Source organism: Siphateles boraxobius, unplaced genomic scaffold (genome assembly GCF_051911475.1).
Source record: "Siphateles boraxobius isolate OS27281-9 unplaced genomic scaffold, OSU_SipBor_1 54, whole genome shotgun sequence".
In the NCBI taxonomy this organism is placed as follows: domain Eukaryota; kingdom Metazoa; phylum Chordata; class Actinopteri; order Cypriniformes; family Leuciscidae; genus Siphateles; species Siphateles boraxobius.
The window spans coordinates 710,923-827,500 of record NW_027509180.1 but is presented as its reverse complement, the minus strand read 5'-3'; the positions used below and the strand labels follow the sequence as shown (position 1 = coordinate 827,500).

The 116,578-nt window shown below is 43.8% G+C and overlaps 2 protein-coding genes across 7 annotated transcripts; both read left to right on the top strand.

Moving 5' to 3' along the window:
* Positions 1 to 13,044: 13,044 nt before the first annotated feature.
* Positions 13,045 to 28,613, top strand: LOC143714430 (uncharacterized). 3 transcript variants are annotated; one of them, XM_077205615.1, is made up of 5 exons: positions 13,048 to 13,210; positions 15,372 to 15,590; positions 16,347 to 16,905; positions 17,072 to 17,124; positions 28,478 to 28,557. In XM_077205615.1, exons 1-4 carry the CDS (start codon positions 13,177 to 13,179, stop codon positions 17,079 to 17,081), a joined length of 822 nt encoding a protein of 273 aa, XP_077061730.1. In that variant the 5' UTR covers positions 13,048 to 13,176; the 3' UTR covers positions 17,082 to 17,124; positions 28,478 to 28,557. The 3 variants fall into 3 exon arrangements, with proteins under 3 accessions (XP_077061727.1, XP_077061729.1, XP_077061730.1); XM_077205612.1 differs by having other exon boundaries at positions 13,045 to 13,210; positions 15,372 to 16,905; XM_077205614.1 differs by lacking the exon at positions 17,072 to 17,124 and having other exon boundaries at positions 13,047 to 13,210; positions 15,372 to 16,905; positions 28,478 to 28,613.
* LOC143714409 (uncharacterized) lies at positions 16,877 to 90,182 on the top strand. 4 transcript variants are annotated; one of them, XM_077205543.1, is made up of 4 exons: positions 16,877 to 16,905; positions 17,072 to 17,124; positions 80,157 to 82,281; positions 88,948 to 90,182. In XM_077205543.1, the coding sequence occupies exons 3-4, from the start codon at positions 80,162 to 80,164 to the stop codon at positions 88,952 to 88,954; spliced, it is 2,127 nt and encodes a 708-aa protein (XP_077061658.1). In that variant the 5' UTR covers positions 16,877 to 16,905; positions 17,072 to 17,124; positions 80,157 to 80,161; the 3' UTR covers positions 88,955 to 90,182. The 4 variants fall into 4 exon arrangements, with proteins under 4 accessions (XP_077061658.1, XP_077061657.1, XP_077061661.1 ...); XM_077205542.1 differs by lacking the exons at positions 16,877 to 16,905; positions 17,072 to 17,124 and adding an exon at positions 68,571 to 69,474; XM_077205546.1 differs by lacking the exons at positions 16,877 to 16,905; positions 17,072 to 17,124 and adding an exon at positions 68,994 to 69,474 and having other exon boundaries at positions 80,544 to 82,281.
* The last annotated feature ends 26,396 nt before the right edge of the window (positions 90,183 to 116,578 follow it).

The window sequence follows — 116,578 nt, the reverse complement described above, 5'->3', positions numbered from 1 at the left end:
AGAACACGCTGCGTTCACGCGTTTCACCTGTATCCGTGATGATCCCAGAAGAACACGCTGCGTACACGCGTTTCACCTGTATCCGTGATGATCCTAGAAGAACACTCTGCGTACACGTGTTTCACCTGTATCCGTGATGATCCCAGAAGAACACGCTGCGTACACGTGTTTCACCTGTATCCGTGATGATCCCAGAAGAACACGCTGCGTACACGTGTTTCACCTGTATCCGTGATGATCCCAGAAGAACACGCTGCGTTCACGCGTTTCACCTGTATCCGTGATGATCCCAGAAGAACACGCTGCGTACACGTGTTTCACCTGTATCCGTGATGATCCCAGAAGAACACGCTGCGTACACGCGTTTCACCTGTATCCGTGATGATCCCAGAAGAACACGCTGCGTACACGCGTTTCACCTGTATCCGTGATGATCCCAGAAGAACACGCTGCGTACACGCGTTTCACCTGTATCCGTGATGATCCCAGAAGAACACGCTGCGTACACGTGTTTCACCTGTATCCGTGATGATCCCAGAAGAACACGCTGCGTTCACACGTTTCACCTGTATCCGTGATGATCCCAGAAGAACACGCTGCGTACACGTGTTTCACCTGTATCCGTGATGATCCCAGAAGAACACGCTGCGTACACGCGTTTCACCTGTATCCGTGATGATCCCAGAAGAACACGCTGCGTACACGCGTTTCACCTGTATCCGTGATGATCCCAGAAGAACACGCTGCGTACACGCGTTTCACCTGTATCCGTGATGATCCCAGAAGAACACGCTGCGTACACGCGTTTCACCTGTATCCGTGATGATCCCAGAAGAACACGCTGCGTACACACGTTTCACCTGTATCCGTGATGATCCCAGAAGAACACGCTGCGTCAGGGGCGTCGGACTGGGGGGGTAAAGGGTACCGAGTACCCAGGGCCCGAGGCGGGGGGGGGGGGCCCTTAGAAGTCAGTTTTCTATACATGCATATAAATGCACTAACATTTGTATAGCATTAATTTACAAATAAAAAAGTTCCTGTGGAAAACTAAACTTGAAGTCAGGCACTGGTCTGGTACAAAAAAAAGTCTTTTTCATGCTGTGCAGGGCCCCACCACCCCTCTCGAATCAATGTAAATGGTACGACCCGCAGGTCAGGTGCTTCTGCTGCGGACCCGCGGTGAATCAGTTGATGAGACAGGAGCTGGAGTGAGCCGTGTTAGGAACTACAGGGGATGTCTTTCCTTAAGAAAGGAAAATCAGGGGCTCAAAAACGAAAAGAAAATAAGATTAAAGAGAGAAAGGCAAATGAGGGCAAGCAGTTGCTCTCTCAGTTTTTTGAAAAGAAAGGTGAGCTGCAAATGCATCATCGAGCATTGACATTGTTGTTTTAACATAAATATCTACTCCAGGTAGAATAGCATACATTTATGTTCGTACTCTATTTGAATAATATACCAATACTTTATAGTATCACACCCCTACATAGCGAGCAAACAATGTTTCTGGGTAAATAACAGGGAGTGAGAAGCAGACGGAGGCGGAGCTTGGAGCTCAACACACTGCCACTCCAGGCAGCGGCGCAGCTTGTCTCCTCTTCTGCTGCAGTTGTCCCAGTTGCATATTTCCCTCCGTTGTCAAAATCTAACACCCGCGAAAACACAGATCGTTAGCGCCTATTTTACCGCATTGTTATGCAAATTAGCTCGCCCACGCTCTTACATTAAAGTACAGGATTGTTCTCAGTTTAATGCACATCTTAATGATTGAAAATGACTTATTTTAAAACGTAACTGACTGAATGTCTAGTTTGGCGGTTAGTGTACCCTGTGATTCTATAGTCTGCATTTATTTTAAACAGACAAATAATCATCAATTAACTTGTACTTAGCCTACACTTTAAAAAAAGGTATTGTTTGAATACCTTGTTGAAGCCATATATTTCAGTTTCAGACCCTGCTGCAGCAGCAGGCCCCTCATCATGGCCAGGTGAAAGCAGTGACAGTGAGGTGAATGTGACAGTGAGACAAGGTGAGCTTTTAGCGGAATTGCCTGTTTTAACACTTAGTAATTATTAATTAAGTGTTATAAGAGGAAATAAGCAAAATGGGTACATTGTTATTGTACACATTGAAACTTTAAACTGTAATTATTTCCTCTTGTAGCAGAGGCAGAAATAGAAGATGAGGTTGATATTCATATAAGTGATGAGAGGGAAAGTGAAGAATGTGATGAAGGTAGTCAGGAGCAGGAGGACAGAGCTGAAGAGGAAAGAGAAGAGAATGAGAGACTTAGGGATACTGGTGAGGGATTGTCAGAGGACCCAGGATTATGGCCAACAACTCTTACTGATAAGCACAGGAAAACTATTGTTCAAATGCTAGCCAGTGAAGGTGGAGCAAAACCTGGTAATGGAAATATCACACCTAAAGATATGGAGGGCAAACCATTCTCAACTTACCTTCAGTATGCAAAGTCCGCTAATGGCCGTGAGAAAATCAGAAGAGATTGGCTTATATATAGTGAAAGTGCAAAAGCTCTATACTGCATCCCATGGCTGCTCTTCTCTCATGAGCAGAAAGCACCATCAAAAAGTGCACCAAATAGCAAAGATGGGCTTAAAACAGCAAACAACAGATGGAAAAAAAATGTATGAAAAGTTTCCAAAACATGAGACACATGCCCCCCATAATAGCATAATAGCAGTGCTATTTGAAATGGAAAAGTTTTTCTCATTTGGTATGGTAATTGTTCAGAACTGCTTTACAGTATATTTGATTTAGTCCAGGTTTGGACCTGCTAGACCTTTTGTCATCTCAGTAAGTAGTACTTTTGACAATAAAACAAAAAAATATTAATCAGAGTGTGGCTTATTTTGTTTACATTTTAAGTGTTTTTATGATAAAAATGCAATACCCCAACCCACTGGTATCACTATGATATTTGGTATGGGGGCCCAGCAAGATGGTTTGTACCCAGGGCCCAAAATTTGGTGCTACGGCCCTGCGCTGCGTACACGCGTTTCAACTGTATCCGTGATGATCCCAGAAGAACACGCTGCGTACACGCGTTTCACCTGTATCCGTGATGATCCTAGAAGAACACTCTGCGTACACGTGTTTCACCTGTATCCGTGATGATCCCAGAAGAACACGCTGCGTACACGCGTTTCACCTGTATCCGTGATGATCCCAGAAGAACACGCTGCGTTCACGCGTTTCACCTGTATCCGTGATGATCCCAGAAGAACACGCTGCGTACACGTGTTTCACCTGTATCCGTGATGATCCCAGAAGAACACGCTGCGTACACGCGTTTCACCTGTATCCGTGATGATCCCAGAAGAACACACTGCGTACACGTGTTTCACCTGTATCCGTGATGATCCCAGAAGAACACGCTGCGTTCACGCGTTACACCTGTATCCGTGATGATCCCAGAAGAACACGCTGCGTACACGTGTTTCACCTGTATCCGTGATGATCCCAGAAGAACACGCTGCGTACACGTGTAATTAATCTGCTATCAATGGCACAAGTCTCTATTTCAAGCTCTAAAATGACGTTTTGGAGGAGTGGAATGAGATGGTTGCGTACACTGATTTCACCTGTATCTGTGAGCACACCGGTCTCGCATCTCTCACGTAGGAGCGGAAGCATAAAGGGGGAGCAACGACGTTGATGATCGAGAGAGGAACAGGCCTGTGTTTTAGTTGTGTTTGTATTTGTGTTTTATTTTAGCCAGCAGTCGTCTGCGAGGGGCTGCTGGCGGTATTTTGGTTTGTTTGTTTTATTTTAAATAAAGTCTTTAAATGTTCGCCGGTTCCCGCCTCCTTCTTCCCTGAAAATTGCTACACTGGTGCCGAAACCCGGGAAGAGGGAGGAACGCGCTGTCAGAGTGTCCTCACCGCTGTGGGGAATTCGTGGTGCCATCGAACATGGTGCGCGAGTCGCCGCCGCTCGCCGTGGGCCGGAGCCTGCTACCGCCCGCCGGGTAGAGGAGGAGCAGGGAGCGGGGGACTCGAGGCCATGGACGCTCGAGGCGGTGCGCTGGAGTGAGTTGCCGGGGGGGCGGTCAAGCTCACTGCCGGCCGCCTGGGAGTTTGAAGGGCGACTGCCATCCGGGAGGGAGAGGGGGAGTAGTCGCCTACACACATATAATCCTGAAAATAATAAATGTTTTAAAAAAATACATAACTTTAGAAAATATAAAGTCAAAAATATCTTACTAAATACTCTAAAAATATTTTAGATGCAAATGTAATGTTGGTCAACACGGACATGTGAAATTGGCTATGTACTAATGAAAAATTATTTTAAAAAGTATGTTATTGTTGCGTTGCAGCAAGGGTGAAGCGGAGAGTGATCCAATCGCAAGCACTTTAATAATCCAACAAACAGAATATCCAGGGTAAACTCAGAATAAGGCACACGGGACACGGAACAAGGAAACTGGGAACAACACACAGCAAACAACAACCGACAGCCAACAACTGAAACACAGGGGTTTAAATACACAGACAAACAAGCTAAACAAGATAACAAGGGGGCGTGGCTAATGAGAAACACCTGGGGAGACTAATAAACATGGACGAGGAACACCTGTGGACACTGAGCAACAACAAACAATGACAAGACACATGGCAGGATCACATGACAAACAAGGGATCACATAATAACATAGCCCCCCCCCCCCCCCCCCCCCTATGGGCGGCTCCCGACGCCCCTTGAAACAAAAACACTAAAGTTTAGGAGGGTGGTGAAGTGGAGGCGGTCTTGGGGGAGGGACGGAGGGCCAGGTTTGTGCAGGGGACCAGGGCAGAGACGACCCCTCGGGCGGCCACGGCGGAGAAGACAGTCCGTCGGGCGGCCAGGGCGGAGACGACCCTCCGGGCGGCCAGGGCGGCGAAGACCCCTCGGGCGGCGAAGACCCCTCGGGCGGCCAGGGCGGCGAAGAGCCCTCGGGCGGCCAGGGCGGCGAAGACCCCTCGGGCGGCCAGGGCGGCGAAGACACCGGCTCAGGAACAGCAGAGACCGTCTAAGGAACAGCAGAGAGCGGCTCAGGAACAGCAGACACCGGCTCGGGAACAGCAGACACCGGCTCGGGAACGGATGACACACACACTGGTTGTGGAGCAGACAACACACACACTGGCTCGGGAACAGACAACACACACACTGGCTCGGGAACAGACAACACAGACTCTGGCTCGGGAACAGACAACACAGACTCTGGCTCGGGAACAGACAACACAGACTCTGGCTGGGGAACAGACAACACAGACTCTGGCTGGGGAACAGACAACACAGACTCTGGCTCGGGAACAGACAACACAGACTCTGGCTCGGGAACAGACAACACAGACTCTGGCTGGGGAACAGACAACACACACCCTTGCTCGGGAACAGACAACACACACCCTGGCTCGGGAACAGACAACACAGACTCTGGCTCGGGGACAGACAACACAGACTCTGGCTCGGGAACAGACAACACAGACTCTGGCTCGGGAACAGACAACTCAGACTCTGGCTCGGGGACAGACAACACTGGCTCCTGCTCGGGAACAGACACTGGCTCCGGCTCGGGAACAGACACTGGCTCCGGCTCGGGAACAGACACTGGCTCCGGCTCGGGGAACAGACACTGGCTCCGGCTCGGGAACAGACACTGGCTCCGGCTCGGGAACAGACACTGGCTCCGGCTCGGGAACAGACACTGGCTCCGGCTCGGGAACAGACACTGGCTCCGGCTCGGGAACAGACACTGGCTCCGGCTCGGGAACAGACACTTGCTCCGGCTCGGGAACAGACACCAGCACAGAAACAGCCACAAGGACAAACGTAAACACAGAAACAAACATAGAGCGATCAGGTTCAGGCGTGACTTGAACAGTCTCTGGATCGGCAGACGTGACTTGAACAGTCTGGATCGGCAGACGTGACTTGAACAGTCTCTGGATCGGCAGACGTGACTTGAACAGTCTCTGGATCGGCAGACGTGACTTGAACAGTCTCTGGATCGGCAGACGTGACTTGAACAGTATCTGGATCGGCAGACGTGACTTGAACAGTCTCTGGATCGGCAGACGTGACTTGAACAGTCTCTGGATCGGCAGACGTGACTTGAACAGTCTCTGGATCGGCAGACGTGACTTGAACAGTCTCTGGATCGGCAGACGTGACTTGAACCGTCTCTGGATCGGCAGACGTGACTTGAACCGTCTCTGGATCGGCAGACGTGACTTGAACCGTCTCTGGATCGGCAGACGTGACTTGAACAGTCTCTGGATCGGACGGGACCAGCGGCGAGGACTCTGGGCTGACAGGAAGTACAGGAAGGACTTCCAGGCATTGCGGGACGCGGGAAGTCCTCTTCCTCCTCCGTCTCCGAGAGCGAGAGGGCGCTGGACTGGACGGAACCAGCGATGAGGACGCTGGGCTGGACGGAACGGATGACACACACACTGGTTGTGGAGCAGACAACACACACACTGGCTCGGGAACAGACAACACACACACTGGCTCGGGAACAGACAACACAGACTCTGGCTCGGGAACAGACAACACAGACTCTGGCTCGGGAACAGACAACACAGACTCTGGCTGGGGAACAGACAACACAGACTCTGGCTCGGGAACAGACAACACAGACTCTGGCTGGGGAACAGACAACACACACCCTTGCTCGGGAACAGACAACACACACCCTGGCTCGGGAACAGACAACACAGACTCTGGCTCGGGGACAGACAACACAGACTCTGGCTCGGGAACAGACAACACAGACTCTGGCTCGGGAACAGACAACACAGACTCTGGCTCGGGGACAGACAACACTGGCTCCTGCTCGGGAACAGACACTGGCTCCGGCTCGGGAACAGACACTGGCTCTGGCTCGGGAACAGACACTGGCTCCGGCTCGGGAACAGACACTGGCTCCGGCTCGGGAAACAGACACTGGCTCCGGCTCGGGAAACAGACACTGGCTCCGGCTCGGGAAACAGACACTGGCTCCGGCTCGGGAACAGACACTGGCTCCGGCTCGGGAACAGACACTGGCTCCGGCTCGGGAACAGACACTGGCTCCGGCTCGGGAACAGACACTGGCTCCGGCTCGGGAACAGACACTGGCTCCGGCTCGGGAACAGACACTGGCTCCGGCTCGGGAACAGACACCAGCACAGAAACAGCCACAAGGACAAACGTAAACACAGAAACAAACATAGAGCGATCAGGTTCAGGCGTGACTTGAACAGTCTCTGGATCGGCAGACGTGACTTGAACAGTCTGGATCGGCAGACGTGACTTGAACAGTCTCTGGATCGGCAGACGTGACTTGAACAGTCTCTGGATCGGCAGACGTGACTTGAACAGTATCTGGATCGGCAGACGTGACTTGAACAGTATCTGGATCGGCAGACGTGACTTGAACAGTCTCTGGATCGGCAGACGTGACTTGAACAGTCTCTGGATCGGTAGACGTGACTTGAACAGTCTCTGGATCGGCAGACGTGACTTGAACAGTCTCTGGATCGGCAGACGTGACTTGAACCGTCTCTGGATCGGCAGACGTGACTTGAACCGTCTCTGGATCGGCAGACGTGACTTGAACCGTCTCTGGATCGGCAGACGTGACTTGAACAGTCTCTGGATCGGACGGGACCAGCGGCGAGGACTCTGGGCTGACAGGAAGTACAGGAAGGACTTCCAGGCATTGCGGGACGCGGGAAGTCCTCTTCCTCCTCCGTCTCCGAGAGCGAGAGGGCGCTGGACTAAACGGAACCAGCGATGAGGACGCTGGGCTGGACGGAACCAGCGGGGAGGGCGCTGTGCTGGACGGGACCAGCGGTGAGGATGCTGCGCTGGACAGGACCAGCGGTGAGGGCGCTGCGGTGGACGGGACCAGCGGTGAGGGCGCTGCGGTGGACGGGACTAGCGGTGAAGGCTCTGTGCTGGACGGGACCAGCGGTGAAGGCTCTGTGCTGGACGGGACCAGCGGTGAAGGCTCTGTGCTGGACGGGACCAGCGGTGAAGGCTCTGTGCTGGACGGGACCAGCGGTGAAGGCCCTGTGCTGGACGGGACCAGCGGTGAAGGCCCTGTGCTGGACGGGACCAGCGGTGAAGGCACTGTGCTGGATGGGACCAGCGGTGAAGCCCCTGTGCTGGACGGGACCAGCGGTGAAGGCTCTGGCTGGACGTGGCTGACGTGAAGCTCTGGCTGGACTCGGCTGACGTGAAGCTCTGGCTGGACGTGGCTGACGTGAAGCTCTGGCTGGACGTGGCTGACGTGAAGCTCTGGCTGGACGTGGCTGACGTAAAGCTCTGGCTGGACGTGGCTGACGTGAAGCTCTAGCTGGACGTGGCTGACGTGAAGCTCTGACTGGACGTGAAAATCCAGCTGGGCGTGGAGGTCAGATGATGACCTGGCGTACCATGGGAGGATGCTCTCCAGACATCGGGAGAGTGCCTCTCTCCAGTCCAGACCAGAGATATTGGGAAGCTCCCTCAGGTTGACCTCCTTAGGCCCCAGCCGGTAACACAATTTAATTGCCTCGTCTCCGAGGGAGCAGGAAGTAGCAAGAGGAATAAATCCCCACGTGAACTGAAATAAATCAGGGCTATCCAGAGCCAAGGATGCGATCTGACCCGCGAATTCCCGGCTCATGCAGGGGAGATCAGACGAGGTCCATGCTGCTGGATTCATTTTTGGTCGGTTGTTCTGTTGCGTAGCAGCAAGGATGAAGCGGAGAGTGAATCCAATCGCAAGCACTTTAATAATCCAACAAACAGAATATCATGGGTAAACTCAGAATAAGGCACACGGGACACGGAACAAGGAAACTGGGAACAACACACAGCAAACAACAACCAACAGCCAACAACTGAAACACAGGGGTTTAAATACACAGACAAACAAGCTAAACAAGATAACAAGGGGGCGTGGCTAATGAGAAACACCTGGGGAGACTAATAAACATGGACGAGGAACACCTGTGGACACTGAGCAACAACAAACAATGACAAGACACATGGCAGGATCACATGACAAACAAGGGATCACGTGATATACAAGACACAACAAAACCCACACGTAACAGTTATTCTTTAAAAATAGTATTTTTTTTATCATATATCATGTTAACAAGAACACTTGAATGAATAACTTTAAGCTTTGTAAACACATTTTGGGACATTTTTGGGCCTTATGCATCTCATCAAACCCAAATGGCACCTGTTTATTCCTAAAAGTTTTATGATAATTTTCAGTTTCTGCGCATATCAAATCATCTTATTTTAATGTCAAGTCAAGTCAAGTCATCCTCATTTATATAGCGCTTTTAACAATGAAGATTGTTTCAAAGCCGCTTTACAGAGAGAAACATATAATTTAAGGTAACAGAGATTGGTTTGGTTTTATAGTGGTTCTAGAAAAATGTTTTTTCCAGCTAAAGTTAGTTTTGATTGATTCACTTCCGTCTAAATGATCATTTGTTATTAAATTAGGGGCCGCTAAGACGACACCGTTCTCTCTAAACAGACTTTAAACGTGAACCTGTGATAGACGCTGATGGCGTTCACATGCGCATTAAGAATTGATTCTATAGTTATGTGCGTTTGAATATATGTGCGCAGGTTTGTAATTCCTTACAAACCATGCCTAAACAAACTACTTGTCTATAAATTTTGATGCAGAATTTTATTTTATCTTATCACTTTGAGTAGGATCGCGAACCGAAAAATTCCACAACGCTTTATCTGTAGAGTGGTATAGGGATCCTCCATAGGGAGAGGCTAGTTGGCACTTCAGCACTGCATTGTCATCGGGTCCAGGCGAAAGTCCTTCGTCAGATCTGGAAACGGCCTGGATCCGGCAGGCTGCGGGAAAACCTTGGGATAAACAAAGACACTAAAATTAGCCTAGATGACATTCTTCTAATGATGTAACGAGTACATCAGGATTTGAGGGAAGTGTTCCCAGTTCTTGCTGACCTAATCTAAGCAGCCTAATATTGAATTATAGAAGGCTATAGAGTGTTATGTGAATGCTAGGTCAAAGAGATGTGTTTTTAGTCTAGCTTTGAACTGACAGACTGTGTCTGCTTCCCGGACAATATTAGGAAGATTGTTCTCAAAGTTTTGGTGCTAAATAGGAAAAGGATCTACCGCCAGCAGTCGATTTAGATATTCTAGGTATTATCAACTAGCCAGAACTTTGAGATCGCAATAGACGTGAAGGACTATAATGCGTTAAGAGCTCGCTCAAGTACTGGGGAGCTAAACCATTTAGTGCTTTGTAAGTAATCAGCAATATTTTAAAATTTATACGATGTTTAATAGGGAGCCAATGCAGTGTTGACAGAACCGGGCTAATATGGTCGTACTTCCTTGTTCTGGTAAGAACTCTAGCGGCTGCGTTTTGAACTAGCTGTAGTTTGTTTATTAAGCGTGCAGGGCAACCACCCAGTAGAGCATTACAATAATCTAGCCTTGATGTCATGAAAGCATGAACTGGTTGTTCCGCATTTGTCAATGAGAGCATATGATGTAATTTAGATATATTTTTAAGATGGAAAAATGGAAAAGTTTTACAGACACTAGACATGTGACTTCCAAATGAAAGATTGGTATCAAAGAATACACCCAGGTTCCTAACTGACGGCGAAGACTTAACAGAGCAGCCATCAAGTGTTAGACGGTATTCTAAGTTATTACGTGTGGAAGTTTTTTGTCCAATAAATAGAATCTCTGTTTTTTCAGAATTTAGTAGTAGGAAATTACTAGTCATCCAATTTTTTATATCAACTATGCATTCCGATAATTTTGTGAATTGGTGAGTTTCGTTAGGTTTGGAAGAAATATAGAGCTGAGTATCATCAGCATAACAGTGGAAGCTAATTCCATGTTTCCTAATGATATCTCCTAAAGGTAGCATGTACAGAGTGAACAGCAGCGGTCCTAGTACTGAGCCTTGTGGTACGCCATACTGAACTTGTGATCGATAAGACATCTCTTCATTTACTGCTACAAACTGATAACGGTCAGATAAATATGATTTAAACCATGCTAGTGCAATTCCACTAATGCCAACATAGTTTTCTAGTCTATTTAAGAGAATGTTGTGGTCAATGGTGTCAAATGCAGCACTAAGATCGAGTAACACTAATAGAGAGATACAACCACGATCGGATGATAAGAGCAAATCATTTGTGACTTTAATGAGAGCTGTCTCAGTGCTATGGTGCGGTCTAAATCCTGACTGGAAATCCTCGCAGATACCATTTCTTTCAAGAAAGGAACACAGTTGTGAGGATACTGCCTTTTCTAATATCTTTGACAGAAAAGGTAGATTCGAGATCGGCCTGTAATTGACTAATTCTGTAGGATCAAGTTGCGTTTTTTTAACAAGTGGTTTAATCATTGCCAGCTTAAAGGTTTTTGGTACGTATCTTAGAGACAAAGACGAATTAATGATGTTAAGAAGAGGATCTATGACTTCTGGAAGCATCTCTTTCAGTAGTTTAGTCGGTATAGGGTCTAACATACATGTTGTCGATTTAGATGAATTAACAGGTTTGCAAAATTCTTCCTCCTATGGCAACAAATGAATCAAATTTTACCTCGGGGAGACTATAATGCACTCCCTGATGTGATGCTGTAGTAGACGGTTGCATAGTTATAATTTTGTCCCTAATATTATCAATCTTATAAGTGAAGAAGTTCATAAAGTCATTACTGCTGTGTTTCTTGGAAACTTCTGGGCTTGAAGCTTTCTTTTTCGTTAGTGTAGCCACTTTTTCAAATAAATACCTTGGATTATGTTTATTTTCTTTTAATAGGGTTGAAAAATAAGCAGATCTAGCAGCTTTTAAAGCCTCTCTGTAAGCAATCGGGCTCTCCTTCCATGAAATCCGAAATACCTCTAGTTTTGTTTTTTTCCAGTTGCGCTCCAGTTAATGATCTAACTACTTTATGGGGATTACTATAGTTATCAAACTTATATATAATATTTAGATTAATTTGGACATTATGCTGCTGTAATTATTTATCTGTAGTGGTTGATGAGTGTCATTAGTGATTGTTTTTGTGTTATTGATGTTTTATCCATGTCATATTGTGAGAAATAACAGTATTGACTGTCAGTAGAGTAGTTTTATAGGCTTTTATCATCTATCCGACTCAAATAATGTGTTTCTATCAGCAAACACTCAGAATAAAGTGAGATGTTCTGCTGATGATCCTGAATGTCTTGTTGAATGAGTGTTGATAGTCTGAGGATCATCAATATTAACAGATCTGCTGAAAACACTCTTTATTTCATGACAATAGTTCCTGTTTTCTCCTCATTTATTATGCTGATGTTTTCAGATCTCCTGTAAATTGACACTTAAAGCTCATTTCGTTGGTGTCAGCAGACTGGGGGGATTTGTTGGCTAGTAAGTACGTTTATTTCTGTTTATGAATTGAACTGTTTTTCTTACCATTATTTATACTTGGAAGAATTTAAATAATTTATATTATTTTCTATATTTCTTGATACCGGTGTTTTAATGAAGAAACAGAATGATGTTAGGATTAGCAATAAAAATAATAAAAAATAATTAATGAATTGGCATCACTTACTGTATGATGAATAGATAGACAGACATAAATGCTTAGAAGTTTCAATTATTATAAAAACAAACTCGCTCAGTAATTTATATATTTTTGATTTTGGTAGATCAGCTCCTCCCACACTGGAATACATCATCAGTGAAGCTCCTCCCACACTGGAATACATCATCAGTGAAGCTCCTCCCTCTGTAATCACATCATCAGTGAAGCTCCTCCCTCTGTAAGCACATCATCAGTGAAGCTCCTCCCACTGTAATCACATCATCAGTGAACCTCCTCCCACTGAAATCACATCATCAGTGAAGCTCCTCCCACTGTAATCACATAATCAGTGAAGCTCCTCCCATACTGGAATACATCATCAGTGAAGCTCCTCCCACACTGGAATACATCATCAGTGAAGCTCCTCCCACAGCAATTCTCAGATAAATGCATTTTTAAATGATTCCCATCAGCTGCAAGTGAAGACGAGCATCAGAGCATCAGGAAGAGCTGAAATCTGCAAAGACTGAGTTTATTAAAGAGGACAGTGAGAACACGAGTGATCCAGAACCTGCAGAATGAAACACACTGAAGATCCTGAAGAACAAAGAGGTTGGTGTTTATTCTTCATTCATTCATGATGCTGGAGAACATTCATGTTAGAAACATTCAAGCACTTCTTCACATTTAGATAAACAGTTAATCTATGAAATGGTACAGAATGTTCTGGGTTTTTCTTCAACAAATGGTCAGTAAAGGGAAGTTTGAGAGACTTTTATATTGATTGTCAAGATCGGATCAAGCTTATTACTATTTTAACTGTTTTATTTTACATTTATTTTATATCTGGTCCCAATTTGCAACTACGTTACCAGAATTTTTGTCCTTTTCAACATAGTTCACAAAATTATTATTTTTTTAGGAATAATCAGTAAACGCCAAGTTACTGATAAAGTTGTATTTGTCAAATATCATACAAGTTATTCATAGTTATAGAGATTCTTCTTACAGTAACTTTGGTAACAGGGTTGATGAATACAGTCAATGCTACAGTTTGTGTAAAAACTGAGACAATGGATTGAGAATAGGCTTGTTTGATATGCGGCTTGCCTCGTCTGAAGTGTAGTCGAGAGTAGGGTTAGGGTTAGGGTTCTCATTGGCCGACAGCTGATGATGTCATTGAGCCGTCTAATAGGCTTGTTTGAGATGCGCCTTGCTTCGCCTGAAGTGTAGTCGAGAGTAGCGGCTGCAGTGAGAGGAGGAGTGAAGAAAGCGCAGGCAAGCCGGACAGTTCTCGCTTCTCGCAGTGGATCTGACTCCTGCCAGATCAATGATGGATATGGAGGGATTCACGCTCCTGCACAGTGTTGCTAATAAACTGGATGTAATTTAAGTTTTGTTGCTTTTATATGAAAATAAATATAATGAACAAGACACCCAAAGTACTTGTTATTTAATTCCATTCCAAATAAGTGTTTATCAATCATTTTTTCTTTAATACAGACATATGCTATGTGTTTTTTTGTTTTTATAATAAAATGACATAACCCATAGAGATCACACTGTCCGAGAGTTTGGGAATATACACACATAACATATACACATAAAACATGATATCCGAGTTTTAAAATAAAACATTTTAAAAGAGAACAATACATCACGGTTGTTTTAACCAATCAACATTAAGCTGTGTCGTCAGCAAGTCGTTTCCCATCATGCTTTTGATCAGCGCAGTCGGTGGAGAGCAACTGCGAGCGACTGCAGAATCCGACACTTGCGCTCGCGAGAGCTTTTTGACACACGTCAGCATGACATCAGAGCAAGGTGGACCGCACTCGGACACATTTCTAACCGGCATGCATTACGCGCTGATCATCGGTGATCGGTTCTGCGCAGATTTTGCTCATCTCAAACAAGCCTATTATTTTCTTGTCTTCCCATCATGCAGCAGAAAGAGTCCAGACGATGTCACTTCCTGGGTGTCACAGTTTTAAGAAATGCTCTGTTTTTAAAAGGAGGAAAATCATGTCATGAGTAACAGGGTTGAGTGAAACATGTAGGACACAGATAATGCTAATACATATGGTTAATTTAAAACCAGTTAAAGCCGCTCTACACTTTGAGCGTGTGATATTTCTACAGACACTGCAACGATCGTGAAATGACGTCACATTCTGCGGCAGCTTTTTTACAAACATAAATTCAACATATAAAAAATAATAATAATTAAAAATGTAAAAATAAACCGTCCACTCTATTTGAATGCTAAACGCTTGTGTTATTTCTCACAGGGTTATTCACTTGAGCTTGTGTTTCTGGTGTCCCACTTTCACATGCGTATGAATGGAAGTCAGTGCAAGGAAAAGTCTAGTGCGAACGGCCATTAATAATTAAAAGGTTTAGTAAAATAAATATCAATCTCAAAGTTGGTGTCAAAAAATGGCAGTATTGTATATTTTAATGTTAATATCATGTTAGATAATTGTGTCATTGATTAAATATATTTAACATTTCTGGCTAAAGAAACATGGGATTCTTGCTTATAATGTTTTACAAATAATACTTGGAAGTTAAATTTACCTCATTCATGGAAAGTTTCAAGGACATATAATCAATTCATAAAAAGGCATCAAATTATTATATTTTATGGCAGTTGTCTACTTTCTACCATTACATCAGGGCTCACTTTCATGTCCTTTCACTTTATATTTCTCTCTTTGAGTTATTTTGATGTACTGAAAATTAAATGTAATATTTGTTTCTGTCATGTCAGACCGGATGGAAGAGAGCGAGGAGAGTGAAGAATTGAGAGAAGTGAAGGAGGAGAGTGAAGAATTGAGAGAAGTGGAGGAGGAACTTCATGTCCAACCTGGAGAAAAACCTTTGAGTCGCTCAAAGACTAAACAGACATTTTCAAAGAAAAGACGAGCCAAGATATCTTTCACCTGCACTCAGTGTGGAAACAGTTTAACAACCAAACAACATCTTGAGCGTCACATGAGAGTTCATACCGGAGAGAAGCCGTTCACATGTGATCAGTGTGGGAAAGATTTCAGTCAATCTTCATCCCTTAAAGATCACATGAGGATCCACACCGGAGAGAAGCCGTTCTCATGTGATCAGTGCGGGAAAACATTTCTTAGTACATCACACCTGAAGTCACACATGACAGTTCATACAAAGGAGAAGCCACATTCATGTTCTGTGTGTGGAAAGAGTTTTTCACAGCTGCAATCTTTATATACACATCAGAAAACTCACACTGGTGTGAGAGAGTACATGTGCTTTGAGTGTGAGAAGACTTTTACTACAGCAACCAATTTGAAACTGCACCAGAGAATTCACACGGGAGAAAAACCTTACAAGTGTTCACACTGTGACAAGAGATTCGGTCGATCAGAACATCTGAAAACACATGAGAGGATCCACACTGGAGAAAAACCTTACAAGTGTTCGCACTGTGACGAGAGATTCAGTCGATCAGAACATCTGAAAACACATGAGAGGATACACACTGGAGAAAAACCTTACAAGTGTTCAGACTGTGACAAGAGATTCAGTCGATCAGAACATCTGAAAACACATGAGAGGATCCACACTGGAGAGAAGCCGCACACGTGTGATCAGTGTGGAAAGAATTTTGCTTTTAAAAAAACCCTGAAGATACACCTGAGGATCCACACCGGAGAGAAGCCGTTTAAGTGTGATCAATGTGGGAAAGATTTCAGTCAATCTTCATCCCTTAAAGATCACATGAGGATCCACACCGGAGAGAAGCCGTTCTCATGTGATCAATGTGGCAACACATTTCTTAGGGCATCAGACCTGAAGACACACATGACAGTTCATACGAAGGAGAAGCCACATTCATGTTCTGTGTGTGGAAAGAGTTTTTCACTGCTGCCTAATTTACATAGACATGAGAAAACTCACACTGGTGTGAGAGAGTACATGTGCTTTGAGTGTGAGAAGACTTTTAGTACAGCAAACCATTTAAAAAGGCACCAGATTATTCACACGGGAGAAAAACCTTACAAGTGTTCACACTGTGACAAGAGATTCAGTCAGTCATCAACTCTGAAAAGACATGAGAGGATCCACACTGGAGAGAAACCTTACAAGTGTTCACACTGTGACAAGAGATTCAGACAGGCATCAGCTCTGAAAACACACGAGAGGATCCACAGCAGAGAGAAACCGCACACGTGTGATCAGTGTGGAAAGAGTTTCTCTATTGAAAGTCACCTGAAGCGACACATGAAGATCCATGCAGTTGAGAAATCACTTAAACACAGTCTGAGATCACGGTAAGTAGTTTATTTTCATGTGCTGAGCAACAAAGTCTCTTCTGTGTAAGTTATCCACACATCACCCTATAGCCAAATCTCTCCTCTCCACCTATAGCCGGTGTGTGGTGAGCACAGGACACTTTGTTGACTGATTGGTATCTATTAACTTGTGTTCAGCCAACAGGAATGTCTAATTTGAACACTTCGAGGAGCAACGGATCCAGTTGAGGATTAATAGTAAGTTTTTTATTCTTATATGCTTTGTTCTAATCGCGATAGGAAAATGTGGCGAACAGGACGGCCGAGGGACGTGAGAGAACAGCGCGAGGCCGGTGGTGCGATTCATAATGAGCAACACCTGTGAGCACACCGGTCTCGCATCTCTCACGGAGGAGCGGAAGCATAAAGGGGGAGCGACGACGTTGATGATCGAGAGAGGAACAGGCCTGTATTTTAGTTGAGTTTTGGTTTTTGTATTTGTGTTTTATTTTAGCCAGCAGTCGTCCGCGAGGGGCTGCTGGCGGTATTTAAGTTTGTTTATTTTATTTTAAATAAAGTATGTTTAAATGTTCGCCGGTTCCTGCCTCCTTCTTCCCTGAACATTGCTACACTGGTGCCGAAACCCGGGAAGAAGGAGGCGGGAACCGGCGAACATACATACTTTATTTAAAATAAAATAAACAAACTTAAATACCGCCAGCAGCCCCTCGCGGACGACTGCTGGCTAAAAATAAAACACAAATACAAAAACCAAAACTCAACTAAAATACAGGCCTGTTCCTCTCTCGATCATCAACGTCGTCGCTCCCCCTTTATGCTTCCGCTCCTCCGTGAGAGATGCGAGACCGGTGTGCTCACAGGTGTTGCTCATTATGAATCGCACCACCGGCCTCGCGCTGTTCTCTCACGTCCCTCGGCCGTCCTGTTCACCACAGAATACATTTGCATTTATTCATTCAGCTGACGCTTTTATCCAAAGCGACTTACAATTGCTATATATGTCAGAGGTCGCACGCCTCTGGAGCAACTAGGGGTTAAATGTCTTGCTCAGGGACGCATTGGTGTCTCACAGTGGATTCGAACCCGGGTCTCTCACACCAAAGGCATGTGTCTCCTACTGCGCCATCACCACCCCTTTATATAATAGTGTCTGTAAACCGCAAAAAGACTGTTTAAATATGAATCGTGTGTCCGTGTGTGAATGAATGAACAGCACAGATGCGCACTTACGTTTACTATGTTACAGATGAAATGTGAAAGACAACATTTCGTTGACTAGTTTGGGATAGATTATAACATTTTTATTGTAAAATAGACATCAAATAAGCTTTTGTTAGCCAGTGTCTGCTCATATGTTAAATATATAGCTAGTATGTTTTGTCAAAAATAAACTCATCAAGTAAGATGTTATTATAGTGTTTGAATCCTTAACTTTGAAATATGTATGAACACTTTTTAATAAAATAGCAAAAATATATATTTACAAGGTAGCCTAAATGTAAGCAACATCTTAATATGCCAATATAAGCCTTCACATTAAATTATTTATTATTGTTTTTTATTAGTGACACATTTGGGGAGAGGATATATTCCAAAACTTTCTGAAAATACAGTATGAGAATTAACTGCATAGTTACTAGAAATGTTTACCATGGAAATTATGCAATTTGCATGCATACAAAATAAGTCCTCACATTCTTTCTTGTGGTACCCAGTGACACACCTGTGTGAAAGGCTTATTATGCAGCTTATTATGCAGGTCATTGTCATCTCAGGTGTGAATCAGAGCATTATTCATGATCGTTCACGCCCACATGCATATTGCCTTTCCAAACCAAAAGTGTCTTACAAAATTTAAAACAATGTATTGTTTTATGTGAATGATTAGGCAGGATGATTTTCAGATCCTTTAGAAGCAAAAACTCTAGGCAACAACATCCATTAGTCAAAAGTCTTGTGGACACATATTTAGTATGTGTTTTGTGGCCTTATTTTCAGAAACTTTAAGTTTTAGTTTTTTCAATAACCATGCATAAACATTATTCTTAGTGCTGGGCGATAAACCGGTTCAAACCGAAAACCAGTTTATATTTTCGTCACGATATTGATTTTGAATAAACCGCCACACCGGTGTATTTAATTACACAACGTTCGGAACGAGCGTTACGCTGCGCGACACTGTTTCAGACGGACCCTTTACAATGTTGCACTTCTAAGCAGCGACGAGTGAGGGTAAACAAACAGCAGTGCTCTGTTACGTTACATGGACGATGGATGCGGAGCGCATTATTGTAGCGCGAAAGTACATTAATATAATGCGCGAGCGCGAATCTCTCTGCTCGCGCGCGGAATATAATGTGCCGTGCTCTCAGATACACGCTGCTCTTGTTAAAATAGGTCTATTTTCTCTTGGCTCGCTCAGAGAATCCTGCACTTAAAACGTGTTCAGTGCAATCGCGAATCTCTCCTCTTCCCCAGCTAACAATTTTAGGTTATAAGAACGTTTTCATAACGTTCCCATTAAGTTATAAAAACGTTAAAGTTATTTCTGAATGTTCCAGGAACATATGTCCAGTTTTTTAGACGTATGTATTAACGTTATTTCTTGGTTATAAGAACTCCATTCAAAACGTTATAAGAACGTTCAATTCTCCCGTTATATAAACGTTGTATTAACGTTCTTGCTTGGTTATAAGAATATCATTCAAACGTCATTAGAACGTACAATTCTCCCGATATATAAATGTTGTATTAACGTTATTTCCTGGTTATAAGAACGTTATTAGAATGTTAAGAAATAACTATTTTAGGCTATACTGGGCGCTATTCTATTCTACAATATTCACTAATGACAGTAAAATAGACCATCCTAAGTCAATTTACTGCAGTAATTCCTCTCTCAACCAGTAGAAAATGCTTTGAACACCTGACATACATGTTGCTCATATATTATGGTAGCCCTGTTTGTGCTGAATTGAGTGTAATTACACCTTTGCCAATAATATTTTTATAAGCAACTGAAAAAAGCACAAATGTCAGGGCATGTCAAAACATCTCAAGGACCCCACAAACACCATGTTTACGCTACGCCATGACGCACTACTCTACTTCTGACGTCACAAGTTGCGTAAGTTGTGCTTTAGGCACAAGTAGACTGCGTATAGCCGGAAGCTATACATTTATAATTTGCTCCAAAACTATGTGAAAATCATCCTGCATACTCATTTAGATAAGACAATATATTGATTTAAAATTTGTATGACGTGTTTTGTGTGAGAAAGCTGTATGCGAGGAGGCGTGATTCTCTCAGTAATATGAATGCATTTTACACCTGAGAAAGACAAAGACCCTCCCCTAATGGCCCTATCAGGTGCTATCAGGCCCGATCATTATGAGGAGCCATGCCCAAAGAATGAGGAGAAATTAAAAAAAGAATGGCTTTTTGATTGTCTGGATTTATTTACAACACAACATAATCCAAAGATACACAACAAATGACAAAATAGCACATTAGTAAACACACTGATCTAAAAACAGAGACTTGGACAGTCACACACCTTTGTGCCATTCCTAAAACATAGTAGCCTACATACCTGTCATGTCCAAGGTGTTTGACTTTTCATTTTACTATGTTCATGTACAGAGACTCATGTGAATGTTGAAGTCAGCAGGACTCATCCAGTAGCATCTGATCCCTTTCTAAAAAAATAAATAAATAAACACCTGTAAACATGTTGATATCAAGACAAACTATAGGGCTGCACGATTTTGGGAATACATTTTAGATTTTTCACTCACACACACACATACACACACACACATATATATATATATATATATATATATATATATATATATATATATACACACACACACACACACTGCCGTTCAAAAGTAAGTTTAAAATAAGTCACTTATGCTCACAAAGGCTGCATTTATTTGATTAAAAATACAAAACAAAAACCCAGTAATATTGTGAAATAATATTTCAATGTAAATCAGCTGTTTTCTATGTGAATATAAAGTAAAGTGTAATTTATTCCTGTGATCAAAGCTGAATTTTCAGCATCATTACTCCAGTCTTCAGTGTCACATGATCCTTCAGAAATCAGTATAATATGATGATGTGATGCTCAAGAAAACATTTTCATTATCATCAATGTTGAAAACAGTTATTTACATTTTTATTTCAGGATTCTTTGATGAATAGAAAGTTCAAAAGAACAGCATTTATCTGAAAAATAATCTTTTGTAACATTAAACACTACCGTTCAAAACTTTGGGGTCAGTAAGAATTTTTTATTTAATTTTTTGGGGGAAATAAATAAAATGGATCAATACTTTTATTCATCAAGGAGGAATTAAATTGATAAAAAGTGACAGTCAAGACATTTATAATGTTACAAAATATTTTATTTCAAATAAATGCTGTTGTTTTTAACTTTATGTTCATCAAAGAATCCTAAAACAAATGGTACACAACTGTTTTCAACATTGATAATAATCATAAATGTTTTTTGGGCATCACATCATCATATTATACTGATTTCTGAAGGATCATGTGACACTGAAGACTGGAGTAATAATGCTGAAAATTCAGCTTTGATCACAGGAATAAATTACACTTTTTACTATATATTCGCATAGAAAACAGCTGTTTTACATTGAAATAAAAGTAGTAAAATGATCACTACAGAGGCGGGTGTTTGCGGTGATCCTCAGCTCTCTATCAAGGTGTCTCTTCACAAAATTAATCCAACTCTTCTTGATGTGATCGTTTTTCGGAAATGTTTTGTACTTGACCGCATCCAGATAGTACGCATTTCCGTGACGAACGCATAGCTAGCTAGCAAATTGTAGGCAAGTAACTAATAATACTTACAGTAACTCGTAATTGAGCAGCAAAGTGATGTTATTAATGTGCTCTATTTATATTGTTAGGGGAGGGGCCAGCTTCAGTGGCTCCAGTGCATCATCAAGTAGGGGCGTGTCCAGGAGCTCAGGGGCTCCAGGGCGTCATCAAGTAGGGGCGTGTCAATCAAAACCCCCAGTGCGTCATCATTTTTAGCCCCGCCCAAAAAATCCGGAACACAGCAATAGTGAAAAATTGTTTAACGCTCTAACGCCACAATTCAGTACTTCACAGTCTTTGTAATATGTTTTAGCAATACATTTCTAACATTTATAATGTGTTTAGAATTTTTTTTAGAATTGCCTTTACAGGGACTTTAATATTAATAAAAGAATGCATAAAATTCGATTTCGATTCACAAGCTTGCAATTCGGTCCGATATCGGTTTCGGTACAATACATGGCAAATTTTCACAATTTTCATTTTCACGCGCAATGTTCGATTCATTTATCAACTGAAAACAGTAGTGATGGGGACGAGACCGCCTATGCCGAGTCCAAGTCAAGACCGAGTCTTTGAAGGGTCGAGTCCAAGTCGAGACCGAGCCTTTGAAGGGTCGAGTCCGAGTCGAGACCGAGTCTTTGAAGGGTCGAGTCCGATTCGAGACCGAGTCTTTGAAGGGTCGAGACCAAGTCTTTGAAGGGTCGAGTCCGAGTCGAGACCGAGTCTTTGAAGGGTCGAGTCCGAGTCGAGACCGAGTCTTTGAAGGGTCGAGTCCGAGTCGAGACCGAGTCTTTGAAGGGTCGAGTCCGAGTCGAGACCGAGTCTTTGAAGGGTCGAGTCCGAGTCAAGACCGAGTCTTTGAAGGGTCGAGTCCGAGTCGAGACCGAGTGTTTGAAGAGTCGAGTCCGAGTCGAGACCGAGTCTTTGAAGGGTCGAGTCCGAGTCGAGACCAAGTCTTTGAAGGGTCGAGTCCGAGTCGAGACCGAGTCTTTGAAGGGTTGAGTCCGAGTCGAGATTTTGTCTCGACATGTCAGTTTTGATATTCATGATTTAATATCACCCCAGTTAATAATCAACAGTTAGGCCTACAGACTAAGCTAGATTGGGAATTGTTTAGAGGAGCAGTCTTAACGTCTTAATATGGACCAGGGGCGTAGCAAGCTTTTCAAAAGTGCGGGGGATGGATGTGACATTTAAATGTTGGCATTAACAGCTATTAATGACTAAAAAGCTTAAAAGGAACTTTGTTGTATATGCTGGGGTACAATTTATAAATGATCGTTCTTTCCCACTGGATTTTGTAAAACGATGTTGTGTGGACCTCTGTTCCTTTATGGGGGGTTCGGAGTATGCTCCCCCTCAACTTTTTTTTGTACATTTTAAGGTTAAACGCTCAATCTGATGCACTTTGAGAGCTCAAAATTAAGAGCTTCAACCGGGTTCGACCCATGACCTGTGCACATTGAACAAAAAAAAAACATTGACTTGTACCTAAAGAGGGCTCAAACATCTTTTTAGTTATGATATAGAGTCTCCGTCTACATTACATTATCACTGGTGTTTTAGAATGCCAAACATTTATCATAATAATATAATTATTTATATAATTATTCCTATGATGGAAAATCCATATAGCCTATAAATGTATGCTACTCTATAAATGAAAATGAATATTTCAAAAGTATATTTTACATTACGCTATAGAATAGGAAAATTACAATACTTTTGTCCTAATTTCTTCACTTGTAAGAAATAAACCCTTGAGCTTTTATTTTGGAGAAAAGTTTGAGCAAAGTGCACACTTTTCTTTAAATCACGCAGCACAAAGAGAATGCCTAAGTCATGTGCGGTTTAGTCTAAAGAACGAAATATAATACTGAAAACACTCGACATGTCAACAAAACACAAACATAACATCTTCCTAAACGCATATCAAGCTTATTTAAAAACCTCGAAAGCATAAACACTCATTCAAAGTACCTGGAAAAGGGAGATGTAAATAACCATAAGTTCCCGACTCCTCAGCACGAGCTGACCAATAAATCTAACACCCCAAGAGAGGCGGGACTTAAGGCAGAACAGCCAATCATCAGCCGGTCACACTCAAAGGCGGTGTCATTTTTGAAAGGAAAGGGGAGAGGAGACGCAGCGAGCGCAGACACAGAGCGGCCAGATAAACAACTGAACGAGAGCGACTGTAGTAAGGCGTTTGTGTAAACTGCAGAAAAAGTGCGGGTGTTGAACCCTCTCACCGGGAAAGTGATGGGGACGAGACCGCCTATGCCGAGTCGAGACCGAGTCTTTGAAGGGTCGAGTCCGAGTCGAGACCGAGTCTTTGAAGGGTCGAGACCGAGTCTTTGAAGGGTCGAGTCCGAGTCAAGACCGAGTCTTTGAAGGGTCGAATCCGAGTCGAGACCGAGTCTTTGAAGGGTCGAGTCCGAGTCGAGACCGAGTCTTTGAAGGTTCGTGTCCGAGTCGAGACCGAGTCTATGAAGGGTCGAGTCCGAGTCGAGACCGAGTCTTTGAAGGGTCGAGTCCGAGCCCGAGTCTTTGAAGGGTCGAGTCTGAGTCGAGACCGAGTCTTTTGAAGGGTCGAGTCCGAGACGAGGCCGAGTCTTTGAAGGGTCGAGTCTGAGACGAGACCGAGTCTTTGAAGGGTCGAGTCCGAGACCGAGTCTTTGAAGGGTCGAGTCTGAGTCGAGACCGAGTCTTTGAAGGGTCGAGTCCGAGTCGAGACCGAGTCTTTTGAAGGGTCGAGTCCGAGACGAGACCGAGTCTTTGAAGGGTCGAGTCCGAGACGAGACCGAGTCTTTGAAGGGTCGAGTCCGAGTCGAGATCGAGTCTTTGAAGGGTCGAGTCCGAGTCGAGACAGAGTCTTTGAAGGGTCGAGTCCGAGTCGAGACCGAGTCTTTGAAGGGTCGAGTCCGAGTCGAGACCGAGTCTTTGAAGGGTCGAGTCCGAGACGAGACCGAGTCTTTGAAGGGTCGAGTCCGAGTCGAGACCGAGTCTTTGAAGGGTCGAGACCGAGTCTTTGAAGGGTCGAGTCCGAGACGAGACCGAGTCTTTGAAGGGTCGAGTCCGAGTCGAGACCGAGTCTTTGAAGGGTCGAGTCCGAGACTGAGTCTTTGAAGGGTCGAGTCTGAGTCGAGACCGAGTCTTTGAAGGGTCGAGTCCGAGTCGAGACCGAGTCTTTTGAAGGGTCGAGTCCGAGTCGAGACCGAGTCTTTTGAAGGGTCGAGTCCGAGACGAGACCGAGTCTTTGAAGGGTCGAGTCCGAGTCGAGACCGAGTCTTTGAAGGGTCGAGTCCGAGTCTTTGAAGGGTCGAGTCCGAGTCGAGACCGAGTCTTTGAAGGGTCGAGTCTGAGTCGAGACCGAGTCTTTGAAGGGTCGAGTCCGAGTCTTTGAAGGGTCGAGTCCGAGTCAAGACTGAGTCTTTGAAGGGTCGAATCCGAGTCGAGACCGAGTCTTTGAAGGGTCGAGTCCGAGTCGAGACCGAGTCTTTGAAGGTTCGTGTCTGAGTCGAGACCGAGTCTATGAAGGGTCGAGTCCGAGTCGAGACCGAGTCTTTGAAGGGTCGAGTCCGAGTCAAGACCGAGTCTTTGAAGGGTCGAATCCGAGTCGAGACCGAGTCTTTGAAGGGTCGAGTCCGAGTCGAGACTGAGTCTTTGAAGGTTCGTGTCCGAGTTGAGACCGAGTCTATGAAGGGTCGAGTCCGAGACGAGACCGAGTCTTTGAAGGGTCGAGTCCGAGACCGAGTCTTTGAAGGGTCGAGTCTGAGTCGAGACCGAGTCTTTGAAGGGTCGAGTCCGAGTCAAGACCGAGTCTTTGAAGGGTCGAGTCCGAGACGAGACCGAGTCTTTGAAGGGTCGAGTCCGAGACGAGACCGAGTCTTTGAAGGGTCGAGTCCGAGTCGAGATCGAGTCTTTGAAGGGTCGAGTCCGAGTCGAGACCGAGTCTTTGAAGGGTCGAGTCCGAGTCAGGACCGAGTCCTTTGAAGGGTCGAGTCCGAGTCGAGACCGAGTCTTTGAAGGGTTGAGACCGAGTCTTTGAAGGGTCGAGTCCGAGACGAGACCGAGTCTTTGAAGGGTCGAGTCCGAGTCCAGACCGAGTCTTTGAAGGGTCGAGTCCGAGACCGAGTCTTTGAAGGGTCGAGTCTGAGTCGAGACCGAGTCTTTGAAGGGTCGAGTCCGAGTCGAGACCGAGTCTTTTGAAGGGTCGAGTCCGAGTCGAGACCGAGTCTTTTGAAGGGTCGAGTCCGAGACAAGACCGAGTCTTTGAAGGGTCGAGTCCGAGTCGAGACCGAGTCTTTGAAGGGTCGAGTCCGAGTCGAGACCGAGTCTTTGAAGGGTCGAGTCCGAGTCGAGACCGAGTCCTTTGAAGGGTCTTTGAAGGGTCGAGTCCGAGTCGAGACCGAGTCTTTTGAAGGGTCGAGTCCGAGGCGAGACCGAGTCTTTGAAGGGTTGAGTCCGAGTCGAGACCGAGTCTTTGAAGGGTCGAGACCGAGTTTGAAGGGTCGAGTCTGAGTCGAGACCGAGTCTTTGAAGGGTCGAGTCCGAGTCGAGACCGAGTCTTTTGAAGGGTCGAGTCCGAGTCGAGACTGAGTCTTTTGAAGGGTCGAGTCCGAGACGAGACCGAGTCTTTGAAGGGTCGAGTCCGAGTCGAGACCGAGTCTTTGAAGGGTCGAGTCCGAGTCGAGACCGAGTCTTTGAAGGGTCGAGACCGAGTCCTTTGAAGGGTCTTTGAAGGGTCGAGTCCGAGTCGAGACCGAGTCTTTTGAAGGGTCGAGTCCGAGGCGAGACCGAGTCTTTGAAGGGTTGAGTCCGAGTCGAGACCGAGTCTTTGAAGGGTCTTGAAGGGTCGAGACCGAGTCTGTGAAGGGTCGAGACCGAGTCTTTGAAGGGTCGAGTCCGAGACGAGACCGAGTCTTTGCAGGGTCAAGTCCGAGTCGAGACCGAGTCTTTGAAGGGTCGAGTCAGAGTCGAGACCGAGTCTTTGAAGGGTCGAGTCCGAGTCGAGACCGAGTCCTTTGAAGGGTCTTTGAAGGGTCGAGTCCGAGTCGGGACCGAGTCTTTTGAAGGGTCGAGTCCGAGGCGAGACCGAGTCTTTGAAGGGTTGAGTCCGAGTCGAGACCGAGTCTTTGAAGGGTCTTGAAGGGTCGAGACCGAGTCTTTGAAGGGTCGAGACCGAGTCTTTGAAGGGTCGAGTCCGAGACGAGACCGAGTCTTTGCAGGGTCAAGTCCGAGACGAGACCGAGTCTTTGCAGGGTCAAGTCCGAGTCGAGACCGAGTCTTTGAAGGGTCGAGTCCGAGTGGAGACAGAGTCTTTGAAGGGTCGAGTCCGAGTCAAGACCGAGTCCTTTGAAGGGTCGAGTCCGAGTCGAGACCGAGTCTTTGAAGGGTCGAGTCCGAGTCGAGACCGAGTCTTTGAAGGGTCGAGTCCGAGTCGAGACCGAGTCTTTGAAGGGTCGAGTCCGAGTGAAGACCGAGTCTTTGAAGGGTCGAGTCCGAGTCGAGACCGAGTCTTTGAAGGGTCGAGTCCGAGTCGAGACCGAGTCTTTGAAGGGTCGAGTCCGAGTCGAGACCGAGTCTTTGAAGGGTCTGAGACGAGACCGAGTCTTTGAAGGGTCGAGTCCGAGACCGAGTCTTTGAAGGGTCGAGTCCGAGACCGAGTCTTTGAAGGGTCGAGTCCGAGACCGAGTCTTTGAAGGGTCGAGTCCGAGACCGAGTCTTTGAAGGGTCGAGTCCGAGTCAAGACCGAGTCTTTGAAGGGTCGAGTCTGAGTCGAGACCGAGTCTTTGAAGGGTCGAGTCCGAGACGAGACAGAGTCTTTGAAGGGTCGAGTCCGAGACCGAGTCTTTGAAGGGTCGAGTCCGAGACGAGATCGAGTCTTTGAAGGGTCGAGTCCGGGTCGAGTCCGAGTCGAGACCGAGTCCTTTGAAGGGTCGAGTCCGAGTCGAGACCGAATCTTTGAAGGGTCGAGTCCGAGTCAAGACCGAGTCTTTGAAGGGTCGAGTCCGAGACGAGACCGAGAAAGCAGAAATCGGTCTCGAGACCGGACTCAAGTACTACATCACTAGAAAACAGGATTGTGGCGAACAGGACGGCCGAGGGACGTGAGAGAACGGCGCGAGGCCGGTGGTGCGATTGATAATGAGCAACACCTGTGAGCACACCGGTCTCGCATCTCTCACGGAGGAGCGGAAGCATAAAGGAGGAGCGACGACGTTGATGATCGAGAGAGGAACAGGCCTGTGTTTTAGTTGTGTTTGGTTTTTGTATTTGTGTTTTATTTTAGCCAGCAGTCGTCCGCGAGGGACTGCTGGCCGTTATATTTATTTTCGGTAGCCAGCAGTCGTCCGCGAGGGGCTGCTGGCGGTATTTTAGTTTGTTTGTTTTATTTTAAATAAAGTTTATTTTGATTGTTCGCCGGTTCCTGCCTCCTTCTTCCCTGAACATTGCTACACGGATGACTAATCGATTCTTGGGATTTAAGAATCAATATTGGTTCGTAAAAATGAGAATCGATTAAAATCAAGAAATCAATATTCCTTACCCAGCCCTAGTATCCATCCATTGAGTTTTTTTATTATTATTATTGCAAGTGACTTAAGATGTTGTTGTTTTTCAGTTCATAATCAATTATCATTCATCTGCAACTTCTACAACACAACACAACAATGTTAAAGTTCTGAGCGTAATTTCTCTAAGTTTTCTTTCTACCGCTGTGATTTTCAGGTGCTGAAGGTCAATCAGAGGATCAGGAGTGTCTGAGGATTGCTCTGATCGGGAAGACAGGAAATGGGAAGAGTGCAACAGGAAACAGTATTCTGGGAAGAGATGATTGTGACTAAATTCAGTCACGAGTGTGTGAAAAGAGAGTTTGTGAAGTTGATGGTCGATCAGGAACTGTTGTTGATACTCCAGGTCTCTTTGCGAGACACTGACACATGATCAACAGTAAATAAATACTGAAATGTATTTCCACGTTGTCACCTGGCCCTCATGTGTTCATCATTGTGTTGAGTTTGGAAAGATGTACAAGAGATGGGCACAGTAGATCTGATGAAGAAGATCTTCAGTCCAAGAGCTGCTCAGTTCAGCATTGTTCTGTTCACTGGAGGAGATCGCCGGAGAAATAAGCCAACAGAAAAATGTGTCAGTGAAAGTAACTGTGCAGAACTGAAGAAACTAAACAGAGATTGTGGAAACAGATTCCTGGTCTTTAATAACAGTGAAAAACCAGACCAAACCTCACACTGTAAATCCTTAAATCTATCCTTTGCGTGATTGACTGACAGTGCATATTAATATGCGGTTTGCTTAAGATTCTGATATTCTCTATTTCTATTTTTTCTGATACAATTCTATTGATTTTTTATTTGATTTGCCTTGACCAATGATAATTGTCTTTAATTCAGTTTTTTGCCAAAATGTTGAAAAAAAAGAGTGTGTGTTGAGTTTGGGACACACTCATTCGCTGTGTGCCAACAACGCCAGTTTATCCTTGTGAGGGTACCTGGAATATATTGTATAATTCTAGTGTTGACTTTTTACCTGTGGAAAACTAAAAGATATTGTGAAAGCAGGCATTAACTTCATTTTCTGTTGGTAATTATAATGTATAACTTCTTATTAGCTCTGTTCACTTGTTTATGGTTATCTGGGAAATGAGCGGGATTTTTAATGTTTTTAAAAGAAGTTTCTTCTGCTCACCAAGGCTGCATTTATTTTATTAAAAATACAAAACATATACAGTATATATATATATATATATATATATATTCTCCTGTTTTTGGTTAGAGAGGAAGCTCAGGGAAGTTTGTGTTGTTGATTTTCATCTGTTTTTGTGCAGCTCCCTTAAACCTTAATTAGCTTCTTTTCTGTTTATTATTTTAGGCCTTACTCTCTCCTGAATATTTATTCCCATCTTTTGTTAACCTTTTTGATATATGAAGGAAATAAATACTTTTACTTTTACTTAAAGTTGCGTTATGTTTTCACTCTGAGGCTGAAGTGTGTTCTGCACATATTTTTACATCTCTACGTTATCATACTTTCTTTTTCTTTGTTACCTCCCCAAGCCTGACCAGACAGAACATGGTACAGTATAAATAGGCTGAGACAAACAATGTAATGACAATGCAATAATTCATGATAAGTCCGGGCAAAGGTTTGTGGGGACTGAGACACAACACAACAAGATTAAACACAATCAAAACAAATATTCCCTGCAAACCTCCTGCTGCTCTACATTTACATTTAGTCATTTAGCAGAAGCTTTTATCCAAAGCGAATTACAACTGAGGACTAGAGACAAGTCAAGTCATTGTGAAGAGGCAAAAATGACATCCAAGGAGACAAGGCGAGTAGATATTAAAAACTAGCCATGATGCTGATTCAAAGCATCAGATGTGATCTAGGGATGGGCATTTTTTGTTAATTTCTCATTTCGATCATTGACAGGTCTCAAAAAATGATTCCTCAAGTATTCGGGGGGCGGGGTGTGTCCGTCATTAAAATTCAAATATTTTAAGACCGTTACGAAAATTAATGTTGACAAATAAAAATATGACATGAAAACATGAACGTATGAATAGAAAAAAAGAATGCTATATCAGGGGTATAGATATCATTAGTGTGTGTGCGGACAGAAAACGGAGATTAAAGTGGAGATCGGAGAAGCCGTGAGTGTGTGAGAGAGAAAAGAGGACAGAAGATTTGGTGAGATACAGTATAGATATCATTAGAGTCCTTAAAGTTATGGCTATGCTCTTGTCACCAGATGAGATATAATGCCTAGCGTTTGGCCCTGTGATTCTTCAGGACAAGGTCTTGATGTCATCCACACTCAGTAGATGAAGAAGGTGAGTTTCACAATAGCTGCCACTCTCACAAATCAAGAGACAGAACACAACAGGCTTTCATCCATATGAACTCACCCTTACGTAGGAATGGGTACCGAAACCCAGTATTAAACGGGCCCAGGGGCCAAAATAAGGAAGACCGCAGTATCAATAAGCTTGGATGTTATCGGTTCTTCATACAACGTGTTTTTCAGGCTGGTTGTTTGTAATTTTGTAAGAGTAGGGAGAGGCTGTACCTTTCATGTGTGTGTACTATAACTTTACAACAGAAGCTGGTACTCCTTTGACTTGATTGAAAAGTTTTAGATGGAGCTGGGTTTTTTTCACTCTCTATTCTCATGTTCATTTACATGCCAACAGCCCATGATGATTTTTTTTTAGCATTTATATACTACTAATAATAATGTTAATATTAAGCAAAGTTATTTACATGGTCTTTCCTTTTACTTTACAGCACATCACTGACAGGCTTTCCTATGTGATTGATTAAAGTTTTCTACCATTGTATTTATCCAAATGAGGTTTCTAAATGCATGGACATTTTATATTTGGCATTAACTGTTAATCTTATACGAAAACGACAAGAAAACGTGACAAGTTCTCTTGACTTCTCACAAAATGCCATATTAAAGGAATATTCATAGGGGTGAGTTGAAATCATTTCTTTTGGGCAATATTGTAACAGTCACTGCCTGTCACTTGTTTATTTGTTTTCATTTTCAGTGCTATGTCCATCCCATCCATTAGGGGGCACCAGTAGCACTTCAACCTTATAGATAAAAGAGGAAGTAGGAGAGTAAGTGGGAGATTCAGTTTGGTAACCACATGGTATCGGCTGTCCACAATGGTAATCCTGGTTTGAGAAACGTTAAGCTTGCTGCTCAACCGTGAGTTTAGAGTTCGTATTTCATCTTGTGTATGCTTTGGTAAAAGAACTTGTGAAGATGTTAATGAGTTGTTTTCTGTTATAGAGGATTTTTGTATTACCCGTGACTTACATAGCCCTTGTGTGCTGGATTGGAGTTTACTTGGGTGCATTAGGGCAACTGCTCAAGGACTTTATTCAGAGAATCCCAGGCTTCAACCGGAACGACAAATACTTCATTTCATCCGTTCCAGATAAGACTGTTAATTCTAAAGACTGCTCACTTCATCTACATTTATCCATCTTTTATGGGGCATTTCACATTCATCTATTCCCACCAGGACTTTTCTTCTGTGATATTTTGTTTGTTTAGGTGTATGATAAAGTGTTTTGTGCAAACTTCAAATAGTCATACCTATCAGCTTAAGACAAGATTTTCTCAACTATGCACACAACAACCCTCTAAGTGGACATCTTGGCAGACTTAAAACTCTGCTAAGACTTGTGGACATTTGCTACTGGCCCACGATGCGCTCAGATGTGTGGAAACATTGTAAGGAGTGTCAAGTATGTCAACAACACGAACCATCCATTTTAAAACTCGCCGGCCATATGCAGTCTACGCCAGTAGTGGAACCCGGGCACATGCTGGGAGTTGACCTCATGGGACCATTTCCCAGAAGTCCCAAGCAGAATGTACATATTTTAGTAATTGTGGACTACTGCTCAAAATTGGTGGAGTTGTTTCCCTTGCGTATCGCAAAAGCTCCACAGATGGCACGCATCCTGGTGGAGGAGATCTTTACTAGATGGGGTACGCCAATGTATCTGGTGTCCGACAGAGGAACTCAGTTCACCTCACAACTAATCTGTCTAATCTGCAAGCAATGGAGTGTCATTCAAAAGCTAACTACGACTGCACATCCTCAGACAAACCTCACAGAACCGGGTATGCAGGGTTGTCTGGGTCAGGTGACTTGAGAGCTGCTCTTTCTAAGGGACCTTTCAACTTTCGACCCAGCATTACTTCTGCCGGAGTGAACCCTGTACTCTCTTGCCAGGCCGAGTTAATGGCAAAACGGAACTCTGCCAACCATCTATCCCAATGGCGGTGGTAGTCTTGAACATACGAGGCAATCATGGTTTTCAGAGTACGGTTGACCCGTTCTGTGAGGTTTTTCTGAGGATGTGCAGTCGTAGTTAGCTTTTGAATGACACTCAATTGCTTGCAGATTTGACAGATTAGTTGTGAGGTGAACTGAGTTCCTCTGTCGGACACCAGATACATTGGCGTACCCCATCTAGTAAAGATCTCCTCCACCAGGATAAGTGCGTGGCTCGCGTGCATGCGTTTCGCTTCACACGCGAAAGGTCCCCAGTTCGGAACTGGGCGGAAACTCCAATCTGCTGTCCTCAATGGTAATCCTGGTTTGAGAAACGTTAAGCTTGCTACTCAACCGTGAGTTTAGAGTTCGTATTTCATCTTGTGTATGCTTTGGTAAAAGAACTTGTAAAGATGTTAATGAGTTGTTTTCTGTTATAGAGGATTTTTGTATAACCCGTGACTTACATAGCCCTTGAGTGCTGGATTGGAGTTTACTTGGGTGCATTAGGGCAACTGCTCAAGGACTTTATTCAAAGAATCCCGGGCTGCAACCAGAAGGACAAATACTTCATTTCATCCGTTCCAGATAAGACTGTTAATTCTAAAGACTGCTCACTTCATCTACATTTATCCATCAACATCTTTTATGGGGCATTTCACATTCATCTATTCCCACCAGGACTTTTCTTCTGTGATATTTTGTTTGTTTAGGTGAATGATAAAGTATTTTGTGTAAAATTCAATATAGTTGAAGAGAGAAGATTTTCATTTAGTTGTCTTTTGTTGATTCATGCATACCCTGAACACAGTATCTGATGCAAGGCTGATTTCCCCCTCCTTCTACTGTAGCAAGCTTGGTTTAAAATAGCCAAGATAGTTATAGAGTGGCGCCCGAACAGGGACCGTTTGCTTATCAAGTGTTCAGGGTCTATGCTTTTCTGTTTGTTTATCATTTGTTTTCTGTTATGTTTCGGTTATGTCAGTTACATCGCAAAATGCAGATGATTGCAAAATCCAATCCTGATTTCACTGCTGGTCCTTTTGTCACCAGAAGAGACCCACCACCTGTTCAAGAACTCATTCATACTTTCAGTGACTTGTATCTTAACTCTTATGAAGATATTGATTCCAACATTCATCTTGATGAACTTCCTCCTGCACCTCCTCCTGGTGAGGTAGTTCCTGAAATTCACCTATCAACACAAATTATGGATTCATTGACCAACCGTATAACAGATTTGGACGGTGAAGTACAAGCCTGCACCCAAAAAGTGAGTCAATGTTGTTCACATTCTGAGTTTAAGGACCAGTGGCGGATGTTGGAGGAAAAGTTGAACTACAGGATTGAAAGGGAATGTGAAAGAGTCAAAAAAGTACTTGAGCTGAGTATAGCTGATTTGGGAAAGTCTATGGTGGATTGTTTGAAGAGAAGAGATGTGCAAATTGACACTAAGCTTAAGTCATATGCTCATGTCCTGTCTACTCCAGTTTCTCTTCCTTTGCTCACCCCAGCCTTGCCAAGAGACTCCCATAGATCACATACTGAGCAGTTTCATCACCGTACTCACAACCTACATGATAACACGTCAACTGCTCCATATCTACCTCCGGTAAAGGTTGAATTCCCACAATTTGGTGCAGACGAAGACAATGATCCGATTTCCTTTGTTGAACGTTGTGAAGAATATTTTGCACTCAGACCACTCACTGACTCCGAAATACTAGCTTCACTCACTTCAGTGTTGAAAGGGACAGCTAAGGACTGGTAGCTAGCAGAAAGACACATTTTCACTTGGGACCAGTTTAAGCAAGATTTCCTGCATGCTTTTTTGACGGATGACTACGAAGCTGAATCCGCCAAACGTTTGCTGGAGAGGAAACAAGGTCCAAAGGAACCAATTAGAGACTTTGCATACCATTATCGTGCTTTATGTTTAAGATGGAAGAAAGAGATGCCTGAGAAGGAGATTGTACAGTCCATTTTGAGGAATTGCAATCCCCGACTTGCAAGTTTGTTAAGGGGCACTGTAAAAGAGGTGAGTGAATTGGTAAGAGTGGGCACACAAATTGAGAGAGATTTTGAGGAAGCCAAGAGGTATTAGAGTCAGGCCAACACTGAAATGCAGAAGCACAAGAACCAAATTGACAGAGATGCCCATCACAAATCCAATCCCTCGCATGCGCGTATTCTGCAGTCCATTCCTAATCCCAACATGTTGAACTTCAAGTTTCTCACCCTGCCAATGTTGATCCGAGGCAGATATTTTCAAGCTATGGTGGATACGGGTAGTTCCCTGACTCTAATACAAGAATCCTGTTGGAGACAGTTGAGTCGAAAAGAACAGCTGAATTCTAGTCATGGTCAGACCATCAAGCAAGCTAATGGCCAATTGTTATCATCTTTGGGGATGTGGAACTGTGAATGTGAAGTGCAAGGAAGGAGGTATGATTTGAATTTGTATGTAATGAAGAACGAAGATCTGACTGTACCTGTCATCTTGGGTATGGATTCTCTGACGACTATGGGAATCAACTTGAATTTCCATAACGCTCAATATACCTTACCTACCTCAAACGACTGCCAAGAAGAGACATTCCCATTCATGTCATCCAATTCCCCCAATGCATTGCTGTCTTTCTACCTTGCCTTACCCCTACCAGAAGAGTCACCTGAAATGCAAACCTTTATCCATCAACTGGTTACCAGTGCAGATACAACTCCAGAATATAAGACACAACTCAAGCATCTGATGAAAGAATGGCCCACTGTTTGTACTAATGAAATAGGACACACAGATGTAGACAAACATCGCATTATTACCACAAGTGAAGTACCTATCCTTAAAAGACCTTACAGAGTATCACCTGAGAAACAGCAATTCATCGAACAAGAAATCAAGGTAATGCTGGATAAAAACATAATTAGGCCTTCACTTTCTCCATGGGCTGCACCGGTGGTCCTGGTACCGAAGAAGGGAGGAGGTTAGAGATTCTGTGTCGATTTTAGAGGTTTGAATTCAAAGACGTACTTGGACGGTTATCCCATGCCACAGATACATGAAATTCTTGAGTCTCTGCATGGAGCAGCTATCTTTAGTACCCTCAACCTCAAGAGCGGATACTGGCAAGTTGAGATGGAGCCAGAGAGTATCCCTAAAACTGCATTTTCTACGGCATCAGGATTATATGAATTTCTTCGTTTACCTTTTGGCCTGAAAAATGCTGCTGCCACATTCCAGCGACTTATGGCATTTTCGGATTATTCGAGGGTGCTGTGTTAATTGCTGGTCCGAGACAGCTGTCCTCACTCAGTAATTTGAGCGCATTATATCTATGTAGTGTGCGTGCTGTCACGGAAGCGGCAGCGGAAGCGTTTCAGCCTTCTCGTGTGAAGACCGACTCGGGTAAAGAACATCGACTCTACCTGTGCGACTCCACCGAGCAACGACACCAGCTAAGCACTTAAGTATCTTCTTCTCCCTTTCCTTTCCTACTTGTACTCTATTTCCCTTAATCAACATGTGCTTTCAATAATTTCCGGTTGTCTCTCGGCAACGCACTCTCATCAGGCACAGAAGGCAGCGCAATACTGCTAATCTGCGTCCCGTTCTCTCATCCACACACACACCTCTCTCTCTTTCCATGGGTCTATGGAATTGTCAGTCAGCAGTCAATAAAGCTGACTTTATTCCTGCCTTTGCATCTCTTTCAACTCTTAATATCTTGGGCTTGACTGAGACCTGGATCCGTTCAGAAGACTCAGCAACCCCTGCTGCTCTCTCTAACAACTTCTCTCTCTCTCACACCCCTCGCCAGTCTGGTAGGGGTGAGGGGACTGGTATTCTCATTTCTAACAATTGGAAATACTCAACTCTCTCTTCTCTATGCAATAACTCATTTGAATATCATGCTATTACACTTACAACTCCCTTTAAGATCCAGATTGTCGTCATTTATCGCCCCCCAGGTCAACTGGGAAGCTTTGTTGAGGAGCTGGATGTGCTGCTGTCCTCTTTCCCTGAGGACGGCACTCCACTTGTAGTCTTTGGCGATTTCAACATCCATCTAGAGAAGCCGTATGCTACAGATTTCATCTCTCTCCTAGCCTCATTCGATCTCAAACGGCTCATCACCACAGGTACTCACAAGTCAGGCAACCAACTGGACCTGGTCTACACTCGCAACTGCATCACTGACAACATTTTGGTGAAACCTCTCCATGTTTCAGATCATTTCCCCATTACTTTCAATCTACAACTCACTATCCACACTCCACCAACTCCCCTACCAGTTACTTTCAGACGTAACCTGCGCTCACTTTCTCCCTCCCGTCTTTCCTCTGCTGTGTCATCTTCTCTTCCCTCACCCTCACAATTCTCATCTCTAGATGTGAATACCGCAACGGATACTTTATGCTCCACTTTAACTTCTTTAGACAATATCTGCCCTCTCTCCTCCAGGCCAGCACGCGCTACCCCCTCTAACCCCTGGTTAACTGAGGTTCTTCGTGAACACCGGACTAAACTCAGGGCAATGGAGAGGAAATGGCGCAAATCAAAAGATACATCTGACCTGAGTATGTACCAATCCCTGCTCTCTTCCTTTTCTGCTGATATTCACGCCGCAAAATCTTTCATATTTCCACAACAAGATCAACACCGCCTCTAACACATTCACACTTTTCAAGACATTCAACTCTCTCCTCTGTCCACCTCCACCACCTCCTCGCTAACTGCTGATGATTTTGCTAACTTCACTAACAAAACAACAACCATTAGCAGTCAGTTCTCTCCTCCACACACACAGGAACCTAGCCCAACCTCTCCCACAGCCAATAACCTTCTCTCCTTCTCTCCACTAACCGAGGAAGAAGTATCTAAACTTCTCCTCTCCAGTCATGGTAAATGGTAAATGGACTGCATTTATATAGCGCTTTCACTGACCCAATGGCCACCAAAGCGCTTTACATGTTGCCTCACATTCACCCATTCACTCACTCATTCATACACCGACGGCGGTGTCAGCCATGCAAGGCGCCATCCAGCTCGTCGGGAGCAGCCGGGGTTAGGTGTCTTGCTCATGGACACCTCGACACTTGGTCAGGTGGAACCGGGGCTCGAACCACCAACCTTTCGGTTTGAAGACAACCACGGTTGACACAGTAAATGAACCACTGAGCCACTGCCGCCGCATCCTACCACCTGACCTCTAGACCCCATCCCCTCACACCTTCTTCAAGCCATCACTCCCACACTTCTACCAGCACTCACACACATCATCAACTCATCCCTCCATACTGGCATTTTTCCTACAGCATTTAAGCAGGCTCGGGTAACCCCACTGCTTAAAAAACCAACATTAAACACATCACTTCTAGAGAATTACAGACCTGTCTCTCTCCTACCATTCATTGCAAAAACACTTGAACGAGTTGCTTTCAACCAAGTATCATCTTTCCTGTCTCTAAACAACCAGCTGGATGTTAACCAATCTGGCTTCAAGAAAGGGCATTCGACCGAGACCGCATTACTTTCAGTCACAGAAGCCCTGCGGATCGCTAAAGCTGCTTCCAAATCATCAGTTCTCATTCTCCTAGACCTGTCTGCTGCCTTCGACACTGTGAATCATCAGATCCTTCTGTCCACCCTCTCATCACTGGGCATCACTGGAACTTCCCTCCACTGGTTTGAGTCCTATCTCACAGGTAGGTCCTTCAGGATCGTATGGAGAGGCGAGGTATCCAAAGCACATCGACTGACCACAGGGGTTCCCCAGGGGTCAGTCCTCGGACCCCTCCTCTTCTCCATTTACACCACATCACTGGGAACCATCATACAGGCACATGGTTTCTCTTACCACTGCTATGCTGATGACACCCAGCTCTACCTCTCATTTCAACCAGACGATCCCACAGTAGCTGCACGTATCTCTAGCTGTCTGGCGGACATCTCGGCATGGATGAAGGAACATCACCTGCAGCTCAATCTGGCAAAGACTGAGCTTCTCGTCCTCCCTGCCAATCCGTCTCTATAGCACGACTTCACTAAGGTCATTAAGGTCAGTCAGAAATCTTGGAGTAATCTTTGATGACCAGCTAACCTTCACAGACCACATTTCAAAGACAGCTCGATCATGCAGGTTTGCAATGCACACCATCAGAAAGATCAGGCCTTTCCTAACTGAGCATGCAACACAACTTCTTGTCCAGGCCCTGGTTATTTCTAGGCTTGATTACTGCAATGCTCTTCAAGCTGGTCTTCCATCATGTGCAACTAAAGCCTTACAAATGATCCAGAATGCTGCTGCTCGTCTTGTCTTCAAGGAGCCCAAAAGAGCCCACGTCACTCCGCTGTTCATCTCCCTGCATTGGTTATCACTCGCTGCTCGAATCAAGTTCAAGGCGCTGACACTTGCTTACAGATTGTCCACCGGCTCAGCTCCCTCCTACTTTCACTCGCTCCTACGGGTCTACATCCCTACCAGAAGCCTACGATCGGCCAAGGAGCGACAGCTCGTGGGGCCATCACAGCGAGGCACAAAATCACTGTTCAGAACATTCTCATTCACGGTTCCATGCAGGTGGAATGACCTACCCACCCCTGTCCAGAATGCAGAATCCCTGACAGCATTCTAAAGACAACTGAAAACTCATCTCTTCCGTGAGCACTTAACATAGGGAAAAAAAAAACCTTTTTCTTGAAATCTTCGCTTGTCTGGTTTATGCTACTCTGAGCAATGTTTGAACTTTGTGTTCTGAGCACTTCTTGCGTTGTTTTTGCCTCTCCATGATGACTCGCTTGGTTTAATCCTCAAATGTAAGTCGCTTTGGATAAAAGCGTCTGCTAAATGACTAAATGTTAATTTAAATGTTATGGAGTTTGTGTTGAAAGACGTGAGGGGTAAGAGTTGTTTCGTATATATCGACGATGTTGTGGTTTACTCCATGTCGGAGGTGGAACATCTAGCCCATTTAAGAGAAATTTTCCAGTGTCTGAGTAGGGCAGGTCTCACTGTAAACTTCCAAAAGTGCAATGTAATGCAGAAATCCTTGAAGTTTTTGGGACATGTGATTTCAGTAGAAGGAATTAAAACTGACCCTGCTAAAGTTGAAGCTGTAGCCTCATTTCCTGTCCCCAAGTCGCTGAAGGAGGTGCAACATTTCTTGGGCCTAGCAGGATGGTACCATAGATTCATCCCTCAATTTTCTGAGAAAGCTGCCCCACTGCATTCCTTGAAAAGAAAAGGAGCTACTTGGGCTTGGACAGAAGAGTGTAAGCGTTCTTTTGAATTGATCAAGCATGAACTGACCAGTGCCCCAGTTTTAATTTCCCCAGATTTGTCAAAGCCTTTTAGAGTCCAGACTGACGCTAGTGACATTGGTTTGGGAGCCGTCTTGACCCAAGACATAGATGAGGTGGAACATGTCATTGCCTACGCCTCACATCTCCTGCAAGGAGCTGAGAAATCATATTCAGTTTCAGAGAAAGAGTGCTGTGCAGTGATATGGGCAGTTGAAAAATGGAGACCGTATTCGGAGGGACGACATTTTGAGGTGATCACTGATCAAGCTGCTCTAACCTGGGTGTTTAACCATCCAAAACCATCTTCACGTCTGACCCGTTGGGCCATTCGCCTGCAAGACTTTGATTTCACCGTCAAGTATCGAAAGGGTCAACGTAATATCGTGCCTGATACTTTATCACGCAGTTTCCTAGATATCCCACCACTTACAATGCTGTCACAGGGGAAATCCCAGGATTCATCCTCCACTTTTTCTGCTTTCCTGTGGAATGGACGGACTTTGCAAAAGCACAAAAGGAAGATGCAGATATTCAAGAGATCATTGGGAAAACCAAAACATCTGCTGATCCTGATCCCACACGCATCCATTTCCTTTTGAAAAATGGATTTCTGTTCCGCAGCATGCCACAAGGACAGGGAGGGCCCAAACTTCAAATAGTCATACCTATCAGCTTAAGACAAGATTTTCTCAACTATGCACACAACAACCCTCTAAGTGGACATCTTGGCAGACTTAAAACTCTGCTAAGACTTGTGGACATTTGCTACTGGCACACGATGCGCTCAGATCTGTGGAAACATTGTAAGGAGTGTCAAGTATGTCAACAACACTAACCATCCATTTCAAAACTCGCCGGCCATATGCAGTCTACGCCAGTGGTGGAACCCGGACACATGCTGGGAGTTGACCTCATGGGACCATTTCCCAGAAGTCCCAAGCAGAATGTACATCTTTTAGTAATTGTGGACTACTGCTCAAAATGGGTGGAGATGTTTCCCTTGCGTATCTCAAAAGCTCCACAGATCGCACGCATCCTGGTGGAGGAGATCTTTACTAGATGGGGTACGCCAATGTATCTGGTGTCCGACAGAGGAACTCAGTTCACCTCACAACTAATCTGTCAAATCTGCAAGCAATGGAGTGTCATTCAAAAGCTAACTACGACTGCACATCCTCAGACAAACCTCACAGAACGGGTCAACCGTACTCTGAAAACCATGATTGCCTCGTATGTTCAAGACTACCACCGCCATTGGGATAGATGGTTGGCAGAGTTCCGTTTTGCCATTAACTCGGCCTGGCAAGAGAGTACAGGGTTCACTCCGGCAGAAGTAATGCTGGGTCGAAAGTTGAAAGGTCCCTTAGAAAGAGCAGTTCTCAAGTCACCTGACCCAGATAACCCTGCATACCCGGTTCTGGAGAAGTACCAAGAGCTTATTCAGACCGTAAAAAGGAATGTAGCACGGGCCCAGGAGAAACAACGTCATTACTACAACTTGCGAAGACGACCAGCTCACTTCCAGGTTGGAGACTGTGCTGGGTTCGTACTCATCCTCTATCACAGGCTAGTGAGGGTTTTATGGCCAAGCTTGCGGCAAAATGGAAAGGTCCATCTAGAGTGATTAAATGTCTTGGTCCTGTAAATTACTCTGTGTCCTTTGTTGATGACCCTGATCATGTAGATTCTTTCCATGTTCAAAACTTAAAGCCATTTCATGGTACTGTGCAAACCCTTTCTAATTGAGGGCGGGAATATGTAACAGTCACTGCCTGTCACTTGTTTATTTGTTTGCATTTTCAATGCTATGTCCATCCCATCCATTAGGGGGCACCAGTAGCACTTCAACCTTATAGATAAAAGAGGAAGTAGGAGAGTAAGAGGGAGATTCAGTTTGGTAACCACATGGTATCTACTGTCCTCGATGGTAATCCTGGTTTGAGAAACGTTAAGCTTGCTGCTCAACCGTGAGTTTAGAGTTCGTATTTCATCTTGTGTATGCTTTGGTAAAAGAACTTGTAAAGATGTTAATGAGTTGTTTTCTGTTATAGAGGATTTTTTGACTGTGACAAACACAGAAGAAATCAGGATAGATACTTCTTCACATTACAGTATGATACTCATATCATATGAAGTTGAGTAATTATTGAGTGCATGAATGTGTCTGTGTTTATGACTAATTATTGTTCATGTGAAACAAGAGACTTTTGTCTTACCTTATATGATGAGAAGAGAGTTAGTATGACTAAAAGGGGGATAACAAGTCCGTCTCTTCCTGGTAAGTGTTACAAGAGGCTGGAGTTTCTGATCACCTTTGGGTGTATTCAGACAGGTCGAACGTTAGGATTTGTTCAGGTAAATGTATTCAAAATGAACTTGCATTGAAATGTTAAAATATAATCAGGGCTCAAAGCTCAGGATTATTTCTACTGTGTTTTAAATTTTTACTTGCCCTGCCAAAGTTTTCACTGGCCCAACCACACACACACACACACACACAAAAAAAATAGGCCTAGTTATTGTTTTAGTTGTTTTTGATCGATGTAACCTCAATACATTTACATTTAGTCATTTAGCAGACGCTTTTATCCACAGCCATTTACAACTGAGGACTAAAGCAAGCGAGTCATCGTGAAAAGGCAAGAACGACGCAACAAGTGCTCAAAATACAAAGTTCAGGCATTGCTCAGAGTAGCAAAAGCCAGACAAGGGTAGATTTTTAAAAAGAAGGAAAAAAAAAAGTTTGTTAAGTTCTCACGGAAGAGATGAGTTTTTAGAAGAAAACCTTATTTATTATTAAGGTTAATAAATAAGGTTATGGCTCCAAAAACTACCAGCCTAACTAATTTAAATTGTAAATATTTTAGAAGACTCAAAATAAAAAACAATTTTCAGGTTTTTCATGTAGGTCTAAACTAGATTGATTACTATTTCTGTAGCCTACCTGACAATGTAAAATATCACTGCATGGTCTTCACTGTATAAATATAGATTCGCCCTTATTTATTCGCCCCTCTTCCCTCTTGGCTCTCAACGAAGGCGGTCGCATTTTCTCTCCCTCTCCCTCCCCTCACCTCTCCTGCTTTGCTTCTCTCGTCACGTCTACTGTCTTGTACTTTGAGAGACTCTCGCTACACTGCTCTCCAAAACCAAGAAATTATGGATTTGATCAACTGGTCTCTCAACGCAATTGACACCATCTTCTCGACGAGAAGCTTGGGTTCGGGGGAACCTGACTGCCCTGCCGGGACGTTCGCAGCTGGCTACACGATGGACGCGTGGGAGAGGTGGCGGGTCGTGTGTCTGGCGACTCTTTCCGTGGAGGACGTTGAAGATATCTACCTATTCGGCACCATGATAACAGGTCTTCTGCCGATTGGATTAGGCATTGCCCTGGTTTATCGAGGAACTAAGCAGACGGTGACAGCTGTCAAAAGCCCCGCAAGGCTGCCCGTGATGATTGAAGCGGTGGGCAGAGCTGTCAGCACTCAGACTGGGTCTATGAACCACAATATGGATAACATCATGGAGAAGCTCACAGCTTTGCAAAGGCAAATGGATCGTTTCAGAGACCAAAACGGACCAGGAGAATAGCCTGTATAAATTGGATGCGGCTACTCGCCCGAAGACCAAACAATCCCAATCTTATCTGTTTCGGCACCCCCCTACCAGCACTGGCCTTGGCCAAGGCCGCTGCTGGAACAACAACTCTCCCGGAAGAGCACTGCAGTGAGCCGCTCTTGCGTTCCTTCCCCGACTCCTCAGACACCTGCTGATTGTTGACTCTGCCTGGGACATGATCAAGGTTGTCTCCATGGCAACTTGCTGTGTATCGCTATGACAATCCTGCGGACTGAGGCTCCTAGATTATGGTGCTGGCTTAGCGACTCTCTCCAGGCCTACACACACATGAACTTACACATACACAGATATGCACCTAACCCACACCCCATCCCACGCCTTCGCCGCTTCGTACCCCCAGTCTGACAGGCGGGTCTGTGACCAGCGCCATAATGGCTGCAGGACCGGATGCTGCTTGCCTGGGCTGGACTACCTCCATCCCCCACTCCCCACCATGTTGCAATGTCTTGTTTGTAGAGTGTACTGTTTATGTGCTAATGTTGCTGAGGTGTTTTTTCCTGTTCCCAGACTGTTCTCCTTACAGGAGCATAGTCTGGGGGTCGCCTTTTTTCTCCTCACCTCTCCTCATGTCATGCTGTATTTTTTTCTCAAGTTGGCGCTGATATAGCAGCCTCGGTAACATCTTATTACCAAAGCAAATTCCTTGTATGTGCACAACACTACTTGGCAATAAAATTGATTCTGATTCTGATTCTGATTAAGTTATTCAGTCAAGAGCAGTGAGCGATTTTTCTCTGGCTTTTGTTATCTCGTCTTTAATGAGAAAACGCTTCCCTGCCAATGAAGAGATTTTCCGGCTTTCCGTGTCTCCACTGTTATACGGTAGGGGGCGCTATTACGCGTCTCCTGAACGAGTGCTGAATCTCTCCAGGCGAAGTGGAAGCAGAAACGAGAGATCTCATATAATAAAGATGAATATGAAAAATAATGACATTAAACAGCATATAATCAAAACTGGCTAATGTTACTGAATGAAATGTTGACCCAGGAGGAGCTATACTCGCGACAGTGAAGCGTTATGGGTGTTTTATCTACTCCTGAATCCCATCTGGATGTACTGAATGCATGAAGCAAGAATAAAGTAGAGGCTCTGTCCTTTTGTTTGATATAATTTTAATGGGTATTATATGTATTTATTAATTTCACTCAAAATCTCTCCCTTTGTTATCATTTGTTAGATTTCTTTCATTATTTTGTATTCTGGAATTATTCTTTTAATATTCATTAAATGTATTCTTCTAATTTAGCTTTCTATTAATTGAGATGTCATATTTCTATGGTTACACGTTCATTTTGCAGTATTGTTAAATATGGTGCGTGGTTCCTTTAAGACTCATGTTCCGGTTCCGGTTGCTCTCCTTCAGTTCGCGGTAGTGATGGGAAGTCCAGGTCTTTTCAATGAACCGGTTCAATAAACGCGTTCACCGGTTCTTTTACGTCATCACGTAATGAGGTCATTTAGAGTGACGCAATGACGTAATTTCTTTCATCCCGCGGGGATCATCGCAGGGCTAAATGCGATGGATAAATTGATTGATTTGTGATTGATGATTGGCTATTGTGTAGCTCAACGAACATCACGAGAGGAGACGCGCTTCGCTTGATTCCTGCTGATTCTACAGTGAGAGCGGCGCGGCCAGAGTTTTGGGCGCTGCGGCATATTAAATATATTACAAATAGTTTTTCAGCGTGAGAAATACAATGCGTGACACTTGAGAGCAGAGTCGGCGCCACAGCAGATCTACTGGAGGGGCATTGGGTCATCGGCGGGGGGGCACAGCCCGTTTGAGAAATATTTTGACGCAGTGGCGACATCATAGTCCAACACAGCAGAAATGCTATAAAAACATTTAATCATAGGCGTAATTTGCGGGTTGGTCATGTCCCCACCACTTTTTGCCATGGGTCGATATTGGCCAAATGCGCCATGGCCTGTGGTAGGAGGGGCATCAATGACCGCGAGGGGGGGCACGGCCCTCAAATGCCCAACCATAGCGCCGGCCCTGCTTGAGAGCCCTGTCATCGGTTCTCAGATGTCGGGTCCGAAAGAAACAGTTTTCGGTTCAGTGTACTGGTGATTCGAAACGGCAACAACTGCACAGAATCGCTGTGGCAGAGAGAGAGAGAGAGAGAGAGAGAGAGCGAGAGAGAGAGAGACAGAGAGAGAGAGAGAGAGAGAGAGCGAGTGCGAGAGAGAGAGAGAGAGAGCGAGAGAGAGAGAGTGTGTGAGAGAGAGAGAGAGAGAGAGCGCGAGAGAGCGAGAAAGAGAGAGAGCGAGAGAGAGAGAGAGAGAGAGAGAGAGAGAGCGAGTGCGAGAGAGAGAGAGAGAGAGAGAGAGAGAGAGCGAGAGAGTGTGTGAGAGAGAGAGAGAGAGAGAGCGCGAGAGAGCGAGAAAGAGAGAGAGCGAGAGAGAGAGAGAGAGAGCGAGAAAGAGAGAGAGCGAGAGAGAGAGAGACAGAGAGAGAGAGAGAGAGAGCGAGTGCGAGAGAGAGAGAGAGAGAGCGAGAGAGAGAGAGTGTGTGAGAGAGAGAGAGAGAGAGAGCGCGAGAGAGCGAGAAAGAGAGAGAGCGAGAGAGAGAGAGAGAGAGAGAGAAAGAGAGAGCGCGAGAGAAAGAGAGAGAGAGAGGGAGAGAGAGAGAGAGAGCGAGAGAGAGAGAGAGAGAGCGAGAGAGAGAGAGAGAGGATCAAACAACGTTTATTAAGTTATTTATAACTCATACACATTCACAATAATAATAAATCAATTTAAAATAGTAAAAAATAAATAAAAACATAAACCATAAATTAAATATTCAAAACCAACTGACCCTCAAAAACCACACATAGGATATCTTTAAAACACCAAATATCACAAAAAACCATTTCATTTTTTACCAGTTTGTAGTACGCAAATTCAATCTTGATTCTTCCAGCCACTAGTTTTCTAAACATAATCTCCGCCTCAGTAGACCCAAGTTGTGTTCCTTTATTTTTCCTTGTTTTCCAGATTGCTAATTTTGCTGTTCCCAACAAATAGTTTAATAAACATGTCATCCTTCTCATAGAATACCTATACTTAACACCTCCAATAAATATTTGATCTGAAAATTCTTCATCAAAACCATTAAACAAATCTTTAAGAAAATTAAAAAGATCTTGTAATCTTCCACATTTTAAAAATAAATGCTCTAAATCTTCTTGGTTTCCACAAAATCTACATTCCCCACCCACTGCTGGATTCAAGTGTGCCACATATCTGTCAGTAGCTATCGCCCCGTGGATAAGCCTCCACTGTAGATCAGCAGTGCGCTTCTCTATAGGAGGCTTATACAGGGCTCTCCACCTGTCCCTCACCAGGAAGTCCGGTCCCAACAAACCTGGCCACTTTGAAGCTTTTATTCTCTTGAGAAAACCTTGTTGTGTGACTTTAACTGAAGAATAGTAAATTGCTTTCTTCGACGTAGATTTAAAACAGTCCAGCTGTGGAGTATCAAAAGACAGAATCGAGTCCATATTTACATCAACTATTTCCTCACGTATGGCTGGAGACACTCTGATGTTCGGAAACTCCTCTTCTAGATCTCTTAAGTCCATTGACCGACCTCCTCCAATGTACTCTCTGTGCCCGCTTGGCAATACATTCCAGATCTCCTCAGTCAGTTTTAAGACAAGACGTTCAGATTTCAATCCTGTCACTTCTTTAAGAGTTCCAGCCGGCTTCCACCTATCATCGTCCAAGAGATGTCTGATCTTTACAACACCATTACGCCTCAGAACTGCAGATATGCTTACTGAAGACAACAGCCTGGTTTGAATCATTGGATTGAAAAATAATGGCTCTTCCAGAATCCAATGCCCTGTGTCATCACTACTCCGATCCACTTTATAAACAGTTTTCCAGGAAAGAAGCATTGACTTATAGAAGGGAGTAATTTCTGACAGACTCACCTTCCCCAAGTCCATAATGAACAAATGTTTATCCAACCCGAGCCCGCCTGCGTTCTTCAAAATTAATCTTGCAGTATGGGCCCAAGTCAAGTCTTTGTGATATAAAAGTCTTTGTGCTGCTTGTATCCTATAGGAAATCAAACGACTCCTCACGTCCACGAGCCCCTGCTCTCCTTCATGGACGGGTAAGTAAAGTGCTGAAACATGGATCCAGTGAGCCCCACTCCAAAAAAAGTTCACAATTGTCCTTTGTATTTTACTGACCAACTCCACTGGAGGCTCCAGAACAGTCATTTTATGCCACAATGTCGAAGCCGCCAGGTTGTTAATGACCAGGACTCGCCCTCTGTACGACAACTGTGGTAATAGCCAGGTCCATTTAGATAATCGGGCTATCACTTTCTCCAGCAAACCCTCCCAGTTCCTCATCTGAAAATTTTCATTACCTAAAAATACACCTAATGATTTTATCCCCTCTCTACCCCAAATTAAACCACATGATAGTTTTGGAGGTCCTACTTCTTCCCACTTACCAATAATGAACCCTCCCTTTTCCCCCAATTCACTTTGGCTGAGGAAGCTTTTTCATATTTAACAATAATTTCCGTTAAAACTTCCACATCATTTTGACTATTTATAAACACTGTAACATCATCAGCATACGCTGACAGGGATACTTTAAAAGTACTCTTTAAATCTGGAATTGAAATACCAGATAAATCTTTCCTTAATCTGCATAAAAAAGGTTCGATCACTAGACTATATAACTGTCCAGAAAGTGGACAGCCTTGTCTGATACCCCTGGACATCATGATAGGTGCACTCAATCCACCTCCAGCTTTAACCATAACAAATGCATTATGATACAACAATCTTAGATAAGATATAAAAATATCACCAAACCCAATTTCTTTTTAATACATTAAAAAGATAATTATGATCAAATTGGTCAAAAGCTTTTTCTTGGTCAAGCGAAAGAATCCCCAAATTAAGACTATTACTTCGACTAAAATCAATCACATCACGCAATAAAAATAAATTATCCATAATTGATCTATCTGGTATACAATAGGACTGGTCTCTATGAACTATTACATGTAAATATTTTTTAAGTCTATTTGCTAATACCTTTGAGAATATTTTATAATCTAAACATAGCAACGACACTGGTCTCCAGTTTTTCAATAGACCCAAATCTCCTTTTTTAGGATTTAAGGATAAAACAGCTCTGCAGCAACTTGTGGGTAATGTCTTTCTTTCAATACAATCCATCAGCAGTTCATTTAAATCACTTCCAAGTAAGCCCCAGAAAGCCTGATAGAACTCCACAGGTATACCGTCCACTCCTGGAGATCTTCCAGGAGATAACTGTCCCATCGCATCAGTGAGCTCTTGCAAAGTTATTGGTTCATCCAGAGATTGTCTTTTTTTTCACATACCCCACTGAGTCTCATTATCATCACTTGTATGTGTTACCTGCAAAAAGACTATATCGACTTGTTTAACATACTCTGAAATCAAGCCTAATTTATTTATGATCTCTACCACCATTTATATTTAAGGAACTAAATTTTAGAAGTTCCATAGAAAAGTGAAAATAGAGAAGAACAACCGTGAATAGAAGCAAGAAATGAAGTATGAAATTCACCCTGTGCATTTGAGCATTCTATTTTTGCAAAGCTCTTTTTTCTTTCCGTAATTTAACTATAAACTTCTTCAGCCTAAACCTCTTCTTCTTGCATAGAGCTTCATAACTAACCACTTTCAGCATTGACACCACTGACCATATGAATTTATCTATATCAGGGAAAAAATCCTTCACCTCAACAGTTTTTCCAAATGTCAAGTCCAAAAAATCATTAATCTCCTGCACCGAATATGTTTCATCTGTCTGCAACCCAACCTCAGAAACATCTGACACCTCAGACAAAGCATCATCCTCCCTCATTCCATAATCCTCACCTATTTCAACATCATTTAAGCGTTCAGTTTCTTCGCAAGCAACACTTTCACTTACTCTCTCTAGCACTGTGTCTGTACTGTGTTCCAAGACCTCAAGCTCTTGTGTCACCACATTCTCCACTTTTTCTCCTTCCTCCTGATTATTGTCTACACTTACGCGTAATTCATCGCTCTGAGCGATACTCTCCTTATTAAACTGAGATTGTGTAACGTTAGTTGTATCTTTAACATCAGCGATAGTTACGCCACTAGGCCCAGCGACCTCCTCATTAGACTGCGCTCTATGTGGGCATGTCAACTTTTTGTGCCCAAGTTCACCAGACTCAAAACACTTCAAGCTACCAGTATTAACATAAAGCATATACGATTTTCCTTCATGCACCACTCTGAAAGACACGTCTAACTCCGGCACATTCAGAAACATAAACACTTGCCTCCTAAAAGACATCACATGTTTTAGCGCTTCACTTTTACATCCCAATGGGATCGTTTTAATCGCACTAGCACATTTACCATACTGAACTAATGCACGCTCAATATCCTCATTTCCAATAAAAGGTGGAACATTCGAGAAATAGACTTTTGTCGTTGGTGTAACAAGCGGTGAAACAATAACAAAATCGCCACCTACCACAATCCCGTTGGCTATCAGGCGGTTCACTAGCTTCTCCTCTTTAACAAAAACCACCACCGCTTTATTCATCCTGGAGGCCGAAGAAATATTGTCATAACCAACCTCCTCTCCGACCGCCAGCAACACATCCTCCACTGACACACCCTGCGCAGGTACACATCTGACACCGTGACGCCGCGAGACCGGTGCTTCTCCACCCGCCAGAGGCGACGCCATGCCGGCGCCTCGACAAACACCACCAATACGTGGTTTTAATTAATTACAGAAAATTTGTCTTAATTTCCTTTTTTAGATCCAGATTAAAGAGAAAATGAAAAAGAAAAACTTTCAAACACCTCTCCGTAACAACCCCTCACCACCACCCCAAACGCTCCCAGCATGCACCGGGGGAGAAAGAGAGAGAGAGAGAGCGAGAGAGAGAGAGAGAGAGAGAGAGAGAGAGCGAGAGAGAGAGAGAGAGAGAGAGAGAGAGTGAGAGAGAGAGAGAGAGCGCGAGAGAGGGAGAGAGAGAGAGTGTGAGAGAGAGAGAGAGAGAGCGAGAGAGAGAGAGTGTGAGAGAGAGAGCGCGAGAGAGGGAGAGAGAGAGAGAGAGAGCGAGAGAGAGAGAGAGAGTGTGAGAGAGAGAGAGAGAGAGAGCGCGAGAGAGGGAGAGAGAGAGAGAGCGCGAGAGAGAGAGAGAGAGAGAGAGTGTGAGAGAGAGAGAGAGAGAGAGCGAGAGAGGGAGAGAGAGAGAGTGTGAGAGAGAGAGAGAGAGAGGGAGAGAGAGAGAGTGTGAGAGAGAGAGAGAGAGAGAGCGAGAGAGGGAGAGAGAGAGAGTGTGAGAGAGAGAGAGAGCGCGAGAGAGGGAGAGATTGAGAGAGAGAGAGATTTTTTTTGATTTTTATAAAACAACTTTATTACATGTCACTTCAATTCATCAAAAAGTCAACACCACAAAATATCAAAACACAACTCTCCCTCCTCCACTGTACAGAGAGCATCATTGTAACACCACTGCTGTACAAAAGTTCCCACATCATTCATTGCTCTGTAATACCTAAAATCTATTGTGATTCTAGATCTTACAAAAGCTTTGAAAACAGGCAAAAGCTCCTGACCATGTGTATTCTCAATTGTATTTCTTCTTGTGATAAGTATGGCAAGTTTTGCTTGACCTACCAAAAAATTTATCAACTGCCATTTTATCTTTTGATTCTGCCTATAGCCTGCTCCCAAAATAAAAGTGCTTTGAGTATATACCTCTCCACACTTTAAAAAAAACTGGCTTAATATATCAAACAGTGGCATCAATCTTTCACATTCTGAATAGCAATGAAATACAGTCTCTCTGTGCCCACAAAAAAATACACTTATCATCAACACTAGGGTTGATAACAGATATAAAAGCATTTACTGCCACAACACCATGTAAGATTCTCCACTGTAAATCACCAACACGTTTTATCAATGGTGGTTTATACAGCACCCTCCACACTGGTTTTACTTCATCATCTATTGCAAGTTTACTTCTCCACACGGTGTCAGGTCTTTTATCTAACATTGTTTTGTTATACACTTTCACAAAACATTTATACATCAATTTACCCCCCAACATGGTCAAGTCCAAATCCGTTAAAACTTTCAGATCCAATAAAGGTCCTGTTGCATCTTTAAAATCTGGTGTAAGACCAAGTTTTGGAAAGGAATCAGTCTCATCCAAACTTACAGACCCATCTTCAAATCCTTTTAACAACTTTAAATCATCATCTGTTAATTTTCCCTTCCAAAGTTCAATTATTTTTTCAGTTTGGCGAGTTGATCTCTGCCCCAGCAAAGTAGCCACCGCATTAATGTCATTCAGTTCAGGCCCGGCCACATCAATGATTTGCTTCAATTGAACATTTTTGGAGGTGCACAGTATCTGGGTGAGACCCATCATGCTCTCGCCTGTTACATCCAGCCTAGCTCCTTTAACCAGGGGTTCTTCAAGCAACCAGAACAAAGAGTCTGTTTTCTCCAGTCTATGAATGACAAAAAGTCTCCAGACTTTAAAAAGTCCACGATAAAAAGATGGTAGTCCATTAAGGCAAATGTTCTTGTGGTCCATTAAAAACAGTGCAGCATCCAGGCCAAGACCTTCTACTCTTTGTAAGATCGTTTTGGCCATTATTCTCCACACCAGATCCGCAGATCCCTTCAAAAACTTTTGTACAAATTGTAAGCGGAAGGTCGCTAGCCGACTTTGCAGGTGTACCAGGCCCTGCCCACCCTCCTCTCTGGGCAAATAAAGCACACTTTGAGGAATCCAGTGTAGTTTGTCCCAGAAAAAATTTACCAAAATTGTCTGTAATTTTGGCAACAGGCCAACAGGTGGGTCTACACAGGACAACTTATGCCACAATGTTGAGGCTACTAAATTATTAATGACTAGCACTCTTCCTCGAAAAGACATTTGTGGATGGATCCATTTCCATTTTTTAAGTCTGCCCTCTATCTTTTCCACAATTCCCTCCCAATTTTTCTGTTGTGCAGCTTCATCACCAAGGTATACTCCCAAGTATTTGAAACCCCCCCTTTTCCATATCATCTCACCAGGTAACTTTGGTAAGCCCTCCTCCCATTTTCCAATTGCCAGAGCATCACTCTTCTCCCAATTTACTCTAGCAGATGAAATTAAACCAAAGTCCTTTACCACAGACACCAAGTTTTCAATATCCTTTTGACTATTAACTATTATTATAACATCGTCAGCATATGCTGACACCTGATGCTGTAACTCTGTGCAATGCAATGATAACCCCACAATTTTATTTCTTAGTTTAATTAGCAAAGGTTCAATGGCTAGGGAGTATAACATACCTGATAGTGCACACCCTTGTCTTATACCCCTACTGATATTAAACGGGGCGCTTAAACCACCATTGACTTTCAGCATGCTTTCAATGCTCTGGTACAACACTCGAATCATTTTAACAAATTTTGATCCAAAACCAAAAGACTCTAAAGCCTTCCACAGATACTGATGTTCAATTCTGTCAAAGGCTTTTTCCTGGTCAAGCGAGATGAGCCCTAAATCCACCCTCAAAAAACCAGAAACATCCAAAACATCTCTTATTAGATGAATATTATCTAAAATGTATCTACCTGGCACACAATACGTCTGATCCAAATGAACAACTTGGTCCATTACTTCTTTCAGTCTGTTAGCCAAGGCCTTAGATAGAATCTTCATATCAGAACATAACAAGCTTATAGGACGCCAGTTCTTAATCTCCTGTAGATTGCCCTTCTTAGGAAGCAGTGTTATAACAGCTCTTCTGCAACTCAAAGGCAACGAGCCTTCTGTCAGACTCTCATTAAAAACACTTAATAGGTCCTCACCAAGCACAGACCAGAACTCCTTATAAAACTCCACAGGGAGTCCGTCAATACCAGGAGACTTCCCACCCTCCATATCTTTAAGGGCATTCAAAAGTTCCTGATTGGACAAGGGTCTTTCCAGATGTGCCTTTGAGTCTTCAGCAACACTGGGCAATCCTTCAAGGAAACCGGCAGACAGCTGAACATTCTCTTTGTATTCACTCTTGAACAGTTTGTTGTAGAAGCTTACAGCTCTCCGTCTTATTTCATTTGCTTCAGTTAACTCCTGGCCACTTTCTGACCGTAGAGAGTGAATATATCTGCATTGTCCATTCTTTTTCTCCAAGCTGAAGAAAAATTTAGTTGGGGCGTCCATTTCAGTTACATTCTGCTGCCTTGACCTTATCAGAGCTCCTTGTGCCTTTATACCAAGCATATTTTCCAAAAGAGACCTTTTGGACTTTAATGTCTCAGCTTGTCTTGGTTCTCTTTTAACATCAGCCAACGCTTGTAAGTTAACAATTTCAGATTCCAATTGTCTCATGTCTCGAGTGATGTCTCGAGAAACACTGAAAGCATACTGTTGAAAGAGCATTTTTATTTCGATTTTTCCATAGTCCCACCATTGTCTCAAATCATTAAAACCTTGCTTTCTTAATTTAAATTGACTCCAAAAGAAACAGAAAACTTCTTTAAAATTCAAATCGCTCAACAAAGAAGTATTCAAATGCCAATACGCACTTTTAACTTTAACATTTGCAATAAACACCTGACAGGAAACCAAGAAATGATCAGTAAAACCAACTGGCACAATTTCACATTTCTTCACAACATTTACATGGTGTTTAAAGCAATAAAAACGATCAAGTCTTGCCATGGAAAGAAAATTGTCTCTTGTATGGAACCACGTATACTGCTTCACATTGCTATTAAATTCTCTCCATAAATCACATAAACTATGTGTCTCTATTAATTCACGAAGAACTCGGCTTGAAGCCGCATGAGGCTCAACATGGTTCCTATCCAACATATCATTTTCTGTGCAGTTGAAGTCTCCACCCAAAAACACATATTCATCAGTTTTACAACTCTGTAAAGTTGTATTTAAACTATTAAAAAAACCCATTCGTTCTACACCATTTGTAGGGGCATACACATTTATAAACACCATTTTGCACTTTTCAAAAGTAGCCCGTATTATCATGAGCCTGCCAGCTATTACCTCTTCCACCTGACATGATACAGGCAAAAACCTTTTTGCAAATAAAACAGCCCCTCCTCCTCTGTTAGAACTCATATGTGTTAGCAGGACTTCTCCCTCCCATTCTCTTTTCCAATCAATTGCATTCATGCAGTCGCTATGAGTTTCCTGTACATACATTACATCTATATTCTTTTGTTTTATTAACTCATACAACAACATCCTTTTCTGAACATCTCTTGCACCGTTTATATTAAGTGAGCCCACCCTTATTGCACTCATTAATAAAAGTGTAAAAAACTGGCACAAAATATTCCTTAAAATAAAGGAACACATAGAATTATGTTGTTTCAAAACCATTTTCTGTTTGTATCTCTTGTCTCAATTTAGCGACAAACTTTTTAAGCCTGTAAATTTCTTGCACAGTGAATTGTTCAGTTCCTTCACCCCTCATTAGTGTTCCAACTGCCTCAATAAACAATCTCCGATCAGGAAACGAATCCACAACATGTACGTTTTTCATATTCTTAGTTTTGTGCAAAAAAGCCCTGATTTTCACAAACGAATATTCACTCTGTTTTCCTCTATTTTTACTATCAGTTGCCTCATCTGAATCATCCACTGTGCTGTATTCACTATCATCATGTTTAACCTCACTGTCACTAAAATGACTGGCTCTTTCCATCTTTGTCTTAGCCCTTTTCCTCTTGATAGTAGGAGTTTTGAAGATGTTTTCCTCATTGACTGGTTCACTGTCCACTCCTCCTCCCTCTAGAACAGCCTCTGCAGCCTCAACCACATGACTACATTCATCAAGCACTTCCCCATCTGCCCCCTCTATCTCCATGTCATTCACCTGTTCACTCACATTCTCTTGTGTTTTCTCACCATCCATCACATTATCCTGTACCTGCTCTTCCACTACACCTTCACCACCATCCTCAGCAGTGACAACATTAGCACCATCAGTCTTTTCTGGACACGCACGTCTTATTTGGCCCTCTCGTCCGCATCCAAAACACTTCATTGTCTCAGATGAAACAAAAACGATGTAATCAAATCCATCAATCTTAAACTTAAAAGCCACACTGAGTTCATCTATTTCACTTTTCAAAATCATGTGAACCTGACGTCTAAAACATACAACGTGTTTTAATAACGGTGATTTACAGCCTAAAGGAATCTTTTTCATTTGAGAGACTACCTTTCCGTGCCTTGATAATTCTGCCAGCAATATCTCATCCTTTATGAAGGGAGGGACATTTGACAGTGTAACTTTCCTTGCTGGCTGAACCAAAGGTATTACCGGGGTAAACGTATCTTTTATTACCACCCCGCTTTGAACCACACTAGTCACTTTCTCTATACTGTCGAGAAAAATAACGACGGCACTACTCATTCGTGACGCTGACATGATACTCTCATACCCGACGGCCTTTCCAACCGCGAGACTGCACTCTTCAACCGAGCAATTCATCACCGGCACGATTTTAATTCCGTGCCTGCGTGAGATTCTGTCAAACGCCGCTCGATCTAAAGCCGCCGTTGCCGCCATTGCCAGTGTGCAATGCACCTGGCCAGCAAACGCTGGCAGGCGGCGTTCTCAGCTTATAACCTCGCACAAAGACTTTCTTTCCTACACAAGAACTCAAACTTTAAAATCCTTCAAAAAAAAAACGTTGTACTCAAACACAGCAAGAGAAAAAAGGACAGAAAAGACTCACTCGTTTCGCACCACACTCTCACGCAGCCTCCGCTCACACTCACTCCCAACATCCGCTCAGAGAGAGAGAGAGAGAGAGAGAGAGAGAGAGAGAGAGAGAGAGAGAGAGAGTGTGAGAGAGAGAGAGAGAGAGAGAGAGAGAGAGTGTGTGAGAGAGAGAGAGAAAGAGAGAGAGAGAGAGTGTGTGAGAGAGAGAGAGAAAGAGAGAGAGAGAGAGAGTGTGTGAGAGAGAGAGAGAAAGAGAGAGAGAGAGAGAGAGAGAGAGAGAGAGTGTGTGAGAGAGAGAGAGAAAGAGAGAGAGAGAGAGTGTGTGAGAGAGAGAGAGAAAGAGAGAGAGAGAGAGAGTGTGTGAGAGAGAGAGAGAAAGAGAGAGAGAGAGAGAGAGAGAGAGAGAGTGTGTGAGAGAGAGAGAGAAAGAGAGAGAGATTCATATTAATTATTTTGCTGTAGTGCTTTATAAACAACATTCATATTTCTAAATGTTAGATAACCTAATTAAATCTGTGTTCAATATTGCAAGATAATAACAGGAGTTAAATATAGTGCAAGTGCAATCGTTGTATTACTAGTACTAGTTGTAAGGCTATATTGTTTGAAACACTTTGACAGTTTTATTAAAACAGTTTATTTAATACAAACTAAATGTGTGAATGTGTCATTAACTATAATTACAGTACAGGAATTTCATAAATCGCCATACATCTTTGTGTTAAAACAGCCTACTGCAACTCAGTTATTTTTGTCCAAAATCCCTTATTGAGATCATAAAACACTCTTCATTTAGCCTTCAACAGCATCTTCAACTAAAACAATGCAGTCATTTAAGACAAGATTTTTTTTAAATAAACAATTTAATACTTTTGCTCCACCAGTTGTTTCCAAAACTCATACAGTGATAAAACAGTAATTAAGTCATAAACATTTCCAATATTTTTTTATTTTGTAACCCTTTTTGGTTTGCAACAAAATAATAAAGGAGCATGTATTACACGCATGCTCAGTATCTCCAGCTCATCGGTTCTCAGTATGTCGGACGCGTCCGAAAGAAACCGTTTCCGGTTCAGTCAGTGAGTTTACTGGTGATTCGATTTCGAAAAACGCTGTACATGTGTGTTCGGTTCGGTAGTACGCGCATGCGCAGTATCAGCTGCTCGTGGTCATCACTTCTCTCTCAGCAATCAGCACCAACATGGCTGATGTCTCAGTTCAGTGAACTGTTGGAGTGAAATATAATCCGGGATATTGGTTTATTTCGAGTCCGAGGGACTGTCAGGCATGTCTGAAAGTGAGTAACTTTAATAACTTGTGGATCAGCACTGACGCAAGACGCGAACTGTTTCGAACGATTCAGTCCGATTTAGTGTACTGTCGACCGGTTCACTAAAAAGATCCGGTTCAAAAGAACGATTCGTTCACGAACCGGCCATCACTATTTCGCGGTAAATGCGACTGAAGAGAGGTGAGTTGAAGAGATGCTCCGTCTAAAAAGTTTGATATGAGCTTTGTTTATTGTAATACAACATGTAATTTTGTTCTAAAATGCACTTTAATCTTATTCAAACATGCATGAAGTTTGTTTGAATGATGTGATGAGTTCTAACATGTATTTTCGGGGAGAATTCATTAAGCACGAGTGTGCAAGCTCTGTTGGCTAAAATAATGCCTTTCACTGACAGGCTGAGTTGTGAGAGAAGGCCACAGACTCGAGCTTGTTCTGATCTTCCCTTTTATTCATGCAGAATACAATCTGGCCTGAGTAATTTCTGTTGTAATTCGCTGTTGTCTCGTTCATCTACCAACACAACGCAGAGCTAAATGAAGACCGGTCACTAGGGCTGGGTATTGTTCAAAATCTTTCGATACCGGTTCCTAACGATACTTTTTTCGAGACCAATTTTATGAAATCCATTTGAACAAGATTACATTACACATTACCTCAGAAAAACTTTGGTTTTACTTTTTCAGTTTGACTCATGCTCCTAGCCGGTGCAAAAAGGAACAAAAAATGTTGTATAATGAGCTCATGCTCGCCAAAGCTGATTTTCTAAAAATAAAAAATACAGTAAAACGTATAATATTGTAAAATAGTATTACAAATTAAAATCTTATTTGAATATATTTCAAAATGTAATTTATTGAAAGGGATTTAATTCAAAGCTGAATTTTCAAAATCATTACTTCATTGTCACATGACCCTTCAGAAATATGAAAACAGTTTGCTGCTTAATATTTTGGAAACTATGATACATTTTGTCATGATTCTTTGATGAATAAAAAATTCAAAAGAACAGCATTTATTTAAAAACGAAATATTTTGTAACATTACACGTTTTAATGTCACCTTTGATAACTTTAATGCATCCTATTCCTTACTGAAAAACAATTCTGACTAACCAACACATTTTTTAACGGCAGTGTACATTCAGTAGGTTATTATTTATTGCTCTATAAACACTGTCAGAGTGATCAACAAGGTATCTCTTCATTTACCAGTCGAAGACGGAGCAACTTTTATGTTTACTCCGTGCACTGTCAAGGTCTTCATCATATTTGTCGTGCTATAACGGTCTTTGCAGCAATTATTTTACCGCAAATACTGCATCGTGCGCTGTTGACATAAAGCAGAAATGTACCCACACTTTTGATCGACTTTTCCACATCTTTAAGGTATTATGTGTGTGTGCTTGAGTCTCATATAAGTATGTGCGCGGAGAGTTTGTATGTGTGTGCTCACGTGTCATTGAGTATGTGCGTGAGTTTTTGTGTGTGCTCGAGTCTCATATAAGTATGCGCGTGGAGAGTTTGTGCGTGCACGCGCGCGTCTCATATGAGTATGTGCAAGGAGAGTTCCGCGCGTCTTGTGTGTGTAGAGTTTGCCTGTATGTGCATTTCATATGTGTTTGTTTGAGCACTGACGTTGACGAGTTAACTCCTTAGGTATCGAAATCTGGAACCGAAACAACATGTCATTTTTCGATACTCGATAGTATCGAGGCAATTCGGTCGGTACCTAAAAAGTATTGAACTCGGTACCCAGCCCGACCGGTCACATGTTCAGATATTTCTACATCAAAATATTCTCAGGGCCATGAAACTTGTGAGAATGACCAAAAACGCTGGAGGTGGCTGGGAAACTTAATGTTTACGTTCGCTTTAGACCAAACCGACTATGTCTACGTTGATTCTCGTCAAGACGTGCAATTTGCCAATTTTGTGTGTTGGTGCAAGCTCAGAAAGATGTGAAAGAGTATTCGCGCGCTGTGAGACGTTTGCGTTATGGGCGCGTGTTCCAAACAGAGACACTGGTACTTTCGCGTCTATGTGCGCTTGAATATTTAAATTAACAAGGCTTAAAAAGGCGTTTCACCTGTATCCGTGATGTTCCCAGAAGAACACGCTGCGTACACGTGTTTCACCTGTATCCGTGATGTTCCCAGAAGAACACGCTGCGTGCACGTGTTTCACCTGTATCCGTGATGATCCCAGAAGAACACGCTGCGTACACGCGTTTCACCTGTATCCGTGATGTTCCCAGAAGAACACGCTGCGTACACGTGTTTCACCTGTATCCGTGATGTTCCCAGAAGAACACGCTGCGTACACGTGTTTCACCTGTATCCGTGATGATCCCAGAAGAACACTCTGCGTACACGTGTTTCACCTGTATCCGTGATGTTCCCAGAAGAACACGCTGCGTACACGTGTTTCACCTGTATCCGTGATGATCCCAGAAGAACACGCTGCGTACACGCGTTTCACCTGTATCCGTGATGATCCCAGAAGAACACGCTGCGTACACGTGTTTCACCTGTATCCGTGATGTTCCCAGAAAGAACACGCTGCGTACACGTGTTTCACCTGTATCCGTGATGTTCCCAGAAGAACACGCTGCGTACACGTGTTTCACCTGTATCCGTGATGATCCCAGAAGAACACGCTGCGTTCACGCGTTTCACCTGTATCCGTGATGATCCCAGAAGAAGCCGCTGCGTACACGTGTTTCACCTGTATCCGTGATGATCCCAGAAGAAGCCGCTGCGTACACGTGTTTCACCTGTATCCGTGATGTTCCCAGAAGAACACGCTGCGTACACGTGTTTCACCTGTATCCGTGATGATCCCAGAAGAACACGCTGCGTTCACGCGTTTCACCTGTATCCGTGATGATCCCAGATGAACACGCTGCGTACACGTGTTTCACCTGTATCCGTGATGATCCCAGAAGAACACGCTGCGTACACGTGTTTCACCTGTATCCGTGATGTTCCCAGAAGAACACGCTGCGTACACGCGTTTCACCTGTATCCGTGATGTTCCCAGAAGAACACGCTGCGTACACGCGTTTCACCTGTATCCGTGATGTTCCCAGAAGAACACGCTGCGTACACGCGTTTCACCTGTATCCGTGATGTTCCCAGAAGAACACGCTGCGTACACGCGTTTCACCTGTATCCGTGATGATCCCAGAAGAACACGCTGCGTACACGTGTTTCACCTGTATCCGTGATGATCCCAGAAGAACACGCTGCGTACACGTGTTTCACCTGTATCCGTGATGTTCCCAGAAGAACACGCTGCGTACACGCGTTTCACCTGTATCCGTGATGTTCCCAGAAGAACACGCTGCGTACACGCGTTTCACCTGTATCCGTGATGATCCCAGAAGAACACGCTGCGTACACGCGTTTCACCTGTATCCGTGATGTTCCCAGAAGAACACGCTGCGTACACGCGTTTCACCTGTATCCGTGATGATCCCAGAAGAACACGCTGCGTTCACGTGTTTCACCTGTATCCGTGATGTTCCCAGAAGAACACGCTGCGTACACGTGTTTCACCTGTATCCGTGATGTTCCCAGAAGAACACGCTGCGTACACGCGTTTCACCTGTATCCGTGATGTTCCCAGAAGAACACGCTGCGTACACGCGTTTCACCTGTATCCGTGATGATCCCAGAAGAACACGCTGCGTACACGTGTTTCACCTGTATCCGTGATGATCCCAGAAGAACACGCTGCGTACACGTGTTTCACCTGTATCCGTGATGATCCCAGAAGAACACGCTGCGTACACGTGTTTCACCTGTATCCGTGATGATCCCAGAAGAACACGCTGCGTACACGTGTTTCACCTGTATCCGTGATGATCCCAGAAGAACACGCTGCGTACACGCGTTTCACCTGTATCCGTGATGATCCCAGAAGAACACGCTGCGTACACGCGTTTCACCTGTATCCGTGATGATCCCAGAAGAACACGCTGCGTACACGCGTTTCACCTGTATCCGTGATGATCCCAGAAGAACACGCTGCGTTCACGCGTTTCACCTGTATCCGTGATGATCCCAGAAGAACACGCTGCGTACACGCGTTTCACCTGTATCCGTGATGATCCCAGAAGAACACGCTGCGTACACGTGTTTCACCTGTATCCGTGATGATCCCAGAAGAACACGCTGCGTACACGCGTTTCACCTGTATCCGTGATGATCCCAGAAGAACACTCTGCGTACACGTGTTTCACCTGTATCCGTGATGATCCCAGAAGAACACGCTGCGTACACGTGTTTCACCTGTATCCGTGATGTTCCCAGAAGAACACGCTGCGTACACGCGTTTCACCTGTATCCGTGATGATCCCAGAAGAACACGCTGCGTACACGCGTTTCACCTGTATCCGTGATGATCCCAGAAGAACACGCTGCGTACACGTGTTTCACCTGTATCCGTGATGATCCCAGAAGAACACTCTGCGTACACGTGTTTCACCTGTATCCGTGATGTTCCCAGAAGAACACGCTGCGTACACGTCTTTCACCTGTATCCGTGATGATCCCAGAAGAACACTCTGCGTACACGTGTTTCACCTGTATCCGTGATGTTCCCAGAAGAACACGCTGCGTACACGCGTTTCACCTGTATCCGTGATGTTCCCAGAAGAACACGCTGCGTACACGCGTTTCACCTGTATCCGTGATGATCCCAGAAGAACACGCTGCGTTCACGTGTTTCACCTGTATCCGTGATGTTCCCAGAAGAACACGCTGCGTACACGTGTTTCACCTGTATCCGTGATGTTCCCAGAAGAACACGCTGCGTACACGTGTTTCACCTGTATCCGTGATGTTCCCAGAAGAACACGCTGCGTACACGCGTTTCACCTGTATCCGTGATGATCCCAGAAGAACACGCTGCGTACACGCGTTTCACCTGTATCCGTGATGATCCCAGAAGAACACGCTGCGTACACGCGTTTCACCTGTATCCGTGATGATCCCAGAAGAACACGCTACGTACACGTGTTTCACCTGTATCCGTGATGATCCCAGAAGAACACGCTCCGTACACGTGTTTCACCTGTATCCGTGATGATCCCAGAAGAACACGCTGCGTACACGTGTTTCACCTGTATCCGTGATGATCCCAGAAGAACACGCTGCGTACACGTGTTTCACCTGTATCCGTGATGATCCCAGAAGAACACGCTGCGTACACGTGTTTCACCTGTATCCGTGATGATCCCAGAAGAACACGCTGCGTACACGTGTTTCACCTGTATCCGTGATGATCCCAGAAGAACACGCTGCGTACACGTGTTTCACCTGTATCCGTGATGATCCCAGAAGAACACGCTGCGTACACGTGTTTCACCTGTATCAGTGATGTTCCCAGAAGAACACGCTGCGTACACGCGTTTCACCTGTATCCGTGATGATCCCAGAAGAACACGCTGCGTACACGTGTTTCACCTGTATCCGTGATGATCCCAGAAGAACACGCTGCGTACACGTGTTTCACCTGTATCCGTGATGATCCCAGAAGAACACGCTGCGTACACGCGTTTCACCTGTATCCGTGATGATCCCAGAAGAACACTCTGCGTACACGTGTTTCACCTGTATCCGTGATGTTCCCAGAAGAACACGCTGCGTACACGTGTTTCACCTGTATCCGTGATGATCCCAGAAGAACACGCTGCGTACACGCGTTTCACCTGTATCCGTGATGATCCCAGAAGAACACTCTGCGTACACGTGTTTCACCTGTATCCGTGATGTTCCCAGAAGAACACGCTGCGTACACGCGTTTCACCTGTATCCGTGATGATCCCAGAAGAACACGCTGCGTTCACGTGTTTCACCTGTATCCGTGATGATCCCAGAAGAACACGCTGCGTACACGTTTCACCTGTATCCGTGATTATCCCAGAAGAACACGCTGCGTTCACGCGTTTCACCTGTATCCGTGATGATCCCAGAAGAACACGCTGCGTACACGTGTTTCACCTGTATCCGTGATGATCCCAGAAGAACACGCTGCGTTCACGTGTTTCACCTGTATCCGTGATGATCCCAGAAGAACACGCTGCGTACACGTTTCACCTGTATCCGTGATGATCCCAGAAGAACACGCTGCGTTCACGTGTTTCACCTGTATCCGTGATGATCCCAGAAGAACACGCTGCGTACACGTTTCACCTGTATCCGTGATGATCCCAGAAGAACACGCTGCGTACACGTTTCACCTGTATCCGTGATGATCCCAGAAGAACACGCTGCGTACACGTGTTTCACCTGTATCCGTGATGATCCCAGAAGAACACGCTGCGTACACGTGTTTCACCTGTATCCGTGATGATCCCAGAAGAACACGCTGCGTACACGTGTTTCACCTGTATCCGTGATGATCCCAGAAGAACACGCTGCGTACACGTGTTTCACCTGTATCCGTGATGATCCCAGAAGAACACGCTGCGTGCACGCGTTTCACCTGTATCCGTGATGATCCCAGAAAAACAGGCTGCGTACACATGTTTCACCTGTATCCGTGATGATCCCAGAAGAACACGTTGCGTACACGTGTAATTAATCTGCTATCAATGGCACAAGTCTCTATTTCAATCTCTAAAATGACTTTTTGGAGGAGTGGAATGAGATGGTTGCGTACACAGATTTCACCTGTATCTGTGAGCACACCGGTCTCGCATCTCTCACGTAGGAGCGGAAGCATAAAGGGGGAGCAACGATGTTGATGATCGAGAGAGGAACAGGCCTGTGTTTTAGTTGTGTTTGTATTTGTGTTTTATTTTAGCCAGCAGTCGTCTGCGAGGGGCTGCTGGCGGTATTTTGGTTTGTTTGTTTTATTTTAAATAAAGTCTTTAAATGTTCGCCGGTTCCCGCCTCCTTCTTCCCTGAACATTGCTACACTGGTGCCGAAACCCGGGAAGAGGGAGGAACGCGCTGTCAGAGTGTCCTCGCCGCTGTGGGGAATCCGTGGTGCCATCGAATATAATCCTGAAAATAATAAATGTTTTAAAAAAATACATAACTTTAGAAAATATAAAGTCAAAAATATCTCACTAAATACTCTAAAAATATTTTAGATGCAAATGTCATGTTGGTCAACATAGCCATGTGAAATTGGCTATGTACTAATGAAAAATTATTTTAAAAAGTATGTTATTTCTTAAAAATAGTATTTTTTTATCATATATCATGTTAACAAGAACACTTGAATGAATAAGCATTGTAAACACATTTTGGGACATTTTTGGGCCTTATGCATCTCATCAAACCCAAATGGCACCTGTTTATTCCTAAAAGTTTTATGATAATTTTCAGTTTCTGCGCATATCAAATCATCTTATTTTAATGTCAAGTCAAGTCATCCTCATTTATATAGCGCTTTTAACAATGTAGATTGTTTCAAAGCCACTTTACAGAGAGAAACATATAATTTAAGGTAACAGAGATTGGTTTGGTTTTATAGTGGTTCTTGAAAAATGTTTTTTCCAGCTAAAGTTAGTTTTGATTGATTCACTTCCGTCTAAATGATCATTTGTTATTAAATTAGGGGCCGCTAAGACGACACCGTTCTCTCTAAACAGACTTTAAACGTGAACCTGTGATAGACGCTGATGGCGTTCACATGCGCATTAAGAATTGATTCTATAGTTATGTGCGTTTGAATATATGTGCGCAGGTTTGTAATTCCTTACAAACCATGCCTAAACAAACTACTTGTCTATAAATTTTGATGCAGAATTTTATTTTATCTTATCACTTTGGGTAGGTACGCGAACCTAAAAAATTCCACAACGCTTTATCTGTAGAGTGGTATAGGGATCCTCCATAGGGAGAGGCTTGTTGGCACTTCAGCACTGCATTGTCATCGGGTCCAGGCGAAAGTCCTTCGTCAGATCTGGAAACGGCCTGGATCCGGCAGGCTGCGGGAAAACCTCGGGATAAACAAAGACACTAAAATTAGCGTAGATGCTATTCTTCTTATGATGAAACGAGTACATCAGGATTTAAGGGAAGTGTTCCCAGTTCCGGCTGACCTAATCTAAGCAGCCTAATATTGAATTATAGAAGGCTATAGAGTGTTATGTGAATGCTAGGTCAAAGAGATGCGTTTTTAGTCTAGCTTTGAACTGACAGACTGTCTGCTTCCCGGACAATATTAGGAAGATTGTTCCAAAGTTTTGGTGCTAAATAGGAAAAGGATCTACCGCCAGCAGTCGATTTAGATATTCTAGGTATTATCAACTGGGCAGAACTTTGAGATCGCAATAGACGTGAAGGACTATAATGCGTTAAGAGCTCTCTCAAGTACTGGGGAGCTAAACCATTTAGTGCTTTGTAAGTAATCAGCAATATTTTAAAATTTATACGATGTTTAATAGGGAGCCAATGCAGTGTTGACAGATCCGGGCTAATATGGTCGTACTTCCTGGTTCTGGTAAGCAGGGGCGCCGCTAAGGGGGGAAAAGTTAGTACGATTCTAAGAGCCCACACACTTTTGGGGCCCCCAGAGATCAATTTTATTAATGGAATGGGTGCGTTAGGGGGCCCAACCTCATATTCTTTCATAGGGCCCAGCATTTCTAACAGCGCCCCTGCTGGTAAGAACTCTAGCGGCTGCGTTTTGAACTAGCTGTAGTTTGTTTATTAAGCGTGCAGGGCAACCACCCAGTAGAGCATTACAATAATCTAGCCTTGGTGTCATGAACGCATGAACTGGTAGTTCCGCATTTGTCAATGAGAGCATATGAGGTAATTTAGATATATTTTATAGTTTCGTTAGGTTTTGAAGAAATATAGAGCTGAGTATCATCAGCATAACAGTGAAAGCTAATTCCATGTTTCCTAATGATATCTCCTAAAGGTAGCATGTACAGAGTGAACAGCAGCGGTCCTAGTACTGAGCCTTGTGGTACGCCATACTGAACTTGTGATCGATAAGACGTCTCTTCATTTACTGCTACAAACTGATAGCGGTCAGATAAATATGATTTAAACCATGCTAATGCAATTCCACTAATGCCAACATAGTTTTCTAGTCTATTTAAGAGAATGTTGTGGTCAATGGTGTCAAATGTAGGGCTGCAGCTATCGATTCTTTTTGTAATTGATTAATCGAGTAATCGGATATTTTTTTTCGTGTGTGTTTTATTAACAGAATATTTATATTAAACTTGTGTCTATTTCAGTTAAAGCTGTTATAAGTTATATACTATAAGTTATATAGTATGCAAGTTATAAAGCTATCTCCTATGTGAATTTTCCTTTAAGATGTTATAATATAACCACTCTAAGCATCTAAGCATATTTGTGTATTCTGGTAGTTTAACGCTGAAGAAGAGCTGTAACGTGACTTGTTGTTGAACACGCAGTAAAAGCTGACGCACTTTTGTTCCGTGCGTTTTAACTGAAAAATGAGTACTCCGAATCTTTATTAAAAACCAACAGGCTGGGGACTTTAATTTTTTGTTGTTGTTTGTAACTATTTGGCAGACGTGAAATACAAACCATGTGCAAAGCAAAGACTGCAATACAATATTTGTTCCTCCATCACGTCACGGTGTGTACAGTGAATAGTTTAAGCGTATGTGATGCATTGCTGCAATTGGTCTGACGTGTGTGTGTGTGTGTGTGTGTGTGTGTGTGTGTGTGTGTGTGTGTGTGTGTGTGTGTGTGTTTAGGGGTTCTTTTTTTAGGCTATACTCTCTTGCAATTGAACCTGATAGTTACGTTTACTACTTAAAAATGTCATCAAAGCTAAAAATCATATCTAGTCAAACCGCATCACGACATCGCTACAAATACAGTATGGGATTAAAATCAGCGAACATCAATAGGCTTAGACTACTTTACCTTGTTTCAGCGAGTTAAGTGTATTAAGTGAATTAAGTGTGTAATGATCCCACACTTTACACAATTTCTACCGTTTCTTTACATATTTATTCTCCGCCATCGCGCCAACTAAATTCAAAATATATGCTTCCTGAACAGGTCCGTGTGAATAAACGGTCCGTGGGAAACAATCAAATCCCTGCGCCGCGCGCATAGTGCACGTCATGGGAATTTAACGAGGCTTCGAGGCAGAGTTTTTGCCTCGAGGAATTTTTGTAATCGAGTAACTCGAGGAATCGTTTCAGCTCTAGTCAAATGCAGCACTAAGATCAAGTAACACTAATAGAGCGATACAACCACGATCGGATGATAAGAGCAAATCATTTGTGACTTTAATGAGAGCTGTCTCAGTGCTATGGTGCGGTCTAAATCCGGACTGGAAATCCTCGCAGATACCATTTCTTTCAAGAAAGGAACACAGTTGTGAGGATACTGCCTTTTCTAGTATCTTTGACAGAAAAGGTAGATTTGAGATCGGCCTGTAATTGACTAATTCTGTAGGATCGAGTTGCGTTTTTTTAACAAGCGGTTTAATCATAGCCAGCTTAAAGGTTTTTGGTACCTATCCTAGAGACAAAGAGGAATAATGATGTTAAGAAGAGGATCTATGACTTCTGGAAGCATCTCTTTCAATAGTTTAGTCGGTATAGGGTCTAACATACATGTTGTCGATTTAGATGAATTCTCCTCATTTATTATGCTGATGTCTTCAGATCTCCTGTAAATTGACACTTAAAGCTCATTTCGTTGGTGTCAGCAGACTGAGGGAATTTGTTGGCTACTATGTACGTTTATTTCTGTTTATGATTTTAACTGTTTTTCTTACCATTATTTATACTTGGAAGAATTTAAATTATTTATATTATTTTCTATATTTCTTAATACCGGTATTTTAATGAAGAAACAGAATGATGTTAGGATAAGCAATAAAAATAATTAAAAATAATTAATGAATTGGCGTCACTTACTGTATGATGAATAGATAGACAGACATAAATGCTTAGAAGTTTCAATTATTATAAAAACAAACTCGCTCAGTAATTTATATATTTTTGATTTTGGCAGATCAGCTCCTCCCACACTGGAATACATCATCAGTGAAGCTCCTCCCACACTGGAATACATCATCAGTGAAGCCCCTCCCACTGTAATCACATCATCAGTGAAGCTCCTCCCTCTGTAAGCACATCATCAGTGAAGCTCCTCCCACTGTAATCACATCATCAGTGAACCTCCTCCCACTGTAATCACATCATCAGTGAAGCTCCTCCCACTGCAATCACATCATCAGTGAAGCTCCTCCCACACTGGAATATATCATCAGTGAAGCCCCTCCCACTGTAATCACATCATCAGTGAAGCTCCTCCCGCACTGGAATACATCATCAGTGAAGCTCCTCCCACACTGGAATACATCATCAGTGAAGCCCCTCCCACTGTAATCACATCATCAGTGAAGCTCCTCCCGCACTGGAATACATCATCAGTGAAGCTCCTCCCACACGAATACATAATCAGTGAAGCTCCTCCCACTGTAATCACATCATCAGTGAAGCACCTCCCGCACTGGAATACATCATCAGTGAAGCTCCTCCCTCTGTAATCACATCATCACTGAAGCTCCTTCCACTGTAATCACATCATCAGTGAAGCCCCTCCCACACTGGAATACATCATCAGTGAAGCTCCTCCCACACTGGAATACATCATCAGTGAAGCTCCTCCCACTGTAATCACATCATCAGTGAAGCTCCTCCCTCACTGGAATACATCATCAGTGAAGCTCCTCCCACAGCAATTCTCCGATAAATGCTTTTTTAAATGATTCCCATCAGCTGCGAGTGAAGACGAGCATCAGAGCATCAGGAAGAGCTGAAATCTGCAAAGACTGAGTTTATTAAAGAGGACAGTGAGAACACGAGTGATCCAGAACCTGCAGAATGAAACACACTGAAGATCCTGAAGAACAAAGAGGTTGGTGTTTATTGTTCATTCATTCATGATGCTGGAGAACATTCATGTTAGAAACATTCAAGCACTTCTTCACATTTAGATAAACAGTTAATCTATGAAATGGTACAGAATGTTCTGGGTTTTTCTTCAACAAATGGTCAGTAAAGGGAAGTTTGAGAGACTTTTATATTGATTGTCAAGATCGGATCAAGCTTATTACTATTTTAACTGTTTTATTTTACATTTATTTTATATCTGGTCCCAATTTGCAACTACGTTACCAGAATTTTTGTCCTTTTCAACATAGTTCACAAAATTATTATTTTTTTAGGAATAATCAGTAAACGCCAAGTTACTGATAAAGTTGTATTTGTCAAATATCATACAAGTTATTCATAGTTATAGAGATTCTTCTTACAGTAACTTTGGTAACAGGGTTGATGAATACAGTCAATGCTACAGTTTGTGTAAAAACTGAGACAATGGATTTAGAATAGGCTTGTTTGAGATGCGGCTTGCCTCGCCTGAAGTGTAGTCGAGAGTAGGGTTAGGGTTCTCATTGGCCGACAGCTGATGATGTCATTGAGCCGTCTCAATAGGCTTGTTTGAGATGCGCCTTGCCTCGCCTGAAGTGTAGTCGAGAGTAGGGTTAGGGTTCTCATTGGCCGACAGCTGATGATGTCATTGAGCCGTCTCAATAGGCTTGTTTGCGATCCTCCTTGCCTCGTCTGAAGTGTAGTCGAGAGTAGGGTTAGGGTTCTCATTGGCCGACAGCTGATGATGTCATTGAGCCGTCTCAATAGGCTTGTTTGAGATGCGCCTTGCCTCGCCTGAAGTGTAGTCGAGAGTAGGGTTAGGGTTCTCATTGGCCGACAGCTGATGATGTCATTGAGCCGTCTCAATAGGCTTGTTTGAGATGCGCCTTGCTTCGCCTGAAGTGTAGTCGAGAGTAGAGCTAGGGTTAGGGTTCTCATTGGCCGACAGCTGATGATGTCATTGAGCCGTCTCAATAGGCTTGTTTGAGATGCGCCTTGCTTCGCCTGAAGTGTAGTCGAGAGTAGGGTTAGGGTTAGGGTTCTCATTGGCCGACAGCTGATGATGTCATTGAGCCGTCTCAATAGGCTTGTTTGAGATGCGCCTTGCCTCGCCTGAAGTGTAGTCGAGAGTATGGTTAGGGTTCTCATTGGCCGACAGCTGATGATGTCATTGAGCCGTCTCAATAGGCTTGTTTGCGATCCTCCTTGCCTCGTCTGAAGTGTAGTCGAGAGTAGGGTTAGGGTTCTCATTGGCCGACAGCTGATGATGTCATTGAGCCGTCTCAATAGGCTTGTTTGAGATGCGCCTTGCCTCGCCTGAAGTGTAGTCGAGAGTAGGGTTAGGGTTCTCATTGGCCGACAGCTGATGATGTCATTGAGCCGTCTCAATAGGCTTGTTTGAGATGCGCCTTGCTTCGCCTGAAGTGTAGTCAAGAGTAGAGCTAGGGTTAGGGTTCTCATTGGCCGACAGCTGATGATGTCATTGAGCCGTCTCAATAGGCTTGTTTGAGATGCGCCTTGCTTCGCCTGAAGTGTAGTCGAGAGTAGGGTTAGGGTTAGGGTTCTCATTGGCCGACAGCTGATGATGTCATTGAGCCGTCTCAATAGGCTTGTTTGAGATGCGCCTTGCCTCGCCTGAAGTGTAGTCGAGAGTATGGTTAGGGTTCTCATTGGCCGACAGCTGATGATGTCATTGAGCCGTCTCAATAGGCTTGTTTGAGATGCGCCTTGCTTCGCCTGAAGTGTAGTCGAGAGTAGGAGTAGGGTTAGGGTTCTCATTGGCCGACAGCTGATGATGTCATTGAGCCGTCTCAATAGGCTTGTTTGAGATGCGCCTTGCTTCGCCTGAAGTGTAGTCGAGAGTAGGGTTAGGGTTAGGGTTCTCATTGGCCGACAGCTGATGATGTCATTGAGCCGTCTCAATAGGCTTGTTTGAGATGCGCTTTGCTTCGCCTGAAGTGTAGTCGAGAGTTGGGTTAGGGTTCTCATTGGCCGACAGCTGATGATGTCATTGAGCCGTCTCAATAGGCTTGTTTGAGATGCGCTTTGCTTCGCCTGAAGTGTAGTCGAGAGTAGGGTTAGGGTTAGGGTTCTCATTGGCCGACAGCTGATGATGTTATTGATCCGTCTCAATAGGCTTGTTTGAGATGTGCTTTGCTTCGCCTGAAGTGTAGTCGAGAGTAGGGTTAGGGTTCTCATTGGCCGACAGCTGATGATGTCATTGAGCCGTCTCCATAGGCTTGTATGATATGCGCCTTGCTTCGCCTGAAGTGTAGTCGAGAGTTGGGTTAGGGTTCTCATTGGCCGACAGCTGATGATGTCATTGAGCCTTCTCAATAGGCTTGTTTGAGATGCGCTTTGGTTCGCCTGAAGTGTAGTCGAGAGTAGGGTTATGGTTCTCATTGGCCGACAGCTGATGATGTCATTGAGCCGTCTCAATAGGCTTGTTTGAGATGCGCCTTGCTTCGCCTGAAGTGTAGTCGAGAGTAAGGTTAGGGTTCTCATTGGCCGACAGCTGATGATGTCATTGAGCTGTCTCAATAGGCTTGTTTGAGATGCGCTTTGGTTCGCCTGAAGTGTAGTCGAGAGTAGGGTTAGGGTTCTCATTGGCCGACAGCTGATGATGTCATTGAGCCGTCTCAATACGCTTGTTTGAGATGCGCCTTGCTTCGCCTGAAGTGTAGTCGAGAGTAGCGGCTGCAGTGAGAGGAGGAGTGAAAGAAGCGCAGGCAAGCCGGACAGTTCTCGCTTCTCGCAGTGGATCTGACTCCTGCAAGATCAATGATGGATATGGAGGGATTCACGCTCCTGCACAGTGTTGCTAATAAACTGGATGTAATTTAAGTTCTGTTGCTTTTATATGAAAATAAATATAATGAACAAGACACCCAAAGTACTTGTTAATTAATTCCATTCCAAATAAGTGTTTATCAATCATTTTTTCTTTAATACAGACATATGCTATGTGTTTTTTTGTTTTTATAATAAAATGACATAACCCATAGAGATCACACTGTCCGAGAGTTTGGGAATATTCACACATAACATATACACATAAAACATGATATCCGAGTTTTAAAATAAAACATTATAAAAGAGAACAATACATCACGGTTGTTTTAACCAATCAACATTAAGCTGTGTCGTCAGCAAGTCGTTTCCCATCATGCTTTTGATCAGCGCAGTCGGTGGAGAGCAACTGCGAGCGACTGCAGAATCCGACACTTGCGCTCGCGAGAGCTTTTTGACACACGTCAGCATGACATCAGAGCAAGGTGGACCGCTCTCGGACACATTTCTAACCGGCATGCATTACGCGCTGATCACCGGTGATCGGTTCTGCGCAGATTTTGCTCATCGCAAACAAGCCTATTATTTTCTTGTCTTCCCATCATGCAGCAGAAAGAGCCCAGATGATCTCACTTCCTGGGTGTCACAGCTGTAAGAAATGCTCTGTTTTTAAAAGGAGGAAAATCATGTCATGAGTAACAGGGTTGATTGAAACATGTAGGACACAGATAATGGTAATACATATGGTTAATTTAAAACCAGTTAAAGCCGCTCTACACTTTGAGCGTGTGATATTTCTACAGACACTGCAACGCTTGTGAAATGACGTCACATTCTGCGGCAGCTTTTTTACAAACATAAATTCAACATATAACAAATAATAATAATTAAAAATGTAAAAATAAACAGTCCACTCCACATGCTCTGCTGCGACGACACACAGTCAGTCAATGTTCCATGGCGGCGTCACGTCTCTGTCTACCGTCGGTTTGTTTTGTACCAGTGTGTCTAGCGTTTGTCTTGAGAAGTTCTCACTAGTGTCTGCGTCTTTATCCACCCATCGTTTTACTGATTGTCAAGAATGAGGGACTTACACACACTCATCGCGATCGCGCTCATAACATCATGGATTATACGCAACAACAACCTGGCACTGGCACTACTAACCAGCGACCAGGGACCACTCACCTACAGCCGGGCGGATCTCCTTCAGCTCCGATCCTCTGCATTATGCCAGCAAAAACCACCAGTTGCACTCCCACCGGAGATCAAACCAAGACGAGGAGGCGTAAGAACTAGACTCCGAAAGTGTCCCTTTAGGCCCCCCCTCCCTTCCATCATACTAGCGAACGTTCGTTCGCTCAGGAACAAAATGGACCTGCTGCACGCCAAGTGCTCCATGGAGAGAGGCTACAGGGATGCCTGCATAATCGCGCTCACCGAAACCTGGCTGGATGAAGAGGTCCCGGAGTCCGAGGTCAGCCTTGATCATTTCACCATCCTAAGAGCTGACAGGACCCATCAGTCAGGAAAAGTGAGAGGTGGTGGGATCTGCATCTATGTCAACAGCAGATCCACAACAAGATCTGCACACCAGATGTGGAGATGATGACGTTAAGCCTGCGTCCCTTCCACCTCCCGAGAGAATTCCAGACGGTGGTTGTCACCTGTGTTTACATCTGCCCGAGCGCCAACGCTAGGGTAGCAGCAGAACTAGTAGCCGACAACGCTAACAACATGCTAGCCGCCTACCCGGAGGCTCCAGCGTTTATCCTGGGTGATTTTAACAACTGCAGACTCAACGATGTTCTGCCATCCTTCCACCAGTTCGTGGATGTTCCAACGAGGAAGGAGAACACTCTGGACTTGTGCTATGGCAATGTTGCTGATGCCTTGACCGCACGTGCCTTCCCGCCACTCGGTTTCTCTGACCACAACGTCATCTTCCTCCTCCCGCAGTACAAACCGGAACTGAAACGGATCAAACCAATAACCCACAGCGTCACCCTCTGGTCGGAGGACGCTATTGAGCAATTACAGGGCTCTCTAGCCTGCACGGACTGGGGTATTTTTCAGGGCACACTGGACGAGAGGGTATCCACCATCACTGACTACATCAAGTTCTGTATCTATACCACCATCCCCACCAGAACTGTCAAAAGATACCCCAACTCCAAACCCTGGATTACCCCCTACATAAAACATGCACTAAAAGAAAAACGAACAGCATTCAGGAATAAAGACTGGGCCACTCTCAAAATACTCAACTGACAAATAAAGAATGACATCATCAGAGCCAAAATGCAATATAAAAACAAACTGGAGCAGGAGTTTAGCAACATGAACACAAAACAAGCATTCCAGAGAATCAAGAAACTTACAGGTCAAGAACATAACCACCATCACCAACCAAGCTCGGACCCTCTTCATCTTGCAAACACCCTGAACAGCTTCTTCAACCGGTTCGACATCCATGACCACACCTCCACCTGTGAGGAACTTCTCAGAACCCTTTCCTCCCATGAACCTCACCAACCGCGCTTCACAGAGGAGGATGTGCAGCAGCAGCTGGCCAGGTGCAAAGTTGGTAAGGCACCTGGGCCAGACGGCATCCCGGCAAAGGTGCTGAAATGCTGCACAATGGAGCTCTCTCCCATCTTCCACTCCATCTTCTGGGAATCCTACAGGACAGCAACAATACCCACCCTCTGGAAAACATCAACTATTATACCTGTACCCAAGAAACCACGCCGCTCAGAGCCCAACCACTTCCGTCCGGTCGCACTCACCCCAATAATCATGAAATGCATGGAGAAAATCATACTACAACTCATCTTACCTGCTGTCAGCAAACAATTGGACCCATACCAATTTGCATACTGGCTGAAAAGGGGGAAGAGGATGCAGTGCCTTCTCCACTCCCTCCTTCACCATCTCCAGATTTCCCATAACTTTGCCTCAGTTCTGTTTGTTGACTTCAGCTCCGCATTCAATACAATCCAGCGCCATCAACTCATTAAGAAACTACAGCACCTGAATGTCACCCCTCTCCTCATTCACTGGATAAATAACTTTCTCAGCCACAGGCCACAGACAGTGAAAATAGGGAGTACGACATCATCAACCATTATCACCAACACTGGAACCCCCCAAGGTTGCGTACTCAGTCCTTTCCTGTACACACTTTACACAAATGACTGCCAGAGTTCACTACCCAACACCACTTACTACAAATATGCAGATGACACAGCCATAGTAGGACTACTTACAGACAACAGTTCTATTACAGCCTACCACCAGTCCATCACAGATTTTGCACTGTGGTGCTCTGATAACTACCTCCAACTCAACCTTGACAAGACAAAAGAATTGGTTATTCATTCATCAAAATCACCCCCTGGACTCACTCACATCACTATACATGGCCAACCAGTGGCACAGGTCAGCACTTTTAAATATCTTGGTCTCACCATTGACAATAAGCTTAACTTCAATGAACATGTCACTATTACACAGAAACGTGCACAACAGAGACTGTATGCAATACGCAAACTAAGATAACTGTATGTTGCCCCCCATCATCTTTTGCTACTCTACAAAAGCATCATCCAACCCCTTCTACTCTACTGCTCCCCCTGTTTCTTCACCATACTAAATGTCATCAGCAAGAACAAACTCATTAAAATCTCACGCTTAGCATCCAAGATAATACAGCTTCCCACCCCCAGTCTCACTGATGCAAATGACACAGCCATCATACGCCTTGCACGCACCATAGTAAGTAGCCCTGACCATCCCCTGAACCGGTTCTTCACCCTACTCCCATCTGGCCGCAGATACAGAGCCCTGGACTGGAAAAAAGTGCACTTTAAGAGAAGTTTTATACCCTCAGCAATCACTGCACTTAACAAACTCCCGTGACACTACCCATGGGGGGGTGTTATATGTTATATGTTATACGTTATATGTATGAGGCTGTGTACATCCTGCATGGAATGTAAAAAATGACATGTGTGAAAAAGAATATCCTTATAGGACAATAAAGATTAAAGAAAGAATGCTAAACGCTTGTGTTATTTCTCACGGCGCCATCCTTAATCCAAGATGGCGCCGCGGATGGCTGCCTCGGTGTGGAGCTCTCCAGCTATTGTGTTGTTTTTGTTCGTTTGTTCTGCGTTTAGTCATTCTTTTCCTATCAGTTTCACCAAAGACGAACTACTGGACATTAGGAAACACACACCAGAGACCTTTTCTACAGTTTTGGATTATTCGGACGTTTTGCTGGACATTCTCGTCGGAGGTGCAGCGTTGTTGTTCAAACGCGCGTTCAGACGCAAACGCGGGAAGCGAGCCGGCGCGCTGGTTAAACTCCGCGAGCGCGGCCTGCGCACTGCACTCCCCAGCATTCATCTCGCGAATCTCCGATCCCTTCCTAACAAAACGGATGAACTTCTTCTCCTCACCCACACTAACAAGGATTTTTTAAACTCTGCTGCTTTGTGCTTCACTGAAACCTGGCTGAGTGAAGCCATACCGGACAACGCAATACATCTGCCGGGCTTCCAGCTGTTCCGAGCGGATCGCATCGCGGAGCTAACGGGGAAAACGAGAGGTGGTGGATTGTGTTTCTACATTAACGAAAGTTGGTGTTCAGATGTAACAACACTGAAGAAGATGTGCTCTCCTAATTTAGAGGCACATTTCATAAACTGTAAACCCTTCTACTCGCCTCGGGAATTTTCCTCTTTCATTCTCGTGAATGTTTACATCCCTCCAGACGCGTGCGCGAGCGCGGCGCTACAACAGCTGGCTGAACAAATATCTGAAACGGAACAAAGGTACCCAGACTCTCTTTTAATCATTCTTGGGGATTTTAACAAAGCAAATCTTTCCCGTGAACTACCAAAATACAGACAGCACGTTACATGTCCCACCAGAGACAGTAATATACTGGACCACTGTTACACCACAATAAGAAATGCGTATCACTCCGTCCCACGGGCAGCTTTGGGGCTCTCTGATCACTGTTTGGTTCATCTCATACCGACCTACAGGCAGAAACTGAAATCAGCTAAACCTGGAATATGGACTGTGAAAAGATGGACTAATGAAGCAGAGCAGAATCTACAGGCCTGCTTTGATTGCACTGATTGGACTGTTTTTGAAGCTGCTACCAATGATCTGGATGAGCTCACAGATACTGTAACATCATATATAAGTTTCTGTGAGGATACATGCATTCCTACCAGGACATTCTTATCATTCACTAATGATAAACCATGGTTTACTGGGAAACTCAAACACCTTCGTCATGCCAAAGAGGATGCTTACAGAAGTGGGGATAAAATCTTGTATAACCAGGCCAGGAACAGATTGACAAAGGAGATCAGAGTTGCTAAAAGGAACTACTCTGATAAACTGAAAAACCAGTTTTCATCCAACGACCCATCATCAGTCTGGAATGGCCTGAGGAACATTACCAACTACAAGTCACCATCCCCTCGATCTGTGGACAATCAACACCTGGCTGACGATTTAAATTCATTTTACTGCCGGTTTGAAAAGCCCTCATTCACACCACACTCCCGGTCTGATCTGCACTTCACACATTCAGCATCACCTCCTGTTCTCCAATTATCACTCCCCCCTCCTGCCATCCAACCTGAGCTTAAGGTCTTTGTGGAGGACGTGAGCCGAGTCTTCAAAAAACAGAAGACTAGGAAAGCCTCAGGCCCAGACGGCATCTCATCTGCTTGTTTAAAAGCCTGCGCTGACCAACTGGCCCCGGTCTTCACGCAGATCTTCAACAGATCATTGGAGCAGTGTGAAGTTCCCTGCTGCTTCAAACGCTCCACTATCATTCCTGTCCCCAAAAAACCCAAAATCACTGGACTTAATGACTACAGACCTGTCGCTCTCACGTCTGTGGTCATGAAGTCGTTTGAAAGACTGGTGCTGGCCCACCTGAAGGACATCACTGGACCCCTGCTGGATCCCTTTCAGTTTGCTTACAGAGCAAACAGGTCTGTGGATGATGCAGTCAACATGGGACTGCATTATATCCTGCAACATCTCGACAGACCAGGGACTTATGCAAGGATCCTCTTTGTGGACTTCAGTTCGGCCTTCAATACCATCATGCCTGGTCTTCTCACAGCCAAACTGACCCAGCTCTCCATACCATCCTCGATCTGTCAGTGGATCACCAGCTTCCTGACGGACCGGCAGCAGCGAGTGAGACTGGGGAAACACACATCCAAGACACTCACAATCAGCACTGGTGCTCCCCAAGGGTGCGTTCTCTCCCCACTGCTCTTCTCCCTGTACACTAATGACTGCACTTCTAAAGACCCCACTGTCAAGCTCCTGAAATTTGCAGACGACACCACTGTCATCGGTCTCATCCGAAACGGTGACGAGTCTGCTTACAGACTGGAGGTTGAACAGCTGGCTGCCTGGTGCAGTTATAACAACCTTGAGCTGAACACGCTCAAAACAGTGGAGATGATCGTGGACTTCAGGAGGAACAGCTCAGCACTCCTCCCACTCACCATCATGAACAGCACTGTGGAAGCAGTGGAGTCATTCAGGTTCCTGGGCACTATCATCTCTCAGGACCTGAAGTGGGACAATCACATTGACTCCACTGTGAAAAAGGCCCAGCAGAGACTGTACTTCCTTCGCCAGCTGAGGAAGTTCAACCTGCCACAGGATCTGCTGATTCAGTTCTACTCAGCCGTCATTGAGTCTGTCTTGTGCGCTTCCATCACTGTCTGGTTTGGTTCAGCTACCAAATCAGACATCAGGAGACTACAACGGACAGTCCGGACTGCGGAGAGGATTATTGGTGCCCCCCTGCCAAACCTCCAGGACCTGTACTCTTCCAGAGTGAGGAAGAGAGCAGCTAAAATCATCACAGACTCCACTCACCCTGGACACCACCTGTTTGAACTGTTACCGTCAAGACGGAGACTCAGATCACTGGCCACAAGAACATCTCGGCACAGGAACAGTTTCTTCCCACAGGCCATTTCCCTCCTGAACAGTTAACACTCCTCCCAAGGCATATGCCTTAAGTGCAATACTCCCACTGTTTAGTGCAATATCCCACAACTCAGGTGATACTTATATGTAGATTTATTTATTTATAATATTCAAAACACTGTAAATAGGTTCATAATCTGTAAATCTGAAAATGTCTATTCTGACTAAACCCAACTGTGATAGTTTTACTCTCATATATTTATATTTTTATTTTTTATTCTTATAATTTGTAGTATTATGTTTCATGTTGTATTTGTATATGTCCACTGGAAGCCTCAGTACCAAAACAAATTCCTTGTGTGTGCAAGCACACTTGGCAATAAAGCTCTTTCTGATTCTGATTCTGATTCTGATTCACTTGAGCTTGTGTTTCTGGTGTCCCACTTTCACATGCGTATGAATGGAAGTCAGTGCAAGGAAAAGTCTAGTGCGAACGGCCATTAATAATTAAAACGTTTAGTAAAAGAAAATATCAATCTCAAAGTTGGTGTCAAAAAATGGCAGTATTGTATATTTTAATATTAATATAATGTTAGATAATTGTGTCATTGATCAAAAATATTTAATAGTTCTTGCTAAAGAAACATGGGATTCTTGCTTATAATGTTTTACAAATAATACTTGGAAGTTAAATTTACCTCATTTATGGAAAGTTTCAAGGACATATAATCAATTCATAAAAAGGCATCAAATTATCATAATATTTTATGGCAGTTGTCTACTTTCTACCATTACATCAGGGCTCACTTTCATGTTCTTTCACTTTATATTTCTCTCTTTGAGTTATTTTGATGTACTGAAAATTAAATGTAATATTTGTTTCTGTCATGTCAGACCGGATGGAAGAGAGCGAGGAGAGAGAAGAACTGAGTGAAGTGAAGGAGGAGAGTGAAGAACTGAGTGAAGTGAAGGAGGAGAGTGAAGAACTGAGTGAAGTGAAGGAGGAGAGAGAAGAACTGAGTGAAGTGAAGGAGGAGAGAGAAGAACTGAGTGAAGTGGAGGAGGAGAGTGAAGAACTGAGTGAAGTGAAGGAGGAGAGAGAAGAACTGAGTGAAGTGGAGGAGGAGAGAGAAGAACTGAGTGAAGTGGAGGAGGAGAGTGAAGAACTGAGTGAAGTGGAGGAGGAGAGAGAAGAACTGAATGAAGTGAAGGAGGAGAGAGAAGAACTGAGTGAAGTGAAGGAGGAGAGAGAAGAACTGAGTGAAGTGAAGGAGGAGAGAGAACTGAGTGAAGTGAAGGAGGAGAGAGAAGAACTGAGTGAAGTGGAGGAGAGTGAAGAACTGAGTGAAGTGAAGGAGGAGAGAGAAGAACTGAGTGAAGTGGAGGAGGAGAGAGAAGAACTGAGTGAAGTGGAGGAGAGTGAAGAACTGAGTGAAGTGGAGGAGGAGAGTGAAGAACTGAGTGAAGTGGAGGAGGAGAGAGAAGAACTGAATGAAGTGAAGGAGGAGAGTGAAGAACTGAGTGAAGTGGAGGAGGAGAGTGAAGAACTGAGTGAAGTGGAGGAGGAACTTCATGTCCAACCTGGAGAAAAATCTTTGAGTCGCTCAAAGACTAAACGGAAATTTTCAAAGAAAAGACGAGCCAAGAAATCTTTCACCTGCACTCAGTGTGGAAACAGTTTAACAACCAAACAACGTCTTGAGACTCACATGAGAGTTCATACCGGAGAGAAGCCGTTCACATGTAATCAGTGTGGGAAAGATTTCAGTCAATCTTCATCCCTTAAAGATCACATGAGGATCCACACCGGAGAGAAGCCGTTCACATGTGATGAGTGCGGGAAAACATTTCTTAGTACATCACACCTGAAGAGACACCTGAGAGTTCATACGAAGGAGAAGCCGCATTCATGTTCTGTGTGTGGAAAGAGTTTTTCACGGCTGCAATCTTTATATACACATCAGAAAACTCACACTGGTGTGAGAGAGTACATGTGCTTTGAGTGTGAGAAGACTTTTACGACAGCAACCAATTTAAAACTGCACCAGAGAATTCACACGGGAGAAAAACCTTACAAGTGTTCACACTGTGACAAGAGATTCGGTCGATCAGAACATCTGAAAACACACGAGAGGATCCACACTGGAGAAAAACCTTACAAGTGTTCACACTGTGACGAGAGATTCAATCGATCAGAACATCTGAAAACACATGAGAGGATCCACACTGGAGAAAAACCTTACAAGTGTTCAGACTGTGACAAGAGATTCTGTCGATCAGAACATCTGAAAACACATGAGAGGATCCACACTAGAGAGAAGCCGCACACGTGTGATCAGTGTGGAAAGAGTTTTGCTTTTAAAAAAAACCTGAAGACACACATGAGAGTCCACACCGGAGAGAAGCCGTTTAAGTGTGATCAATGTGGGAAAGATTTCAGTCAATCTTCATCCCTTAAAGATCACATGAGGATCCACACCGGAGAGAAGCCGTTCACATGTGATCAATGTGGCAACACATTTCTTAGGGCATCAGACCTGAAGACACACATGACAGTTCATACGAAGGAGAAGCCGCATTCATGTTCTGTGTGTGGAAAGAGTTTTTCACGGCTGCCTAATTTACATAGACATGAGAAAACTCACACTGGTGTGAGAGAGTACATGTGCTTTGAGTGTGAGAAGACGTTTAGTACAGCAAACCATTTAAAACGGCACCAGATTATTCACACTGGAGAAAAACCTTACAAGTGTTCACACTGTGACAAGAGATTCAGTCTGTCATCATCTCTGAAAAGACATGAGAGGATCCACACTGGAGAGAAACCTTACAAGTGTTCACACTGTGACAAGAGATTCAGACAGGCATCAACTCTGAAAACACACGAGAGGATCCACAGCAGAGAGAAACCGCACACGTGTGATCAGTGTGGAAAGAGTTTCTCTATTGAAAGTCGCCTGAAGCGACACCTGAAGATCCACACAGTGGAGAAACCACTTAAACACAGTCTGAGATCACGGTAAGTAGTTTATTTTCATGTGCTGAGCAACAAAGTGTCTTCTGTGTAAGTTATTATTATAGTGTTTGAATCCTTAACTTTGAAATATGTATGAACACTTTTTAATAAAATAGTAAAAAATATATTTATAAGGTAGCCTAAATGTAAGCAACATCTTAATATGCCAATATAAGCCTTCACATTAAATTATTTATTATTGTTTTTTATTAGTGACACATTTGGGGAGAGGATATATTCCAAAACTTTCTGAAAATATGAGAATTAACTGCATAGTTACTAGAAATGTTTACCATGGAAATTATACAATTTGCATGCATACAAAATAAGTCCTCACATTCTTTCTTGTGGTACCCAGTGACACACCTGTGTGAAAGGCTTATTATGCAGCTTATTATGCAGGTCATTGTCATCTCAGGTGTGAATCAGAGCATTATTCATGATCGTTCACGCCCACATGCATATTGCCTTTCCAAACCAAAAGTGTCTTACAAAATTTAAAACAATGTATTGTGTTATGTGAATGATTAGGCAGGATGATTTTCAGATCCTTTAGAAGCAAAAACTCTAGGCAACAACATCCATTAGTCAAAAGTCTTGTGGACACATATTTAGTATGTGTTTTGTGGCCTTATTTCAGAAACTTTAAGTTTTAGTTTTTTCAATAACCATGCATAAACATTATTCTTAGTGCTGTGCGATAAACCGGTTCAAACCGAAAACCGGTTTATATTTTCGTCACGATATTGATTTTGAATAAACCGCCACACCGGTGTATTTAATTACACAACGTTCGGAACGAGCGTTACGCTGCGCGACACTGTTTCAGACGGACCCTTTACAGTGTTGCACTTCTAAGCAGCGACGAGTGAGGGTAAACAAACAGCAGTGCTCTGTTACGTTACATGGACGATGGATGCGGAGCGCATTATTGTAGCGCGAAAGTACATTAATATAATGCGCGAGCGCGAATCTCTCTGCTCGCGCGCGGAATATAATGTGCCGCGCTCTCAGATACACGCTGCTCTTGTTAAAATAGGTCTATTTTCTCTTGGCTCGCTCAGAGAATCCTGCACTTAAAACGTGTTCAGTGCAATCGCGAATCTCTCCTCTTCCCCAGCTAACAATTTTAGGTTATAAGAACGTTTTCATAACATTCCCATTAAGTTATAAAAACGTTAACGTTATTTCTGAATGTTCCAGGAACATATGTCAATTTTTTTAGACGTATGTATTAACGTTATTTCTTGGTTATAAGAACTCCATTCAAAACGTTATAAGAACGTTCAATTCTCCCGTTATATAAACGTTGTATTAACGTTCTTGCTTGGTTATAAGAATATCATTCAAACATCATTAGAACGTACAATTCTCCCGTTATATAAATGTTGTATTAACGTTATTTCCTGGTTATAAGAACGTTATTAGAACGTTAAGAAATAACTATTTTAGGTTATACTGGGCGCTATTCTATTATACAATATTCACTAATGACAGTAAAATAGACCATCCTAAGTCAATTTACTGCAGTAAATCCTCTCTCAATCAGTAGAAAATGCTTTACCTGACATAAATGTTGCTCACATATTATGGTAGCCCTGTTTGTGCTGAATAGAGTGTAATTACACCTTTGCCAATAATATGTTTATAAGCAACTGAAAAAAGCACAAATGTCAGGGCATGTCAAAACATCTCAAGGACCCCACAAACACCATGTTTACGCTACGCCATGACGCACTACTCTACTTCTGACGTCACAAGTTGCGTAAGTTGTGCTTTAGGCGTAAGTAGACTGCGTATGGCCGGAAGCTATACATTTATAATTTGCTCCAAAACTATGTGAAAATCATCCTGCATACTCATTTAGATAAGACGATATATTGATTTGAAATTTGTATGACGTGTTTTGTGTGAGAAAGCTGTATGCGAGGAGGCGTGAATCTCTCAGTAATATGAATGCATTTTACACCTGAGAAAGACAAAGACCCTCCCCTAATGGCCCTATCAGGTGCTATCAGGCCCGATCATTATGAGGAGCCTTGCCCAAAGAATGAGGAGAAATAAAAAAAAGAATGGCTTTTTGATTGTCTGGATTTATTTACAACACAACATAATCCAAAGATACACAACAAATGACAAAATAGCACATTAGTAAACACACTGATCTAAAGACAGAGACTTGGACAGTCACACACCTTTGTGCCATTCCTAAAACATAGTAGCCTACATACCGGTCATGTACAAGGTGTTTGACTTTTCATTTTACTATGTTCATGTACAGAGACTCATGTGAATGTTGAAGTCAGCAGGACTCATCCAGTGGCATCTGGTCCCTTTCTAAAAAAAAAAATAAATAAACACCTGTAAACATGTTGATATCAAGACAAACTATAGGGCTGCACGATTTTGGGAATACATTTTAGATTTTTCACTCACACACACACATACACACACACATATATACATACACACACATATATATATATATATATATATATATATATATATATATATATATATATACACACACACACACACTGCCGTTCAAAAGTTTGGGGTCGGTATGATTTTTAATGTTTTTAAAATAAGTCACTTATGCTCACAAAGGCGGCATTTATTTGATTAAAAATACAAAACAAACCCAGTAATATTGTGAAATAATATTTCAATGTAAAGCAGCTGTTTTCTATGTGAATATATAGTAAAGTGTAATTTATTCCTGTGATCAAAGCTGAATTTTCAGCATCATTACTCCAGTCTTCAGTGTCACATGATCCTTCAGAAATCAGTATAATATGATGATGTGATGCTCAAGAAAAGTGTTTCATTATCATCAATGTTGAAAACAGTTATTTACATTTTTATTTCAGGATGCTTTGATGAATAGAAAGTTAAAAAGAACAGCATTTATCTGAAAATTAATCTTTTGTAACATTAAACACTACCGTTCAAAACTTTGGGGTCAGTAAGAATTTTTTATTTTATTTTTGGGTGGAAATAAATAAAATGCATCAATACTTTTATTCATCAAGGAGGAATTAAATTGATAAAAAGTGACAGTAAAGACATTTATAATGTTACAAAATATTTTATTTCAAATAAATGCTGTTGTTTTTAACTTTGTTCATCAAAGAATCCTAAAACAAATGGTACACAACTGTTTTCAACATTGATAATAATCATAAATGTTTCTTGAGCATCACACCATCATATTATACTGATTTCTGAAGGATCATGTGACACTGAAGACTGGAGTAATGATGCTGAAAATTCAGCTTTGATCACAGGAATAAATTACACTTTTTACTATATATTCGCATAGAAAACAGCTGTTTTACATTGAAATAAAAGTAGTAAAATGATCACTACAGAGGAGGGTGTTTGCGGTGATCCTCAGCTCTCTATCAAGGTGTCTCTTCACAAAATTAATCCAACTCTTCTTGATGTGATCGTTTTTCGGAAATGTTCTGACGTGACCGCATCCAGATAGTACGCATTTCTGTGACGAACGCATAGCTAGCTAGTACTAATAATATTAATACTTACAGTAACTCGTAATTGAGCAGCAAAGTGATGTTATTAATGTGCTCTATTTATATTGTTAGGGGAGGGGCCAGCCTCAGTGGCTCCAGTGCATCATCAAGTAGGGGCGTGTCCAGGAGCTCAGGGGCTCCAGGGCGTCATCAAGTAGGGGCGTGTCAATCAAGACCCCCAGTGCGTCATCATTTTTAGCCCCGCCCAAAAAATCCGGAGCACAGCAATAGTGAAAAATTGTTTAACGGTCTAACGCCACAATTCAGTACTTCACAGTCTTTGTAATATGTTTTAGCAATACATTTCTAACATTTATAATGTGTTTAGAATTTTTTTAGAATTGCCTTTACAGGGACTTTAATATTAATAAAAGAATGCATAAAATTCGATTTCGATTCACAAGCTTGCAATTCGGTCCGATATCGGTTTCGGTACAATACATGGCAAATTTTCACAATTTTCATTTTCACGCGCAATGTTCGATTCATTTATCAACTGAAAACAGTAGTGATGGGGACGAGACCGCCTATGCCGAGTCCAAGTCAAGACCGAGTCTTTGAAGGGTCGATTCCGAGTCGAGACCGAGTCTTTGAAGGGTCGAGTCCGAGTCAAGACCGAGTCTTTGAAGGGTCGAGTCCGAGACGAGACCGAGTCTTTGAAGGGTCGAGTCCGAGTCGAGACCGAGTCTTTGAAGGGTCGAGTCCGATTCGAGACCGAGTCTTTGAAGGGTCGAGTCCGAGTCGAGAAAGGGTCGAGTCCGAGTCGAGACCGAGTCTTTGAAGGGTCGAGTCCGAGTCGAGACCGAGTCTTTGAAGGGTCGAGACCGAGTCTTTGAAGGGTCGAGTCCGAGTCGAGACCGAGTCTTTGAAGAGTCGAGTCCGAGTCGAGACCGAGTCTTTGAAGGGTCGAGTCCCATTTATGCTACTCTATAAATGAAAATGAATATTTCAAAAGTATATTTTACATTACGCTATAGAATAGGAAAATTACAATACTTTTGTCCTAATTTCTTCACTTGTAAGAAATAAACCCTTGAGCTTTTATTTTGGAGAAAAGTTTGAGCAAAGTGCACACTTTTCTTTAAATCACGCAGCACAAAGAGAATGCCTAAGTCATGTGCGGTTTAGTCTAAAGTACGAAATATAATACTGAAAACACTCGACATGTCAACAAAACATAAACATAACATCTTCCTAAACGCATATCAAGCTTATTTAAAAACCTCGAAAGCATAAACACTCATTCAAAGTACCTGGAAAAGGGAGATGTAAATGACCATAAGTTCCCGACTCCTCAGCACGAGCTGACCAATAAATCTAACACACCAAGAGAGGCGGGACTTAAGGCAGAACAGCCAATCATCAGCCGGTCACACTCAAAGCCGGTGTCATTTTTGAGAGGAAAGGGGAGAGGAGACGCAGCGAGCGCAGACACAGAGCGGCCAGATAAACAACTGAACGAGAGCGACTGTAATAAGGCGTTTGTGTAAACTGCAGAAAAAGTGCGGGTGTTGAACCCTCTCACCGGGAAAGTGATGGGGACGAGACCGCCTATGCCGAGTCGAGACCGAGTCTTTGAAGGGTCGAATCCGAGTCGAGACCGAGTCTTTGAAGGGTCGAGTCCGAGTCGAGACCGAGTCTTTGAAGGGTCGTGTCCGAGTCGAGACTGAGTCTTTGAAGGGTCTGAGTCGAGTCCGAGTCGAGACCGAGTCTTTGAAGGGTCGAGACCGAGTCTTTGAAGGGTCGAGTCCGAGACGAGACCGAGTCTTTGAAGGGTCGAGTCCGAGACGAGACCGAGTCTTTGAAGGGTCGAGTCCGAGTCGAGACCGAGTCTTTGAAGGGTCGAGGCCGAGTCTTTGAAGGGTCGAGGCCGAGTCTTTGAAGGGTCGAGTCCGAGACGAGACCGAGTCTTTGAAGGGTCGAGTCCGAGTCGAGACCGAGTCTTTGAAGGGTCGAGACTGAGTCTTTGAAGGGTCGAGTCCGAGACGAGACCGAGTCTTTGAAGGGTCGAGTCCGAGACGAGACCGAGTCTTTGAAGGGTCGAGTCCGAGACCAAGTCTTTGAAGGGTCGAGTCTGAGTCGAGACAGAGTCTTTGAAGGGTCGAGTCCGAGACGAGACCGAGTCTTTGAAGGGTCGAGTCCGAGACGAGACCGAGTCTTTGAAGGGTCGAGTCCGAGTCGAGACCGAGTCTTTGTAGGGTCGAGTCCGAGACGAGACCGAGTCTTTGAAGGGTCGAGTCTGAGTCGAGACAGAGTCTTTGAAGGGTCGAGTCCGAGACGAGACCGAGTCTTTGTAGGGTCGAGTCCGAGACGAGACCGAGTCTTTGAAGGGTCGAGTCCGAGTCGAGACCGAGTCTTTGAAGGGTCGAGTCCGAGACGAGACCGAGTCTTTGAAGGGTCGAGTCCGAGTCGAGACCGAGTCTTTGAAGGGTCGAGTCCGAGACCAAGTCTTTGAAGGGTCGAGTCTGAGTCGAGACGGAGTCTTTGAAGGGTCGAGTCCGAGACGAGACCGAGTCTTTGTAGGGTCGAGTCCGAGACGAGACCGAGTCTTTGAAGGGTCGAGTCCGAGTCGAGACCGAGTCTTTGAAGGGTCGAGTCCGAGACGAGACCGAGTCTTTGAAGGGTCGAGTCCGAGACGAGACCGAGTCTTTGAAGGGTCGAGTCCGAGACGAGACAGAGTCTTTGAAGGGTCGAGTCCGAGTTGAGACCGAGTTCTTTGAAGGGTCGAGTCCGAGTCGAGACCGAGTCTTTGAAGGGTCGAGTCCGTGTCAAGACCGAGTCTTTGTAGGGTCGAGTCCGAGACGAGACCGAGAAAGCAGAAATCGGTCTCGAGACCGGACTCGAGTACTACATCACTAGAAAACAGGATGACTAATCGATTCTTGGGATTTAAGAATCAATATTGGTTCGTAAAAATGAGAATCGATTAAAATCAAGAAATCAATATTCTTTACCCAGCCCTAGTATCCATCCATTGAGTTTTTTTATTATTATTATTGCAAGTGACTTAAGATGTTGTTGTTTTTCAGTTCATAATCAATTACCATTCATCTGCAACTCCTACAACACAACACAACAATGTTAAAGTTCTGAGCGTCATTTCTCTAAGTTTTCTTTCTACCGCTGTGATTTTCAGGTGCTGAAGTTCAATCAGAGGATCAGGAGTGTCTGAGGATTGCTCTGATCGGGAAGACAGGAAATGGGAAGAGTGCAACAGGAAACAGTATTCTGGGAAGAGATGAGTGTGACTAGATTCAGTCACGAGTGTGTGAAAAGAGAGTTGGTGAAGTTGATGGTCGATCAGGAACTGTTGTTGATACTCCAGGTCTCTTTGACACGACACTGACACATGATCAACAGTAAATAAATACTGAAATGTATTTCCACGTTGTCACCTGGCCCTCATGTGTTCATCATTGTGTTGAGTTTGGAAAGATGTACAAGAGATGGGCACAGTAGATCTGATGAAGAAGATCTTCAGTCCAAGAGCTGCTCAGTTCAGCATCGTTCTGTTCAGGAGGAGATCGCCGGAGAAATAAGCCAACAGAAAAATGTTTCAGTGAAAGTAACTGTGCAGAACTGAAGAAACTGAACAGAGATTGTGGAAACAGATTCCTGGTCTTTAATAACAGTGAAAAACCAGAACAAACCTCACACTGTAAAGCCTTAAATCTATCCTTTGGGTGATTGACTGACAGTGCATATTAATATGCGGATTGCTTAGGATTCTGATATTCTCTATTTCTATTTTTTCTGATACAATTCTATTGTTTTTTATTTGATTTGCCTTGACCAATGATAATTGTCTTTAATTCTGTTTTTTGTCAAAATGTTGAAAAAAAAAAAAGTGTGTGTTGAGTTTGGGACACACTCATTCGCTGTGTGCCAACAACGCCAGTTTATCCTTGTGAGGGTACCTGGAATATATTGTATAATTCTAGTGTTGACTTTTTACCTGTGGAAAACTAAAAGATATTGTGAAAGCAGGCATTAACTTCATTTTCTGTTGGTAATTATAATGTATAACTTCTTATTAGCTCTGTTCACTTGTTTATGGTTATCTGGGAAATGAGCGGGATTTTTAATGTTTTTAAAAGAAGTTTCTTCTGCTCACCAAGGCTGCATTTATTTTATTAAAAATACAAAACATATACAATATATATATATATATCTCCTGTTTTTGATTAGAGATGAAGTTTGTGTTGTTGATTTTCATCTGTTTTTGTGCAGCTCCCTTAAACCTTAATTAGCTTCTTTTCTGTTTATTATTTTAGGCCTTACTCTCTACTGTATGATCTTCTCTCCTGAAGATTCATTCCCATCTTTCTTAAGCTTTTTGATATATGAAGGAAATAAATACTTTTACTTTTACTTAAGTTGCGTTATGTTTTCACTCTGAGGCTGAAGTGAGTTCTGCACATATTTTTACATCCCTACGTTATCATACTTTCTTTTTCTTTGTTACCTCCCCTAGCCTGACCAGAGAGAACATGGTACAGTATAAATAGGCTGAGACAAACAATGTAATAACAAACAGGTGAATGCAATAATTCATGATGAGTCCGGGCAAAGGATTGTGGGGACTGAAGTTCATGGCAGAGGAGTGCCCTCTAGTGGCCGACCTGCGCACAACAGCTGGAGACTGAGACACAACACAAGACAAAACACCACTCCTGGGGCCTATACCATGAAGCCGGTTTAAGTGGCTAGCCAGCTATGTTCCAGTTTAGTTTCCGCCAACCCTGGGTTTTAGGTACTATGAAAGTAGCTCGGCTTTAATCGGTGTTCGTCACCATGGTATCTTACGCTGCACGGCTAACCTGCTCCCGGGCAGGTGATGTTCTGGATTCAAGATCTCAGACTGAAGTTTGACCAATCAGCTGTGAGCAAAGAAAAATAGGTGACGTAACTAATTCCCAGCCCCTGTTCTCTGTTGCAATGACTTCACCTTTTCTCCCAAATCCTGTGGACATCTCCGCGCAAATTGTTATACGAGCACTTCGTAGAGAAAGAGTTTTTAGGGACAGACAAAATCCATTTGACTTTCCTGATACTTACTTGTATGAAAGATACAGATTTTCAGCAGAAGGAATGTCTTATCTTTGTGAACTTCTTGAGCCACACATAACAAATGTGACTCGTCGAAGCCATGCACTTACTGTACCGCAAATGGTATGTATTGCGTTGCGTTTTTTTGCAAGTGGAACATACTTGTATGCGGTCGGTGATGCAGAGAATCTAGGGGAAAACACGGTCTCTCAAACCATTCACAAGGTGGTTCTCACACTGCAGGGGTACATTAATAGCTTCATTGTAATCGCTGGACATTCATCGACCATGTCCATAAAAGAGGGCTTTTATAAAATTGCCGGTAAGATATCTTGATAGGGTGACATCACATGAACAGATTTAACCTTTTTCTTCTTCAAAAAAGCATAGTTCACACACTTAGACATCTATTATACAATAGTCTGCAGTAGCTACCTGCTAAGAATGATTTTAAATATATATCTAACAGATAGGACAATTATTTACTGTACATTTAATCTGCAGATTATGAACGTACGATCACAAGTTTGGATGCCAAATGGCCTGGCTCAGTGCATGACTCATGAATTTTCCGTGAGTCTATTTTGTGTCAGCGCTTTGAGGAAGGCAAGTCAAATTTGGTACAGTACACGTTAAAGTTTTAATTTTCATAGCAAACTTACGCAATTTTCCCCTCTTCTGTTCTGACAGGGCTTTTTGATGGCCTGTTGATAGGAGACAGAGGTTATGCATGCCAGAGGTTTTTGCTAACCCCCTATCCTGACCCTCAGACAGGGCCACAAACCGCTTCAATGTGGCCCTCAGTAAATCCAGGGTCAAGATCGAGATGACCTTTGGCATCCTAAAGGCACGTGTCAACTGCCTTAGATGCTTAAGAGTGTCACCAGAGCGGGCATCACAGATAGTGGCTGCATGTGCCATTCTGCACAATAAAGCCACTCTCAGAAAGGAGTACCACCCGATGAAACTGACCCCATCACACTTGACCACCCAGCTGGCGCAGCTGTCAGAGATGCAATTGTAGCCGGCTCCGTCTGCACTTCGCCGACTACTGCGTTGTGTGCTGGTGCACTGATGACAAGACGCTGACGTTCCTCAAGACACTTTATTCTGCACAATTCCAAAGAGAGCAAAAGATCAGGATTCTATCCATCAGAATCAGCATCTCCCAGTCAAATCGAATGCAGACTCAGCATTTAATCACATTTCAAAAATCAGAAAATGAGATACAGAAAAATAAGTAGAAAATAAACATATTGCATTAAGCTTGTGTACATCATGTGTATGTGTCATATTGCATGTCATTTCTGATATTGACTATGGGCTTTTAGCTTTTATAACATGAAATAAACATCCTCTTTCCAATAATACATACAGTAATATGCACAAAGCAAAATGAACATGCTTTACATTTAGGCTGTTCAGTGCCATTGAACATCAATCAACACAAGAAAACTTTTAAATGAACACATTAGGCCTATATTCTAAACCTGGTATTGGGAGCACATGCCTGCACAATTCCAAAGACAGCAAAAGATTAGGATTCTATCCATCAGAATCAGCCTAACATAAGAAAAAGGACAACTGAAACGTGCGCTACATCAAAAGAAGATAGACTAGCGAGCGCTAGCATACAGCAAACCAAAACACGAGGTGAGCTATGTGAACCCAAACAAACAGATGAACTAGAGGAAATGACTAGCAGTTTGAGCACCATTTTCTCTAGTACATTAGATATTGTTGCACCAATTAGATCAAAAAAGGTTAGAGAGAAAACTAAAGCACCTTGGTACAACAGTGCTACGCATGTTATCAAGAGAGAAACTCGTAACTTAGAGCGTAAATGGAAACAAACTAATTTAGAGGTCTTTAGAATCGCGTGGAAAGACAGTATGTCACGTTATAAAAAGGCTCTAAAAGCAGCCAGGGCTGAGCATCTCCGCAAACTAATAGAAAATAACCAAAATAATCCAAGGTTTTTATTTAACACCGTGGCTAGACTAACAAATAAACAAACATCACCAGAGCAAAATATTCCGTTACAGTATAGTAGTAATGATTTTATGAACTACTTTAATGAGAAAATAGAAAGCATCCGTAACACAATTGTAAATGTACACTCTTTTATGGTGTCTTATGATTCAGCCTCAATTATCGCCCCTCTGGAACAACTACACCGCTTTACAACTATAGGACAGGAAGAGCTAAATAAACTTATCATTTCATCTAAACCAACAACATGTTTATTAGATCCAATACCCACTAAACTACTGAAAGAAGTGTTACCTGTAGTGGAAGAGCCTCTTCTTAATATTATTAACTCGTCTTTATTCTTAGGTCATGTTCCAAGAATATTCAAGCTGGCAGTAATAAAACCTCTCATTAAGAAACCGCAATTAGATCCAAATAACCTTGCAAATTACAGACCAATTTCAAATCTTCCATTTATGTCTAAAATACTAGAAAAAATTGTGTCCGCTCAATTGTGCTCTTTCTTGCATGAAAATGAGATGTATGAAAAATTCCAGTCAGGATTCAGACCGCATCATAGCACAGAAACTGCGCTAGTTAAAATTACAAATGATTTACTTTTAGCTTCTGACCAAGGCTGTATCTCAATACTAGTTCTAATCGATCTAAGCGCTGCGTTCGACACTATAGATCATAAAATACTCTTGGATCGACTACAAAACTACACTGGTGTTCAGGGACAGGCATTAAGCTGGTTTAGATCGTACTTATCAGACTGTTATCATTTTGTCTGTTTAAATGGGGAAAAATCAAAGATAACGTCAGTAGACTATGGAGTGCCGCAAGGATCGGTGTTAGGCCCTCTGCTATTCTCAATATACATGCTGCCACTTGGTAATATTATAAGAAAACATGGAATTAATTTCCACTGTTATGCTGATGACACTCAATTATATATTTCATCACGACCAGATGAAAACACTAACTTATCAAATTTGACAGAGTGTCTCAAATGATATAAAATGCTGGATGACGCGTAATTTCCTGCTACTAAATTCAGATAAAACGGAGGTACTACTTATTGGTCCAAAATACTACCCACAAACTCACTTACAATACAACTTTAATATAGAAGGATGTCCTGTTACTTTATCCACTACAGTAAAAGACCTGGGTGTTATACTAGACCGCAACTTGTCTTTCGAAAATCATATTTCATATGTTACAAGAACAGCCTTTTTCCACCTTAGAAACATTGCTAAGCTACGTAACATGCTATCTGTTTCTGATGCAGAAAAGTTAGTTCATGCATTCATGACCTCGAGACTAGATTATTGTAATGCTTTATTAGCTGGCTGTCCCGCATCCTCAATAAACAAGCTACAGTTAGTGCAAAATGCAGCTGCCAGAGTTCTTACTAGGTCAAGAAAATATGATCATATAACACCAATTTTATCATCTCTACACTGGTTACCTATCAAGTTCCGTATCAATTACAAAGTACTATTACTGACCTATAAAGCCCTAAATGGTTTAGCTCCTGTGTATTTAATGGACCTTCTATCGCCCTACAATCCATCGCGCTCTTTAAGATCACTAAATTCGAGGCTTCTGGTCATTCCTAGGATATCTAAGTCCACTAAAGGAGGGAGGGCGTTCTCACATTTAGCTCCAAAACTCTGGAATAGCCTTCCTGATATTGTCCGAGGCTCTGACTCGCAGTCCCAGTTTAAAACTAGATTAAAGACGCATCTCTTTAGCCAAGCATTTACATAATGCTTACCTTTTATACCACTGCTGAATCAGATCAAATGCATTATTATAAAACTTGAAGAGTCTGTAGGTTATTTGTATAGGTTGCATAGTATTTACAGTCATTACGTTCCTGTGTATATTGCGTGAATGACGGGTGGTTGGGTAGATATTGTGTTTTACGGTAGGTGGTATGCCATACGGAACCGTTGCCACTGAACCTGCTTTAACGACGACAGTGGGGCTTGATAGCCTTAGTCAAACGGGTCGGCGCGTATGGTTGGGTTGCGGAGAGATTGTGAGATTGTGGTTAGGTCTCAGCAGCAGGAGGGAAGTAGAGGTCAGTAAGCAGGGCTGAGTTGAGTGGGGGACGGAGGGGGGTGACTCTGGGACGCAAGAATCACTGTCTTCATGTTTTTTATCATTTACGCCCGTGTTATGGAAATTATCATGAACAGCAGCTACGCTAATTATTTTCCCTTTTCTGCTGTTATCTCGGGACGCGAGTCCCGAGAAAAACGGCATTCGTCAGCTCCAGTTTGTATCCAGCCTTTCACGGAGACTTCAGATGCCCCAATCACAAAGCCTGTGAAGAGACGACTCAACACCGGCGATATGGACCCTCTATGGTGGACGGCACTGATCCTCAACAACTCGTCTCAACACCGGCGTGATTACTTGGACTTCCAAAAGATGGAAATGGATAAATATTCTAAATGTTCCGATCCAATCTGACTTGTAATGCTGCCCGAATCATAAATCATGCACTTTTCCTTCGTTGGCCAGAGGAGAACTGGCCCTCCGACTGAGTCTGGTTTCTCCCAAGGTTTTTTTCTCCATTCTGTCACCTGATGGAGTTTTGGTTCCTTGCCACTGTTGCCTTGGCTTTTGGCTTGCTTAGTTGGGGACATTTAATATTCAATAATATTATTGACCTGCCTTACTTAAGGTGGACGTTGACTCAATTTTCTTTTAGAAACAAACTTATATTATTTTCATGTTATCACTGTGAAGCTGCTTTGATACAATCTGTATTGTAAAAAGCGCTATATAAATAAAGGTGACTTGACTTGACTTGACTATGTTAGCAATTTCTTATGCTCTCAAAACAGATTCTCAACTCATCTCGACTGAATGTATGTGCACTCATCATTAAAATACACGTACAAATTACCATGTGCACTAAAAATAAAGTTACAACAGTTATACGTCAAGTTTACATTGCACTGATGTAAATACGTACCTCTCCCAGTCAGACTGAGAAAAGAACGCGAAAATTCAGTACATAGCCACCACTCTAGCCTCTATCCAATAGAGAGCGCACGTACACAACAAATAACTCTCCCAATACCTACATAAGCTACCCAGAAATAACTGAACAATACAAGATTTGATCTGATGATTCTCATTCACCGCAAGAATCTGAAACGGTTCAGTGTTCAGATGATGATCACATTAGTGATGGCCAAGAGTCAAGTACTAGTACGAGACAGCGACGAATGATGATCGCCCAAAAAATGAAAAACATTTCTCTCTTTTTCTGATTGGTTATTGCGGCATTTTGGGCGGTTCCTGAGGTCTGATTGGTTAGCGCTAGACAGCACGCCTTCCAGACCTGCGAAATAAAGTGAAACTGGATTTGAAAGCGCGCACTGCAGTGATGCCTGAATCACTGTGATCATGAAATGAAATACAGTAATGGCGCTTTTCCTTTACCAGTATCAGCTCAACTCGACTCGACTCGGATCGGCTCGCTTTTTCGCTCCGTTTTCAATTACAGATAGTACCTCCAAAATAGTACCTGGTCGTCATAGCAACGCCTCAGGAACTACGCAACACACACCCGCTACCCACACACACACACACAGGACAATGGAGGAAATCGAGTGTATGCTGTTTTTGATCCTCGGGAGTCGGGATGTGGCTGTTTCTCACAGCAAGAAGACAAACGTTGTTTCAGGAGAGGCTGAGGGCAGCAAAACGAAACACTGCTGAAAAAAAACAGCTCAGTGTGGCGCGTGCAGTGATGACGCGAAAAAAAGTACCCGAAAGCAGTTACAGGTACAACTTTTACACTGGTGCCATTAGTGCAAGATGTAAGATTCATTTTATGTTGTCTATATCTGATTAATCTCAAATAAGAAGCGTTTGGTTGAGTTTAATAGCGAGCTAGCAGAATGCAGCGGTTTACCGACCGTTCATTCACTCTTCAGTTTCAGCTCAAGTGAAATGTCCGACATTATTGACTATGATTGGATTATTTGAGACTGTCACATTCCTTTTAGATAGGCTTGATAGGCAAAATCATTGATGATATTATTAATGCAGCAGTGTTATTTTATTCTCATTTTTTTATTTAAAGTTGTTTCTCGTTATGGCTTCGAAAATGTGCTATGATGACTAATTAACTTTCTATCATGAACAAATAAAAATTAGGTGCAAGTTTTGTAGCGTCATACACATAGCATTATAATGAGAACAGGATTGTGATATATAATGTTGTAGATTCTCTGTGCTTTAGTTGCCGGCAACAGCTTAACACGGGCAAGAGCGCATCCAGAGTTTACATTTCAAACCATAGACTGTAAAAAACGAGTTCACAAGCGCATTTGCGTCCTTTTGTGCAGATGCCAGTTGTAATATTACTTTTATGTTATGTATCTAGGATATCTGATTATTAATCTAGGATGTGTCATAGAATGGCATCAGTTTACTTGAGATTATTTACTCTTCAGTTATTATCTTCAGGCGGTTATTCCTTTTAGATGTTTCTTTTTCGATAACATTGATGTTCATAATCTAGCTGTTCTTTTTTTCTATTCATACGTTCATGTTTTCATGTCATATTTTTATTTGTCAACATTAATTTTCGTAACGGTCTTAAAATATTTGAATTTTAATGACGGACACACCCCGCCCCCCGAATACTTGAGGAATCATTTTTTGAGACCTGTCAATGATCGAAATGAGAAATTAACAAAAAATGCCCATCCCTAGATCACATCTGATGCTTTGAATCAGCATCATGGCTAGTTTTTAATATCTACTCGCCTTGTCTCCTTGGATGTCATTTTTGCCTCTTCACAATGACTTGACTTGTCTCCAGTCCTCAGTTGTAATTCGCTTTGGATAAAGGCTTCTGCTAAATGACTAAATGTAAATGTAGAGCAGCAGGAGGTTTGCAGGGAATATTTGTTTTGATTGTGTTTAATCTTGTTGTGTTGTGTCTCAGTCCCCACAATCCTTTGCCCGGACTCATCATGAATTATTGCATTGTCATTACATTGTTTGTCTCAGCCTATTTATACTGTACCATGTTCTGTCTGGTCAGGCTAGGGGAGGTAACAAAGAAAAAGAAAGTATGATAACGTAGAGATGTAAAAATATGTGCAGAACTCACTTCAGCCTCAGAGTGAAAACATAACGCAACTTTAAGTAAAAGTAAAAGTATTTATTTCCTTCATATATCAAAAAGGTTAACAAAAGATGGGAATAAATGTTCAGGAGAGAGTTAGGCCTAAAATAATAAACAGAAAAGAAGCTAATTAAGGTTTAAGGGAGCTGCACAAAAACAGATGAAAATCAACAACACAAACTTCCCTGAGCTTCCTCTCTAACCAAAAACAGGAGAAATATATATACCGTAAGTAGTCTATATAGGGTAGCTTATGTCAAAAATGATTTATGGCCCTTGATTTATGGTTTTGCAGGTTATGAGGGTGGAGAGGGGTTTTTAATGACAGGATATGTGCATGGGGAGGGTTTTATGACAACAGGTGTTTTGTGTGACTTTTGGCCGTGCTTGGTTCCGGAGTGTTTATGATGCGTGTTTACGACGCCCCAATCTGCTTTGTGTGACTGTTAGGAATCTTTTCAGGGAAAGTTTTATTATATCAGGATAATGTTCACAGAACGCTGAAATTTGCACATGAAGAGGTCTGACACGGATTTTCAGCCGGCACCGCATCATCCATATTGTCTGTTGGGGAGAATGAAACAAAATGAGTTTAAAGAAATAGCATTGATGACAAATAAAGCTTATAAAATAAAACTTCATCATATATTTTAAAGCAAAGTTTTAGCACATCTTGAACTTAATGAGGTGATGTCATGCGTCTGTCTAAAGTCACAGGCGCCTTAAATCTTTTCTCATCAGATGAAATGTTATAAATATGGATTAAATGAAATAAGATGCTAAATTATCCACAATATACTGTCTCGCACAGTTAAATAAAACCTATAAATTAGTGAATAATAGTTCATATTATTTGAAACAACCTGTTAAATTACCAAGTATGCAAACTTTAATCTAATGCCCCACGAAATACTGTCTTACAGATAAATAAAACATAAAATAGTGAATAATAGTTGATATTATATTAAATAAGATATTAAATGACCAAGTATACACATTTTAATCTAATACAGGTTCCTAGGTTCCAATAATCTATTGCATCTTTACTCCAACTGTCCTGTAATTAATCTTTGTTGCCCTGTTTTATGTTTGTATTCTAAATGTAATGTGTTTTGCAACTGCAATCGCTCATTACTTGGACTGGGCAAATGCCATTGTCCGTCTATGTGTAAACTGCTTGTTATCTACTGACATTGTGAACCGTCCTTGAGCTTTAAATTAAACTTATTATACATCAGGGTTATAGGTTCACACTGCAATATACTGTCTAACATTGATAAATAAAACAAATAAATTAGTGAATAATAGTTCATATTATTTTAAATAAGATGTTAAATTATCAAGATACATCCACGGAATACTGCCTTACACAGATAAATAAACATATAAAACAGTGTTTATACGAAACAAGATGACATTTTATTAAGTATTTAAAACTAGTTTTAAACGTATGTTGAAGTGTAACTACCATTGGTGAGATCCTTGAATTTCTGAGGTGTTTGCTCTCCGTTTGCTAAATTGAAAATGAAGATCGCTTCCATCATGTCCGGGGCCCCGGGGCCCGCCCCTTCCTCTCTGTGTAGCTGCTATGTATTAGCATTAGCAGTTTGTTTCAGAAAACATTAAGCAATTAAAATATAGTGAGGCCACATGGTGTTTTACAATCAAAGACCACAACTGTCTCCTACCATAAAATCTCCTGTCTGGCGGGGAGACCCCAAAATGGGGCCGTTTTGACACTTCACACGGACCAGGCAGTAATTAGATGTTTATACCGGTGTCTTCAGGAAAAAGTCAAAACAAAATGTTCGCAAAGTTACATATTATATAGCCTACTCTTATCCATTGATTGTTATGATAAGATAAATTGTCCTTATTTCCTGGGGAGTCGTCCCCCATCCTGTTTCTCTTGACACCTCAATGACTCCTTAGAGCAGATTTATTTTCTAACATTTAAACTAATGCCGGGCGTACACCAAATGATTTTCACAGACCCAGACTAAAGACGGGCAGTCTTCAGGAATCTTACTGGAGTCTCGGCGCGCTCCCGTCGTCTCGATCGTTAAATGTGAGGTGATAATCTGCAGCCGGCGACCCGATTTATGCCAGTCTTTCTCTAGTCTTTCATATCAAACATGTTTGAGACTAAAAACTGTGAACCCAAGTCTTTAGATGTGAGCTGATAATCTTATGAAGTCTTTTCTAAATCTTTTCAAAGTCTTTAGGTGTACAGAAAGCATAACACATTAGAACACCCTCTGACTTTATGAATACACATAAATGACGGCTTAATGATTTTTTAGATTTTGTGCATTTATTTAAAGTCTGCATGTGGGCCTACCATTCTGACACACTAGTGATATCTTTGATAATATTAAAGGTTTTTATGAAATATTATTTCAAATTTTTTCAGCACATGCAGTCAGAGTCACATAAAATAATAATAGTGCAACAGATAAGGAGATTATGTTAAATTTATTTTAATCAGGCTTGTTAAAAAAGTATGCCTGAATGATGTTAGTTAATCTGCACTGACATGTATTTGGTATAACAATGAACATATATATATATATATATATATATATATATATATATATATATATATATATATATATTTTTTTTTTTTTTAAACCTGTTAAAATCAAGTAATGATGCAATCCTTTAAATCTTAACTTTGAGTGCAACAGAATTAAATGGATGTAAAATTATTATCAGGTCACATGTGACATTAACACGACAGAAAAAACAACAATGACACAACGAATCGTCTCAGGTTACGACTGTAACCTATGTTCCCTGAGAACAGGGAACGAGACAATACGTCAACGACGCTATGGGGAACGCCTCAGGCGTGACAGGTGTCTGAAATCACTATCAAATCACGTCAATCCTATTGACCGGCGACAGCCCGTGAATCATTAGCGTGAATGATTAAGGTGCGACCTGGAAGTATAAAGGGGCGCCTTGCAAACATGACAAATCACCTTATCGTCTGAAGGGACTGTACGGTAGGCAAGCCCCGCGGCATGGCATGAGACGTATTGTCTCGTTCCCTGTTCTCAGGGAACATAGGTTACAGTCGTAACCTGAGACGTTCCCTTTCGAAGGGAACTCAACAATACGTCAACGACGCTATGGGGAACGATATACCAACGCCGCCATGCTAAGGGGAGTGCATGCCAAGTGGCAGTGACAACTGTCAGAACCAGCAACTTCAAATGAAACGCTAGAACCACTCACCCTCAGGTCACACTGGGCTGTCAGTGACAGCATTCCCTACGGTCATAGCCCAAGCTACAGCCTCACAGAAAAACCTTCATAAACATGGTTAAATGAAAGGTCTACCTGGGCCGGCTCCGGGCCTGGAACCTCAGCTTCCAATTAGAAGGGGTCCCTTCTAGGGAATGTGGCTAGGGAACCCAAGGGAACCCCAGCCAGTCACTATTCAGGGGAACGTACTCACCCCGAAATGCCACCAGGACGGCCTGACCTGGCGCCAGTACATAGACACTTAGTCTGGCCAAATCCTGTCTGTCTGAAGACAGAGCCTCTGGACAAATGCCTTAAGTAAGGCATCCAACCCGAGGGACTGCGAAGCTGGCAGTGAACCACTCGGCCCGGATCTCAGAGACGGGATATCCAGGAGAGTATGACTCAGCATAGTGCTTTCCGACCCTTGCTAGCGAGGGGAGTTTCTCTACTCGATCCACGGATCAACCCAGTGTCTGTGTTTCAAAACACTGAGGAGGCCTGTGAAGGCCTAAGGGCTGATCTAACTGGGAGGCCTCACGAGAGGCCTACGACCGTCTGACCAGACTCAGGAAGCCGCATGCTCAAAGAGACCCTCGTGAGGGGAGCACAAGGTCTGCCTGGTAGGCAAACCAGGCTGTAGGCAGAAAAGGTTCCGGGAGGGAACCTTTAGCAGAGAATGAACACTTTAGCGAGTCAGGGCGCAAGCTCGCCTTCAGCAGCTGCCTATTAAGGCTAGCTGAAACTGATAGCAAGAGACCACTAGCTTCATAAACCCAGCACCACTAGGGAGCGTTACAGGGAGGCCCGGAGAGGCCTACTACCTGATCCTTTAGGGAGGCACGTGAGGCCTACTACCTGATAACCACAGTACGTGGGAACTCACCTTCAGGGAGGCCCGGTGAGGCCTGCTACCCTACGACCACAGTATGTGGGGAGCTCACCTTCAGGGAGGCCTGGAGAGGCCTACTACCTGGTAACCACAAACTGTGGGAACTCACCTTCAGGGAGGCCTGGTGAGGCCTACTACCTGACCGTTCTCAATCAAGGAGGCCTGGAGGAGCCTACTACCTGATAACCCCAGTATGTGAGATGCTCACCTTCAGAGAGGCCAAGAGAGGCCTACTACCTGATAACCACAGTACGTGGGAACTCCTCCTTCAGGGAGGCCCGGTGAGGCCTGCTACCTTACAACCACAGTATGTGGGGAGCTCACCTTCAGGGAGGCCTGGTGAGGCCTACTACCTGGTCACCACTATCTGTGGGAACTCACCTTCAGGGAGGCCTGGTGAGGCCTACTACCTGACCGTTCTCATTCAAGGAGGCCTGGAGGAGCCTACTACCTGATAATCACAGCATGTGGGAACTCACCTTCAGGGAGGCCTGGTGAGGCCTACTACCTGACAGCCAAAATATTTGGGAGCCCACATCCAGGGAGGCCCAGAGCGGCCTACTACCTGACAGCCACAATATTTGGGAGCTCACATTCAGGGAGGCCCAGAGAGGCCTACTACCTGATAGCCAACGTAAGTGGGAATTCGCCTTCAGGGCGGCCGGGTGAGGCCTACTACCTGATAACCATCTTAAGTGGGAATTCACCTTCAGGGAGGCCTGAGTGGCCTACTACCTGATAACCACTGGTAGCTTTGAGCCCTGAGTCCGGGTGAAAGTATAAGGTGGCCTGCTAAGGCCAGCCAGCTGGGGACTCGCCTATCAGGGAGGCCTGGTCGGGCCTACTAGCTAATAGCAAGTCATATTCTGCCATAAAGTACACTGTTGGAAACCATACTACACAGCATAATTCACTAATGGGCTTCCAGTAGCGCTATAAGGTATGTCCCACAATGTTGGGACTCACCTCCGAGGAGGCCTGTTTAAGGCCTACTACCCATCAGTGAGTCAACTGCCCGAACCACCAAGGCCAACCACGTAAAGTGAGCTGGCCTACAGTGCCCTCTGGGGGGCTGTCCAATCAAGGAGGCCTGCTGAGGCCTACTACCTAATGGCGCAGCCTTCGTTGGCAGAAAAACTGTTTACACAGCGCCTACAGCATCCTGGTGCCTAATCACATTGCCCATGGCAGTGTACTCCGCAAGAAAGCTAGCACCCTTAAAACAAGGGGAGTACAACATACGCCACTCTGCCTCAACGGAGGCCCCAGTTAGTCAGGGGCCTACCATCTATGCATGGGCGTCAGCTCAGGGCAATGCTCTGGCTTCAGGGGAGCGTACTTCGACCAAAGAAGAAGTGAAGCTTACTTCATACTCGACCCGAGCCATAGTGGTGCGAGGTGGGATAAAACAGAACTGGGAGTGAAGTGCTCAGACCTACCCTGTATCACAGGGGAATACTCACACCTCACCCTGAGGTTACCAGGGTGCGGGCCTGCCAGCGGCTCTAGGGGTGACAGAAATGTATCTGTGCCCAACCTAGGGGAGTGGGGCTTGAATGAAAGCCAACCACCTACAACCTAGCGCTCGAGCAGTAGCTCAGCGAGGTGAGTGAAGCCTAAACTGGCGGCCTAAATCCGTAGGCCAGTTCTGCATGGCAGAGTCGGGCAGGAAACCCAGTCTTCTTCGTGAAGCGAAAGACGGCCTAACCCTGCTCAATAAAGACATATATACCACGGAGGCCTGTTTGAGGCCTACCATGTCCTTACAAACCATCCTCAGCACCACGCTGCATTACTCTAGGCACCCCAGAATGCAGAGAAGGGGGCGGGCCTTGGCCTAACGACTCCCACGGGAGGAGGCTGTTTATACAGGGATGCTAGAAACCAACATTCACACAGTGAAGGGTCAGAGGAAGAAATGCTAAAATTCTTAGCAGAGCGCCTCTATTATCCCTGGCACAGCCTAGGCCAGCTACAGAGGCGGCCCTGGTGAGGGCCAGCCTGCAAGCATAGATCAATCTGAGGGCTCGGAGGAGCCACAGCCTTACTAAAGAATATAGTCTGTATTATTCCATACAAACGGCTGCAGAATCGCTCAGCCTAATGAAACCCAAACAGAGCTCAAGGGGCGAAATACTCAGGAAGAAGTCAACGGACCCGTGGGCCGGACATAAGATCTATCTGAAGCTCTAGCGTCAGTCAACACTCTAAGTAAAAAATTCTAAGAGAGAGACCAACTACTCTACCCTGAGGTGGCTAACAGCCCGAAGGCTAACATAGTTATCGTTCTGGCCACCTAACGGGGAACTTCAGGGCCCTAATGATCCAGGAAACTTCTCTTACCTTATTACCTTGACATGACCCCATAGCTCTATACAGGGAACGAGGTCTGTAGAGAGATACATCTCGGAATTTTAATTCACAAAAAATTACTCTTAAAAGACCAGTCAGCTCACCTGCGGCGTGCGGAGTGAAGACTCGCCAGATAGTTCTTTATGACCCTGGGGTCCACCACTTTACATGCCTGAAAGAGGCGTTTCTACTAGCCAAGCCTAGGCGGGCCATTGGAACATCGTTCTTATCATAGGCCCAGCCCCAGGCCTGATGTAATGAACGTCTGGGGAGTCAGAAGAGAGGAGAGGGCTGGATTTCTTTTTAATGAAGCCCTCCGGGGAGATTATCCATCAGCGACACTGTGTGCGCTTGTGCTGGATAACCGCCCTCAGATCCCTCTTCTTGCGGGAGTCACGCCTCTTCTGCGCCCTGTTCCTCCACGGAGGGAGTGCACGAGAGGCGACACTTGCTCTCTGGCCCTGTGAAGGGCCAGGCCCTCCCGCCTGCCTGGGTGTGGAACCGGATCTCAGCGGTATGCAGGATCCTGCAGCAGGTCGGCCTGATATGCCTGCAGCACCGCCATAGTGTGCAGGGAAGCACCAGCCTGAACCGCTGTCGTGTATGCTCTGCCATTCAAACGTGCTGTTGACTTTAGCGGTTTGGATGGCAGGGTTGGAGCTCTCAGTGTCGACGCCTGCCCAGATACGAGATAGTTCGCAAACGACTCGTCAAATGGGCGGCATCGACACATACCCATGCTCTGCGATCCCCTCAACATCAGCGAAATTAACCCGCTGATGTCGGTGAATACGGGCAGAGTATGGGCTCTTCCATGCCCTCTCGATCTCCGTGTGAAGATCAGGAAGGAATGGAAGGCTCACCTGAGCTGGTGTGTATGGCAGGGGAGAAACCGATCGCCAAGCCTACCGCGAGCGGTCTCTCCTCTAGCGCGTCGCCATGGCAGCTACAGCCTGTTGGCGGCGCGCTCCACAACATCCACCAGGTCTGCATACACGGGGCAGGGTGGCTGAGAGGGTTCAGGATCTACCTGATTATAAACCTCCTCAGCCATCTCCTGCTCGTCCTGAAGAGCAGCAACTGCAGGAAACCATTGGTGCCTGCAGTTCGCCCTCGTCAGCCGTCGAATCATTTGAGAGGTTTACAGGACTCTCAAGATGATCGATGAGCTCTATCTGGAAGCCCATGATGCAAGTCGCCGCTCTGCCTCGGCACGAGCGGGACCACGCGGACCAGACGTTGAACCCCCTTCACTCGAGAAGAGGGCCAGACGAGAGCGGAGCGTTTTAAGAGAAAAGGCAGGAAAAAACACACTCGTGTGCTGTACATTTCATTTTCTTACCGTTTCATTGAGTAGCGTTTTCAAACAGACAGTCCCTGAAGACGATGAGATGATTTGTCATGTTTGCAAGGCTCCCCTTTATACTTCCAGGTCGCACGTTAATCATTCACGCTAATGATTCACGGGCTGTCGCCGGTCAATAGGATTGACGTGATTTGATAGTGATTTCAGACACCTGTCACGCCTGAGGCGTTCCCCATAGCGTCGTTGACGTATTGTTGAGTTCCCTTCGAAAGGGAACACCAATAATCACCAATAAGACCATAATTAGATGAGACTAAATTGTTACATTTGGCATAAAATCTAAATGAATAGCTTTGAATAAAGTTTATCTTTAAATGGGGGTCACTGGGTTTATCCCATAAGAAAAGTGACATCAGTGACAATTTTCACGAAATTTAATTTTACAAAATGGATGATAAAAGATGTCAAACCACATCTTGTCAATCGTAGTAGGCTATAATAACCAAATGAAGTAGTTTAATCCATAACTATTCTAGTTTAAATATCATTTACATAATATATTTGATAGTTATGTATACATTATTGTATTTTAAATTTGGGATAAACGTGACATAGGCATTAAATTAAAGCCTTTTCCCTCTGACTGTGGGACCGAGCACATCAAAGTTTTAATTTTAAAATGTAAAGAAATTGTAACCCTAAAGTGTTTTTTTCAAGTGTGATATGCCTGTAAAGATAGGGACAGAAAATGAACATTTCTATAGAATGACACAGAAATGATAATGACAAATTAAACGTGTTAGTTTTTCAACTTAAGTGTTAGTTTTATTTATTTATTACGATTTTTTTCTCAATAAAATCTGTAATTTATTCAAGATTCTATTATTTATCTATTTGTCAGGATACAGGCAAGGAGACAGAGGTAAGTGAATCCAAACACAGCTTTATTGAACGTGACACAAGTGCATAGGTGAGTATTCTCAGAGTTCAGAAAGAGAAAGAGCTTTATTGCCAGCTTGCACACACAAGGAATTTGTTTTGGTACTGAGGCTTCCAGTGGACATATACAAATACAACATGAAACATAATACTACAAATTATAAGAATAAAAAATATAAATATAAATATATGAGAATAAAACTATCACAGTTGGGTTTAGTCAGAATAGACATTTTCAGATTTACAGATTATGAACCTATTTACAGTGTTTTGAATATTATAAATAAATAAATCTACATATAAGTATCACCTGAGTTGTGGGATATTGCACTATACAGTGGGAGTATTGCACTTACAGGCATATGCCTTGGGAGGAGTGTTAACTGTTCAGGAGGGAAATGGCCTGTGGGAAGAAACTGTTCCTGTGCCGAGATGTTCTTGTGGCCAGTGATCTGAGTCTCCGTCTTGACGGTAACAGTTCAAACAGGTGGTGTCCAGGGTGAGTGGAGTCTGTGATGATTTTACCTCTCTTCCTCACTCTGGAAGAGTACAGGTCCTGGAGGTTTGGCAGGGGGGCACCAATAATCCTCTCCGCAGTCCGGACTGTCCGTTGTAGTCTCCTGATGTCTGATTTGGTAGCTGAACCAAACCAGACAGTGATGGAAGCGCACAAGACAGACTCAATGACGGCTGAGTAGAACTGAATCAGCAGCTCCTGTGGCAGGTTGAACTTCCTCAGCTGGCGAAGGAAGTACAGTCTCTGCTGGGCCTTTTTCACAGTGGAGTCAATGTGATTGTCCCACTTCAGGTCCTGAGAGATGATAGTGCCCAGGAACCTGAATGACTCCACTGCTTCCACAGTGCTGTTCATGATGGTGAGTGGGAGGAGTGCTGAGCTGTTCCTCCTGAAGTCCACGATCATCTCCACTGTTTTGAGCGTGTTCAGCTCAAGGTTGTTATAACTGCACCAGGCAGCCAGCTGTTCAACCTCCAGTCTGTAAGCAGACTCGTCACCGTTTCGGATGAGACCGATGACAGTGGTGTCGTCTGCAAATTTCAGGAGCTTGACAGTGGGGTCTTTAGAAGTGCAGTCATTAGTGTACAGGGAGAAGAGCAGTGGGGAGAGAACGCACCCTTGGGGGGCACCAGTGCTGATTGTGAGTGTCTTGGATGTGTGTTTCCCCAGTCTCACTCGCTGCTGCCGGTCCGTCAGGAAGCTGGTGATCCACTGACAGATCGAGGATGGTATGGAGAGCTGGGTCAGTTTGGCTGTGAGAAGACCAGGCATGATGGTATTGAAGGCCGAACTGAAGTCCACAAAGAGGATCCTTGCATAAGTCCCTGGTCTGTCGAGATGTTGCAGGATATAATGCAGTCCCATGTTGACTGCATCATCCACAGACCTGTTTGCTCTGTAAGCAAACTGAAAGGGATCCAGCAGGGGTCCAGTGATGTCCTTCAGGTGGGCCAGCACCAGTCTTTCAAACGACTTCATGACCACAGACGTGAGAGCGACAGGTCTGTAGTCATTAAGTCCAGTGATTTTGGGTTTTTTGGGGACAGGAATGATAGTGGAGCGTTTGAAGCAGCAGGGAACTTCACACTGCTCCAATGATCTGTTGAAGATCTGCGTGAAGGCCGGGGCCAGTTGGTCAGCGCAGGCTTTTAAACAAGCAGATGAGATGCCGTCTGGGCCTGAGGCTTTCCTAGTCTTCTGTTTTTTGAAGACTCGGCTCACGTCCTCCACACAGACCTTAAGCTCAGGTTGGATGGCAGGAGGGGGGAGTGATAATTGGAGAACAGGAGGTGATGCTGAATGTGTGAAGTGCAGATCAGACCGGGTGTGTGGTGTGAATGAGGGCTTTTCAAACCGGCAGTAAAATGAATTTAAATCGTCAGCCAGGTGTTGATTGTCCACAGATCGAGGGGATGGTGACTTGTAGTTGGTAATGTTCCTCAGGCCATTCCAGACTGATGATGGGTCGTTGGATGAAAACTGGTTTTTCAGTTTATCAGAGTAGTTCCTATTAGCAACTCTGATCTCCTTTGTCAATCTGTTTCTGGCCTGGTTATACAAGATTTTATCCCCACTTCTGTAAGCATCCTCTTTGGCATGACGAAGGTGTTTGAGTTTCCCAGTAAACCATGGTTTATCATTAGTGAATGATAAGAATGTCCTGGTAGGAATGCATGTATCCTCACAGAAACTTATATATGATGTTACAGTATCTGTGAGCTCATCCAGATCATTGGTAGCAGCTTCAAAAACAGTCCAATCAGTGCAATCAAAGCAGGCCTGTAGATTCTGCTCTGCTTCATTAGTCCATCTTTTTACAGTCCTTATTCCAGGTTTAGCTGATTTCAGTTTCTGCCTGTAGGTCGGTATGAGATGAACCAAACAGTGATCAGAGAGCCCCAAAGCTGCCCGTGGGACGGAGTGATATGCATTTCTTATTGTGGTGTAACAGTGGTCCAGTATATTACTGTCTCTGGTGGGACATGTAACGTGCTGTCTGTATTTTGGTAGTTCACGGGAAAGATTTGCTTTGTTAAAATCCCCAAGAATGATTAAAAGAGAGTCTGGGTACCTTTGTTCCGTTTCAGATGTTTGTTCAGCCAGCTGTTGTAGCGCCGCGCTCGCGCACGCGTCTGGAGGGATGTAAAAATTCACGAGAATGAAAGAGGAAAATTCCCGAGGCGAGTAGAAGGGTTTACAGTTTATGAAATGTGCCTCTAAATTAGGAGAGCACATCTTCTTCAGTGTTGTTACATCTGAACACCAACTTTCGTTAATGTAGAAACACAATCCACCACCTCTCGTTTTCCCCGTTAGCTCCGCGATGCGATCCGCTCGGAACAGCTGGAAGCCCGGCAGATGTATTGCGTTGTCCGGTATGGCTTCACTCAGCCAGGTTTCAGTGAAGCACAAAGCAGCAGAGTTTAAAAAATCCTTGTTAGTGTGGGTGAGGAGAAGAAGTTCATCCGTTTTGTTAGGAAGGGATCGGAGATTCGCGAGATGAATGCTGGGGAGTGCAGTGCGCAGGCCGCGCTCGCGGAGTTTAACCAGCGCGCCGGCTCGCTTCCCGCGTTTGCGTCTGAACGCGCGATTGAACAACAACGCTGCCCCTCCGACGAGAATGTCCAGCAAAACGTCCGAATAATCAAAAACTGTAGAAAAGGTTTCTGGTGTGTGTTTCCTAATGTCCAGTAGTTCTACTTTGGTGAAACTGATAGGAAAAGAATGACTAAACGCAGAACAAACGAACAAAAACAACACAATAGCTGGAGAGCTCCACACGGAGGCAGCCATCCGCGGCGCCATCTTGGATCAGAAACCAGGTGCAGGGTCTCCAGATGCGGTGAGGGTCTCTACGTGCGGGGCAGATAACAGGTGAGCAGGTCCTCTTCAGGTTAATTGGATGTCAAGCGGTCACAGATCATTCATACTTGTCTTTTCTCTTTCAGGTGTCGTCGTGGATGAGACAACTCGGCGTGAACACAGGGACTCAGGAAAATACAGGATTCTAGGGAACAGGGATCCAGACAGGAAATGCAGGAAACCAGGACTCGGGTAGGATGTCTGAAGACAGTGGAACAGGAATGCAGAGGTCAGTAATACACAGGTGAGTATACGTTACTTGGTCGGCGATGACGAGGAGATAGACTTTGGTAGGCAGCGGGAAATGGTCTGTTCCTGTTGGAGGCTTGACGGTGAATGAAGCTGTGGTGAGTGTTTTTATTCAGAGGCTTATTGATTGTGAACAGGTGCAGGTGATTAGAATTCTGGTGAGAGTGATCGTTGTGTTGTGAAGGATGTGGTGTCTGATTGGTTCCTGACATTACCCCCCCTCCAGAGTCCGCGCCAGCGGACCTTGGACCCCGACGTCGTGGTGGTCTACCTCTGGGCCGTGGTGCAGGTTTGTCAGGATATTGAGCGTGAAATTCTCGGAGCAGATTGGGATCAAGGACGTCGTTCCGGGGTACCCAACATCTTTCTTCAGGTCCATACCCCTCCCAATCTATCAGATATTCAATCCGAACACCTCGACGTCGGGAGTCCAATATTTCCTTTATCAAATAGATGGGTTCTGGTTCAATAGGCGGTATCGGGGGGTTATCCTCAGGGATTGGTTCCGTGGCTGAGTTGGGTACAGGTGGGTGGTGAGGTTTCAGGAGGGAGACGTGAAACGTGGGATGGATTCGATGTTCTGGAGGTAGGCGGAGTTGGTAGGTGACTGGGTTTACTTGTCTTACGATGGGGAAAGGTCCGATGTATCTGGGGTTGAGTTTGCGGCAAGGTTGACGTAGACGGATGTCTTTAGTGGAGAGCCAGACTAACTGTCCGGGTTGATATTCAGGAGTCTGACGGCGGTGAGCATCTGCAAAATGCCGTTGGCGATTCACTGCTTGCTGAAGGTGATGATGGGCTTGATTCCACACTCCTTCGCTTTCTTGAAACCACTTGTTTACTGCTGGTACTTCTGAGGGTTCGCCGGACCATGGAAACAATGGAGGTTGGTAACCCAACACACACTGGAAAGGAGTTAGTTGCGTGGATGACTGTCTGAGGGAATTTTGTGCGTACTCTGCCCAGATGAGATAACGACTCCGGATGTTTTGGTTGGAGTGGCAGAAGGTACGCAGGAAACGTCCTACATCTTGGATTTTCCGTTCGGTTTGGCCATTTGTTTGTGGATGGTACCCTGATGACAGGCTTACGGTCACGTTCATGAGAGTGAAAAAAGCTCGCCAAACTCGGGAGATAAATTGGGGTCCCCTGTCAGACACGATGTCCTCTGGGATGCCGTAGTTCCGAAACACATGCTCCATCAGAAGTTCAGCAGTGACAAAGGCCGTAGGGAGTCCCTTCAGAGGGATTAGTCTGCATGCTTTGGAGAACCGATCGATGGCGACAAGGATACAGGTGTTTCCGTCGGAGGCTGGTAGATCCGTAACGAAATCTACCCCAATGTGGGACCAGGGCCTATGTGGGACTGGGAGCGGTACTAATTTACCCACAGGGAGATTCCTGGGGACTTTGGACATGGCACATGGGATACAACCCTGTATAAACGTGGTGATGTCTTGTTGCATATTGGGCCACCAGTACTTGAGTTGGAGAGTTGTGGACGTTTTGCTTATGCCAGGATGACCTGTGCCTACGGAGGAGTGAGCTGAAGCAATGAGAGAGTTTCGGAAGTCCTCTGGGACGTAAATCTTCTCGGGGGGACATCCTGGAACTCAAGGTTGTTGTCGGGACAGCTCCAATAATTGCCCGTTGAGCTCCCACTGGATGGGGTTGACAAACAACTTCTCGGGCAGGATGTCCTCAGGTTCCTCCCTCGGGATCTGTGGGGCATGGATGCGTGAGAGGGCATCCGCTCTAGTATTTTTGGAGCCTGGGCGATATGAAATCTTGAAATGGAACCGGGTGAAAAACAATGCCCATCGGGCCTGACGTGGATTCAGTCTTTTCGCATCTCTCAAGTACTGAAGATTCTTATGATCCGTTAGTACTAGGAATGGATGTTTCGCCCCCTCTAACCAATGCCTCCATTCCTCCAAGGCAAGCAGTCACGGCCAAAAGCTCCCGGTTTCCAATGTCGTAGTTGATCTCTGCCGTAGATAATTTCTTGGAAAAGAACGCGCAAGGTATGGTCTTGGAGGGTGAACCCGAGTACTGGGACAGAATTCCTCCTATCCCGGTAGTGGAGGCATCTACCTCCACCACAAATACCTTCTCTGGATCTGGATGGTGGAGCAAGGGTGCAGTGGTGAAAGCGGCCTTGAGGGAGTTAAAACCACGCTCTGCTTCTGGGGTCCAAAGTAACACCTTCGGTTTTCCCTTTAACAGGGAGGTCAGAGGAGCTGTCAAGAAACTGTATCGGTGTATGAACCGTCGGTAAAAATTTGCAAAACCGAGGAACCTCTGGAGCTCTTTCACCGACTGTGGAGTGGGCCAGGATATGATGGCTTCGGTCTTTCGCTTATCCATTTCTACACCTCTTTCACTGAGTTGGTATCCCAGGAATTCAACGTTAGTCTGGTGAAACGTACACTTCTCTGCCTTTAGAAACAAGGTAAACTCTCTGAGTCTCTGGAGTACCAGGGCCACATGATGTTGGTGTTCAACAGGGTTCTTGGAATAAATCAGAATATCATCAATATACACCAACACAAATTGCCCCAGGTAGTCTCGGAGTACCTCGTCCATGAAACTCTGGAACACGGAGGGAGCGTTTACCAACCCATACGGCATGACCAGGTATTCATAGTGCCCTGCAGGCGTGATGAAAGCAGTTTTCCACTCATCCCCTTCTCTGATTCTGACCAGATTGTATGCACTCCTCAGATCCAATTTGGTGAAGATCTTGGCTTCTCTGAGCTGTTCGAGGGCTGCTGGGATGAGAGGTAGTGGGTAACTGAATTTGACAGTGATTTGGTTCAGGGCTCTGTAATCGATACAAGGTCTTAACCCTCCATTTTGGCAACAAAAAAGAAACTGGCGGCCGCAGGGGATGTAGAGGGACGAATGTAACCCTGTTGTAACGCTTCCTCGATGTATTTCCGCATAGATTCTTGCTCAGGAATGGAGAGTGAGTAGATTTTTCCCTTAGGAATCGATGCATCGGGGACCAGATCAATGGCGCAATCCCATGGTCTATGGGGTGGCAAGTTGGAGGCAGTAACAGGGTTAAATATGTCAGAGAACGAGGAATAACAAGAGGGAATATTTGTGTACAGATTCTCCGTGGGACTCTCGATGGAGGTGGAACTCACAGTGAGCACTTTCTTAGGTTCCGTGGCTGGGGGAGCAGAGTGTGCGCTTTTCTTAAGCGAGCAATGACATCCCCAACTGATTATCTTGCCGGACTGCCAATTAATGGTAGGTTGGTGACGGATTAGCCATGGACGGCCGAGGATGATGTCTGTTTGGCTATTTTGTAGAATGAAAGGTTCGAACATCTCATGGTGAAGCTTTTCAATAGACAACTGGATGGGTGTTATTTGAGATGTCACATACCCCTTGTTAATGGGTTCGCCGGTCACTGCATGGATGGAATATGGCTTGGGAATGTCGACCTTCCTGAGGTTAAGTTTCTCGCTGAGCCGTCCTGATATGAAGTTCCCCGCTGATCCGGAATCGACGATGGCTGTTGCAGATACATGGGAATTTAGGATTTTCAAGGTTACAGAGATAGTGAGCGGGGTCGATACATCGTGGTGATCCAGAACGGAGCTTACCGTCATCTGAGGTGGCCGAATGGGACATGAAAATCGAAAATGACCTTTACCACCACAGTACAGACATAACTTCATTTCTCTGCGACGAGAGCGTTCAGCTTGGGTGAGTCGATGAGCATCGACTTGCATTTCCTCAGGGGGTTTTTCAGACTCATGGTTTGCGAGGACATGAGGGGATGTGACATGAGAAAGTCGAGCATCTCGATAGCAGCTCTGAGATCGTTGATGAACACGGAGAGTTTGCTGTATGAATTTCTCTAGTCCCAGGTTATCATCATAGATCGCCATTTGGAGACGAAGTGCAGGATTTAGTCCGCCGCGATAAACAGCCAAGAGAGCCTTTTCGTTCCAACCGCTCACTGAAGCCAGAGTCCGGAATTCAATGGAGTACTCTGAAACGGGTCTTTTTCCTTGACGGAGTTGCATTAACTTATCACTGATGGTGGAATCACTGACTGGTTGGCCGAAAACTTCCTTGAAATGATTTATGAAATTTTGTAGTGACCTGGTAACCTCAGTCTCCTGTGCCCACAGCGATTCAGCCCATCTCATTGCTGTTCCAGATAACTGCTGGATGATGAAAGAGATTCGCGAACGATCTGTGGGGAATTGATGAGGTTGCTGGTCAAAGATGAGCGAACACTGCAATATGAAGCCATTGCAATCCTCCGCCCGGCCAGAGAAGGGCGCTGGTCGGGAAGCGGGGCTAGCAATGCATACTAGCGTGGAAGTGGGGTTCGCGGAAGTGGCGGTGGGCTGAGGACACGAACTCGCCGCATCGATTGGCGGTTGTGTTGGATCCATAGCGGTAGTTGGTCAAGCCTTCTGTCAGGATACAGGCAAGGAGACAGAGGTAAGTGAATCCAAACACAGCTTTATTGAACGTGACACAAGTGCATAGGTGAGTATTCTCAGAGTTCAGGTGCAGATGCGGTGAGGGTCTCTACGTGCGGGGCAGATAACAGGTGAGCAGGTCCTCTTCAGGTTAATTGGATGTCAAGCGGTCACAGATCATTCATACTTGTCTTTTCTCTTTCAGGTGTCGTCGTGGATGAGACAACTCGGCGTGAACACAGGGACTCAGGAAAATACAGGATTCTAGGGAACAGGGATCCAGACAGGAAATGCAGGAAACCAGGACTCGGGTAGGATGTCTGAAGACAGTGGAACAGGAATGCAGAGGTCAGTAATACACAGGTGAGTATACGTTACTTGGTCGGCGATGACGAGGAGATAGACTTTGGTAGACAGCGGGAAATGGTCTGTTCCTGTTGGAGGCTTGACGGTGAATGAAGCTGTGGTGAGTGTTTTTATTCAGAGACTTATTGATTGTGAACAGGTGCAGGTGATTAGAATTCTGGTGAGAGTGATCATTGTGTTGTGAAGGATGTGGTGTCTGATTGGTTCCTGACACTATTTTAATAAAAAATTTAAATAAATGTACAAACACACCACACACACACACACACACACACACACACTAATGGCCAATAACAGTAATTTATTTAATGGCAAATAACAGTAATTTATTTAAAGTCATCTTTTTCTGAAAAGATAAGTCCTAGCGCGTGAAGATAGCACAATGGTTTATAATTTTACAGCCAAAACAAAATATGTGAAAATCACCCATTTTAGTTCTTCAGGTTCTAAAGGGGTATTTTGTTTCTTTTAGAAATGTGCATACATTTTCAGGGACAAGATGTGTCTCTGTGGTCCATGAGACATCATAGGAAAAGTTTGTCTTGAGTGAATATTTAATTGTACACGTCTTAAGGTCTTCAGAAGTCATAACTTCAGGGTCAATTGGGCTCCTGAGAATATTTAATGTCCCTTAAAACCAAAGAGTATTTGTCAGAGTACCTGTACCACATTATTGTAATGCATACACATTTGAGGGGTAACGTTACCAGTCCTTGTAAAGGTTATGGATCAAATTTAAGCATAATCTTTATGCAACAATCACGTTTCACGTTTTGTTTCACTCCATCCTATCTATCCTTTCTAATTGCATGCTATGCATCTATTGCAAGCAGTTCACCCAGGCCATATGTTTTGACCTTGTAATGTTTAATCAAAATTTTGTTGGACAATATATGGTGGATTAACAGGTTCTACGTAACTGGGTTATGCCGCATTTATTAACATCGTTTATTCAGTTCAGTAAACTTAAGTTTCTTACATAATATTAATTCAATGCCATTTAGTGGAATCAGGTATACATTCTTAATTTTGTCCAAAACTATTAAGTTCAATTATCCTAAATTATATCAAACAAAATTAAAACAAATAATCCAATTGATTCGTTTATTCAGTGATTGTGTTCAACAATTTTATAAACTTTACAAATATTATCTAATAAGATAACTTTGTCATTATTATTAAAATCACTTTAATTATTGTTAGCACGTCTTCTTTCCAAACACATGGTCTACACTTTACCACAATGGTAAAACACTAACATATCAGAAACTCTTTTAAATATAAACATAAAAGAAACATTAACGAGTCAAAAAATGTTATCTTGATGAAAAACACAAATAAATTACATTTTACTTCAACATGTACATCCCTATCCAGCATTATGGGAAGGGGGAAAT

Bases quoted from the DNA above. Each gene is read 5' to 3' on its own strand.
- LOC143714430 (XM_077205612.1), top strand. From the start codon at position 13,177: ATGAAACACACTGAAGATCCTGAAGAACAAAGAG. The intron at 13,211-15,371 runs GTTGGTGTTTAT...CTGTCATGTCAG, and splicing joins AGATCCTGAAGAACAAAGAG to ACCGGATGGAAGAGAGCGAG.
- LOC143714409 (XM_077205542.1), top strand. From the start codon at position 69,441: ATGAAACACACTGAAGATCCTGAAGAACAAAGAG. The intron at 69,475-80,156 runs GTTGGTGTTTAT...CTGTCATGTCAG, and splicing joins AGATCCTGAAGAACAAAGAG to ACCGGATGGAAGAGAGCGAG.